We start from the raw sequence: 134,877 nt of genomic DNA, 5'->3' as shown, positions 1-134,877 counted from the left end.
CACAGTATGTGTTGATGACCAGGGTGGTGTCATTGATTGGTGTTTGGTCACATTTGGTCTCCTGGTTAGAGCAGGTAACTGCATGCTGTCATCTCTGGTGGCTTGTATAAAGTAGGGCCGCTTCTCCTGTCGTGATTCACTTTGGGTAATTCTGGAAAAGCCTACAGCTCAGTCACTAGATCCCAGAAAGGTGGTGTAGGCCTGTGACAAGATTAAAAAAAAATAAATTCTGAGACTTGTTGCCTGATTCATGGCTGATTTGGGTTTGTGTGCTTGTTTGTTGGTTTTTTTTTTCTTTTTTTTTTTTTGGTTTTGGTTTTGGGGTCACACCCAGGGGTGCCCAGGACTGTCTCCTAGGTCTGCACTCAGAAATTACTCTTGAGGGGCTGGAGCGATAGCATAGCGGGTAGGGCGTTTGCCTTGCATGCGGCCGACCCGGGTTCTAATCCCAGCATCCCATATGGTCCCCTGAGCACCGCCAGGGGTAATTCCTGAGTGAAGAGCCAGGAGTAACCCCTGTGCATCGCCGGGTGTGACCCAAAAACCAAAAAAAAAAAAAAAAAAAAAGAAATTACTCTTGGCAGCTCGGGGAGCCCTATGGGATGCTGGGGGTCGAACCTAGGTCGGCCCCATGCAAAGCAAGCGCCCTCCCCGCTCCAATGTAGCTCTGGTCCCTAATGCTGGTTGCTGGTTTTCCTAATTACCCTTAGACATGTAGTCCAAAAATACTGACTCGGATGCCCCAGAATGCCATTTCTCAACATTCTCATCCTACAAGTTTTTTATTCCGCTTGTAGTTAGCAATTTGTGAGTCGGGTGGTGGGTCATGGTCTCTCTGAGTGAGTGCCACTTGTAGGGCCAGAGGGCTGCGTGGCCCCCGCTGCAGTGTGGGCTGTCTGTCTGCATTCAGATAGAGCCCCCAGATGCAGCCGTATGTTACTTCAGGGACAGCAGGTAAAGCACTTGCCTTGCACGCGCCTGACCTCGTTTGATCCACAGGATCCCATAGGGTTTCCTGAACACTGCTAGCTGTGGCCCCAAAACAGTCTTTAAGGATTGGGTGCTGGGGCTGGAGCCATGGCACCGCGGGTAGTGCGTTTGCCTTGTACACTGCTGACCCAGATTTAATTCCCAGCGTCCTGTAGGGTCCCCCGAGCACTGCCAGGAGTAATTCCTGAGTGCAGAGCCAGGAGTAACCCCTGTGCAATGCAGGGTGTGACCCAAAAAGCAAAAAAAGAATTGGGTGCTATCACTTTTTTTTTATTATTTGGTGATGCACAGGGGATACTCCTGGCTCTGCACTCAGGAATTACCCCTGGCGGTTCTCAGGGGCCCATATGGGATGCTGGGAATCAAACCTGGGTCAGCCGTGTGCAAGGCAAACGCCCTCCCTGCAGTGCTACTGCTCCAGCCCCTGTGTGCTATCACTTTTTGTGGTGGTGGGGTTTTTTGGGGGGAGGGGAGCACACTCTGCAGTGCTCCAGGCTTACTCCTGGCTCTGTCTGGGGAACCATCTGGGGTACCTGGGATCGGGCCCAGGTCAGCGGCATGCAAGCCAAGCGCCCTACCCACTGCACTGTTGCTCCGGCCGCCCCGGCCTGGGTGTTAACGGGGGTTGCTCCCGGTGTGCTGGCGCGTGCGGTGCCGGGGCTCCCGTCCTCGGGCCTCCTGCCCATGGACACGTTCTCCAGAGCCGCCCGCCCGCCCGCCCGCCTCTGCGGATGAGTTCTCTGCATCTCGTTTTGTAGGAACTGTGCGCAAACCGCACCTCTGTTGTCGAGGACGCCCTGTGTTAGGGCCTCCTTGGCGTTCGGGGTGATGGGCTTGGTTCTGTACACACCTGATTTCTTACTGTTGTGCCTCCCGTTCCCGGGCTCCCCTCCCCCAAGGGTAAGCCGTGTTCTGCTCAGAATAGATTTTCTAAACTGGTATTGGCACCCACCCTACTCCCTTGTAGCAACTTTCCTCACGGTGCGGCGGGGTCCGTACTTTCTTAGCCGGGCTGCCTCTCGGAGCCGCTCCGAGACATCGCCCCATTGTCTGCTTCCCTCCTCCTCTCAAGAGCTGTCGCTGCTGTCTGCTCTCCGCTCCCTCCCGCCAGTGCCCGCGTCTCTGACAACCCTGTTGGCTTCACAACCCTGTTTTTTTTTTTCCTGTCTTTGACTTTCTTTTTTTCCTTTGAGACTTGTATTCTTTTCTCTTCCCTGTATCTCCCATTTTTTTGTTTGTTTGTTTTTTGGGTCACACCCGGCGATGCACAGGGGTTACTCCTGGCTCTGCACTCAGGAATTACTCCTGGCGGTGCTCAGGGGACCATATGGGATGCTGGGATTCGAACCTGAGTCGGCCGCGTGCAAGGCAAACGCCCTCCCCGCTGTGCTATCACTCCAGCCCCTCTCCCATTTTTTTAATGCTGTCAGTTTTAAAGACTCGGAGTGTGACCTCTGTAAGCCCCGCTAGCCGGAAGGAGCGTCTAACTTCTCTTCTCTTCTGCTGTTCTCGTTGCAGGAGTCTGGTTGGAAGCAAATGTTTTTTTAATGGACTTGCATCTCCTCACCTTGATCAGGACTAAAGGACGGAGGCCACTCCACCCCTCCCCCCTTCCAGCCCCCAAAACTCCCTCCAGACACCCAGGGATACCCTCTGCCCTGCAGACGGAAGATGCCCGCCGGCCCTCCAGCCCCGCGTCTCCTGTTTGCTAGGGGAGGAACGCAGAGACTGTCACGCGCTCGGGAGGGATGGCGGACAGCGGCGTGGCCAGGCCCCCGGTTTCCATAGAGAATGGTGCTTTGTCCAAGGAAACCGAGTTTCTGATTGTCGGGAGCAGTTCAGTGTGCCTGGCGGGAGGGCTTCCTTCCCGCGGGAAACGCAGCCTCCGTGTGGGATTCTAGGAGCGTGCTGGGTGTGCCAAAATATGCCCAGGGTCCTGCCCTCAGCACTACGCTTGATGGGGCCAAGAGGGTCCGAACCCTTTTCTGACTCACCACTACTTTGTTGCGACTCCCTTTTCCTTCCCAGCCCTTGGGAAGGAGGGACCATGAGGGTAGAAGTTGCTTTCGGAGAAGCCGCTCTTGTTCTGGCTTCTCCCTCTTCCATAGTGACGGTTTGTTCCCCTGACCCGACCCCCCCCCCCCCCCCCCGCCCTCCCGCTGCCCGGCCTCCTCGCCGGGGCGGCCCGCCCGTGGCCTCCCGCAGAGCAGCCCTCCCAGGTGTCGCCTCTCCTGGTGCTGGCCCGGGCCGCCCTCCTGCCAGCAGGCTGCTTCCTTGTTGTAGAGGAAGGCCCCGCCCCGGCGCAGCGCGGGGAGCGGCGGGGCGGGCGCGGCCAGGCCCACGGGCGGGTCTGTTTTCAGGTCTGATGTAAGCGTGGGCTTGCATCCCCTCGGTCCACTTCCAGCTCGCGTGGGAGGACCTGGCGTGCGGCGGGCAAGTCAAGTCACAGGCTTGGTGTCTTTCCACCTTTCCCCTCCCAGCAGCTCCTCGTTCTGTCTCGGGGAGCTTCGCCCAGCCGGGGAGCACGGGGAGCACGGCGTCTGGCCGGGGCCGCTCGCCTCTGCCCTAAGGACCCCCACTGGAGGGTCGGTTTTGGTTCAGTTTTTTTTTTTTTTCTTTTTTTCCTTAACACGGGCGGATGGAATTGCTTTTCCATGACATCCTTTTGTGTGGGCGTGGCCGCAGGGTGCCGGGGTGCCCAGTTTGCGGGTCACCTGGCACGAAGAGACGAGTGTGGGAGATGAGACCTGGCTCTCGAGGCAGGGGCATGGAGTCGAGGGCTGAGGCTGAGCTGGCCGGAGCCCTTGCCGGGCGCAGGGTCTGAAAGCTGCGTCCCCTCGGGACAAAGGCTACAAGTTCATAGCTTTTCCCCTGCCCCGCCCCCGCCCCGGGATCTGGCCCACCTCCTTCGGAACACGGCACCCTGCCCCACCGGCCAAGTGTTAAGTGATGACTAGCTCCGGGTGTCTTTTTTAAAATGTAGAAAAACCAAGTAAGGTGACTGTTTAAGGGGAAAAAAAAAATATAGAGAATACCAGAAAAAGCTGTTGACCCAGAGAAATTTTTTTTCTCCCCCATTTTGTTTCGTTTTTACTCGATGACACAAATTTTAGTTTTATTTCCTGATAGCAAAAAGGCAAAGAGAAAAAAAACCCAACCCTCAAAAAGGCCACGGCCCCGTCCCCTGCTGTCGGTGATTCGTTTGTCTTTCTGATAGGTTGAAAAATTGTGTAATAAACTTGATGACGCTGTCAATCTTTTATACTGCATTGTATTTTTTTCCTTTTGTAACAGAATATTTTTAAATAATAAATGGGGTGTGAGCTGTTTTACGGATTCTGCATTGCATAGATTTGTCGAGGTGTCTGGGACACGGGCGTGGGTCAACGTAGAGGCTGTGGGCGGAGCGAAACTCAATTCTTAGTGGGAATCCCGTGCGGGGCTGGAGCTAAAATGAGCATCTCCAGGCCTCTCGGGCGAGCCTCTGAAGCTGGGTGCCCTGTGGTCTAGCTTTTTCCCTTCTCTGTCTCCACAGCCTGCTTCGAGACTCCCGAGCCGTTCTTTACCGTTCCGAATCCCTAAGATTCATTCTCAGAGCATCCTGTTTCGGATAGAGAGTGGTGATGTCAGCGGTTCAGGCGGACTCGGACAGGGTCAGGTGGTGCCTGTCAGTGTCCGCTTCAGTGTCCACTTCCCAGTCTGACCATGGCCAGCAGCGTCACCTCAGTCTCCGTGGTAACATGAGAACAGTTGTGTTCTGCCGTCTCACCGGGTTTGTGTGGGAAATGGGACTGCTGGCCGTGAGGATTACCGACTAGCAATCTAACGAATTGAGGAGACGTCCCTTGGGCGTGACACAGAAGTGTAGGGGAGACGGTTGGAGTGCGTGTCTAGGTGAGACGGGTACAGGGCTTTGTTCGCTCTGGTGCGGGACTCACTGGGGCCTCCAACCTGAATTTGTACCTGCCCCTCGGAGTTCTTGAGGCTTGCTAAGATGCTGCCATTGTCTGTGCCAGCCAAGAGAGTCTAGAAGTCTGTGTTCCAGGCTCCGGATGACTTCAGGTAAACTGATGGAAATAGAGTCGGTCTCATCCTCACCTTCAACTATCAGAAGGCCCCGTGGTGTGGAGGCCCAGGTGGGGAGGCCCAGGGGGTAACCTCTGGGTTCCCTCTAGCTTCAAATCCCAAACCCCCCTCAAGACAGGTTGCCCTTTAGAAGTCTGTTCACACGACTCTACTCCTGCCTCAGATCACTGTCTAGGTCACATACACTCGGGGGCATCGGACAAGTACTTCCCTCCGATTGGCTGCCACAGAATCCGAAACCCGGATCCATTGTGTGAGGTTTGAGTTTTGGGGTCTATACCCAGTGCCCAGAGCTTACTCCTGGCTCTGTGCTCAAGGAGCAATCCTGGACGTGTGTGTGTGTGGGGGGGGGTGGTCTAGGGGTCCCATATATGGCAGGGATGGCACCCAGGTCGACTGTGCAAGGTCAGTGCCCTGTCGCTCTCTCCAGCCCAGAGTTCAGCCCCCTCGGTCAGTTCTCGCCATGCTGTGGCGGCGTCTCCCAGCCCAGTGCTCAGTTCTCTCGTCCCAAAAGCGCTGGTTCCCTTCGACTCTGGGCCTCGAAGGCGCTGCCCACTGCACTCCAGCAAACATCTGAGCGCGCAGGCCAGAGAGAGTAGCCTCGCTGATGCCCACTGTCCGCCGGCCTGTTCCTGTTACCAGCCCCGCTCAAGGGTTACTCCTGGTCCTGTGCCCACAACTCGGGGAAGCAGTGTGGTCTGTGGATGGAGCCCAGACAGCCAAGCACAAGGCGAGTGGCCTGCCTGCTGCACGACCTCTCTGGGCCCTGGTGCTGCTCTGTGTTCTCTTCTGATGTGGTTTGCGTCCATGCAAGTGGCTGCGACAGGTCCCTGGGCTGGACATTCCGGGGCCCACCAACCCCGGGACGCACGGTGTACTAAGCTTCCAGGCAACAGTGAGGAAGTGGGAGGACTTGCTGTTGTAATCAGAGCCTCGTTTTCAGCCCTTCATTCTCGTCTTCGACTAGTAGCTGCTGCATGGGATTTACTTCAGACTGAGATTTAGGCCATTTTTCTTTTCCTTGTTTTGGGGGCCACACCCAGCAGTGCTCAGGGCTTAATCCTGGCTGTTGTGCTCAGGGATCACACCTGGCGTTGCTGAGGAACTATATGGGTGGCAGGTATCGACCCCGCGTCAGCCACTTACAAGGCAAGCACCTTAAACCCACTATGCTAAGCCTTCGGCCCAAGATACTTTTCTAGTTTCAGTAACGATCCAAGTGCTTTGTTACCTCTAAGACTGCAACGTGAGGGGCTGGAGCGATAGTACAGCAGGTAGGGCATTTGCCTTGCACACGGCCGACCCGGATTCAATTCCCAGCATCCCATATGGTCCCTTGAGCACTGCCAAGAGTAATTCCTGAGTGCAGAGCCAGGAGTAACCCTGGTGCATCACCAGGTATGACCCAAAAAAGAAAAAAAAAAAGATTGCAATAATGTGAGGCAGTTTGATTAAATTGATCTCTAAGGACCCTTTAGAATCTGGCCCTTTATTAGCTACCTGGCCCCCCAATCTTATCTTTTTTTTTGTTTGTTTGGGGCCATGCCCCACAGTGCTCAGAGCTGGTTCCTGGTTCTACACTCAAACATTCCCATCTGGGCTCAGAGGACCGTATGTGGAGCCTAGGATTGAACCAAGGCTGCAACGCAAGGCAAATGTTTTACCCTCTGCACTCCAGCCTTTTTTTTTTTTTTTTTGTGCTGGAGATCAACCCAGGGCTCACACATGAAAGGTATATCCCGGGTTTTAAGGCCCCTCGGAGTTCTAACAATTCTTAGAAGCCTTCTCTAAACTTCCTCTCCCTGGGGCCACTGGCTCTGTGCAGTCATTTCTGTGTTGCTTACAGGGCGGCCTTAGTTACTGACCCTCTGAGTGATGGGGCCACGGAGAAGAGGCCTCTCCGATTCAGTGCTGACGATTCCTCAGAACAAGTCTGGGAAAGCAGAAAATCAGGGTATTGTGGGGCTTGTGATCAAAATATCAGAGAGGTTCCTATGGAATTTTTTGTCAACTCTCATGTTGGATATTTATTTATTTTATTTTATATTTTTTTTGCTTTTTAGGTCACACCCAGCGATGCTCAGGGTTTACTCCTGGCTTTGCACTCAGGAACCACTCCTGGCGGTGCTTGGGGGACCATATAGGATGCCGGGGATTGAACCCGGGTCGGCCGCATGCAAGGCAAACGCCCTCCCCGCTGTGCTATCACTCGGCCCCTCATGTTGGATATTTATAGTCAGAATTTGGATCTACCCAGGGATGCTAAGAAGCAGGGGTTCAGTTATGTCATTGAAACCCAATCACTAACAACTTTGTAACTGTGTATCTCACTGATTCAAAATAAAAAATTTACAAAACACAGGAGGGTTCAGAAAGGAGCAGGAAACAAGAAAAAGCACAGGTGCTAGGCCCCGGCCAGCTCTTCACAGGAAGAGAAGAAACCTTGGCAAAGCTGATCACAACGTAATCAGAATTTTTTTTTTTTAGCATGGAACAAAGGAAAAACATGAAAAGTAAAAAAAGGAAGAAAAAAAACCCCATGGAGTGCTTAAAGGCCAATGACTTTCTGTCTTGAGTAAGCGGATATTCTCGGGTTGTCTGACAGGCGGAGGCGCCACCTGGCTCCCGGCTTCCTAAAGGGGAATCGTCAAGGTGGTTTCTTGGAACTAAAAAAAAAAAAAAAAAAATGTCCACTACCGAATAAGATGGGAAACTTTTAACGACGGTTATTTGGAGAAGAGAATTTAGGGCAACATTTGTCCAGCTTTAATATAAGTATGTTCCTTTTATGTTAGCATGGAATTTTACAATAATTGTCTCCCCCCCAAAAAAAAAAAAAGACTAAACTGGGGGGTTCAGAATATGCTCCTTCCAGCTGCTGACGCAGCATCCTGGACAGGGGCCGACAGTGGCCTAGCAGAAAGGGCGACAGGGTGCCAGCCCTGGGGCGGAGGCGAAGGGTCCAAGCCGCCTGCGGCGTGAGCGTGTCGCAGTGACGGAGCCAGGCTGGAGCTGGGCACGAGGTCAGGGAGCTCCTTCCTGCGGCCACGCTGCCGGCCATGCATGGCCCCGGACAAGCCGGCAGGCCAGGCCCGGGCGGAACCCTGGGCGGTGGGCGGGTGAGGTGCCGGAAGGAAAAGGCTGTAACCCCGTGTGAGAAAATACACGTTTATTATAAAATGTTTCATGACGAGGGTAGAAAAATAACACTGAGCTGCTCGGAAAGTTCTGGAGCCCAGTCTCTGAGGAGGGCCTCTGCGTCACTCTGGGAGCACTGTCCGCAGAGCAGCGTGGCACGGCACGTGCGGGGCGGCGGGCCGGGTCCTGCTGGAGGTCCCAAGCAGCTCTCCTGGCCACGATGACCACAGAGGGCGGCCTGGGGTCGGCAGGGTCTGGTCTCCGGGCAGGCTCAGCCTCGCTCTCCCAATACTTAGGCTGGTCGTGGAGGAGCAGATGGGCCCGGCAGCCTGAGGGGGTGGCTGCCCACAGGTCCGTGTGGAGGAGACTGCGCCCTCTCCCGGGCCAATGGGACCCGCCATTCCTCAGCGGGGCAGCATGTGGACCTCAGCCTGGGCTCAGACTGGCTGAGACTTTTGTACTTCAAATCCTGTCCATGCTGGGGCAGAGAGAAAGAAAATATTATTATTATTATTATTATTATTATTTTGCTTTTTGGGTCACACCCGGCGGTGCTCAGGGGACCATATGGGATGTTGGGAATCGAACCCAGGCCGGCCGCATGCAAGGCAAACGCCCTCCCCGCTGTACTATCGCTCCTGCCCCGAGAAAGAAAATGCTCAAAGACCAGAGAACTGCTGAACTCCCCAGGCCAGGCCTCTTGGCCCCAAGAACAAGAACGTCTTCCCAGGGGCTGGAGTGATAGCACAGCGGGTAGGGTGTTTGCCTTGCATGTGGCCGACCCAGGTTCAAATCCCAGCATCCCATATGGTCCCCTGAGCACCACCAGGGGTAATTCCTGAGTGCATGAGCCAGGAGTGACCCCTGTGCATTGCTGGGTGTGACCCAAAAAGAAAAAAAAAAAAAAGAAGAAGAACGTCTTCCCGGGGGGGACGGTCTCGCCCAAGGGGGCCAGTCCCAGGGAGAGTGTTTCCTCCTCCCGCGTTCTCCCGCCCTGCCAGGCTCTGGGAGGAGAGTGGCTCCCTCCCTGGGATGGGGGGGGGCACCAGCCCCGCCCGGGGTCACCTCCCCTGCCCGGCGGGCGGCACCTGGAGAACGCGGCCAGGGTGAGGGCCTCCAGCAGCAGCTCGGCGCCACAGAAGCAGAGCAGGATGCAGTTGAGGACGGCCTCCAGGCGGAGCGCGTAGGTCTGCAGCAGCAGGTAGTAGGCGGCCATGGTGGCGCAGGGGAAGGTCAGGGCCACGCTGATCCCAAGCGGCATCTTGCGCTGGCAGAGGTTGCCCTTGGAGCCTGTGGGGCACGGCCCGGGGCGGCGTCAGAGGGAAGGCGGGTGGGTGGGCAGGCGGGCGCGGCAGAGAGGGGCCCCCGGGGAGGCTCGGGGCCCTTCGTGGGCTCCACAGGGAAGAGTGAGCGGCCTTGGGAGGAGGGGCCGGGCCGGAGCCGCTGAGTCAGTCTGGTTCCCACACCTGGGTCAAAAGGCCCCTCACTGGGGGAACGTGAAGTGGAGGGCTCCCGAGCAGTGCTCAGGGGCACCACCCTGGCTGACACCGGGCCAGGGGGGCAGAGCTGCCCAGACCCTGCAGTGCTGGGGCCTCCAGGCCACTGCCGGATGTGCCCCGCGGTGCCAGGCCAACCACGCGCCCTGACTGCTGCTCCGTCTCCCAGCTCCTGCTGGGGGACACACACAAATCACGTAAAGAGGATCACTGAAAGCTTTTCACCTAATATATAAAAAGGAATTTTTTTTTTCCTTTTTGGGTCACACCTGGCAAAGCACAGGGGTTCCTCCTGGCTCTGCAACTCAGGAATCACTCCTGGCTGTGCTCAGGGGACGCTGTGGGATGCTGGGAATCGAACCCGGGTTGGCCGCGTGCAAGGCAAACGCTCCACCCGCTGTGCCATTGCTCCAGCCCCAGAAAAGAATTTTATAAAAAGAGAAAGTGAAGGCCCTCCGTCATCCAGTCCCTGGAGGTGGCCATTATTACTTACATGATGTAAGTTGATTGATTTTTTTTTTTCCCCTAACAGTGCCAGGGTCTTGCATGCAAGGTAAATACCTTCCCAGCCCAATTCAATTATTTTATATATATATATACTTACATACCACTATTATTGTAAAAATAGAATCATTCTATGTATTTTTTCCAACGTTTTCCCCTCACTTAATACATGAAACATTTCCACATACATACTTTTTAGTGGCTATTTGATGAATTCATTGTGCCAATTATAATGAAATCCTGTAATGATTAGGTTGTAGCATTTTGGCATTCTGAGTGGCAACAGTATCCTCATATAGAGCATCTTATGTCTGGAGGGTTTTTTCCTTTTCAGCCAATTTTAGGAGTGAAGTTGTCCAAATGAACAACACTATCATTGGGCCCGGGCGATGGGTCGGGAGCACCGGCTGGGCCTGCCGCAGACCCTTCCAATCGCCGGCACCCCCGAGTCCCCTAAGCAGAGTCAAAGGTGGCCCCAGGACATAAACAAGGATGCAGATTTTACCTAGCGTGAAACTATGACCAAAAAGAGTGGAGTTTGTTTGTTTGTTTTTTTGCTTTGTGGGTCACACCCAGCGATGCTCAGGGGTCACTCCTGGCTCTGCACTCAGGAATTACCCCTGGCCTTGCTCAGGGGACCATATGGGATTCTGGGAATCGAACCCGGGTCGGCCGCGTGTAAGGCAAACGCCCTCCCCGCTGTGCTATCGCTCCAGCCCCAAAAAGAGTGGAGTAATATATATTTCTAGAGAACGTAGAGATGGCCTGGAGCGGAAGGACAGCAGGTAGGGCATTTGCCCTGCGCACAGCTGACTCCTTTGATCCCTGGCACCCCATAGGGTCCCCCGAGCCCACCAGGAGTGACCCCTGAGTGCAGAACCAGGAGGAAGCCTTGGGCATTGCCAGGTGCGGCCCCCAAACCAAAAAAGAACCAAGAAGAGTGTAAAGATAGAAAAGCCACAGAGGGGCTGGAGCAATAGCACAGCGGGTAGGGCTTTTGCCTTTCACGCGGCTGACCCAGGTTCTATTCCCAGCATCCCATATGGTCCCCTGAGCACGGCCAGGGGTAATTCCTGAGTGCAGAGCCAGGAGTAACCCCTGTGCATCGCCAGGTGTGACCCAAAAAGCAAAAAAAAAAAAAAAAAAAAGAAAAGCCACAGAGTGTGGGACGCAGAGAACTGCATCTCATATACGCTCTTCTAAATAGGTACTCTGAAGCCGCTTCACCTGATGGCTGACGACAGAACCTCGTTTCAATGCGTGTTCTGGGAGTCTGGCCATCCTGTCACCTGTGTGGGTCCATCTGTAATTGTTCCTGTGAGTTGTCTCTTGGTGCTCCTTACCAATTTTAAAGTTAGATAGTGTCTTCTTTAGTGAATTAATGTGAGCCTTGATACCCTTTTCATGCTGCAGGTATATTTCTCCTTAGGCCTGTGGCTTAACAATTTCATGATGAAACAGCCTCAGAAGGGATTTTACGCTGTATTTCTGGGGATAAAAAAAATGTGCTTTGGGCTGGAGCAATAGCACAGCGGGTAGGGCGTTTGCCTTGCATGCGGCCGACCCGGGTTCGATTCCCAGCAACCCATATGGTCCCCTGAGCACGGCCAGGGGTGGTTCCTGAGTGCAGAGCCAGGAGTAACCCCTGTGCATCGCCAGGTGTGACCCAAAAAGAAAAAACAAAAACAAAAAAATGTGCCTTTTTGCATAGCAGTGGAAGGATCTCGTGCTAACCTGTGTGGGCCCGGACGGTCCTGGGTAAGTCACAACGGAATCTATTCTCCCCACAGCGCCAGGGAGGAACCATTCTTGCAGCAGTGAGGCAGCCGGGAAGGTACCTAGTACCTCATGCCACATCCACCCCCAGTCCCAGAGAACGACCGAAGGGCAAACCTGGCCCCCAACATGAAGCAGGTGGTGAGGGGGGGAGGGGGAAGTAACGGGGTATAATTAGATCCGATCTCCAGCAACGTGACAGGTACCAGCTTATCGCATCGGGATGCGGAGTCTCCGGGCAACACTCACCAAAAAACAGGCGGATGAGTTCAATTCCAAGGTACAGGAGGAGCATCGCCACGTCCAGGACCAGATTGGCTGTGGGGTACGGCAGCAGCAGACCTACCAGCACAGAGGCCAGAGCTGACAGACACAGCGGCACCCACGCGAACTCACACACACTTGGGAACAAAGGCGCCGTCAGTGGAATCTGCTGTCCCTGGGGCGTGGGTAGGGGCTGTCTAGCCTGCAGCCGGGTGACCGTCTGTTACTGTGAGGCCGCCACTCCCCGAAGGGACGAGATGTGGGTGAGGGCACAGAGTAGCAGAGTTCAGGGGAGAGGGGAGAGGAGCATCAGAATGGAGCGGCCCACTGGGGCCAGAGCGATAGGGCAGCGGGGACGGCATTTGCCTTGCATGTGGCCGACCCACGTTCAATCCCTGGCACCCCATGTGGTCCCCCAAGCACCGCCAGGAGTAATTCCTGAGTGCAAAGCCAGGAGTCAGCCCTGAGCATCACTGGTAGCCCTGTAGCACTGTCGTCCCGTTGTTCATCAATTTGCTCGAGCGGGCACCAGTAACGTCTCCATTGTGGGACTTGTTAAAGTTACTGTTTTTGGCATATCAAATACGCCACGGGTAGCTTGCCAGGCTCTGCCATGAGCATCACTAGTTTTTTTAAAAAAGAAAAAGAATGGAGAAACCCACATTTCCTTGGAGCAAGAAACGCTCTCTAGAAGCCATCGGACCCGGGTCACTGCAAATAAGGAGGCTCTGGGCGGAGGAAGCTTGGGTGCAAAGGCGGGAAGGCGTGCCCCAGGCCTTACCTTTGTACAGAAAGATGAAGAGTTCCAGCAGGAAATAGGCCACAATATACCATCGGTTCAGAGAGAAGAGGATTTCCAGCGGGGTGGAGGACAGCCGCTTCCCTGCAGGGCGGGCGGAGAAGAGGGATGAGCCATGGGGCTGCGACACTCCAGCTCCAGCTCCAGCCTTTGCGTTGCTGCTGGGGCTTACGCGGAGGGAAGGGGGTCGCAGCTGCAGCGACCTGCCCATCTGAGCGCTACTGAGGGTGCGAGCATGTACTGGAGTGAGGCCCCTGCAGCGACCCCACACACACACACCATTTCCCAAGAGGCAAAAGGCAACTCTTGGCTCCAGGGGTGAAAGTCGGGGCCAACGGGGGCTGGAGCGATAGCACAGCGGGGAGGGCGTTTGCCTTGCACGCTGCCGATCCGGGTTCGATTCCCAGCATCCCCTATGGTTCCCTGAGTACCACCAGGGGTAATTCCTGAGTGCATGAGCCAGGAGTGACCCCTGTGCATCGCCGGATGTGACCCAAAAAAAGGGGGGGAAAGTCGGGGCCACATGAAGGTCCCCTGAGCATCACCAGGAGTGATTCCCGAGCGCAGAGCCAGGAGGAAGCCCTGAGCATCCCCGGGTGTGACCCAAAAAGGAAAAAAAAAAAAGTCGGGGCCAAGCTCCTTTTCCAAGAGCTCGTACCCCGACACTCCCTGGGGCGCAGGCCAGCCCTGGTTCCTTCGAGGCCACACAACGAACCGGCATCGGAACCGCCCGGGGCCCAGGCGCGGACAGTGGACTCCGCACACTCCCCAGGCGCCTTGGGGGGCGGCTGCTGAGGACCCCCGCGCCCGGGGGACGGCAGGGCGCGGGGCCGGGGTGGGCGACCCGGCGGGCGGCGCGGGGATGCGGACCCGCGGCTCCCACGCCCCCCTAAGGCTCACCTCGCGGCGCCATCTTCCGTCCCCATGGAAACTGCGTCCGCGGCCACGGCCGCTCCTGGAGCAACGAGGCACGGCCGGAAGCGCGGGGTAGAGCGGCGTCGGCCTGCGGGTCCCCGGCTCCCCCCGCGCGGCACTCTATGGTCGGCTGGAGGCCCTCCCTGCGCGCTCTGCGCCTGCGCGGGCCCGAGCGCGGCCGCCAAGGGCTCTTGCTGGCGTTTCTGTAATTCCTGGGCGGCGGGGGGAGGGGCGGGCCGCTGGACTGGGGGGCCCGGCTCGGGGGCTCGGCTTCGTGCAGTGCCTCCACCCCCGGGGCGCAGGGCTTTGACTGAAGGGCGCAGTGCACGGCAGCGTGAGCTCAGGGCTGGCGCACAGGCGCGCGTCCCGTGATTTTCTTTCCCTTGAGCCATCCAAAGATGCAGGGGGCGGGGGGGTGGAGTGCGGCGATGCTCAGCGGATGCGGAGGGGGCGGGGGTCGCGTCTGCACCAGGCTTTCGTGCTGGCGGTTAATCAGGCCGCTGGGAGGAACGCCAGAAGGAATCCCACCCGGAGACGCCTCTCTGGGAGCACTGTGAGACGAGCACACGAAGGTGGCCCGTGATCCAGACCGTGCAGGGGTGGGTGGGAGTGGGGGAGAGTTTTCCCTGCTAGGTGCCGTCTAGAGATGCGTCTTTGTGTTGTGACGCCTGACTTGGGCAAGGACAGAGCAGCTCCCTGAGCTCGCAGACCGGATACAGCAGGTGGGGAGCGCCTTGCTGTCCCTGGCCCCGGGTTTGACCCCGCCAGGAGTGATCCCTGAGCACAGAGCCAGGAGTAAATCCTGAGCACCCCCCCCCCCAGTGTGATCCAAAAACAAACAAACGAGTTGGGTGGGAAACCAAAGCAAAAGCCCCAGCAAGGGGCTGCAGCGTTAGCTCAGCGGGTAGGGCGTTTGCCTTGCACGCAGCTGACCCGGGTTCGATTCCCAGCATCCCATATGGGTCCCTGAGCACCGCCAGGGGTAATTCCTGAGTGCACAAGCCAGGAGTGACCCCTGAGCATCGCCGGGTGTGACCCAAAAAGGAAAAAAGAAAGAAAACCCAACAAATCCAGAATGGTACTGAGCCAGCCTGAGCTCAACGACTCCTCCTCTTCCTCTTACTGTGCTGCCTCCTTTTCCTCTTCTTCCCCGAGATGCCTCCCGTGCTCAGAGGGCATGCTCTTCCCCTCCCCCCCAGCCCTCCCATCCCCACACGATGAAGGACAGAGCTGGCTCTTAGGAACACTTGTGGGGCTGGAGCAATAGCACAGCGGGGAGGGCGTTTGCCTTGCACGCGGCCGACCCGGGTTCGATCCCCGGCATCCCATATGGTCCCCCGAGCACCACCAGGGGTAAGTCCTGAGTGCAGAGCCAGGAGTAACCCCTGTGCATCGCCAGGTGTGACCCAAAAAGCAAGCAAAAAGAAAAAAAGGAACACTTGCAAGGTTGGCCTCTGGGCTCACATTTAAAACCCGGATTTCAGAATTTCCACCACTTCTAAGAGGCTCATTGCGCGTGGACTGCAGACACCGTGCAGTTGACACCAAACCCCGCTTTCCTTCCGGGGCACGGGGATCACAGGCCAAGCATCCTGAAGCCAGGCTGCCAGAACAGCCTCACACACTGCGTCTCTTAACAAGCTTTCCCAGTCGGCAGCATTTCACACATGAGGCCAGCACTTACTTGCATGAATGTGTCGCCCTGTCCTTGTGATGCCACGGAGATGATCCTTGGAAGCTTTGTCCCTGGTCCTCTCTAGGTCTCACAGGAGTGCTCCCTGAGCACAGAGCCAGGAGTAAGTCCGGAGTACCACTAGGTGCACCTTCTCCCTTTACTGAATTTGCTTTTTTTTTTTTCTCTTCTGGTTTTTGGACCACACCTGCCAGTGCTCAGGGCTTACTTCTGGCTCTGCGTTCAGGAATCACTCCTGGCAGGACCCTAGGGGATGCCAGGGATTGAAACCTGGGTCGATCCGGCCGTGTGCAAAGCAAGCGCCCTCCCTGCTGACCTCTCTCGGGCTCCTGAGTTTGCTTTGTACCCTTTCACTTGACAAACCATTCAGGGATCTGTGACCAAGTTATCAAATCCTGACACGCTCTTGAGGACTCCTGATAGGTGTTACCCCTTTTATATATTACTCTAGTTATTCTTGTTTTGAGAGAAATGAGCGATAGCACAGCGGTTGGGCTTTCGCCTTTCAAGGGGCCAACCCGAGTTCGATTCCCCCGCCCCTCTCGGAGAGCCCGGCAAGCTATCGAGAGGATGAGCCTGCGCGGCAGAGCCTGGCAAGCTACCCGTGCGTATTGGATATGCCCAAAACAGTAACAATAAGTCTCTCAATGAGAGACGTTACTGGTGCCCGCTCGAACAAATCGATGAGCAATGGGATGACAGTGATTAGTGATTCTTGTTTTATTGATGGGGTGCCACACCCTGCTGTGTTCAGGGCTCACTCTTGGCTCTGCACTCAAGGATCATCACTCTGGCGGGATCTTAGGGGACCATTTGGGCTCCAGGGCTCAAACCGGGTCGGCAGGATGCGACGCAAGCGCCCTGCCTGATGTGCTGTCTCTCCTGCCTCTCATTCTAAGTCCTTTTGCTCATATTTTTTTCCCTCTGGTTTTTACAGGTCTTCTGAGAGAGACTGATTAGCAATTTTACTTTTCTGGGGAATCGCACTTAGGGCTCCCCGGGGTGAGAGAGATAGTACAGTGGGTGCATGTTGGCTCCGCACACAGCTGACCCAAATTCAATCCCTGGCACCTCACACGATGCCCCGAGCCTGCCAGGAATAATCCCTGAGCACTGAGCCAGGAGTAAGTCTTAAGCACCAGAGGGTGTGACCGCCCCCCCCCCAGAAAATGAATTAATTAACAGTTTAAAACATTTTTCTCGGGGCTGGAGCAATAGCACAGCAGGGTAGGGCGTTTGCCTTGCACACGGCCGACCCGGGTTCGAATCCCAGCATCCCATATGGTCCCCTGAGCACCGCCAGGAGTAATTCCTGAGTGTAGAACCAGGAGTAACCCCTGTGCATCACCAGGTGTGACCCAAAAAGCAAAAAAAAAAAAAAAAATTTTTTTTTCTCTGTTTTCCCCCATAATCTATGTATTTTTGGTTTTTCCTTTCATCTTTCTTCTAGCATTTCAACTGAGTTGGGTTTAGTTTGCTCATTTAATAGTTAAGATGAGAATTTAAAAGTTTAGATCTCCTGGGGCTGGAGCGATAGCATTGTGGGTAGGGCATTTGCCTTGCACGCGGCCGACCTGGGTTTGATTCCCAGCATCCCATATGGTCCCCTGAGCACCACCAGGGGTAATTCCTGAGTGCAGAGCCAGGAGTGACCCCTGACCATCGCTGGGTGTGACCCAAAAAGCCAAAAAAAACCCCAAAACCTTTAGATCTTTGTTTCTCCTGTAAGCTGCCTCTGGTGCATCTCATTATGTTGCATTTTCATTATTATTCAGTGCCAAGTGCTTCCTAGCTTATTCTCTGCCTACTCTCAGATCGCTGGATGATTTACAGGGTGTAGTTATTTCTATTATTAATTTAATTCATTTTGCAGTGCTGGATCTCACATATGGGAGGCAGATGCTCTGTCTCTGACCCGCACCCCTGGCTCTACACGTTTTATTTCATTTATGTGCAGTTTGTGATTTCCGAGTGCAGCTGCCCACTGATTCCTCAGCCGTGACTGGCGTCATCAGTGTCAGTCTAAGCTTTGTCACTAGAGGGCAGTAGAGAGACACAGCAGGAAGAAAGGAGCGTTTTTCTGGTTCCAGCTTGCTGACCGGGTTTGTTTTTGTTTTGGGGGGCCACACCCAGCATGGCGGGGTTTATTCCTGCTCTGATCAGTGATCACTTCTGGCGGTGCTCAGGGGGCCTTATGTGGTGGTGCCTGGAATCAAACAATGGTAGCCTGGCGCATGGCAAGCACCCTACCCTGTATGATCTCTCTAGCCTGTTTTGTTTGTTTGTTTGTTTGGTGGTGGTCACACCCAGCTGCGATGCTCAGGGTTTCCTCCTGGCTCTGCACTCAAGATCACTCCTGACAGGGTGCAGGGTTCTGTGGGAACCGGGCCAGGCACGTGCAAGGCTAGTGCCCAACTGGCTGTACTATCCCACCCTTTATTATATTATTATTGTTGTTCTTGTAATTATTATTATTATTATTATTATTATTATTATTATTATTGCTTTTTGGGTCACACACGGCGATGCTCAGGGGTTACTCTTGGCTTTGCACTCAGGAATCACTCCTGGCAGTGCTCAGGGGACCATATGGGATGCTGGGAATCGAATCCGGGTCAGCTGCATGCAAGGCAAATGCCCTACCTGCTGTGCTATTGCTCCAGCCCCTATTATTATTATTATTTTATTGAGAGGAATGGAGTGATAGCACAACGGGTGGAGCATTTGCTTTGCATGTGACCGACCCAGGTTCGATTCTCCTGTCCCTCTCGGAGAGCCCGACAGTAACCGAGAGTATTCCACCCGCACGGCAGAGCCTGGCAAGCTCCCTGTGGCATATTCGATATGCCAAAAACAGTAATGACAAGTCTCACAATGGAGACATTACTGGTGCCTGCTCGGGCAAATTGATGAACAACAGGACGACAGTGCTACAGTGCTTTTTGGGTCACATCCGGTGATACACAGGGGTTACTCCTGGCTCTGCACTCAGGAATTACCCCTGGCGGTGCTCAGAGAACCTTATGGGATGCAGTGCATTATCTTATTGAATTATCTTATTGAATCACTGTGAGATACACTGTGAGATACTGTGAGATACAAAGCTTTCATGTTTGAGTTTCATGTTTGAATTTCAGTCATCCAATGATCAAACACCCATCCCTCCACCAGTGCACATTCCCCACCACCAATTATACCCCCCCTTTCCAACCCTCCCCCTGTCTCCATGGCAGACAATTTCCCCCATACTCTCTATACTTGAGGGCATTATGGTTTGCAAATACAGATACTGAGAGGTTATCACGTTTGGTCCTTTATCTGCTTTCAGCACACATCTCCCATCCCGAAGGATCTCTCCAGCCATCATTGTCTTAGTGATCCCTTCTCTATTCCAGCTGCCTTCTCCCCAGCTCATAAGGCAGGCTTCCAACTATGGGGCAACATTTCCAGCCCTTGTGTCTACTGTCCTTGTATTCCATCCTTTTTTATTTTTCTTTTTGGGTCACACCCGGCGATGCACAGGGGTTACTCCTGGCTTATGCACTCAGGAATTACTCCTGGCGGTGCTCGGGGACAATATGGGATGCTGGGAATCAACCCAGGTCAGGCGTGTACAAGGCAAACACCCCCCCCCCCCCCGCCGCTGTGCTATCGCCCCAGCCCTGTATCCCACCCTTTTGATGCTCAGGGTTTATTCCTGGCTCTGCAGGGCTCAGAGGACCATCTGGATGGCTGGTGGTTAAACTCAGGTCAGCTGCGTGCAAAGCAAGGGCCTTCCCAGCTGTACTCTCTGCCCTGCCTTTATTTATTATTGAGTTTTGCTGTGTCGTGAGGGCCACACTCAGTGTGTGTGGGGGAGGGAATCATGTGGCACTCGGGATTGATCCCACGGCCCCACACATGCAAATCATGTGCTCAGCCACTGAGCCACTGAGTCACCCGCCCTCCTTTGCATTGTGATGCTCTTGCCATTCCGGGAGGGACAGTGAGGCTCCCCTAAATGCAGGCCAGAGCCAGATTTCCCCGGCTGTGATGCTCAATGGCCGTTTCATCCTCTTTCGCTGCAGATTCATAGACACCTGACTGTTGCCCGCGGCACAGAGGAAGTGTAGGAAGCAAAGCGTCTGACCATAAACAGTCAACGCTAGGGCTCTGCTCAGCGCCCGTGGAGGCTCCAGAGATTGAACTTCTGGTCCTGTGCTTGCAAGGGCTTTCGGCCTCCTGGGGCGTGCATTAGCATGTGCGTGCACGCGTGTTGTGTTTGTATGGATATTGTTAGAATGCGTGTATGTGTGAGCATGTGCGTGCATGTGTACATTAGTGTGTGTGTGTGTGCATGCTTGTGTGTGTGTGTGTGTTTGTGGTGTGCCAGTGACGATGAAGGCAGGTGCTGTACTCTTGAGTTACATCCCATTTCCCTTGGTACTTTTCCTTTCTCAAAATGTTCTGAGTGGGGGCTGGAGCGATAGCACAGCGGGTAGGGCATTTGCCTCGCATGCGGCCCACCCGGGTTCGATTCCCAGCATCGCATATGGTCCCCTGAACACCACGAGGAGTAATTCCTGAGTGCAGAGCCAGGAGTGACCTCTGAGCATCGCTAGGTGTGACCCAAAAAAAAAAAATTGACGTGGTGGGGGACATTGCAGCTCGTGGGGGACCAGGAGGTGCCAGAAGTTGAACCTGAGCCCCTGCACCAAAGCACACACTCCGCCTTTCGGACTCTCCCCAGCCCCCCAAAGGACACTTCTGATTGATCCTTTACAGAAAGCTGGTCCAGGAAGACTGTCATCCCCACTCCCGCCACAATCCCTGAAAGAGAGGCTGTTCCCTGGGCCACAGAATGAGTCACAGCTAAATGCATCTCTGGTCTTCGCAGTTGTTTTCTTTAAAGTCACCATGGCAGTTTGGCTCTCAAGTCTGGGAGGGGGGGTTGCTGTATGTGGGTTTGATCCCTCAGCACCACATATGACCCCCTGTGCCCCACCAGAAATGATCCCTGAGCACAGAACCAGGAAGAAGTCCTGAGCAAGAAGCCAGAGGCTCCAGCACCACAAAATAATAGCCATAAAATGTTTGCCTTGCGGGGCTGGGAGTGATAGCACAGCGGGGAGGGCATTTGCCTTGCACGCGGCCGACCGGGGTTCGAATCCCAGCATTCCATATGGTCCCCTGAACACCGCCAGGAGTGATTCCTGAGTGTAGAACCAGGAGTAACCCCTGTGCATCGCCGGGTGTGACCCAAAAAGAAAAAAAAAAAGTTTGCTTTGTATCCTACTGGCCCTGGTTCAATCCCCAGCACCACCAGGGGATATTCCTGAGCAGAGCCAGGAAGAGTCCCTGAGCACTGCTGGGTGAGGTCCCAAAATGCAAAACGAAAAAGACGCATGTTATGCAGTTGGCTTATTTGTTTTTGGTCTGGGGGCCACCCATGGTGATGCTCAGGGGTGACTCCTGGCTCTACACTCAGGGATCACTCCTGGCGGTGCTCAGGAGTGCTGGGGATTGAACCTGAGTAGGCCACGTGCAAGGCAAGCGCCCCACCTGCTGTACTGTCTCTCCGGCACCCACTCAGAACATTTTTTTTTTTTTTGCTTTTTGGGTCACACCTGGCAATGCCCAGGGGTTACTCCTGGCTCTGCATCCAGCCCAAATTTTTTTTCTTTTTTGTGTGGGGGAGCCACACCCGCAGGTGCTCAGGACCTCCTCCTGGCTCTGTGCTCAGGGAACATAGGGGGGATGCTGGGGATTGAACCCCAGTTAGCCATATGCATGGCAAGTGCCGTCTCCGGCCCCCATCTTTTTTCTCTTTTTACAGACGAGGTGGTAATAAACATACATGGTGGCTATCTTGGTTCGGGGGCCACCTCTGGTCATGCTCCATTGTCACAGCGATGCTCAGGGAACCAGGCGACGCTATGGGTTCAACCTGGGGTCCCCACATGCCAGCTATCCCTCTGCCCCACCCCCTGGCCCCTGCGAGTTTTCTGGAGCACAGCTGCATTGCCTCATTAGCTAGCCCCCTGGGGATGTTGCGGTCATGTCCCGGGGGTCCGGCCCCCCCCCCCATCTGCCTGAATGGGCCTCCACAGAAGCAAGCTGCCCTCGAGACTGCGCCGTGGATCCAGAGATAAAGTTGCTGGGGCTGGAGCAATAGCACAGCGGGGAGGGCGTTTGCCTTGCAAGCAGTTGACCCAGGATCGAATCGCAGCATCCCATAGTGTCCCCCGAGCACTGCCAGGAGTGATTGCTGAGTGCAGAGCCAGGAGTATTACCCCTGTGCACCGCCGGGTGTGACCCAAAAAACAAAAAAGAAAAAAAAATAGAGATGAAGTTGCTGAAGCAGCGGAGACGAAAGGGCGGCTTGTCCTCCTGAGAGACTCTGTGCCCCTGGCCCTGGGCTCCGTGACGCTCGCTCTGAGCAGGGAGGTCAGAGACAGGACACAGGCACGGGGAGTGGGGCCGCGCAGCGGGGACCTCTGTCGGGCGGGCAGGCCCAGGCTAGTGGGCCGGAGGGTGAGTCAGGTGTATGGTCACTCGCTGGGTCAGCCCAGGCCATGGCAGCTGCCCAGCCGTCCCGCAGCTGACCACACTGCACGGCGAGCCCGGCAGGAAACCTAACCCCACCCCAGCCCGAGACACCACGGCTACGTAACGTCTGCCGCTGCCGGTCAGGGCCGACCCCGCCACGCCAGAGCAGGTGGGTGCTATGGGCACACAACCTGGAAACACTCCTTTGGCCCAAATAGGCGAAGGATTTTTTTTTGGGGGGAGGGGCCCACACCAGGTGATGCTCAGGGCTGACTCCTGGTGCTGTGCTCGGGGCCTACTCCCGGCGCTGTGCTCAGGGGCTCACTCCTGGCGCTGTGCTCAGGGTCTGCTCCTGGCTTTGTGCTCAGAGAAAACTTCCGGCTCTGTGCTCAGAGCTCACTCCTGGCTCTGTGCTCAGGGCTCACTCCTGGCTCTGTGCTCGGGGCTCACTCCTGGCTCTGTGCTCAGGGCTCACTCCTGGCTCTGTGCTGCTCGGGGCTGACTCCTGGCTCTGTGTTCAGGGCTCACTTCTGGCTCTGTGCCCGGGGCTCACCCTGGCATGCTCAGGGGACCAAGTAGGGTGCCAGTCAGCCCTGGCCAGCCCCCTGCAAGGCAAACACTTTCCTTACTGTACTGTCTCTCCGAGCCCCAAAGGAACATTTGTATTCTTCTGGGGCAATTCAGGCATCTGATGAGGGAGAGACACACTCTGAGTGAAACAGTCTGGAATCCCGGGGCCGGGGCAGGGGATGGACCACACACTTCTGCACAGCTCCCCGGGCCCCCGTGGGACTCCATCAGTAGTGTATCTGTTAGGGTGCAGACCGCCCGCTGGGTACGGTGAGAGGATGCCGAGACGGTGTCCAGAGGCAGGACTGGGCATGCAGGGAACCAAGGAGAGATGAGACGCACACGGACTCCACCACTGGTGGGGGAAGAATGTCAATTTATTTCCTGTTTGTAAAAAGTAAAAAAGTGGGGGGGGGGGGCTGGTGTGATAGCACAGCTGGGAGGGCGTTTGCCTTGCACGCGGCCGACCCGGGTTCAATTCCCAGCATCCCATATGGTCCCCTGAGCACTGCCAGGAGTAATTCCGGAGTGCAGAGCCAGGAGTGACCCTGGGCATCGCCAGGTGTGACCCCCCCCAAAAAAAGTAAAAAAGTGGGGGCTGGCGAGACGGCACAGCGGGGAGGGCATTCGCCTTCCATGCGCTCGGCCTGGGTTCGATTCCCAGCATCCCGTAGGTTCCCCCGAGCACCGCCAGGAGTAATTCCTGAGTGCAGAGCCAGGAGGAGGAACCCCTGAGCATCGCCGGGTGTGACCCAAAAAGAAAAAAAGACAAGTACAAAAGTGTCTTGGGTAGAAAGTCAAACTGCCTCAGCCTGGGAGTGAGGGCAGAGGGATGCTCTGAGAACCTCAGTCTGTGTGGTGCGAGGGGCGCCCTGCTGGCACCTGGGCCAGGGTGCGAGCCTCTGGGAAGAGCATGGAGAGCAGGGTGTGTGGGGGGGGGTTGCTGGCGCAGAACCGAGTCGGGGGTGGGGAGCAGCTTCTGCACGGGGTGTCCTTGACTGCTGCGCCCGGGGGTCCTGTCGGAGGCGGGGCCAGCTGTATGGGGGGGGGGCGGGTCACGTGCCTTGGCCCCAGCAGAGCGCCGCGCTGCCTGGGACTCGGTCAGGAAGGAAGGGCGTCCTCTGTCTGCGGCGCGGGGTGGGCGGTCACCTTCGGCCCTGCAGGAAGGCCTTGCGCAGCCACGGCGAGTCCTGGTAGAAGCGCGGGTCGCCCAGCCGCACGGCCGCGCGCTTGTAGAAGTAGCAGTACAGCACGGCCGCTGCGGGCGGGCAGGGCGGGGCTCAGACCAGGGCCCGGCTCCCCCGGCCCCGGGAAACAAAGCCGGGGACAGACCCTCCGAGGGGGCGCGGGGGGGGGGGACGGACCCTCCGAGGGGGGCGGCAGGCTGGTCCTTACCGAGCCTCTGGAAGACAAACAGCGTCTGCAGTCCGTCTGTCCAGACGAAGCGCTGCGAGTCCTTCCAGCGCAAGTTCTGGAGGAAACGGGGAGAGGAACAGGTGAATGGCCAGCGTGGACCCAAAGATCCCCAGCTAGCTGGCCCTCGGGGGGGATTCACGTGGTTTGAAATCATGGTCAGGTGGCCGGAGCGATAGCACAGCGGGGAGGGCGTTTGCCTTGCACGCGGCCGACCCGGGTTCGATCCCCGGCATCCCATATGGTCCCCTGAGCACCGCCAGGGGTAATTCCTGAGTGCAGAGCCAGGAGTAACCCCGGAGCATCGCTGGTGGGACCCAAAGAGAAAAATATAAATAAATAAATGAGTAAATAAAATCATGTTCAGGGCTGGAGCGACAGCACAGCGGGGAGGGTGTTTGCCTTGCACGCGGCCAACATGGGTTGGATCCCCAGCATCCCATATGGTCCCCTAAATACCACCAGGAATAATTCCTGAAAGCAGAGCCAGGAGTAACCTCTGAGCATCACTGAGTGTGACCCAAAAAGCCAAACTCCCCCCACCGCAAAAAAAAATAGAAAAAAACAAATCAGGTTCTGTGCACTCTCTTTCCTCCACCTCCACCCGACTGCATGTTTCTTGTGGTTTTTTTGTTGTTGTTGTTGTTTGTTTGTTTTTGGTTTTTGGGTCATACCCGGCGATGCCCAGGGGTTACTCCTGGCTCATGCACTCAGGAATTACTTCTGGCGGTGCTTAAGGGACCATATGGGATGCTGGGAATTGAACCCGGGTCGGCCACGTGCAAGGCAAACGCCCTCCCCGCTGTGCTATCGCTCCTGCCCCCCCCCCCCGACTGCGTGTTTCTCAGAGGAGCCTAAACTGCCTTTCTTCTTTTTATTTTGGCTGCAAGAGAAACAGCCTTTATTTTATTTATCTATTCTTTTGGTTTTCGGGTCATACCCAGCAATGCACAGGGGTGACAACTGGCTCTGCACTCAGGAATTACTCCTGGCAGTGCTTGGGGGACCCTATGGGATGCTGGGAATGGAACCCGGGTCGGCCGTATGCAAGGCAAATGCCCTGCCCGCTGTGCTATAGCTCCAGCCCTAACAGCCTTTAGTTTAAACCCCGAGGAAGAGGAAGCTGGAATGATGATATTTATTTCCTTGCACTCCCCGGTCTTGGCCAAAGGGATACATATAATCTCGGGAGGTCAACTGGTCAGGGTCCTGCCGAGAAAAGTCCTGGGCTCAGCTCCTGTCAGGTCAAGGCCACCTTAATCAGCTTAGTGGCCTCTGTGCACAAAGCTGGGACCTCCCGGGCTCAGGGAAGCAACTCTGCGTGCAGCACCTGCGTCGAGAGCGCGCCCTCCCCCTGACAGGTCGGCCTCTTCCGTGGAGCTCCAGGCCGGCTGGCACCGGGGGTCTGGGAAGGAAGTGGCGGGGCACCCTGGAGTTTGACTGTGCCCCATCAAGATGGGCACACAGGCAGGAGGGCAGGAGCCTGCCTGGCATGCAGAAGACCCCGGTTCCAGGGGCTGGAGTGATAGCACAGCGGGTAGGGCGTTTGCCTTGCACGCGGCCAACCCGGGTTCGAATCCCAGCATCCCATACGGTCCCCTGAGCACCGCCAGGGGTGATTCCTGAGTGCAGAGCCAGGAATAACCCCTGTGCATCGCCGGGTGTGACCCAAAAAAAAAAAAAAAAAAATCCCGGTTCCATCGCCTGCAGCACACCGGGTGCCCTGAGCGCCACCAGGAGTGATCCTTGCACACACCCACCTGGGTCTGATCCCCGGCAGCCCATATGGCCCCTGGAGCCCCACCCGAGTGAGCCCTGAGTGCAGAGAGTAAGCCCTGAGCACTGCCGGGTGGGGTCCCAAAACCAAAACAAAATCAAAAAACCAAAATGACAAACAATGGGTCTATGAGAAACACACAAGATACTCAGAAGCGTTTGCGAAGCAGAGAAAACACAAACAGAAAAAAAAAAAAAAAACACCCATTGCCAAAAAAGGCCACAAGAGGGGATCCCCTGAGAGGGCAGCAGGGAGAAGGGCGAGGGCATCGGTGCTGGGTGGGGCCATTTCCCAGGCGACACTGATGCCCACGAACTCCCCGTCCCAACACTAACTGAAACAGAGATTCACTTCCTGGCCCCGCCCCCGGCAGGCCTGTCTGGGGGCAAAGGTGAGCACTCGGAGGGGGTCAGAGCGTGGCACTGCAGGGCGGGCTGTCTCTCCAGTGCACCGGAGACGCTCGCTGGCCGAACGCCAGGCTCTTGGCTGGGGCCGTCTCGGTTTGCCCGGGACCAGATCCAGGGGCTCACACCTGCCAGGCAAGCGCTCTGCCGCTCAGCGCCGGCCCCGGCCGCGTCCAGCTGCAGGCCGGACTCCACCGTCCTCACCTCCGTGCTGGACAAGACTCTGGGCCGAGTGCACAAAAAAAAAGGGCGCTGGGGTGTAGACAACCGCGCGGCTCCGAGCCCGCTCGGGACTCGGAGACTCCCCGTTCTGCTCTTACCATGACCCAGACGTGGAGGGAGATGCTGAAGGCGAGGTAGACCGCGGTCAGGATGATGGTCCCCTTGAACTTGTGGAACAGGAGGCTGACCAGGCCGGCCTGGAAGACGAAGGTGTTGAAAAACATGAGGCAGATGATGATGATGTTGAAGAGGATGGCCACGTCCTGGATGCTGTGGGCAGACAAAGCACAGTCACGTGGGGCCCGTGTGAGGAGGGCCAAGGGTCGGCCTGGTCCTCGGGGGACCGGGCGGTCTGGTGCTGGCTTCCTGGAGCGCCAGGCCCCCGAAGCCGCCACGCTAACACATTTTTTTTTTTTTTGGCTTTTTGGGTCACACCCGGCGATGCACAGGGGTTACTCCTGGCTCTGCACTCAGGAATTACTCCTGGCTGTGCTCAAGGGACCATATGGGATGCTGGGAATAGAACCTGGGTCGGCCGCATGCAAGGCAAACGCCCTCCCCGCTGTGCTATCGCTCCAGCCCCCTCCACGCTAACACGGGCTTTCTCGCTTTCGCGGCCGCATGAGCGAGATAGGCAAAATGTATCACTGTGGCACTGTCATCCCATTGCTCGTCGATTTGCTCAAGCGGGCATCAGTAACGTCTCCGTTGTGAGAGTTGTTGTGACTGTTTTTGGCATATCGAATACACCACGGGGAGCTTGCCAGGCTCTCCGAGAGGGGCGGAGGAATCGGACCCAGGTCGGCTGGATATGCAAAATGAGCAATGGGAAATACATTATCAAGTGTCTGCCCCTGGCAGGGAGGCTTGAATGGGGATGGGAAAATTCGAGCAAAACAGAATGTCCAAAAGTAGAGATACAGAGTACTGGGGAAACTGTCTGCCACAGAGCCAGGGTGAGGACTGGGATGGGATGGGGGGCGGGGCAGACTGGGGACACTGGAGGTGGAAAGTGTGCACTGGTGGAGGGATGGGTGTTCGATCATTGGAGGGCTGAATCTCAAACATGAAAGCTTTGTAACTGTATCTCACGGTGATTCAATCACTGTATCATTGTATCACTGTCATCATTGTTCCTGGATTTACTCCAGCGGGCACCAGTAACGTTTCTATTACACTCAGCCCTGAGATTTTTAGCAGCCTCTCCTTACTCATCTTTCCCAAGAACTGGAGGCTCTTGCAGGGTCAGGGGAGTGAGACCTACCGTTACTGTTTTTTTTTTTTTTTTTTAATTTTTTTTTTTTTTTTTTGCTTTTTTGGGTCACACCTGGTGATGCACACGGGTTACTCCTGGCTCTGCACTCAGGAATTACCCCTGGCGGTGCTCAGGGGACCATATGGGATGCTGGGATTTGAACCCGGGTCGACCGTGTGCAAGGCAAACGCCCTACCCGCTGTGCTATCTCTCCAGCCCCCCGTTACTGTTTTTGGCATATCGAATACACCACGGGGAGCTTGCCAGGCTCTGCCGTGCGGGCGGGATACTCTCGGTAGCTTGCCAGGCTCTCCGAGAGGGATGCATACGTCTGCTACTGTATTTGGGACAGGAATACGCCATGGGGAGCTTGCCGAGCGGGTACTAGACTCTCGGCAGCTTGTCAGGTTCTCCAAGAGGGAGAACAAGGCTATGAGATGTCGCGCGGCCGTGCACTTCTGGGAGCTTGGTTTTATAGTCTCTGGGTGTTGGCCGTTGGTGGGATTACATGGCCCTGGTGATTCAGTAAAAAACAAAAACCAAACATGGGCCTCCAGCCCCAAACGGCACAGCGCTGAAATGACCCACGGGCCCCCTGCTTGAGGCGCTCCTTGCTGTCACTCAGCTGGACACTGCCACCAGGTGTGAGAAGCCCGTTTCCTGCCGCGCCCCAGATGATGCCGTCCCGCTGGGCCGTCTACCCCGGTCTCAAGGACGCTCCAAGCGCGGCAGCCAAGCCCTGTCCCGACCTAAGCACGGCCAGTGCCTGAGTGCCCCCCGGGCTCCTTTCATATGTTCCCTCTCGGGCAAGGGTTTTCCTCACCCCCACCACCTCGAGTAGCTGGCCGTCCCCATGACCGCCCGGCCTGCGGGAAGCTGAAATGGTCACAGTCATGACCCTGCGTTTGCACCAGCGCTAGCGCATCCGGTGTGCGTGCATGGTTACCGCCACGTTGGGTCTGCCCCTCCCTGCCCCTCCCCTGAGTCCCCACCCCAGCACTTCTGTCTCGACCGTCCTCATGGTCTCTCCCGGCTAGGACAGACGCCTCTGGGAGTAGGGCCTCGTCACGGCTCCGGTCGGCATGTTGCTGGCCTCTTGCTGCAGGAATGTGGACGGTGTTAACTTCACCTTGAGGTTTGGCCGCGCCCCCAGAAGCCCATCGATCCCAGGAGGAGACACGCCAATGCTCCCCTGTTCTGGGGTTCATGTGTATTTTTTTTTCTTTGTTTGTTTGGGGAGGGCTGGAGCGATAGCACAGCGGGTTGGGCGTTTGCCTTGCATGCTGGCTGACCCAGATTCGATTCCTCCGCCCCTCTCGGAGAGTCTGGCAAGCTACCGAGAGTATCCCGCCCACATGGCAGAGCCTGGCAAGCTCCCCGTGGCGTATTCGATATGCTAAAAACAGTAACAACAAGTCTCACAATGAGAGACGTTACTGGTGTCCGCTCGAGGAAATTGATGAGCAAAGGGATGACGGTGACAGTGACAGTGACCATTTGTTTGGGGGCCATATCTGGCAACGCTCAGAGCTTTCTCCCAGTACCGCACTCAGGAATTACTCCTGGTGGTGCCTAGGGACCCTGCCGGGGAATCGAACCCGGAGTCGGTTTTTCTGTTTTGTTTTTCTTTTTTGTTTTTGCTTTTTGGGTCACACCCGGCGATGCACTGGGATTGCTCCTGGCTCATGCACTCAGGAATTATTCCTGGTGGTGCTCGGGGGACCCTATGGGATGCTGGGAATCAAACCTGGGTCGGCTGCATGCAAGGCAAATGCCCTACCTGACGTGCTATTGCTCCAGGCTCCCCGGGGGCAGTTTTGTGCCAGGCAAATGCTCTTCCCACTGTCCTATCATTCCAGCTCTCATTCGTGCGTATCCCTGACTGTCCTTCTCACCAGTCACTTTATTGTCAACGTGAGTATTTTTACTGGCCACGGAAGACCATCCGGCCCGGGCTGCAGCCAGCTCGCCGCGAGGAGACGGGCTGCGTTTCCTACGTGGAATGCTCCCCTGCCCCCGGGCAGCAGCGCAAGACAGACGGACAGACGGACAGACAGACAGGCAGGCCTGTTGGGGGGCCACGGGGCCCCTGGAAGCTGTCTCCTCCCTCCGGCTTCCCCGCGCACAGCCCTGCCGTGCCGAGTCGCCCTGCGCGTGGGACTCACACGAAGAGCACGAGCTGGATGACGGGGGCCGTGCGGAGCAGCTCCGAGAAGGCGTTGACGAACAGGTCGTAGGACAGCAGCAGGAACTGCAGGGACAGCACCAGGCTGTAGTTGCTGGTCTGTAGCATCTTCCTCCTGCCCCGCGGGGACACATGCCCCGGGCCCTTCCCCGGCACCAAGGGAGAGGGGGCCCGTGGCGCGCCCGTAGATCGCACCCTTGCAGCGGTCTTCCCGCTCTAAGGCCTGCTGAGATACGGAAACGGCTGAGGTTAGAAACTCATCTGTCCACAGCACAGCGGGCAGGGCGTCTGCCTTGCACGAGGCTGACCCGGGTTCGATTCCCAGTATCCCATAGGGTCCTCTGAGCACCGCCAGGGGTGATTCCTGAGTGCAGAGCCAGGAGTAACCCCTGTGCATTGCCCATAAAGCAAAAAAAAAAAAAAAAAAGGAAGAAAGAAAAAGAAACTCATCTGTCTGAGGTCAAGGGACATGCATGATAACCTTTTGGTATCTGTATTGCAAACCATAATGCCCAAAAGAAAGCGAGAGCGACAGAGTGAAAGAGAAAGAGCGAGAGCAACAGAGAGAGAGAGAGAGAGAGAGCGCGTGACAGAGCAGAGTGGGAGACTAACACCCAAGAGTAGTAGAGATAAGGACCAGGAGGTCTGCCCCACAGCTTGGAAACTGGCCTCACATGCTGGGGGGAAAGGGCAGCTGAGACAGAGAAGGGAACACCTAGTAGAGGATGTCGGGAGGACCCATTTGGGTTGGAAGATGCGAACTGAAAGTAGACTACAGACTGAACATGAAGGCCACTCAGTACCTCTATTGCAAACTACAACACCGAAAAGGAGAGAGAACAAAGGGGAACGCCCTGCCACAGAGGCAGGGTGGGGTGGTGGCGGTTGGAGGGGGGGTGGGACGGATACAGGGATCATTGGTGGAGGAGAATGGGCACTGGTGGAGGGATGTAAACGAAATGCAAACATGAAAGTTCATAAGTTTGTAACTGTACCTCACGGTGATTCACTAATAAAAATTTAAAAAAAGAGAGAGTGAGAGAGAGAGAGAGAGAGAGAGAGAGAGAGAGAGAGAGAGAGAGAAGAGAGAGAGAGAGAGAGAGAGAGAGAGAGAGAGAGAGAGAGAGAGAGAGAGAGAGAGAGAAAGTGCTATAAGTGCCTGCCATGCGTGAGAGAAACTGGGGACATTGGTTGTGGAAATGTGCACTGGTGAAGGAACAGGGGTTGGAACATTGTATAACTGAAACCCAACCATGAACGACTTTGTAACTGTGTATCTCACTGATTCGATAAAAAAATTAAAAATTAAGCCCAGCACCAGAGAGCTCACTGGTGAATTCTCGTACCTCTTCAAAGATGATTAGGAAAAAGAGGGGCCGGAGCGATAGCACAGCGGGGAGGGCGTTTGCCTTGCACGCGGCCGACCCGGGTTTGAATCCCAGCATCCCATATGGTCCCCTGAGCACCACCAGGGGTAATTCCTGAGTGCAGAGCCAGGAATGACCCCTGTGCATCGCCGGGTGTGACCCAAAAAGCAAAAAAAAAAAGAAACAAAATCCATGAGTCCCGGGCCTGCAGAGCTCGCGCAGAGGGCGGGGTGCTTGCCCCGCACCCGGCTGGCGCAGGTTCGATTCCCCAAACGCTGCCAGGAGCGACCCCAGTGCGCAGGGCAGAAGCAGGGGCCAAACAAAAAACAAACAAGCAAAAAAAACGAACAAAAGACGCAGATTCATTCCTCCAGGGCCCAGAGAGACAACTGTGCGGGCTGAAGGCATGCAAGCTGGGGGCCTGGGTTTGGCCCCGGCCTCGCAGGGTCGCCTGCGTACTGCTGGGAGCGACCCTCTGAGCACAGAGTTGGGAGTAGTCCCTGAGCACTTCCGGGTACGGCCCAGAAAGGAAAGGGGGTGGGGAGTTCACTTTCATACACTATCCGCTGGGGCCAGAGTTAATAGTATAGTGGAGAGGGCTTTTATCTTCCATGCAGTGGACCTGGGTTCGATTCCTGGCATCCCATCGGGTCCCTCGAGCCTGCGAGGAGTGACCCCTGAGCACTGCCAGATGTGGCCCCCAAAACTAACAAAACCACCCCCCCAAAAAAGCAAACCAACCACGATGTGATCTGGAAAGGAGTTCGCCACCACCTCCAGCTCGGGACTGAACCCACCAGCCCACCCAGAAGAGGGGACCGCGTCAGGAGCAAAGGCCCTTAGGCACAGGGGGAGGCCCCCCAGAACTCTTTCCCCCCAAAGCACGTGCACTCTGGGGCTGCCCACACCCCCTGGAGGCTTCATTTCCTGCTTCTCTCTTTTTCTCCAATTTCTTGCTATTTTGGGGGGGAGGGCACACCCGGTGGTACTCAGGTTTTACTCCTGGTTCTGCACTCAGGACTCGCTCCTTGGCAGACTTGGCGGAACCATATGGGGTGCCGGGAATCGAACCCTGCTTGGCTTGTGCAAGGCAAGTGCCCTATCCGCTATACTATCGCTTCCAGCCCTCTTTTTTTTTTCCGGCTTTTTGGGTCACACCCAGTGATGCTCAGGGGTTACTCCTGACTCATGCACTCAGGAATTACTCCTGGTGGTGCTCGGGGAACCATATGGGATGCCGGGGATCGAACCCAGGTCGGCCGCATGCAAGGCAAACGCCCTCCCCGCTGTGCTATCGCTCCAGCCTCTCCTGTTTCCTAAGCACTGTGGATTGGCTTCTCTGTCTTTGGAGGTTTCTTTCTTTTTTTTTTTTTTTTTTGCTTTTTGGGTCACACCCAGCGATGCACAGGGGTTACTCCTGGTTCTGCACTCAGGAATTACCCCTGGTGGTACTCAGGGGACCATATGGAATGCTGGGAATCGAACCCAGGTCGGCCACGTGCAAGGCAAGCGCCCTACCCGCTGTGCTACCACTCCAGCCCCTGTCTTCGGAGGTTTCTTTCTGTGGTGATGGACAGTGCAGCCAGGGTGGGTGGAGGTGGGGACCGACTCCTGCTCCAGCCTCCCTCCCCGCCAGCTTTTCAGGCAAGGCGCGGACGGGCCTGACTGAAGGGAGCAGCTGCGTCTCCCCAGTATGAGATGCCCACGCACCCCACTGGCAACACTCACTTGATTTTTATTTGGGGTAGAGGGCAAACGCGGCAGTGCTCAGGGTGCAGTCCTGGCTCTGCACTCGGGGGCTCGGGGGCCCCTGTGAGGTACTGGCGCTCTAACCAAGGCAAACATCCTCCCGCCAGCACTACTGCTCGGACCCAGCACTCAGTTGAAATCTCACTCCCTTGGGAGTGGAGCGATAGCACAGCGGGGAGGGCATTTGCCTTGCACGAGGCCGACCCGGGTTCGAGTCCCAGCATCCCAGATGGTCCCCTGAGCACCGCCAGGAGTCATTTCTGAGTGCAGAGCCAGGAGTAACCCCTGTGCATTGCCAGGTGTGACCCAAGAAGCAAATAATAATAATAATAATAATAATAATAATAATAATAATGAAATCTCACTCCCTTCCAGCACTCATACGGTCCCTCAGCGCAGCCAGGGACACAGAGCCAGCATCGAGCTGTGAGTCCCCCTGAGCCCCCAAATCACAACAACAAAAAAAACCCTAAATCTTTTAACAACCCCGTGAGGCAGACATTTACTCTGACCATTCTTAGAGATGGGGCAAAGCCCACAGAGAGTTTATTTGTCCAGAGGTAGGTAGGGTGCTTGCCTTGCTCAGGGCCGACCTAGATTCAATTCCCCAGCACTCCACGCGGTCCCCTGAGCTCTGCCAGGAAAGATCCCTGAGCCCAGAGCCGGAAGTAAGCCCTGAGCACAGCTGGGTGAGTTCCAAAAACAAACCAAAAAAAGAAAAAAGAAAAAATCCCAAACTCCTAACCATCATTTCCGAGATAACACGGCTGTAAATGAAAGCACTGGGATTCAACCCAGCCGCCCTGGGCTCAGAGTCTGCTCTAGTTACTGCCGCAGCTGCAAAAGGCTGAGAGACCCCAGCCCCGGCCTTAAAGGGCTGGCCCTGCATCTGGCCCACCCTCGTTCAATCCCTGAGCACCCTCAGGGATCACACGGGAGCACAGTCAGGACTAGGCCCTGCGGGAAAACCACCAAGAGTGCCCCCCCTCTGCCCCCCGCCACCCCAAAGGCAAAAGGCCATTCTCGAAAACCGCCTTATGAGGGCTGGAGAAACAGTTCAACAGGGTGAGCAGCTTTGCATGCCAGGGGTCAGGGTTCAGCCCCTCACACAGGGTTCCCAGGGCACTGCCACAAGCACCCCGGAAGCACTGAGCCAGGAATAGCCCATGAGCACTGAAGGGTACAGCCCTGAGACGCGCCCATGAGAGAGTTCAGTGGGGAGGGCATTTGCTTTGCACACGGCTGACCTGGGTTGGATCCCTGGCATCCCATCCGGTCCCTCCAAAGAGTAATTCCTGAGTTCAGAGACAGGGGTAAGCCCTGAGCACCGATGGGAGTGACACCCCCCCCCATAAAAACCCCATAAATTACTCTCCTCCCCCACCCACACAACAGCCTTTATATAACTGTAAGTGTGGGGAGGGGAGGGGGGAATATGTGGGTCCAGGAAGACGGGGGACTGCTGTAGGCGAAAAAGTCAACAGGTTCCCCTGCCTGCAGGACTGTGATTCACATTAGGATAATAACACGGCCCCTGCCGGGACAGAGAGCTGAGGTATTTGTTTTTGTTTTTTAGGGGGGCCACACCCAGCCGTGCTCGGGGTTTATTCCTAGCTCTGGGCTCCGGAATCACTCCTAGCCGGGCTCAGGGAACAAAGGGCCACGCTGGGGACCAAACCCTGGTCCAGCTGTGCAAGGCAAGCGCCCTACCCACTGTTCTACCTCTCCAGCAGCCCTGGGGCTTAGTTTTTATAAATCCCAAGGCTCTGGGATGGAGCTGGGAGGGCGTTTGCCTTGCACGCGGAAAACCGGGGTTCGAGTCCCAGCATCCCATAGGGTCCCCCGAGCAACCAAGCACCGGCAGGAGTAATTCCTGAGTGCAAAGCCAGGAGTAACCTTTGTGCATGACCTGGTGTGACGCAAAAGGAAATAAAAAAACAAACAAGGCTCAGTGTTTACTCCGGTGTGGGGGGTCCTCAGGAGGGCTCTCCAGCTGTTGAGATAGCAGACTGGAAAGAATCCCGCGGAGCGCTGGGCGCCAGGCCCCCCTCCCCGTCCCCCGCCTCCCATCCCCCCGCCCCCCCGCCCCCGCGTGTGCCAGGGAAGCACAGACGCGGCAGCCGGCGCCCGGCCCGGCCGGGTAATGCCCCGCCAGCGGCCCGCGCCCGCGCCCGCGCCCAGCCCCGGCCAGACGGGCGGCCTTGGCCCCAGCAGCACGCGCGCACACACACACCCCCATCACGAGGAACGGGTCGCTGGGCCCGCGCCACCGCCCACCCTCCCACGCACGACGAGGAACGGGTCATGCATACGCACACACATACACACAAAGCATCACGAGGAACGGGTCGTGCGCGCGCGCACACACACACACACACAATCACGAGGAACGGTTCGTGCACACACACAAACACACACACACATCCCATCACGAGGAACGACGGGTGGCAGGGCCCGCGCCACCGCCACCCTCCCACGCACGCGCGCGCGCACACACCCCACGACGGGGAACGGGTCGTGCACACACACACACACACACACACACACACGATCACGAGGAGCGGGGCGTGCACACCCACACCCACACTCCCCCCACCCACCCACACACATATACACATACACCCATTCCGAGGAACCGGTCGCTGAGCCCGCGCCACTGCCCACCCTCCCGCTCACCTGGGCGCCCCGACGTCGGTTGCCATGGCGACGCCGTCCGGGCTCCCGGAAGCGCGTGTACAATCCCGGAAGTCCGCGGCGGCCGCGGTTGGAACTGGGCAGAGGTGGGGGGACCTGGAGCGGTAGCACAGTGGGCAGGGCGTCAGCCTTGCACGAGGCCTGCCTACCCGGGGTCGGATCTCCAGCATCCCATAGGGTTCCCCGAGCACTGCCTGGAGTAGTTCCTGAGTGCAGAGCCAGGAGTAACCCCTGAGCATCAATGGGTGTAACCCCCTCTAAAAAAAAAAAAAACCCACAAAAATAAAGAAAAAAAAAAAAAAACGGAACTGGGCTCTCCGTGCGGGGAGCGAGCGCGCGTCCGCGGCGCTGGACTACAATTCCCAGGGGGCTGCGCGCGCGGCCGGAAGCGGCACGAGCCTATAAGAGGACGAGCCGGGCCCGCTCGCTCGGAGTCGAGCGGCGGTGCCCAGTGGGTGCAGACGGGCCCTCGGAGTGCCCTGACCCCCTTCTTCTCCCAGGAGCCTCGGAAGCGGTGTCGCCGGGCCGAGGAGGCGGCTTCGGAGAGTGCAGCCCCGCCGCGTCCCATTGTGCCTTGGGGGTGAGAAAGAGCTCAGTCTGGGACCTGGGTCCGAGTGCTGTCTTCGCTCCCACCTCGCTTCCTGCTGCCGCGACCCTCCGGGCCCTGCGCTTTCGACCTCAGTTTTGTCTTCTAGGAAACGGGAACACTGCCCTCCCCCGCGCCCTGCCTCCCACTGCTCGGGTGGCCGAGGCGCGAAAGCTGCTGGGAGTTTGCAGTCAGCAGGTGGAGCCCCTCGTCTTCACACTCCCCCCAAGGCTAACCTGCATCTCTAGTCCCGGCAATGGTCAAGATCGGGGTCCCCCCGGGTTCTGGAGCGGTTCTTCGAACCCCTGACCCAGAGGAACTCTGTTCGAACGGCGGGTCTCTAACCACTGGGCTTGGCTGGTGGCTCACCTACCCGACTGGAATTTGGGGCTCCCCAGGCTTAACTCTGCCTGCGCGCCCGGGGAGGGAGGCGTCTTGAGAGTGACGGGGAGTGGACCGGGCTAGTGTCCCTTCACCTTGGACAAGATATCTTCATTCATGGCGCTTTGAAAGGACTTGGGCTCTTTCCTGCTTGGCGGTGCCAGGGACCGACCCTGGGTCGGCTGCACGAAGGGTAACCAGCCCCCTTACCCGCCCCCCGCCAACTGTCTCTCTGGTCTTGGCACAAGTTCTTAACGTTTTTTTTTTTTTTGCTTTTTGGGTCACACCTGGCGATGCACAGGGGTTACTCCTGGCTCTGCACTCAGGAATTACCCCTGGCCGTGCTCAGGGGACCATATGGGATGCTGGGATTTGAACCCGGGTCGGCCGCGTGCAAGGCAAACGCCCTACCCAAAAATTAGGGACCACAGCCATAATGCAGCCGGATCCCATGTGGTACCCTGAGCCCCTCCAGGAGTGATCCCAGAGCAGCTCTGGGTGTGAGTCCCCCCAAAGCAAATAAGACTAATGTACTTCCTTTTGGGTCACGCGCCAGAGGTGCTCAGTGGCTATTGCTAGCTCTGTTCTCAGCACTTGGCCCTGGTGGTGCTCACGGGACCACGGGGTGCCAGGGAGGGAACCTAGCCTTCCCACGTGCAAAGCATGCACTCGGCCTGTTGTGCTTCCCCGGCCCCTGGCATTTGTAAGTGATAGGGAAAGAATGAAGGGGCCAGCTGGAGCGATAGTACGGCGGGGAGGGCCTTTGCCTTGCACGCGGGCTACCTGGGTTCAATCTCAGGCATCCCACACGGTCCCCTGAGACCCGCCGAGAGTAATTCCTGAGTGCAGAATCAGGAGCAGGCTCTGAGCCTTGCCTGGTGTGACCCAAAAAGTCGCAAAGAAAAAAAGAAATGAAAGGACTCTATTTTGTGCTGTGTAAATCTATTAATCTGGAATTCCAGTCTCTGGAAAAGTATTTTGGGAACATCAGTGCCACCCTTTCTGAAGGCATCATTTTTGATGGTTCTGGCACTACCACCCCTTAAATTGACGGCATCACTGTGCCGGAGATGTCACCATTAGCAAAACTTAAAATGCTTAATGTTCTGGTCCTTTCTAGAAGTACCCACTGACTTCGGCCTTAGGAAAGCGGCGGGACAAACTGAGGGTGTGTAGGATGACATTACTTTGTCCTTTTAGTTTTTTACAAGGGTGGAACCGGTGCCCCAACCATGGGGGCACCTTCAGAGATCACCGCCCAACCTACATTCTTAGAAGAACTGGGAGGAAGTGCCAGAAAGATCGCGTGGTGCTGACGGCGCTGGCTCGGGGCCCCCATGGGGTCCCGGAGCCCACAGCCAGGAGTCGACCCTGAGATTTGGCTCCCGGTTTCTGGCCAAGGAAGGGCCCCATCGGGGGGGATGGTCTGCTCCGTCAGGGCAGTGACCCGTGGGGCAGTCCGAGTCTGCCCCAGCGCAGAAACCCAGGACCTGCCGGGGGCCAGGTGTGTGTGTGTGTGTGTGTGTGTGTGTGTGTGTGTGTGTGTGTGTGTGGCGGGGGGGTACGCCTGTGACATCATGCCTTTGCTTTGGGGGCCGCCCCTGACTGTGCTCGGTGACTACTGTCCATTTGGCACAGGGCAGTAACTAGGGTCATTCCTGGAGGTACTTGTATGGGGCGACTGTGAGGTGCTGGAGGGGGGTCGCACTCAGTACCTCGTACATCTGCCGCTGAGCCACGAGAGCACGTGGTTTCTTTGGCATTGTTGACTTGTACTTGTATGGGACATGTGAAAGTGACTACGGTCTGGTGGTGGCAGTGGACTTCCTCCTGCTCTGTGGGCTGCGGGCGTGACTGACCATCTTGCGACCAGACGTAACACCGTCCCCTGTCCTTTCAGGAACTGAGGACACAGCTTGGGCCCGGGAGTGCCTCTTGGCTCTGTTGTTGGGTTTTTTTTTTTTTTTTAGGGAAGTTGGTGGCGTGCTTTCTCCTTCCTTGTTCCTGGGAGCTTGGTGTTTCTGTTTTGTTTTGTTCTTTTCTTTTTGGGGGCCACAGCCGGCGATGCTCAGGGGTGACTCCTGGAGATGTTTGGGGGGCTGTATGGGATCAAACCTGGGTCAGCGTGTGCCAGGCAAACACCCTACCCGCTGTACTCTTGCTCCAGCCCTGTTAGGTTCTCTTTTAGGGACCACCTGGTGATCTGACATGACACTCAGGGACACCCTCTGCCCTGAGTTCACTCTGGCCGTGCTCCGGGGGGGGATCGGGCAGGGCCAGGCATTGAACCCTCGCCTCCTGGACTCTCCATATGCACCCGAATCCTTTCAGTCATTTTTTTTTCTGGCCACTTTCTGTGGCTTTTGGACCACACCCAGTGGCGCTCAGGAGCGACCTGGCTGGGGAGGAGGTGCCCACGGTGGGTGGGGGTTAGGTTTGGCCTGTGTGCCCTACAGCCCTCTGCGCCCCCGCCCCCCACCGCCCACGGGAGCTTGCTCTTCCCGGCCTAGAGTGCTTCCTTTCTGCGGGGCTGGAGCAATAGCACAGCGGGGAGGGCGTGTTTGCCTTGTACTCGGCTGACCCGGGTTCGATCCCCAAGCATCCCATAGGGTCCCCTGAGCACCACCAGGGGTAATTCCTGAGTGCAGAGCCAGGAGTCACCCCTGAGCATCGCCAGGTGTGACCCAAAAAGCAAAAAAAAAAAAAAATTAAAATAAAGTGCTTCCTTTCTGAGATTCTTGGGTCACCAGGCCGAGCTCTGAGCCTCATTCTGGTTAGCTGGAGATGCGGCACGGATAGGGCCGGCGTGGCATGAAATTAGGGCACCGAGAGGCCTGGGCAGCTGGGTGGGGCTGGAGGGTGAGGGCTGAGCACTAGGAGTTTGGAGAGTTACGACTAACTACCTTGCGGGTACTATAAGATACCACTTTGCCACGGTGTCTCTTTGGGTTTTCAGTTTGGGGGCCACACCTGGCGGGGCTCGGGGGACTAAGTGGGACGTCGGGGATTGAACCCCGAGTGGCTGTGTGCAAGGCAAACGCCTTACCCGCTGTACTGTCACTCCAGCCCCACTTCTGTGTTTTTCCTCAGTTGCCCTGACAACTTGTGGTCCACAAAGAAGCCTGGGCCTTAAAGCCAAGTGAGCCAGACTTGAACGGAGCCTCAGTTTTCCCCATCTGTAAAGTGGGGGCGGTTACTCTTCTCAGGGCTGCCCAGAGAGACTGGGGCGTAAGGCTTAGGGCACCCTGTGAGTGACATCCTGTCAGACTTGAAGCCTGAGTCCTATGCAGGCTGCGTGCCCCGCTCCGGGGCTCCCCGTTCCTGCGTGTTGGACACGGAACCACCACTGCAGCCACCCCCCCCCCCCCGTTCTGACGGTGCAGAATCCGGGCCTCTATCCTCTGCCCATTGCCAGGCAGCGGTGGGCGCCTCTCTGACAGCTGGGTGAGACTGGAGGACGCCCCCGGTGGAGGCTACTGTGTCCCCCTCCACCGAGAGGCCTCACCCACGGGGGCCGGGGCAGCTGCTCGTCCATGCCCCGTCCCCGTGGGTCTCACGGCTTACCCCGTGCACGCAGAAATCTCAAAATAAATTCCTGGTTTCTAGACCGTGACTTCTCGCTTCCTCTTCCTCCCCTGGGCTTTTCCCCAGTGGAAGAGAAAAGCAGAAGTGGCGGAGGACCCGGGAGGGCCCAAGGCTCCCCTAGCCTAGGCCAGGTGTGGCGTGAGTGTGGGCACCCCCCCCCCTGCCAGCAGGAAGAACATTCCTGAACAAGTGGAACCATGGCGGCCAGCCGTGGGTGCCCCTGGGGACAGACCGTGCCAGAGCCAGGGGCTTGGGCACTCGAGGGCCTCAACTAGGCGTTCCTTCCGGTTCTGGGAGCGGCGAGGAGGCCCCTCTCAGGGGCTGGACTGGCCACCCTGTGTCCTGGGGGGGTGGGGAGTGGGGGGGGGGTCACAGCCCTGAGCGCCGATCCCCCGGGGGCCCAGACTGAGGCCGGGAGCAGGGACATGTGCTGACACGTGTGACGCGATGTGCCGTGTGCCGCTTCTAGGCCCGGAGCAGAATGGCCGCAGGCTGGTTCTACCTGGCGTGCCTGGCGCTGGGCGCCCTGGGCTCCCTGTGCGTGTTCTTCACCGCCTACTGGATGCAGTACTGGCGCGGCGGCTTCGCCTGGGACGGCTCCGTGCTCACGTTCAACTGGCACCCCGTGCTCATGGTCACCGGCATGGTGGTGCTCTACGGAGCCGGTGAGTGGACAGCGGCCACGGGCCAGGCGGGGCAGCAGTCTCCCTGGGGAGGAGGGTGTTGGGGGCAACGGGTTGCGGGGGGGAGGAGGAGTGGGGAGGGAGGACGCCTGAAGGCGGCTGACGTGCTCCTGAGAGCACGGGTGTGTGCAGGGACCCGGGGACCCAGACCCAAATAGAATCGGTGGCTTCCACCCCTGGCCCGCCCAGAGTTTATCGCATAACGCGTTGCTTTAGGATTGGTTATCACCGGGGCCGGATTAGCGTGCCCGTTTTGATATCCCCGGACACTCCATTGTGTAATGAATGTCTCGGGCGGGAGCCGGGGAGGAAGGACAGCAGGTAAGACGCTTGCTGGCCTTGCACGCGGACGATCCGGGGGTTCAGTCCCTGACACCCTGTGCGGTTCCCTGAGCACCTCTGGGTGTGGCCCCCAAACCCAACACGGATTCTCAGGTGAGGGGGCCGGAGAGCTGGTACCGGAGCGGAGTAGGGGGGTGCTTGCCTTTTTATGGAGTCTGGGGAGGGTCCGAGCAACTGAGCCCAGGGCTGGCTCCTGGCTCTGCACTCAGGGATCACTAATGGCAGAGCCCAGGGGACCACCCGGGGTGCTGGGACTCAAAGCAGGGTAGCCGCGTGCGAGGTCAGCACCCAGCCCTCCGCGCTGTCTCTCCAGCGCCACACGGAGCCACTTCAGCCGGCCCTGGTTCGATCCCCGGCCCTGAGCGTGGCCTGCCGGGCCCTGCCAGGGGTTACTGCTGAGCTCAGAGCCGGGACTAGGCCCCGAGCACTGGCAGGTGTGGCCCCGCGCTCCCCCGCTGCCAGGCAAGGATAGGTCATGAGTGGGGGAAGTGTGGACGCGCCCCTGCAGGGAAGGGGCGCACACAGCCTTCCCCGAGGGGCCAGGTGACAGGTCCTTGAGGCCTCGCAGGCCAGGTGCTCTGGACTGCTACCCCTCAGCTCAAACCAAAAATTGACAGTGGGTCAGATGGGGATTATAGGTTCTCACACACACACACACACACACACACACACACACACACACACACACACACACACACACCCTGTGCTAGGGGGTTGGATGGGGACTATAGTTACACACACACACACACCCTGTGCGACAGTGGGTCAGATGGGGATTATAGGTTCTCACACACACACACACACACACACACACACACACACCCTGTGCTAGGGGGTTGGATGGGGACTATAGTTACACACACACACACACCCTGTGCTAGGGGGTTGGATGGGGACTATAGTTACATACACACACTCACACACACACACACACACACACACACACTTTGGGAACACCGCCAGAGTGATGAAAACCAAAACTTGACAGTGGGCTGGATGGGGACTATAGTTTCTCACACACATACACACACACACACACATGCGCGCATACACACACACCCTGTGCTAGGGAGGCGGAGGCTTTGGGGACACCGCCAGAGTGAGGGCTCTGCTTACCCCCGAAAGCAGAGCTGGGGCCCCCAAGTAGGTTTCGGTTCCTGGGGAAACTGGCCGTGATGATGCCACCGACAGTGAGTTTGTCCTGGGTGCAAGGAGAACCCGCCCCTGCTGACTGTGTGACCCTGGTCACACTGCAGTCAGGTGCGCCGAGGACAAACCGCCCAGCAAAAGGGTAGGGCAGGACCTGGGCTGGCTCACGGCCCCAGGACATGGCTTTTCCCCTGGCCCTTGTGCCACATGGTCGCCAGAGGGACACGGGGACCCTCCCCTGTTCCTGGTCTGGCGCACCCGCCACCTGGGGTGCTTAACTGGCTCAACTAGAACTTAGGGACCCTACGTATGTGGTTGGGCACAGAGGCTAGGGTGCGGAGGTTCCTAGTCTCGAACCCCACCCCACCCCACCCAAGGAGGTGACCCCGTGTTGGCGCCAGTGAAGCCAAGTGCAGTTGTGGCTTCGCTGCGTTGGGCGGGGACGCCTGCCCTTCCCTTTCATCACGGGCCTTTCTCGCCACACTTCCCGCCTGGCTGCCGTCCCAGAGGTAATTTCAGGGCTGGAGAGATAGTGCAGTGGGCAGGGTGCCCGCCTTGCACGTGACTTACCTGGGTTCAACGCCCGGCATCCCCGATGGTCCCTTGAGGATAGCCAGGAGTGATCCCTGAGTGCAGAGCCAGAAGTAAGCCCTGAGCAGCCCTGGGTGTGCCCCCCCCCGCCGCCCCCAAGATAATAATAATCTGAGGGGTTCACGGGATGTTCTCAGCGTCCTGTCTTCCCTTGGGAGGCTGGCTTGGGCGAGGTGGGGGCGGGAGTGCCCCACGGCGTGCGTGAGCCCCCTTGTCCCCGCAGCGTCGCTGGTGTACCGCCTGCCCCGGTCGTGGGTGGGGCCCAAGCTGCCCTGGAAGCTCCTGCACGCGGCCCTGCACCTGGTGGCCTTCATCCTGACCGTGCTGGGGCTCGTCGCTGTCTTCTATTTCCACAACACGGGGAAGATCGCCAACCTCTACTCCCTGCACAGCTGGCTGGGCATCACCGCCGTCTTCCTCTTCGCCTGCCAGGTGGGCATGCTCCTCCCTCCTCTGCCCCCGCTCTGCCCAGTGCGCCCCCCTGCCACTCAGCTGTCCCCCGGAGCATCGTGGGACACGTCAGAGGGTGCATGACACCGCGCCAGGCCATCTCCCCACTGCCCTCGCGGCCACTTTCCTGCGCCTGCCCGTGCCGGGAGGGAGGGAGAGCAGGGGAAGGAGGCGGCCTTGGCAGGAGTGGGGGTGACACACGGCTGCAGTCCCGAGTGTCGCCTCATGTACTGGGAGCAAGGATCAGGGTCGAGGTGCGGCAGGGCCCCAGGCTGCGGGGAAGGTGTCGGGAAACGGCGCATGGCCAGAAGGGCAGCCACCCTGTGCGCCACCTCAGGCCTCACCCAGGCGTCCCCGTCCCGTGTCCACAGTGGTGCCTGGGCTTCTCCATCTTCCTGCTGCCCTGCGCCTCGCAGTGGCTGCGCGCCCTCCTCAAACCCATCCACGTCTTCTTCGGAGCCTCCATCCTCTCGCTGGCCATGGCGTCGGTCATTTCCGGCATTAACGAGAAGCTGATCTTCACCTTGTAAGTGGGCTGGGCCCCCCCCCACCCCGTCACGTCTCAAGTGTCGGGGTGGGAAGAGGGGCAAGGGCGGCCTTGGGGCGGGGGCGTGTCTCCGCTGTGTCTCACGGCTGAGGTGGCTCTGTCGCTCTGCTGATGTTGGCCCGACACCTAGTACCTCCCCTGTGTCGAGGCAGCTTGGGTGTTGGCCTTGTGCCAGTGAGGGCCCCCAGGGATGCGCGCCAGTGTGTCACCAGGTCAGGACGGGCGCAGAGCATGGCCGTGCCACGTACCGGTGCTGCGACTGCGAGGGGCAGCGCCTGACACCTCCGGGCCCCCCGCAGCCCCCTCCGAGGCCAGCGGCACTTCCCAGTGTTGGGGATTCGGGGAGTGTTGGCTCTGGTGGTCTTTTTTTTTTTTTTTTCTTTTTGGGTCACACCCAGCAATGCACAGGGGTTACTCCTGGCTCTGCACTCAGGAATTACCCCTGGCGGTGCTCAGGGGACCATATGGGATGCTGGGAATCTAACCTGGGTCGGCCTCGTGCAAGGCAAACGCCCTACCCGCTGTGCTATCGCTCCAGTCCCAGGCTCTGGTGGTCTTGGGGGGCGGGGGCGGGCTCTTTCACGTCTCTTCCCGGAATCGCGTCTCTCGCGGAGCAGAAACAGGTAGAAGCGCTCCCGGGGTCTGTGCCCTTCAGGAAAAACGCCACACACTCGTACAAAGATCTGCCCGGCGAGGCCGTGTTCGCCAACTGCACAGGGATGCTGGTGGTGGCCTTCGGGATGGCGGTGCTCTATGTCCTCCTTGCTTCGTCGTGGAAGCGCCCACAGCCAGGGATCATGACCGACAGTCAGGTAGGGGTCCCGGCCTCCCACCCCCGCACCAGGCACCGAGTTTCCCGGGCAGCTTGCTTGGCTGATGGGAGCCAGGGTGCCAGGCCAGCACATTCGGGCCCCTTGGGCCAGTGCAGCTGCCCAGGGGCCTCCAGGGCCGTCCATGGGGAGGGGAGGGGAGGTCGTAAGGTTACTTCCCTCCCCAAATGCCAGCGGTTCTGAGAGGCAAAGTGTGGCCCATCTCCCCTCGGGGAGGGCCTGAGCAGAATGAGGGGGCGTTGCAGCTTCTCCTTGGCTAGCTTGGGGGTTCGGCTGCCGGGCTGGGGCTCCCCAAGTGGTGTTTGGGGACAGGGGAACTCTTGGAGCGGGTCTCGACGTTTCCCTGGCCAGGCAGGCACCCGAGGGAGATGAGGTGTGGGGGCCTCCCAGACCCAGGGAGGCTTGGGGGCTTCCCTGAATGTGGCGTTTGGTCCCCGTGGGCTCAGGAGGCCCCTGCAGGCCTGGGGTCCATCTGGTGTGACGCCTGTGCATCGGGGACATTGGTCCTCATATCACTAATGCCCGTGCATCTTTCTTTTCAGCCCCTGCTGCATGACAGGAAGTGACTCGGGAAGGGGCGCCCCGGAAAAGCTGGTGTCCGCTCAGCTACTCTGCTCTCCCTGGGGCTCCTCTCTGGTTGTCTGGCCACGGCGAGACTAGCCCTGGCCGCTGGGCTGGGCCTGCGCCTGCACCCCACCCGCTCGCTGTCTGCCTGCTCTGCCTGACGCCTTTGGCTTCTGCCCCCTCACCCCGTCTCGGCCCAGACTTTGCAGGCTCTCGGATCCTCCCAAGGAGGCCCCCTTCACCCTGGCTCAGCTTGCCCCCGTAGGGCTGTGTGGGGAAGCAGGCTGACCCCCTAATCACCCAGATGTGGGAGCCCTGACGGCTCGGCTCCAGTGGGCTGGGGGCGGGGGGGAACCTCCGTGCAGCCAAGGGAGAGGACGTGGCCTCAGATTTCTGCCCCCTGAGGGGCGCTTTGCACTTAGGGCCCCGAATGCCACAGCAGGCTGTCCTCTGGGATCAAGGAGAGCTGACGGAAGTGCGGTGGGGTGGCACCTCCGCCCTCTGCCCTCTGTCACTTGTCTGTCCTCGTCTAGCTACTGCTCCAGCTAGGGCCTGGAGCCGGCCTGTCCCTGTGATTTTTGTGCCGGCAGGCAGCCCCATGAGCCCTGCTGACCCGCCCTCCCAAGGACAGCCAGCCTGGCCCCCGAGGTGCCCATCAGATGGGCCGTGGGGGACTGGGAACTTGGCCGCTTCAGGGCTGTCCCCGGGCCCAGGCCAACTTGATTTCTGGATGGGGCCCTGGGTCAGCCGCTTTCACTCTTCAGCTCGCCAGGAATGTGCCCCGGTCGTGCCCAGCCCTGGGAGCCGTCACCACCCTCTGACGGGCTCCCAGCCGAGTCAGTGTTCCCCCTGGCCCCAGAGGGCTGCCCTCCACATCCAGTCTCTCCCTGCCATGGCAGAGCGGGGGACGCCGGGCGGGGAGGAAGCCGGCTCCATCCTTCCTCATGCCGAGTGCGTCTGGCTTGGCCTGCCCTCTCGGGACACAGGTTCAGGCGACAGGGTCAGGACTCCTGACAGGCCACGAGGTGACTGTCTGCCCCAGCTCCCTGCTGCCAGGTGTTGGCAGGAGACTGCAGCAAGAAGCTTCGACTGGATGAACGCCTCAGCCGTGGAATGGGCACCCCTGCCCCTGTGCCACGGGGCGTGCACTGTTGATGATGTGTGGTTTTGCACTAAAGTATTTTTAAGAAGCATATCCTGCTCTTCTGACATGTCATTGTGTTTAAACGAGTCCGGGCCGACCCGTGCAAGTCTCAGGGGACTCTGGCCCCCTCAGAGCTGGGGTCAGGGCACCTAGGAAGGAGCCAGAGGCTTGTCCCTGGTATGGGACTGGGTCATGTGCAGATAGGGTGATGAGGAGCACAGTCCTCGGCGGGAATGGTTTGGGATCCTTGGGTTCTGTCACAAGGAAGGAAGGAAAAGTTTCCTTGGTTGTGACAAGACTTAAACAGGATAAGTGACAACCCGGAAGTGGCAGAATGGTGAGCCTCGGGGCAGGTGGCTGGTGCCAGCCTGGCTTCCTGCTGCTGGCGGTGGGCCTCCAGCACACTGGGATCCCAGGGGCAGCTGGGGGACCGGACAGGACCCTAGATACAGGCCCAAGGTTCAGGCGGAGCCCACAGCCAGGTATGAGCAGAGTGGGGGAGGGACCCCCTCCCTGTGTGACCAGCACAGATGCCCTGTGGCTTGGGAGCAGACACAGCGATGGGGACAGTCACGCCCCGTGTGGAACCCTCACAGCCCTCTCTGACAGCTGGGGGTTCGGTAGCTGGAGGGAGATGAGTCGGGATTTAGTCCTGGCACCCTCGGGCACCCCTCCTGCCCCCTCAGGTTCCACTGCTGACTCACGGGGCCAGCTGGGGCAGTTTCCGTTCTAATACTGATGGTTTCCTTCTGGGCTCCCAGCAGCCCGTGCGCGTCCTGAGGAAGCCCTGAACTGTTGGTTTCATGCTGAGCGAAAGCACGTGTGTGTCTCAGAAGGGTAAGAATGGGGTTCCCCATGGAGCCAATCCGGCCTCGCAGCTGCGATTTGGGGGCTCAGTGGCAAAGGAAGTGTTCTCAGTGGGAACAGCGCCAGGAAGAACAACTCTGGCTCTGAAGTGGTTTATTGGGTTGCTTCCCAGGGCAGGCCAGGGCTCTCCACAGGGAGTCTCAAAGGCAAACTACAGGCCTGAGCGGCTACAGAGGCCTTATCACTGGAGGCCAGAGCCCAGACCCGGAACCCCGCCCTCAGCGGGCGCCAGGGCTCTGGGCCCACCCAGGCCCGGGAGGGCTCTGGAGCCCGCAGAGGGATTCCTGCTAAACTGCCCGGGAGGCCAGGGCCGAGTGGGGAGAGTGGGGAGAGCCGGAATCACTTGGTGCTCAGGGTCTCCAGGATGGCCCCAAGAATTGCCGCAGCCGCCACCGCCCCAGGATCTGGCTGGTTCAGCTTCCCCGAGGCGATGTAACTGGCTCTCCCAGCCCCGGCTTCCATGTTCTTGGTGGCCTCGGCGGCCTCTTTGGCGCGCTGTTGGGTGGGAGTGGGGTAGGGCTCGGGATGAGCCCGAGGGCCTTCCTGCCATGGAACCTGGGTCCTGCCTCAGCTTTGCCGAGGCTAGAGAGGCCCCTCAAAACCTTAGGGCCGGCTGGGTCCCTCCCAACACCCTCTTCCACCCCAGCCTGGCCCTGGGCAATCCCAGCTCCGGGCTCAGAAGAGGAAGTTGGGGGTCGGAAGGGCGCCGAGTTGCTTTGGGTCACGGGGAGCGGGCTGTCGGGGGTGGGTGCAGGCAGGGGCTGGGCCAGCCTCACTCACCTGGACGGCTTTGGTCAGGACTTGGAGTAGATCTGCCCCGGGCTTCTTCCAGGCTTGGAGTTCCTGTCCCGCTGCCCACAGAGAATCCAGCTGAACAAGGGGTGGGAGAGGGGGCTGAGGGCAGGTCCTGCCAGGGGCACGGCCTGCAGGGCTGCAGCCCCCAGAATAGGGATGGGCTGGTCAAATACACACCATTGTCCTGTCCCCCGGGGCGGCGTTGCCGTACCTGGCAGAGAAAGCCCATGTAAGTTCATGGGCGGGGGAGAAGGTTTTGGGGTTGGGACAGGGCCCAGCTGGGAGCTGAGGGGGTAACCACTTCCCCTAGCCTCCCGCCCCCCGGTCCAAGGCACCCGCTTGCTCACTTCTGCATGGCCTCCAGGCCAGCGTCCATGGCGCGGGACCAGCTGGGGAGGTCAGTACCGGCCTTCAGCGGCTGGGCGGCGGCCATCAGGAACAGACCGTAGAGCTGCGGGCAGGAAAGGGCGCGTGAGCGGGGCAGCCAGCCCAGGCTCCCTCCTTCGACAGCCCTCTACCTCCAGGGGCTGCTGCACTCACCGCCCCGGAGGAGCCCCCCATCTTTTCCAGTAGCAGGACGGACAGTTTGGAGAGTAGCTGGGCAGGACGGGCAGGGGGTGGGCCCTCCTTCAGCCACCCCTGGATCGCTGCAGGCAGAAACGGTGAGGAATTCAGGGAGGCTCCCTCCCGACGTCCGCCCGGCCCGGCACCCAGTCTCACTCGGGGGCAGGACGGGGGGCAGCAAAGGCTCCTTCCTGACCCAGGGCGCAGTGGCTGTGGGCAGTCACTCCGTGGCTGGGCCTGGCCACTCTCCCGTGCACTTCCTGCCCTGCTGCGCCCCTTTTCTCCGCGACTCTCAGCACTGCCCTGTGCGCTTCCCTAGCAGGGCCGGGGCTGTCATCTGCTCTGCTCACGACACTACCCAGACCAGGGAAAATAACGCCTGGCCCGTGGTGGCGGGCGGGAGATGGAATGTTCTAGACTGAACGGTGGTGGACGATGAATGAAGTGCTTTTCCTGAGTCTGGGTCAGTGGAGGAAAAGTGGGCGGAGGCTAACTCGTCCCTGGCATGTTAGAACCACTGTATGTTCTCTGGGCTGGCTCCCTGCAGACATCAGGCAGGGGGCACTCGGCTCTGGGGACCTTGCTGGGCAGAGCCAAGTAGGTGGTCCACGCCAGCACCCGGCCTGTCTCTGCGACCGTCCCAGTTGGTGAAAGGCCCGATCTGCCGCCCCTCTACCGAGCACGGGGGTCCCGTACCCACCTCTGGCGGCGCGGCTGTGCGTGGTGCCGCAGTCACCGTCGCCCGAGGCGCGGTCCAGCTCGTTGAGCTGCTCCTCCAGGCCCAGGAGGGTGCTGCACACCCGCTCCAGCGCGCACACCACCACCTTCGGGGCGGGGCCTGCGGGATAGGGGGAGTGGGGTGACGGCAGCAAGTGGCCCCTGAGGTGCTTCGCAACCCAGCCAACCCACCCAGAGGGGTGCTGGGGCCCCGGCACCCCCCCCACAGAATCCCCCACCCGGGGCTCAGGCCAGAGCCCAGGCCGGCCTCTCCTTGGCAGCAGGGCTCGGTACCTGCGGTGTCAGCTGGGCCGGGGCCCTCCGGAGGCTCAGCGGGGGCTGGCCGGCTCTGCTTCCGCCCGGTCACCGAGACCTTGGGCACGTTCGGCCAGGCGGCGGCAGTGGTTTCAGCGTCTAGGGACAGCAGGGGGACTCAGACCCGGGCCGCAGCATGGAGACAGGCGGGGCCTGATTTCTCCAGCGGGAGTCCAGCTAGCTCCCTCCACCACTGCGAGCCAGCACTGAGTGCTGACTGCACGCCAGGAACGCCGGACAGGCCCCGGGGAGGGGCCCGAACATCAGCACTGCCCGGCAAGTGGGGTGCGGGAGGCTGGAGACTCGGAAAGGGCGTGCCATTCCGACAGCCCTCAGGTCCCTGCGGTCACAGTCAGCACCCCCCACCGTGAGGGCTTCGGGCCGCACCGATGAGTTTCAGGAGGGGCTCGTCGACCAGCAGGAGGGTGAGAGAGACGCCGGGCATCTCCAGGGCCGACATAAAGGTGCCCACCAGGGCTCGGGCGATCTTCACCCTGCGCGCCTCTGCAATATCCAGGAAGGGAAGGGAGGGGGAGGTGGCGCTTCCCCTCGGACATCAGAGACCACCACGGAGTAAGAGGAAAACAGGAACTTGGGAAGCAGGGCCCTGCGGCCAGGGAGATGGCAGACCCCCGCCAACGACCACCCTTCTCAGAGGGCTCCCGCGCCCTCTCAGGCTCACTAAGGGGGTGCTCGGCAGCTGCCAGGCCCGGGCTAGTGTGCCGTTCCCTCTCAGTAGCCTGGAGGCAGGGCCCCTGGCCAGGGACAAGGAAGCAGGTTTGGGGCTCACGGCCAGCTCCCTAGGAGGCCCTCGGCTGCCTTTCTTGCAACTCTGGCTTTTGTTTTTGGGCCACAGCTGAGGGGACTCAGGGGATCATGCGAGCTGAGGAATGGAACCACGGCGTCCCCCAGGCCAAGCCTGGACTCCACCCTTCAAGCCCTTGCTCGGACCCTCAGCTACTTCCTTTCGGTTCCAGGAGCCACAACTGCAGTGCTGGATGGGCGGGGCGGCAGGGGTCACACCCAGAGGTGCCGGGGCTGGGCCTCGGCCCTCCCCCCGCTGTCTAGCTTTGCGGTGCCAGGGGTGACAGGGCGGGGGAGATGCTCTGGGTCAGGGGGTCCTCCCCTGGGGGGCTCACCCAGAGATCGGACAGCGGCGTCGGCTATGATGCCCAGTTCCAGGAAGGACAGGCCACCCAGGTTGTTGACTATGAGCACCACCGTGGAGCCTGTGGGCAGACGTGGCCCCTCGGTGAGACCCGGAGAGTGTGCGGGCCGGGAGAGGGGGCATGCGGGCACCTCACCAGGCTGCACGGGCACGTGGGAGATATTGGAGGGGTCCAGCATGTGGTCCAGCATGATGGTCACAATCTCCTCGGCGGTTGCCATCTGTCAGAGAGCCAACGGTGAGTTGCATGAGGGGCCTGGGGGTGCTGGGAGCCCCACCAGAGCCCGGAAGGTAGGCGCCCCTACCTTGATCCGGCGCACACCGGCTTCCCCGTGGATCCCTGTGGGGAGACACGCTTGCTCACAGCTGGCCTGCTCAGTCCCTGTGTTTTCCTCAAGGACTCACCAGTGCGCAGGGGGAGGCGAGGTATGTCCGTGGGCAGTGTATGTGTGTGTGTGTGTGTGTGTGTGTGTGTGTGTGTGTGCGTGTGTATGTGTGTGTGGTGTAGATGGGCCGACATGACGGCAAGCAAAGGGGGGGATGGAAAGCTGCCATTGGTGGCCTCTGAGTGGCCCCTGAAAACAGACTATATCTGAGCAGGGGCAGGACAGCAAGAAATGGTGTGAGCAAAGGCAAGGGGGTGGGCAGGGCCCGCGTCCACGTGGCCACAGCTCCTGGTGGAACAGCAACAAGGTGGGTATCGGGCAGCCCTGGCCAGAAGGGCCTCAAATGTCCACTTGCAAACAGTGAGGCCAGGCCAGGGAGACGCTGCATGTGTAGAAGTCTCGGGTTTGACCCCCAGTGCATCATGGTCTCCTGAGAACCACATAGAGCTGCCCCCAAGTACTGCTGGGTAGCACTGTCGTCTGTTGTTCATCAATTTGCTTGAGCGGGCACCAGTAACGTCTCCATTGTGAGACTTGTTGTTACTGTTTTTGGCATACTGAATATGCCACAGGGAGCTTGCCAGGCTCTGCCGTGAGGGTGGGATACTCTCAGTAGCTTGCCAGGCTCTCAGAGAGGGATGGAGGAATCGAACCTGGGTCGGCCGCATGCAAGGCAAACGCCCTACCCACTGTGCTATTGCTCCAGTCCACGGCTGGGTATGACCCCAAAAATAAAACAACAAATATCAAACTAAGGCCAGCCCCCCTCAGCCCTCTGGAAGCAGGCACAGCTGGACTGGGGTCCCCATGCTTACCCAGGCCCAGCTCTATCTCACTGGCTGAGAGCTCAAAGGTGGCTTTGGAGCCGGGGACACTGCAGGAGGACAAGCTCACTCCCAGGGTGCCTGTGAGGGACAAGCAGGCAAGGCCTGAACAAAGGCTGCCAGATCCTTCTCAGGGACGGGCCTCCCAGGACATCTCCTTGAGCCCTCCGGGGAGGTGCCAGGAACTTGCCTCCCTCTCCCTCCGCCCTCCCCAACCCCAGGCCCCACTCACCCAGGCCCTTGACAACTGCATTCGCCTGCTTTGTGATCTCCTCCAGCCCCGCACCGGCCTCGGCCAGGGCGCCCGTTACCTGCACCCACACAGACACGGGTCCCCAGGTGGGGCAGAAGACAGGCTGGGGCTAGTTTTCTAGTCGGGAAGGCGAGGAGGGTCTGGCCCTCCAGAGGGCAACTGAGTGTCCCCCACCCTTGGCGCCCCCTCATCACAAGCCCCCTCGGGGAGTCAGAAGGGCTTGACAGAGCGCGGCTCAGAGAAGGAGGGGTTCTGTCCCGAGTCACACAGACGTGGGCAGTGTGTAGCTCTGCACACTCCCTGCCGCGGGATCTGGCAGGGGGACAGAGGCATCAAGTGCACCCAGAGCGCGATGGGCCTCTGCGTGCAGGGACTGGGGAGCAGCGGCCTGCGCCCCGCCCTGACTGGGAAGGGGATGCAGGCATAGGTCCCACTCGTGGCCCCTGGAGGGTGGCACCCCTCAAGCTGGGCCGCTCTAAAACAGCAAGGACAGAGGTGAGTCCTGGCCATGGAGAGCAGGGGCAGGGGGAAGGAGGGCAGGCGGGGGGTGGGGGTGGGGGTGGCACCTGCATCCACTCTAGGGACCGCAGCAGGCAAACAACTGGTCAGACACCAGACACACATTTTTGTTTTGCTTTGGGACCACGGGCGGTGGTGCTTACTCCTGGTACCCAGGGATCTCTCTTACTAGGCTCGGGGACCAGATGGGGTGAGTGCCGGGGATCAAATCAAGGGCAACCACTGCAAGGCAAGGGCCTTCACCTCAGGGCTGTCTCTCTGGCCCAGACGCACATTTTAGGAGACTCCTCAGGGCTGGGGACGGAGATCAAGCAATGGAGCACGGGCTGATCGCCAGGCGTGCGGCAGGCTGAGCACAGCTTCGGGATGCAGCACTGCCGGTGCGGCCCAAACAAAGAGCTCAGGGGCCACGTGGGAAACAGATGGGGCAGGCCGGCCAGCGGAGTGCTAGAACAAGGCTGGACTCTGCAGTGGGGCTGCGGCAGGAGCCGCTGGAGGGGCCCGGCCTCCAGCCACTAGGTATGGGAGGAGCAGGAAGGCTGGGCCAAGGTCTAGGTGCTGGATTTGCCAGGAGGGGAGCACGGAAAAGGGTGGGTGGCGAAGGGGCGGGAGCTGCCTCGGAGAGGAGGCTGGGAGGGGCGGGACGGTGGGTGTTGGGGTGTCGGGGGGGGGGCGAGAACCTCACCTTGTGGACAAGCAGGGTGCCACAGAGCCCCCGCCTGCCTGTCTTCTTCAGGACGCTGAAGGCGCAGTCGTCGCCCACGATCACCATCTCCACGGCGATGCCCTCAGCCCGGGCATGCTCCCGCGCCAGGCCGAAGTTCAGCCGGTCCCCGGTGTAGTTCTTCACGATGAGGAGGACCCCCGCTGCAAGAAGGGCCAGGGCGGAGACGTCCACGTCTGCCGCCCCACCACAGCCCCCCTTCTCCTGCTGCACTCACCTGTGCCCGCCTGGGCTACCGCCCTGATGGCCGCCAGGATGCTGCCCACGGCCGGGGAGGCGAACACAGCGCCTGCGATGACTCCCGTCAGCATCCCCTTCCCTATGAAGCCTGGAACGGGAAGGGTGGCAGGAGGCGGCTGGGCGGGGGACCTGCAACTCCAGTCCCCAGATTCCCCCCAAGCCCCCGGGGTTCCTGTCGGTGTGCACCCTGGGGTGTCAGCCCTTCATTCCCTTCTGGGAGAGGAGAAGCTTCCAAGCTGCAGCTGTCCCTCTGGCCCTGCCCTCACCCGCACGCTCAGGGCCATCTTCCTCACGCTCATGCGTGTGTCCGCGGGTCACTGTCTCCCCGCAGGAGAGCAGAGGCATCATCTGTCTGGCTCCAGGGCCCAGAACAGTGACAGGCACATAGTGGGTGTCACTGGTGTCTGGCAAGTCACGGGGCGGGAAGGCCCTGCCCCTTGGGACAGCTGCCCTCAGGCCCTGGTGGGAAACCGTGCAGGACTGTCCCTGCAGCGTGTCAAACTGCAGCGAGGGGCACCAGGACAGCACAGCGAGTAAGGCCAACCCGGGCTAGGTCCCCCAAGCACGGCCAGAGGTCACTCCTGAGCACCCTGGGGTGTGGCTTCAAATTTTTTTTTTTAATTAATTATTTTCCCTCAATTTTCCCCTTGCACTTTATATAGAGATTGTGGTTTACAAAGTTGTTCATGATGGTTTGTTACTGACATTCGATATTCTAATGCTAATCCCACCATTACCCCTTCCCTTTGCGATTGTCTCCAATTTTCCCAGCCAAGCTTTAAGTGCTCCCATAGCAGACCCTCAAAAATTTATTTAATTTTGCTTGTTATCAATAATTTGCTAATGGGATGATCAAAAGATGTTTCTTTAGAAGAAAAACTGTTGAGTGTGGCTCAATATTAAAAAGACAAAAAGAGGGGCCGGAGCGATAGCACAGCAGGTAGGGCGTTTGCCTTGTACGCGGTCGACCCGGGTTCGATCCCCGGCATCCCATATGGTCCCCCAAGCACTGCCAGGAGTAATTCCTGAGTGCAAAGCCAGGAGTAACCCCTGAGCATCGCTGGGTGTGACCCAAAAAAGCAAAAAAAAAAAAAAAGACAAAAAGAAAAAGAAAACTATTGCCTGATTGATAGTACAGCAGGTAGGACACTTGGCTTGCACCCCATATGGTGTTCGAAGCCCACCAGGAGTAATCCCTGCATGCAGAGCTAGGAGTAAGCCCTGAGCACTGCTGGGTGTGGCCCTCCAAAAAAGGAAAATGCAGGCTGGAGAGAGTAAAGGGGCATGTGGCTGACTCAGTTCAATCCCTGGCACCACCTGTGATCTCCTGAGCTCTACTAGGTGTGATCTCTGAGCACAGAGCCACGAGTAAGCCCTGAGTACTGCTGGATGTGGCCGAAAACACCCCAAAGAAGAAGGAAAATAAAATGCAGAGTGGGGATTCTGAAAGTAAGTAATGCATTAGGCTTAAGAGTCAAGAAGGTATCCTGGAGGAGGAGATGGTCAGCTGGTCCTAGACGGCCAGGAGGCCTCACAGAACCACAGCTCTCTGTGAGGGACCATCGGTCCGACTTCACACCTCCACAGGACAGAGAGACTGAGAGGCAAAGAGAGGCCTGGTCACAGTGCGGGGGAGTCAGAGAGTGGGGACACGGTTCCTGACTCTGGGGCAGGGTCTGTCCTGAGCCTCCTACCAGCATTGCGGGGCTGCTGGGGGTCCCTATCCACTGACAGCCCCCTCCCCGGCCCGGGGTACTCACCAATGTGGGCAGGCTCATGGCCGGAGCCCCCTCCCGTCAACACTGCCACTCGGCCCTTGAGGCTGTCCAGGTCGGCACGCAGGGCTACGCGATGGCCCTGCAGGACCTGCAGGCCGGGGTTGCAGGCCACCATGCCCGCAAAGGCGTCGTCGGCACAGCCCGCGACCGAGTTCACCAGCTTCTTGGAGGACTGTGGGAGAGATGAGCGAGAAGGTTTGGAGTGGGGTCGGCAGGGATACCCCCATTCTGCCGGCCACACTGCTCTGGGCTAGAGCACATACTCTGTAGGCAGAAGAGGCCCCAAGTTCTATCCCTGGCACTGCATGCCCCCCCGCCCCCCGAAAGCACATCACTGAGTATGGCCCAAAACCAAACCAAAACAACTCCCTCTCCCCCAACGGGGGCACTGGAACCCTAAATATAAAAAGCCTGCAGGGCCAGGGGCATAGCTTGGAGGTGTGGAATGTGCGTCTGGCAGCTGTGAGGCTCCCGAGTCCCACCCCAGCACAACACGCCTCCCCCACAGCACCCAAGAGCCAGGCAGTGCTGCCCATGAGGCAGCGCCCAAGCTGAGCAGGACGGCCCTGGGAGCAGCGCCCGCCACCCAGCGCTGCTGGGGACGCCTCTCCTAGAAAGAATAAGACTGGGGCCCAAGGCCACTTTTCTGCCAGAGGAGAAGCCCCAGATCAAGGCTTTGAGGCTAGGGAAGGGTCAGACAGGCTCAGACCATCTGCTGCCCTGCCCGAGAGGGGCCACCGAGGCAGGACTGGCAATTGCCAAACCTCTTGGGATGGTCCAGCACCTGGCTCTGCATGTGCGGGAGGTGGCCGGAAGCCACTGCGGAGAAGGGTCATTAGGAATTAGGAAGGGAGGGGGCTGGAGTGATAGCACAGCGGGGAGGGCGTTTGCCTTGCATGCGGCCGACCTAGGTTCGATTCCCAGTATCCCATAAGGTTTGCTGAGCAACGCCAGGAGTAATTCCTGAGTGCAGAGATAGGAGTAACCCCTGAGCATCGCTGGGTGTGACCCAAAAAGAAAAAAAAAAAAAAGGAATTAGGAAGGGAAATTGGGGAGGGAGGGAAATGGGGAGCAGCTGGTTGTGACTATCTGAGGGATTGCCACCCAAACCAGCTAGGACAACCAGGACCTGAAGGAAAGCAGAGGGCGGGGCCACTTGAGTGCCCCCCGCCCCCAACACCCTCCACACACCCCAGGAGCTGCTGAGAGGGTCACGGGCAGGCTGGCCTGGGGCCAGGCAGAAGGGAGCAGCGTGGGGCCTCGATCCCTGCCACCTCACATGGTCTGCAGTCATGGCTATCTGGCCCCCATTTCTGCCTCACATCAGCAGCGGTGACTCACTCACTGTAGACCCCTCGGTCCTGAGCCTCCAGTCTTTCTCTGCCCGAGGGGGTCTAAACAAAGCTGAGTATGTGCCTGTCATATGAAGAAAGCGTGGGATGGAAGGGAGCTCTCCCAGCAGACGCAGCTCCGGCCTTTAACAGCCAGAGAAAATGGAGCTGGACCCGGCGGGCTGGGCACCCACTGCCACCTGGTGGCCCTCAGTAGAACGGGCCCTGGCAAGGTACCCTTCGAGGCAACTTCTCCCTGTACATACTACTCTCTCTCTTTGTGCAAAACTTTTCCTTTTCCAGGGGCCAGCGGGATAGTACGACAGGTAGGGCATCTGTATTGTACTTGGCCGACCAGGGTTTGATCCCAGCATCTCATATGGTCCCCTGAGCTCCTTCAGGGGTAACTCCTGAGTGCAAAGCCAGAAGCCCTGAGCACTGCCAGGTGTGACCCCAAAACAAAACAAAACTTAGCCTTCCTGGTGCCTGGCAGGGGCCAAGGCCTAGCCACTGCTTATGATGGGAGAGCGACTGAGATCAGCTGGGAAAACCCTCCATTTACCGCACAATGACCAAGGGCCAGGTAGGTTCTGAGAGCTTCTGGGCAATTCTCAAGCAACTGTCCTCTTGGCCCTAGAGCCGTTAATAAAAGCCATTATTCTACTTCATTATTTTGTGTGTGGCTGGTCTGTGTGTGCACGAGCACATGAGCATGTGTGCATCAGGGATTGAACCCAGGTCTTCATATGTGCAAGGCATGTTTTTTTTTTTTCCCCTGCTTTTTGGGTCACACCCAGTAATGGCTGGAGCGATAGCACAGTGATAGGGTGTTTGCCTTACATGTGGCCGACCCGGGTTCGATTCCTCCACCCCTCTCGGAGAGCCTGGCAAGCTACTGAGAGTATCTCGCCCACATGGCAGAGCCTGGCAAGTTCCCCATGGCGTATTCGATATGCCAAAAACAGTATCAACAAGTGGAGACGTTACTGGTGCCCACTTGAGCAAATCGATGAACAACGGGATGACAGTGACCCAGTGATCCCCTGGGGAGTTACTCCTGGCAGTGCTTGGGGGACCATATGGGATGCTGGGGATTGAACCCTGGTCGGCTGTGTTCCAGGCAAATTCCCTACCCACTGTACTATCGTTCTGCCCCGAGACGTGTTATTACACTGAGCTACCCTGAGCCTTTAGCCTTGGAAAGATTAGAAAATGTTGGGCCAGAGCAATAGTACAGTGGGTAGGGCATTTGTCTTGCATGCGGACGACCCAGATTCAATCCCTGCCACCTCACATGGTCCCCTGCGCATTGCCAGGAATGAGCCCTGAGTGCAGAGCCAGGAAGAAGGCCTGAGCACTGCTGGATGTGGCCAAAAAAAAAAAAAAAAAGGCAGCAAAATAAAAGAAGAGAGAAAGAGGGGCTGGAGCCATAGCACAGGGGGAAGGGCGTTTGCCTTGCACGCGGCCGACCCGGGTTTGATTCCCAGCATCCCATATGGTCCCCTGAGCACCGCCAGGGGTGGTTCCTGAGTGCAGAGCCAGGAGTAACCCCTGTGCATTGCCAGGTGTGACCCCCCCAAAAAAAAAAGAAGAGAGAAAGAAAGAAAAAAAAAGAAAGAAAGGTGTCCCTCATCATCACTGAAGGCCTGTCCTGCTAGCAATATGTAACCTTTCCCGACTCAGAGCCAGAGAAGAGCTCGGACTCCCAGAGGCGGTGCGAAGACCAGGAGGACAGAAGACAGATCAGCACTATGTGAGAAGCCCCTAGGACTCTGGCCTGATCGATATCTTCCAGCCACTTGGAGCAGGCGTTCGTCTGCTTGGTCTGCAGAAGAGGCCGAGGAGGCTTGGAGGGATGAAACTGTCCCTTAAAAATGTCAGACTCGGGCTGAAACTTGGAGCCAGGTGTGGCCAAGATCCTCAGCGAGTACTTGCCGGCCTCGGGCCGCCTGCAGGGGGGAGCCCAGCTCTGGGACCAAACCACACAGCCCCGAGGCTGGAACGGTTCAGGTTCACGGTTCAGGATCAGCTGATGAATCATTTAGAATACATAAAGGGCGAGCAGGGAGAGGTGTGTGGGGAGGGGGTGGGGGGCCCTGGGGCGACTCTCCTGCAGGAACCCCATGGCTGATGAGTTAAACAGGGATCTGGGGCTGGAGCGATAGCACAGCGGGGAGGGCGTATGCCTTGCACGCGGTCGACCCAGGTTCGATTCCCAGCATCCCATATGGTCCCTTGAGCACACCAGGAGTGATTCCTGAGTGCAGAGCCAGGGGTAACCCCTGTGCATTGCCGGGTGTGACCCAAAAAGCAAAAAAAAGAAAAAAAAGAAAAACAACAGGGATCTGACCCTCCGAGAGTGACCCCCTCCCTCTCTCTCTCTGCACCCCAGCAGGCGATGGCTCCACCAGGGTGGGGGGGGACCTTGCTTCCTCAGTTGCCTCACCCTGGTCCTCGCGGGACTCACCATGGCGCGTGCAGAGTTCACACCTTCGCAGCCAGCCTACTCGTGAGCCACCGTCGGGCCCCGCAGGAACGTGGGGTGACACCAAGGAAGCGGCCGAGGGGCTCCCAGGCGACTGGTGCTTTTTCAAGCTCCGAGGGCCCTAGGTAGCGCCGCCCGCCTGGGACTCTGATCCAAGTCCAAACTCCAGGCGGTGGGCTGCAGGCGGAGAGACGCGGGCTAGGCACCGCCGTTCACGTGCGCCTTCCGCTGCCAGGACGCAGACCGACCCACAGATCGATCCATCCATCCCGGCTGAGCACGACTCCCTCCAGTTCCATCGGGAGCCCGGGTGCCCGCGGGGTCGCCCGATAAGCCACCTTCTCCCTCACCCGGGACAGGGCATGAAGTCATATGTTTATACAACGAGCCCACGTTGCTACAGGCTGACGCGGGAGTGGGGGGGGGGGGCGGCAGCTGAGGTGCGATTCCCTTGAACTTCTGGGAAGGGACCCAACATTCCAGGGACGGACCCAAGGTCACTCAGGAGAGGAGTCAGGACTCAAAGCCAGGGGGGCGAGTCAGGCCTGCGGGAGCCACCGCGGGAGCGACAACAGTGCTCTGGCAAGAGCAGCCGGGGGGCTCGGGGTCGCCCTAAGTCTGACAGGCATCGTCGTCTGCTTTTGCCCCCCCACCCCGCTCTGGGGGTCGCCTTCTCTGGGGCTTCCTCAGGGGCTTCCTCAGGGGCAGTCTGACTGACACGGGGTGCAGCGGGCGCCTCCTGGGGTCCTTCAGGGGCTCACAGGGCAAATCCTGCATTTGTGTTTGAGATTCATGAATAACGGGGGCGGGGGGGTTTCCCTCAATAAAAGCGGGGGGGGGTGACAGATCCTTCGTGGGGGGGGTCCCGGTGTGGCACCGGGAGGGAGCCACGCGCCTCTCCCCTTGCAGGCGTGACAAACTGCGGCCTCAGCCAGTGCTTCCGGTGAGGCGAGGAGCGAGCCCGCCCCCCCCTCCCCGACTCCCCCCGTGGGGGCCGCCCCCCCACGTCACGGCTTCTGGAGCCACTGAGAGGAGGGGGCGAGAGCAGCGAGTGTGCGGCAGGGCGAGGGGCGCGGGCCGGGCGTCGGCTCGGCCCCGGGGGGCCTCGGCGCACCTCCCCCACCCGCTCTCGCCCGCCACAGCCACCTGCCTAGTGGCCGTCGCTTCGCCAGGCCCGCCGCCAGCCCGCCGCCATCCGGGTCCTCCAGGCTCGGGCAGTCGGCGGCGGGGCGGGGCCTCCGGGGTGGGGCGGGGCCTCCGGGGGCGGGGCCTTCTCTGGTTGGCTGCCTCCGGAGCCGGGAGTCCTCCGAGCGGCCCGGGGAGGCCGTCCCGTGATGCCCCGCGCCGCGGCCGCTCTGGCCTGCAACGTGTCTCTGGGGCGGAGGCAGCGGCGGCCGAGTTCGCTGCGCGCGGGTGGGGGCTGCCTGTCTCTTCGCTGGTGTCCATCTCTCTCGCCTGGCGCTCGCGTCCCCACGGGCCGCCCCAGCCCTCGCCATGTCGTACAACTACGTGGTAACGGCCCAGAAGCCCACCGCCGTGAATGGCTGCGTGACCGGTGAGGCTCCCCCCCCCCGCGGGCAGGAGACCCCCGGCGAGGGCGGGAGCTGGGCAGGAGGCGGGGGAGGGGGTGTGGGGTGGGATGGGGAAACCGAGCCTAGGGAGGCCCGCCACGGCGCGACAGGGCGGGAGCCCGGGAGTGGAGGGCTCTGGAGAGGCCGAGGGGCCTCCCCGAGGCCCTGCCTTCGGAGACGCTCTCTCAGCCCACGCCTTTTTTTTTTGGCCGGGGGGGTCTCGGGGGTGGGGAAGCTGCATTCGGCGTGCGCGGCGGGGGGCGATCCTCGCCTTCTGTCCGGGCAGGAGGTCACCTGGCCTCGAGGACGGGAACGGGCTCGGGGGCGATCGCTCGTGCGCGGCTGCTCGGGCCCCCGCGGTGGCGCGGTGGGGGGGTCTCTCCTGCGGCGGGGTGAGGGGTCAGGGCCACTCAGAGGAGCGCCCGGGGGGGCCCGGTGGCTGAAGGGACGGCAGGAATGTCCCCGCGGGCAGGCGCCCGCCTCGCCGCCGCCGGGGGCTGTTGTTTGTCTGCGCGGTGGAGCGCGCGCTGCTGGACAGCAGGGCCCCAGGGTGCTCCCCCCGCCCCCCCTCATCCTCCACCCCCACCGCTGTCCCCGGCTTCAGGCTGCACTTGGCCAGTGTCGACCCCGGGCAAGGATCATTGCAGACGCTGCTGCGGGCCGGGACCCTGGAAAGAATGACTCGAACCCCCCCTCCCCTCTTCCCTAAGGACGATCACCCCCACCCCACCCCACCCCCGCCCGCCACCCCCCACCTAGGGTTTATGGATGTCCTAGGCGCGGTTTCCAAACCCAAGAGCTGTGGGAGAAAAATGAAAGCGTCTTGTGGTCTGGGCGGGGGGCGTGGGGGGGGGCGTGCTAGCATTGAATGCTGGGAACGAAAGAGGTGGAGATGCGAGGCTGTTTACGTCCAAAGCCCCGAGAATGTTCTTCACGTGACCATGGTGTGTCGGGTGCCGCTAAGGGCGCCCCAGCACCCTCGCGTTGGAGGGGAGGTCAGCATCAGGCTGTGAGACAAATAACCGGGTATCCCCCCCCCCTCAACCCCCCTCAACCCCCCTCAACCGCTGGGGCTTGGAGGATGCGGTCCAGATAGGATTTCTCGTTCTCTGTCTGACTTGCAAAGACCACCTCCCCCCCACCCCCCTGTTGAATGATTGTTGAATCTGAGGGACTAGATTTGGCTGGAAAGGAGTTGAGTGGAGGGAACTTAGAGCGTTACAGGAAGGGTGTGAGAGCCCTGCAGGTATTTAGGTGGAAACGATGATTGTTCCATACTGCTTTGGCTTCCAAAATTGGTAGATGGCTCCAAGGTAGCGGAGTGCCCTGAGTGCGTGCTCTGCAGGAGGCCTGGGTTCTGTTTCTGAGCATCCAGCCTGGTACAACCCAACCCCCCACCCCCCAAATGGATTTCATTTTATTTTATTTTATTTTATTTTATTTTATTTTATTTTATTTTATTTTATTTTATCTGCTCTTTTGGGTCACACCTGGCGATGCTCAGGGGTTACTCCTGACTCCGCACTCAGGAATTACTCCTGGTTGGTGCTTGAACCATGATGGGATGCCGGGGATCGAGCCCAGGTCGGCCAAGTGCGAGGCAAACAAACGCCCTCCCCACTGTACTATGGCTCCAGCCCCCAAATGGATCTGTTCTTTCAGGACATTTTACTTCAGCTGAAGACTTGAACCTGTTGATTGCCAAAAACACGAGATTAGAAATATATGTGGTCACCGCCGAGGGGCTTCGGCCAGTCAAAGAGGTGGGCATGTACGGGAAGATCGCCGTTATGGAGCTTTTCAGGCCCAAGGTGAGTTGGAGGGAGAACTGTGTTGAACAGAGTTTTTATGTTCATCATCTCTTGGGGTGTAGTGAGCCTGACAAGAGAAGCTTTCTTTATTTTCCGATGGCTTCTGTGTTGGGACCACACCTGGCAATGCTCCATGATGCCCAGTGACTTTTCAGTGTTGGCAGTTCAGGACTCCCATATGCCCCACATGTACCTGGGTACTCTCATCCTTTGAGACTCTCTCATCCTCTGAGACACTCTCACCCTTTGAGCTCGCTCTCTGGCCTGAGTCTTTTTCTCTGATTGAATGACAAGACTTGCCATTAGATGTTCGAACAAGCTTCCTAGGTGTATCAGGAGAAATTTGCTAGAAAAGAAAAATTCTCAAGTTGATTTTGTTTTTGATTTGGTTTTTGGGCCAGCACACCCCGTGGTGCTTGGAGCGTGAACCTGACCCTGTGCTCAGGGATCACTCCTGGCAGGCCTTGGTGGGCCATCTGGGGTGCTGGGGATTTAGCAAAAGAAGTGCCCTGCCCTCTGTATTAACACTTTGGCCCACAAGTTGATTTCCTTGGAGGGGAAGGTGGGAAATGTGGGTAGCCATACTGTGGTCATTCAAATAAGAGTGCCTTTTTTTTTTCCATTTTAACTTTAGATGTTGCTTATCCTTTCTAAGCCTTGATTGTCTGTTGTCCTTCCAAACAATCTCCCCCCCTCTTGCAAAGCAGGTAACAAGTATCCAAATTATATTGTTATGGGGTTATTGTGAGCAGTAAAAGATTTTGTAACTCAGTATTTGGTATTTAGCAAGCAGTCTTGGAGACAGTTATATTATTATCACTGTTGAAAAAAAATGCAGGTTTTTTGTTTGTTTGTTTGTTTGTTTTGGGGTCACACAGATTGGTGCTCAGAGCTTATTCCTGACCCAGTGCTCAGGGATCACTCCTGGCAGTACTGGCAGGGCCATATGGGTTGCCAGAGATTGAACCCAGGTTGACTGCATGCAAGAGAAGCGCCTTACCTATTCTACTCTGGCTCTTGTTGTAGTTGTAATTTTTAGGGTTTTTTTGGGGGTCACACCCGGGGGGGCGGTGACCCAGGGGGTCTTGTTCTGTGCTCTGGGATCACTCTTGGCTGTGCCTGGAGAACCATATGTGGTGCTGAGAATTTGAATTGGGGCTAGCCACGTGTAAGGCTAGCTTTCCTCCTGTGCTCCCAGTAATGTTCTGGGAACGTTGCATGTCAGGGATTGAGCTGGGGCCTCCTTCACGCAAAGCACATGCTTTCGCCCACCGAGCCCTCTCTCTGGCCAGGTTCAGAGTTTTAATTGTAAGCCTTTAGTTTTTATTTGTTTCTGTTTTGGGGCCAGACCTGGCTGTGCCTGCGCTGACTCGTGGCTCTGTGCTAAGGGATCACTCTCAGTGGCTTGGGAGACCATATGGGGTGCCGGGAATCGAACCCATGTCAGCCGCATGCCAAGCAAGCACCTTTCCTGCGGTACTATCCCTCTGGCCCTTTCATTATAGTCTTTTTTTTTTTATTACAATTACAAAGTTGCAATAAAATTCTTTGGAGACAGATAATCTGCATTATGGAAGACTTTGCACATCACAGTTTTGGGCCCCATTCTCCAAATACTTGAAGAATTTAGAGGGATGATTGAAATGAGCTTGACATGGAAATGAGGACGCTGTAGGTCGAGCAGAGAGATGGGGCCTTATTGAAAGGACTAGCTGTTTGCCAGCTTCTGGCCTTTGCTGTTTATCCTTAGGGCAGAGATCTTCAAACTTATCTAACCTATCACCCCCTTTCTAGGCAAAAACAAAAGTCACTCAGTACCCCTTCCCTCCTCCTTACTTAAGTCACCAAACAGAAAGCCCTTTTCTGTCGTATAGAGTCCTACTGCCCCTGTGGATCATGGGGGCAGCAGAGGGGGTGGGGGGGGGTCTTATTGCCCACTTTGGAAGACACTGCCATAGGGTAGGTATATGTCTGTACTTACCTTGATTTTTCTCTTGGGGGTGGGGGATGGAATTTAACATACTTAGCTGTGACAAGCTGGGCAGGTACTCCTGACTCCGGAGACACCTCTCTAATAGTCAGTGTTGGATTCCAGGGGGAGAGCAAGGACCTTCTGTTCATCCTGACGGCCAAGTACAATGCCTGCATCCTGGAGTATAAACAGAGTGGCGAGAGCATCGATATCATAACACGGGCCCACGGCAACGTCCAGGTGAGGGGTTTTGCTTCAGTGGCAAGAGTTGCCTGGTAGGACTTTGAGGAAATCCAAAGTTTTGGGTGCAGCTCTGTAAATGAGCAGGAGAGAACAACTTAGTCTAGAGCAGGGTAATCTCTGAGGTTCGGCGGTTGGTGAGAGGGCCTCCGTTGCCGTTTGGACGCCTGGGCATGCCAGATAGATGCCACAGGTTTCACTGCCACTCCTGCGAGCATCTTGGGGAAGTGATGTCTGGTTTCCGGGGTTTTCCAGGGTGTCAAGGTTCTTCCCTAGCTGCATTTCCCCTTCGCAGGACCGTATTGGCCGCCCCTCAGAGACGGGCATTATCGGCATCATCGACCCGGAGTGCCGGATGATCGGCCTGCGACTCTACGACGGCCTCTTCAAGGTCATTCCACTAGACCGGGACAATAAGGAGCTCAAGGCCTTCAACATCCGCCTGGAGGAGTTACACGTCATCGATGTCAAGTTTCTCTATGGTTGCCAGGCACCTACCATCTGCTTCGTCTACCAGGTACTGCAGAGGGAGGAGAGGTTTGGTGTGCAGGCTCCTGGGGATGTCTGCATTGATGGTTACGGTAGCGTAGAGTTGTCAGTAATGGATTTGTCTTGGACTGTTTTGAACGGTAAAAGGAATATAGGTCAGATTTTAGTTGTTTCTTGATGCAGTTGGTGCTTACCACGAAGGCAGGAAGCTCTCTGGGGCTTGTAGCAGGGTTTAATCCTGAGATTATACCTTGGTTGTGGGCCTTAGAAAATTTTATAGGATGACCCAGTTTTTCCTTTGACTCTCTCACTGGTGTGCTAAGGGATTATTTTAACTGTGGCGAAATGGTCTGGAAATTGCCTTTGGAAGCAGAGAGAAAATGTCTTGGTGGTACCTTATTTATGTCTTCTAAGAAGAGACTGGCATTCTGTCCAGCACTCACTTTCTTGTGACCTGCTGGCTCTTGACTTCTATTTTAGTCTCTGCCTAAAACTTCAGCAGACCTGATCCTGGGCAGCTGTTCTCAGCCATTTGTGTTATGTGGGGTGGGGGCGGGGTGGGGGAGCCGTGACAGAGTATCAGACTAACATGTCTGTGTCTGTGTCTTCGTAAAATACTGGTTTCTTTTTTAAAGATACAACATTTATTATTGTTGTTTAGGTGACATGCTTGTGATAGTGTTAGTGTTTATGGTCTTGATGTGTAGTGACCACACCTCACAGCCCCAAAAACAGGGTCAGTCTTTTTTTTTTTTTTTTTTTTGAAGTAAACAGATTTTATTTAGAGGCTTTTGAGGATAGGAGGAAGGGATGAGAGAGAGAGAGAGAAGTAAGAGTAACGCGTTCAGGAGAGAACGCGGGCTTCTCCAAGGGTGGAGGAAGCCCTTACACATAACCGAGCTTTAGACACAAAAGTATGAAAGTACACATCTCAAGAGGGGCGATGCGGGCGACACATGTCATGTGCTCGGCCACGTGGGTGCAAACAGCACATGGGCGCAGGCAGCGTATGCGCCTAAACAGGGTCAGTCTTTTAGACCTCTGGACATGGTTCCCTGTCTTGCATGAGCAAGACCATGGATTTTATGCCCAGTGCTGTTTTGTTTTATATTTTGGGCCATACCTGGCGGTGGTGCTCAGCGCTTACTTCTGGCTCTGCGCACGGGGGTCACTCCTGGTGGGCTCAGGGGACCCTGTGAGATGCTGGAGATTGAGCTCGGGTTGGCCACGTACAAGGCAAAGGCCCTGCCCGCTATGCTATGGCTCCGCCCCTCCTAGGACTGGTTGACAAAGGACTAAATAAAATGAAGTCATTTCACTCCCTGGTTGAATAAATGACGGAAGGAAAGCTATTTCAGTTCCATGGACAATGTGTGGGCATGTAAACACTGGGGTTGCTGCGTAAAGACCCGGAAAAAGAGATGTATTTTTATTTCTTTGTGTTGTCAGAAGTATCACAGTTTTAAACTGACTGGGATAATGATCGAAAGGGTTGAATTATTTAGATGACTTTGTTTATGCTTGTTTCTAATGCATTGACTTTCAGAGCTGAAAATAAAAACTTAGACTTGTTTTCCCATCTTTGTTTGATAAAATATATTGATGTTGGGGCACAGAGTTGTGTCTTTTATTTTTTATTGTTTTTTGAGCCATACCCAGTAGTGTTTAGGAGTTGCTCCTGGCCCAGGCTTGGGGTTCGTGCCTGGCTGTGTTCAGGGACTGTATGTAGTGTTGGGCATTGCATTGGGGTTAGCCACAGGCAGGCAATCACCCTAACCCTGGTACTACCTCTCCAGCCCCTCCGCTGATTTTGTTCTGTTTCTAGGCTCAGAGCTGTGGGTTGTGAATGACCTTTATTTCTCTGTCCTTTAGAGCCCCGAATCAAAACCCCAATTTGAACTATGCATGAGATTGAGCTTTACTCCTCTTCATTGTTTTTTTTTTTTCTTTTTGGGTCACACCCAGCAATGCACAGGGGTCACTTCTGGCTCATGCACTCAGGAATCACCCCTGGCGGTGCTCAGGGGACCATATGGTATGCTGGGATTTGAACCCGGGTCGGCCGTGTGCAAGGCAAATGCCCTACCCGCTGTGCGATCACGCCAGCCCGGCCTCTTCATTAATGGGAAAATCTTTTCACCGCCTGAAAATGATTTATCTCCTGCTTTGTGCCCCAAATGTGGCTTGAACACCTGTCCTGTGGAAGTCCGCTGAGTCGTAGCTGATGCACACAAGGCTGTGTTAGTGTAGATGGTTCTTGCCCTGAAGCACATGGTTGAATTCTGTCCGCAGCTGTTGAGGCTCTGAGCCGGCCTTCACCGAGGCTCCCCTTGACTAGCTGAGAGCAGCCTTCTCCGAACCCCTGCCTTTGGGATTCGGAGGCGCCCTGGCAGTGCTGGAGCCGAATCATGGTTCAGAAGGAGGGGAAGATAGTGTTGGCAGTGCTAGCACTGACGGTTTTGCTCACTTTTAAGAGAGCAGCGTGTTCTTTTCTCCCTGTGGTCCCATCAGAATGCTTTTAAGATTTGTAGCAACCAGGGTCAGAGTCGGTACGTTACAGCGAGCAGGGTAGGGCATTTTGCCTGGCGTGTGGCTGACCAAACTTCCATCCCCGACATCCCATATGTCCCTGAGCACCCTGAGTGCAGAGCCAGGAGTTAACATTGCTGGGTGTGGCCCCAAAACAAAAACAACAACAAAAAAGAATTTTAGCAACCAATTATTTTATTCTCTTAGGGGGTGTGTTTAGGTTTCTAATGTGCTGTTTCTTAGCTGTTTTGTAGGATTTTTGTGGGGTTTTTATTTGTAAGTTTTTTTTTTTTAATTTTATTGAATCACCATGTGGAGGGTTACATAGTTCTCAGGATTATGTCAGTTATACAATACTCAAACACCCTTCCCTTCACCAGTGCCCATCTTCCATCACCAACCCCCCCAGTATACCTGCCGCCCCCTCCCACCTCCCCAGTCCCCACCCTTGTAAGTGATAAGTTTCACTTCGTTTACGCCTTATCTCGATTACATTCCATGTTTCAACACACAACTCACTACCGTTGTTGGGGTTTCCCCCAAAAAAGAAAAAGACAGTCCTATTGCCAAGGAGGCATTTGATAGTTCTCCACTGCTAAGAATATAGAGATATTAAGTCCCGCTGTTTGTTACCTAACTTTTCTTTTTCCCCCTTGCCCCGCGCCACCGAGTTCACGCCTGTTTAGTAATCGCCACGCTGCCTGACAAGGGAAAAAAACCGAAAAGGATGGTTATTTCCCGTCATCAGCAGGCGTGGGGCTCTGGCTTAGTTGATAGACTAGTAGAGTGACTGCAAGCAGTTTCTGGAACCGAAGGTCTTGCGCTGGTATGGGCTCCGGCTGGAGATTCCACCAGCGTCCCACTGTTCCATGTACATAATTTTTCCCCTTATATCCCATTCCCACTCCACCAGGTCTGTTTGCTTAATGGACATCACACTATAGTTGACGCCACACCGCGTTTCTTCCCGAGAAAGAAGAAAATTTCTTCTCAGCCGGCGTGGGGAAATAGCTTAGTTCAGTCTAGAGAGATGGCTACCACTTTGATTGCCTTCAATATTTCAGCAACAGACTTACTATTCCTGTTAGGATCTCCCACAAGAGTCCGACCCATTAAAAAGGAACCATTACATATTGCTGATACTAAGATGACATTAGGTCGCGTGGCCGCTGCCGCGGCCGAGCGGTTTTGGGTTTCTGTATAAAGTCCAGGGAAAGTACAACCAGAAATAACATCACTACAAACTTTTACCCTTTTATGGTGCTCATAAGATGGAGAAACCTAGAGAGAGGCTCGGCGTCTCCATTTTGCGCTCAGAAAGCCGCGGACCCTGCGCTGTGCTCGGGAGGAAGGAGTTGAGAGAGAGAGAGGTTAAAAGAATTGGGGGATGCCCAGTTCCCACTGTTTCAGCCCGCCGTGGGGTCTCCGCTCCCGTGCCGGAATTAGTTCAGTGGGCTGCTTGGAGTTCAAGGGCGCTTCCTTGGGCTCTTCCATCATGCTCGCTCCGCAGCAGGGTCCAAAGGGGATTTTTTGTAAGTTTTTTGAGGCCAAGGAAAATGGGGTGTGTTTGTGTGCATGTCATACTTATATACATGCATGCACTTTGCATATACATATATATATTGTGCACTTTTTTTTTTTTTTTTTTTTTTTTTTTTGCTTTTTGGGTCATACCTGGCGATGCACAGGGCTTACTCCTGGCTCTGCACTCAAGAACCACCCCTGGCGGTGCTCAGGGGACCATACGGGATGCTGGGATTTGAACCCGGGTCGGCGGCGTGCAAGGCAAATGCCCTACCCGCTATGCTATCACTCCAGCCCCCTATATTGTGCACTTTTATATGTCTATGTATCTCCGTGTCTATGTGCATTATATGTCATAGTGATAGGAGGTTCTTTCTCCTGACTGTTGAGTCTTCATTGGCCGAGTGAGTTGCTGGAGCAGTGGGCCTGAATGCGGCAGGCCACAGTGGGCTGCCTGGTTCAGATGCCCATGGACGAGGATGGGGCTGCATGCCAGGAGTGTCACAAGAGTCTTGCTGACTTGTTCTTTCCAGGACCCCTCCCTAGCCCAAGGGTCACCCTTCCCAGAAATTGACAAACCGTTGTACTTGTCCCCACACAGGACCCTCAGGGGCGGCATGTCAAAACCTATGAGGTGTCTCTCCGAGAGAAGGAGTTCAATAAGGGCCCTTGGAAGCAGGAGAACGTCGAGGCAGAGGCGTCCATGGTGATCGCAGGTTGGTTGGTAGTTTTAGGAGTTTGCGTCTGTCTGTATTTGGGGGGGGTGTGGGGGGAGAGAGAGAGAGAGAGAGAGAGAGAGAGAGTGTGTGTGTGTGTGTGTGTGTGTGTGTGTGTGTGTGTGTGTGTGTGTGTGTGTGTGTGTGTGTGTGTGTGTGTGTGTGTGTGTGTGTATGTGTGTGGTTTACCTGGCTCTGTGCCCAGGGATCACTCCGGATCACTCCTGGGTAGCTCGGGAAAACCATATATGGTGTCAGGGATCGAACCCAGTGTCCTCGGGCTGGCAAATGCCCTCCCCACTGTACTGTGTGGCCCTAGCCCTGTCCACTTCGTTGTGACCCGGTTTCTTCTTCCTGTGTCCCTTCTGCTCAGCGTGCAGGTGCTGTAATAGTCACATTGGCCTTGCTCGGCACCTTCTTGCTGTCCTCGCTCTCCAGCTGCGCTTTCCATTGCCTTTGTTTCTATTTCCTTTTCTTTTTTTTGGGGGGTGGGGGTTGGGGAACGGTGGCACCACATTTGGTTGAGCTCAGAGGTTCAATGACTGCTAGGGACCAAACCTGGGTCAGCCACATGCAAGACAGACATCCTGCCAGCTGTGCTATCTCCCCAGCCCCCCTTCTTTTTTCTATTTCTGTTTCTTGGATTGTTCTTTATTTATGCCGTATTCAAGAAAAACAATGTGCCTATATTTAGTTTTCTTGTTAGTTTTTGTGTTTGGGCCACTCCCACCAGTGCTCAAAGTTTACTCTTGGTGGCCTTGGGGAACCACACAGGGTCAGCTGCGTGCAAGCCTAATGCCCTACCCATTGTACTATAGTTCTTTCTTTTTTTTTTTTAATGAAATTTTATATAAACACCGTGATTTACAAAGTTGTTCACATTACAGTTGTTTCAAATATTCAGTGTTTGGAGGGCCAGAGTGATAATACAATGGGTAGGGCTTTTGCTTTGCACGCGGCTGACCCAGGTTTGATCCCCAGCATCCCATATGGTCCCCTGAGTACCACCAGGAGTAATTCCTGAGTGCAGAGCCAGGAGTAACCCCTGAGCGGGCCAGGTGTGGCCAAAACCAGTCCCATCATCAGTGCGCCCTTTGCTCCATTAGTGTCCCAGTCTCCCCTCCCCGCCAGCTTGCTTCCTTAGCAGGCACAAAATAATTTACTTTACATTGCTTTTTTTCAGTGGGGTGGTAGTGGGGGCGCTTTGGGGGTTATACCTGGAGATGCTCAGGGGTTACTCCTGGGTCTGCACTCAGGAATTAGTGCTCGAGGGACTGCTCATACAGGACGCCAGAGATCAAACCCAGCTTGGCTCCTGCAAGGCAAATGTACCTGCGGTACTACTGCTCCAGCCCCTGAACTACCACTCTTGTCCCATAGTTTGCTTGTATTTGGGGTGGGAGAGATACAACTGAGATTGATATGCAGAGTGGAATATGGAAATCCTCACTTATTTAATGAGATCATTCCTTTTAACATTAAAAACTTCGAGATTAGGGTCTAGTAGGGTCCTGGAGTAGTAGTACATCCCCCTGAAAAAAATGCAGGGGCTGGAGAGATAGTACAGTGAATAGGGTGCAGACTTGGATTTGATCCTTGGCACTCCTGTGGTACCCTAAGATTGTCAGGAGTGATTACTAGTGCAGAGCCGGGAGCAAGCCGAGTGTTCTCCCTCCCCTCCTCCCCACAAAAGAAAAAACCTATTAAGAGAAAAATATCGTAAGATGCTCAGTTTTTTGTGTTTTTTTGCTTTTTGGGTCACACCCAGCGAATCACAGGGGTTATTCCTGGCTCTGCACTCAGGAATTACTCCTGGCGATGCTGAGGGGACCCTGTGGGATGCTGGGAATCGAACCCGGGTTGGCCTCATGAAGGCAAATGCCCTCTCCGCTGTGCTATCGCTCTGGCCCCTAGATGCTCAGGTATCAGCATCTTCCTTGCCTGAGGCCGCACATTTGATTCTTGGCTCTGCTTCATATGCTTAAATGCCGTCCCAGCAGCACTGTTGTCTGGGATCCCTGACACCGTAATAGTGTGTGGTGGTTGGGACACCACGACTGATTGTATCACCGCAATCCAGGGTGTCACCCTTGGTTATCCCTATAGTACCAACAAAGGAAAGAGAAAGTGAACATTTTTGTGAAATTTTGGTGAAAATTTGGTTTTGGGGGACAAACCCAACGGTGCCCAAAGGATCACTCCTGGCGGGCTTGGGGGACTGCATGGGGTGCCAGGGATTGTACTGGGGTCGGCCACGTGTAAGGCAGCATCTTACTTGCTGTACTATCTCTCTGGCCCGCAGGGGTGGGGGAAAGTTGTTTTTAAAATTGTTTTAAATGCATCTTAAAAATGTATTTAAAGCATTTTAAAATTTGAAGGAATCATAGTGTTTATCTGATTATTTTACTGATGAGGAGACAAGGGACTTGCCCGTGCCTGCTGTCCTGATCCACCACGCCTGGCCAAAGCCCAGGTTTTCTCTGCCCCACACTCTAGACTATTCCCCCCACTCTGTCTCACCTCATGGAGACACGGTGCCTTTAAGTGGTGGTTGTGATAGGAATTAAACCAAGGTTGAAGGTGGGGAAAGTAAAGCTTTTAGGTGGAAAGGATCAGAAATTTCAGAGAAAAATGGAAAGAACTGAGGCAACTCCCCATCCCTAGAAACTCAGAAACTCTTTCAAAAGAAGCTCTAGGGCCAGAGAGAGTACAGTGGGTTGGGTGCTTCCCAACACTCAGTGTGGTTCTCTGAGCTCCCGTCAGGAGTGACCCTTGAGCACAGAACCAGGAGTAAGCCCTGAGTATTTTTGGGGGTGGCCCCCACACAGTCCTCCCACCAAAAAAAAGAAAAAAGAAAAAAAACTTGACTTGGATTAGAAATGACTAGCCTTGAATTTCTCAGATAGTGCTCTCAGGAAATGACTATTCTATTCCTTGAACTTTATATATATATCTCTCTCTATATATATATATCTCTATATATCTCTCTCTATATAAAGTTCAAGGAATAATATATATATGTGTGTATATATATGTCTATATACATATATATATATATATATATATATACACATTTTTTTTTTTAGTTGGATTTTTGGGGGCCTAGGGAGGGAGTTCAGGGCCTAAGGCCTATGTTTTGCATGCAGCCTGCTTTAGTCCTTGGCACCACATGGTTCCCTGTGCATTGCCTGGCGCCACCCTGGATGCCACTGAAGGTTGCTGGCTGTGGCCCTAAGCACAGCCTGGGGGCCCTAGCAGGGTCGCTGGCTCAGGCGGCCTGTGTAATCCACAGCATGGGGAGCCCAAGCAGTGCCAGTCCCTTCCTTTGGGTTGGTGAAGAATTGATGGAAATAGGCCCCAGGGGCCGCCAAGCACTGCTAGGCAGGTGTTGCCCCAAATTAGAAGAAAAAAATCTCTACTTTTGAATCATGCTGTGATGCTTAAGGGTTGTTCCTGATTCTGCACTAAAGAGTTATTCTTGTTGGTGCTCAGGAGACCCTGTGGGTTGCTGGGGATCGAATCTGGGTCAGCCGTGTGCAAGGCAAGCGTCCTACCCGCTATACTCTTCTCTCCAGCCTCCAGAAAAATACATTTTTTAAAAAGGTTTGCCTTAGATATAATTGGATCAGTGCCCTGGCACTTCAGGCTCTGGTGGCTCTCAAATGCTAATACGTGTTTTCTCCTGCAGTCCCAGAGCCCTTTGGAGGGGCCATCATCATTGGGCAGGAATCGATCACCTATCACAATGGTGACAAATACCTGGCAATCGCCCCTCCGATCATCAAGGTGAGCAGGAATCCCTCTTTTTAAAAAAATTCCTATCTCCCCCCTCTCCCCCACCCTGTTCTTACCCAGGTCTTCATTTCTCTCCCTCTGTCAAAGGAGACTCACAGCTGTATGCCTCACTGCTTGCTCTCTGTATAAGATACTGTGTTCGTCATTGGAAATAGAAAGGTTGACCTGGTTTTGCTCACAAAGAGCGAGCTTGGCGAGATAGAGCTCCAAGGGTGGGGCACGTGCAGAGCCCAAGGTTTGATTTGTTCCCTGCACTGCTGGGAATAGTCCCTCCAACCCCTTACCCCAGCCCCTCCCCCTAAAATAGTAACGGGGGAGCTGGAGAGCTAGTGAGTCGGGGGCCTGCCCTGCATGTGGCAGACTCAGATTCAATCCTGGCCCCCCCCATGATACCCTAAGACTGCCAGGAGTAATTAAGAGTACAGAGCTGGGAGTAAGCCCTGCATACCTTCGGGTGAGCCCCCTCATCGCCTCCCCCCCATTCTTTCCAAAAGAATAACACCTGCTTTTAGAGAAATGATCATCAAATTAGGTTTATCTTGTGTATGACTGTGCTGGATTTTTTTTTTTTTCCATTTTGGAGGCTCCCACCACCATGTATGGGGGATACTTCTGGATTGGTACTGTTCCCTCTCCCCCCCTCTACCCTCTTCCCCAAGAAAGGCAGGGTATTGTAGTTTGAGGGTTTGGGCCACACCTGATGTGGCAGGGGGACTTCACCTGCTTTGTGTTTGGAGGTCACTCATGGCAGTGCGGTGCCAGGGTCGAATGGGATTGGCTGCGTGCAAGAAAAACACTTAAACTCTGGACTATCCCTGACACCCCCTTCCTCCCCATTGGTGTTTTTTTTTCTTTTTTTCCTTTTTTCTCCATTAGTGTTTAAGGGATCACACTCCCTACAGTGCTTGGGGACCATGTAGTCTGGAAATTGAACCCAGGCTTCGCATGTGTAAGACAGGTGCTCTACCACTGAGCCATACCCCAATACTTACTGGATCAATTTTAAGAAAGAAGTACTTTTTTGTCTGTTTTGGACCAGACAAAAAAGTTAAGCCCCGAGCCTGGTTGTGCTCGGGGCTTAACTCCTGGCCGACTTGCGGTAGGGGGGGCACCATATAGGGTTCCAGGGATTAAACTGGGTTGGCGGGGGTGGGGAGGTCACACCCAGTTTGCTCAGGACTTACTCCTGGCTCTGTGCTTGGGGATCGCTCCTGGTGGGTTTGGGGGAACTATACGGGGTGCCAGGGAGTGAACCTGGGTCTGCTGCATGGAAGACAAACTCCTTATTGGCTGTACTAGCTCAGTAACCGCCCTATTTGCTTTTTGTTTTTTTGTTGGGGGGCTATACCCAGTGGTGCTCAGGGGTTACCCTGGCTCTACACTGAGAAATTACTCCTGGCGGGCTCGGGTGACATGTGGCATGCTGGGGATTGAACCTAGGTTGGCCATGTGCAAGGCAAGTGCCTTACCCACTCTGACCCCCTATTTTGTTTTTGAAGGTCAAAAAATCATTAACGCGGGGGCTGGAGAGATAGCACAGCGGGTAGGGCATTTGCCTTGCACGCAGCCAACCCAGGTTCGATTCCTAGCATCCCATATAGTCCCTCGAGCACCGCCAGGAGTAATTCCTGAGCGCATGAGCCAGGAATAACCCCTGTGCATGGCTGGGTGTGACCCAAAAAGCAAAAAAAAAAAAAAAAAATCATTAACGGGGCTGGAGCGATAATACAGTGGGTAGGGTGTTTGCCTTGCACGTCGCCAACCCGGGTTCGATTTCCAGCATCCCATATGGTTCCCTGAGCACCACCAGGAGTAATCCCTGTGCATTGTCGACTGACCCAAAAAGCCAAAAAAAAAAAAATCATTAACATTCATAGTCCAGTCATATTTAGAGTTCCTTGTTGATATATTTGTTTTCTGATAGAATAATATGCGAATAAACTTTCAAACTTTTAGTGCAGCCTTAGCTGAATTGGTTCCTTGCTTGTGAAGTGACTGCCTTGGAGCAGGTGTGCCATGTAGTAACCGTGCCTTCCCTGTTGGTAGCAAAGCACAATTGTGTGTCACAATCGTGTGGACCCCAACGGCTCCCGCTACCTGCTGGGAGACATGGAAGGACGGCTCTTCATGCTGCTGCTGGAGAAGGAGGAGCAGATGGATGGCACCGTCACCCTAAAGGATCTGCGGGTGGAACTCCTCGGAGAGGTAGGTGTGGTCCTGCTCCCCAGCATTGGGTGGGGGGGTGGCGCTACTGACGCCTTCGTGATGGGGAATCACAGTAGCTGGCGGGTTTCGCCCTTGCTGTGGAAGCTGATGGTTGAATGAACTAGACGTGGATGAGTCTCACCATCAGGCGCATCAGGTGTACAAAACAGAAGGGATACAATTGAGAATTCAAGATTCATCTCAATATGAGACTAATACCCAACGACAGTGGGAACAAGGGCCAGGAGGAATAATGGCCTGTAGTTGGGAGCTTGCTGCAAGTGGTGGTGGGGGGAGGGTAGCTAGGCTAGAGAAGGGATCAGTATGCTAAGATAGTTGGAAGTGATTGCTCTGGATAAGAATTGCATGCTGAAAGGAGGGAAAGGGACAAACATGATCATCTGTGTAGCAAATCATAATGCCCAAAAGGAAGGAGAGAGTGAGTGAGAGAGACAGAAAAGAAGAGTGCTTGCCGTAGAGGTAGGGTTGTGGGGAGGGGGCCAGAAAGAGACTGGGGACATCGGTGGTGGGAAATACGCACTGGTGAAGGGGTGGGTGTTGGAACACTGTATGATTGAAACTCAGTCATGAATAACTTGGTGTAACTGTGTATCTCAAGGCGATTCAATTTTAAAAAATGTACATATAAACATTTTTTTAAGAAAAGATGCATCTAATGCAAATCATTTGATTCAGGGAGGTGATTCACCCTCCCACCCCCCCCACTTCTAAGAATTATGCAGACTTGGGTAAATAGTACAATGGGTAGGGTGCTTTACTTGCACATAGCCGATACAGGTTCAGTTCCTGGCACTGCATATAATCCCCTGAACCCAACCACGAGTGATCCCTGAGTCAAGCCAAGAGTCCGCCCTGAGCACACCTAGCTGTGGTCCCCCTCAAAATAAAATGCAGTAAATTTGGGACTGGAGCAATAGCAGGGCAGGTAGGGCGTTTGCCTTGCATGCAGTCGACCCAGGTTCGATTCTCAGCATCCCATATGGTCCCCCGAGCACCGCCAGGGGTAATTCCTGAGTGCATGAGCCAGGAGTAACCCCTGTGCATTGCTAGGTGTGACCCATAAAGAAAGAAAAAAAAAATGCAGTAAATTTGATAGTTTTTCGTTATTTTGAGTAAATTGGGATGATTGGGATTAGCAGCATATTGTTTAGAGCAGGATGTGATAAATGGAGTCACTCGTTTCAGGTGTGATGTGGGATTTGAAGTGGACAGTTGGCTTAGGAATCACGTAGCAGACGTCTCCAAGGTGGGTGGGGGGAGTCTGGGTTCCCGGCGGAGTCTGTTCTGATTTCTTCCATGCCATTGACTGTCTTGTAGACCTCGATTGCTGAGTGCTTGACATACCTTGATAATGGTGTTGTGTTTGTCGGGTCTCGCCTCGGGGACTCCCAGCTTGTGAAGGTAAGAGAACGTTTTCTTCTTTCTGCCTGTATTTTCACTCCCTTCCCTACTTCTTCAGTTTCTGCTAAGTTTGGTGTCTCAGAATATAAGACCATCATAGCTTTCTATTGCCCAGCTTTCTATTGGTTCATTTGTGTTCTGCAGTGACTAGCTCTGTCTTAAAGGTTCATCCACCTAATGTGCTAGGTAAGCTTGCTGGTGCTGTGGGTACAGTGAAGAGCAAAACCCAGCTCCTGCCTTCCAGCTTAGGGCATAACTAATGTGTGAATGCAGAATTCATAGAATATGACCATTTGGGACCTTCTCTGCAGAATAATGCATGTAGGAAAAAAAGGGTTAATTCCCCAACTGTTCTGAAATCCATTTGTGGGACTCCAGATTAGAAATCTCTGACTGGATAGTGGGTCACCTATAGAATAATCGTGTGCCGTCAAAAGCGTCATTCTGGGGCTGGAGCAATAGCACAGCGGGTAGGGCGTTTGCCTTGCATGCGGCTGACCCAGGTTCGATTCCCAGCATCCCATATGATCCCCCAAGCACCGCCAGGAGTAATTCCTGAGTGCATGAGCCAGGAGTGACCCCTGTGCATTGCCGGGTGTGACCCAAAAACCAAAAAAATAAAAATAAATAAAAAAGCGTCGTTCTGGAAGCGGCCAGTGGGAGCCAAGAGGGATGTTTAGTACAGCTAAGGTCTCCTGGGTAATAGCTGTCTCTTTAAGGGGGTGCTGTTAAGAGAATGTTCCAGGACTAACATTGTTCTTTTTCTCAGCTCAATGTTGACAGCAATGAACAAGGTTCCTACGTAGTGGCCATGGAAACGTTTACCAACTTAGGACCCATTGTGGACATGTGCGTGGTGGATCTGGAGAGGCAGGGGCAGGGACAGGTAAGAAGTTCATCCTGGATGCGCATAGTTGGGTGCCCACTGCGTTTCGTCATCTAGAATGGGGAGTGTGCACTGGAGATAACACTTAGGAGCCTCACTCCCTAATCCCAAGGAGGCAGGGCTAACTACCATTTATTGGGTACCTATCATGGCCCGCCAGGCGCTTTAAAAAGTTATCTGCAGTTACCCAGTCGCTGTCAGAAGTGCGGGTCTTTGGACTGAGAAAGGTTGTCCAAGATCACATAAGCAAGTCAATGTCAGATCCATCTGGCGCCAGCTCCTTCGCCCTTTAGAATAAACTCGGGTCCAGGGGTGGAGCAAGCTCACTTGAAGCAAGGGTGCTAAGGAGTTTTTTTTTTTTTTGCTTCATGGACTAGTGGGGCCTGTGTGCTCAGTAAATTTGAGAGATTTGAATATGAATATATACCGAGTCTGCATCCTCAAAGTTCGCTCCTAAGTCCTTGGATTTAGTATAGCTTGCTTTCTCTTTGGGCGGGGGTGTGGCCTCAGTGTCTGGAGGAGGTTCCATAGAAACCTTTTCTCTGCTTGCAGCTGGTCACTTGCTCTGGGGCTTTCAAGGAAGGTTCCTTGCGGATCATCCGGAACGGAATTGGAATTCACGAGCATGCCAGCATTGACTTACCAGGCATCAAAGGTAGCCTTTGGGTGGACGCACCTCAGACCTCGGTGGTATTTGAGTGGACCTGACCTTTGGACTTGTGACAGCGCCTGAGTAGGAGCTAGAGGAAAGTGGATCAAACGAAGAGTTCAGAGAAGTAATTTTAAGTGGTTGGGGCCAGAGCCATAGTTACAGGGTTAAGGCTCCTGTCCAGCGCACGGCTGATCCGATTTGATCCTTGATACCACAGATGCTTTCGTGAGTTCTTCCAGGAGTGATCCCTGAGCATGGCCAGAAATAATAATCCCTGAGCATTGCTGGTTTGTGGTCAGACCTCTCTTTCCCCACCGGAAAAAGTCACAATGGCAAGTCAAATGATAAAGACTTCAATATTTAAAAGTACAGTTAGGTTAAAACAGAAAATATCGAGGGCTGGATAATAGTGCAGCAGGTAGGGCATTTGCCTTGCATGTGGCTCACCTGGATTTGATCCTTGGCATCCCGTAGGGACCCCCGAGCCTGCCAGAAGTGATCCCTGAGCATGTGAAGTATCATCCTGCCACAAAAAGTAAAACAGCATGCAAAGGCTAGACTTCATAATATTCTTAAAAGATTAAAGGGATAGGGGCTGGAGTGATCGCACAGCAGATAGGGCGTTTGCCTTGCATGCAGCCGACCCAGGTTCAAATCCCAGCATCCCATATGGTTGGTCCCTTGAGCACCGCCAAGGGTAATTCCTGAGTGCGTGAGCCAGGAATGACCCCTGTGCATCGTCAGGTGTGACCCAAAAAGCAAAGAAAAAAAAAAAGATTAAAGGGATAGATAGAAAATGAAAAAGACATGGTAGTCTTTTAAGTTAACATAAAACTGCCTCTGGCATATCTTTATATTTGATAAGTATCAATAGAGGCATCAGTCGGGCCAGAGCAATAGAGTGTAGTGGGTAGGGCATTTACCACGCACATCTGGGTTTACATCCCTGAGCACAAAGCCGGGAGTAAACTCTGAGCCCTACTAGGTGTGGCCCCCAAGACTTTTTTTTTTTTTTTTTTGCTTTTTGGGTCACACCTGGCGATGCACAGGGGTTACTCCTGACTCTGCACTCAGGAATTACCCCTGGCAGTGCTCAGGGGACCATATGGGATGCTGGGATTCTAACCCGGGTTGGCCGCGTGCAAGGCAAACGCCCTACCCGCTGTGCTATCACTCCAGCCCCGGCCCCCAAGACTTTAAAAAAAAAAAAAAGAGGTATTAGTTGGTTGTTTTTCTTAATTTTGGTAAGTCAAAGTCCAAAATGGCAAAAGGAAGAAGCAAAAAGACAAAACCAAAAAAAGAGGTATCATTTGGTTGTTTTTCTTGATTTAGGTAAGTTAACGTCCAAATGGCAAAAGGAAGAGGCAAGAACACAAATACTTTGTTTTTTAATTTTAATTGTTTGCATTTTGGGCCTCACCCAGTAACTCAGGGGTTATTTCTGGCAATGCTCAGGGACCATGTGGGATGACAGGAATCAAACGCAGGTCGACTGAATATGAGGCAAACACTTTACCCACTCACTTTACCATAGCTCTAGTCCCACGTGAGATACTTTAGAAAGAGAGGGCCTAGAGAGATAATACAGTGGCTTGCGTTGCACCCGGCCACCCCAGGTTTGATCCCTGCCTACCCATATGGTCCTCCGAGCCTACCAGCCTACCACTCCGGAGTGCAGAGCCAGGAGTAACCCCTGAGCACTGCCAAATGTGGCCCCAGAACAAAAGTAAAAGAGCAGTGAGAGAGAACTAGGTTTGTTAAATTGTAAAAGCATACTGTTAAATTTTACAAATTAATGTATTACATGTGCTTTCAGTGCATGAAGAGGCAGGAAGCACACAGGCAGCCTCAAAAGTTCAGAAATAGATCGTTGGAAATGGGAATTGAGTTGTGTGATCTCAGAGAAAGGTGATTCTCTTTAATAGAGGGTGTTGGGATAACTGGCAGTCATTTGGGACAAGGTCTGTCTGTACTCACTCTACATATCAAAATAAAGAAATAGGAAGGGGCTGGAGTGATAGCACAGCGGGTAAGGCGTTTGCCTTGCACGCGGCTGACCCAGGTTTGATTCCCAGCATCCCATATGGTCCCCTGAGCACCGCCAGGAGTAATTCCTGAGTGTAGAGCCAGGAGTAACCCCTGTGCATCGCCAGATGTGACCCAAAAAGGAAAAAACAAACAAACAAACAAACAAAAAAAGAAATAGGAAGCTATACAGAAAGGAAAAGTTGTTGGATAATTAATTTTGAAATGGGAAAGTCTTCTAAATTTTAATTCAAAGTAGAAGCCAAAAAGATTCATGACAAAAACAAAGTGGAACTTTTAGGTTAGTAGGAAAAACGGGAAAATTGTATAAAAATGTTGTTTATCTTTTCTTTTGGCTTCTGGCTTTTGTGTCAGACCCAGTAGCACTCAGTAGACTGCCCTTTGAAGGTGGTGGGTCTCTCCTGGCAGCGCTGGGGACCAGGACCATGTAACCTGGGGGTCAGACTTGGGCCTCCGGATCGCATAGCATTTGCTCCATCCATGTTGGGGACAGGGTTTTGGTTACACCTTGCAGTGCTCGGGGGTCACTCCTCACAGCACTCAGGGGGACTGTGGTACTGGGCATGGGAGCAGGGCCGGCCGTGTGTAAGGCCAGCACCCTCCCCTCTGGCCCAGCTGCTCCATCCTTTTGAGCTCTCTGGCCTCTTTTGCTGTCCTGTTGCTGTTTTCTTTTTTCCTTTTTATTTAATTTCTGGGCCGGAGCGATAGCACAGCAGGTAGGGCATTTGCCTTGCACGCGGCCAACCTAGGTTCGAGTCCTCCATCCCTCTCGGAGAGCCCGGCAAGCTACTGAGAGTATCCCACCCACACAGCAGAGCCTGGCAAGCTCCCCATGGTGTATTTGATATGCCAAAAACAGTAACAAAAATCTCACAATGGAGACGTTACTGGTGCCCTCTCGAGCAAATTGATGAGCAACGGGACGACAGTGATGACAGTGATGATGAATATTTGGTCAAATAAAATAGTTTTTATTGAAATGTACTTGTTTTTGTTGGAATTTATTTAGAAAGATGTTAGGGGAGAGAGAGGGATGCACTGTTGAAGAAAGAACACAGGCTTCTCTGGAGAGGAAAAGCAAAGAAACATAGCAAGAAAAGTAACTTAGAAGCAAGGAAGATACTGTTCAAGGAGAATACAGCTTGAAGAACAAGCCTCCTTTTACATTTTTTTCTATTTGATTTAAATTTACTTATTTTTAGTTTTTGGCCCACACTTAGTGGTGCTCAGGGAATAATATTCTTGGCTCTGGCTCAGGGATTGCTCTTGATGGCCTCGGGGGGGCCATATGGGGTGCTGGGGACCCAGGTCGGCTGCAAATGCCCTACTCACTGTACCAGCACCCCAGCTCTCCTCTACTTTAAGGACAGAAATCTTAGCTGCATGCACAAAGGGAGTCCTCGCCTGGCTTGTGTGAGGCCTTGAGTGCAATTCCTTTTTTTTTTTTTCTTTTTTGGTCACACCTGACCATGCTCAGGGTTTACTCCTGGCTCTGTACTCAGGAATTACTCCTGGCGGTGCTCGTAGGACCATATGGGATGCCGGGGATCAAACCCAGGTCAGCGTGTGCGAGGCAAGCGCCCTCCCCAGTGTATTATGACTCCGACCCCGATCAGGTCTTAGCACAGCGTGGATCCTGTGCCCCAGGAACAGCCCAAGCACAGAGCAGAACAAGACAGAAGGCTGATCTTGAGTTGTAAAGAGTTCAGGGGACTCTCCTGATGTCACCTGCACCTGTGTCTCCCCCAGCTGGGCAGAGTCTTCAGTGTGGGAACCCAAGGGTGCAGCGCTGCTTGCTGGGAGTCCCCCTCGCCACTCCAGCAGTCCTTACGGGAATGGCTGCCTATATACCAGAAGTTCTGGAAGGATCGCCAAACTTCCTGTTCTCAAATTGGCAAGGGCACGAATAGATAGGTCATGGGCTTTACTTCTAATTAAAAAAATTAAAGTCAAGTCACTCTAAAGAGTGGTACCATTTATTGATTTTTTTGTTTTGTTTTGTTTTTTTGTTTCTTCTTTTTGGGTCACACCCAATGATGCTCAAGGGTTACTCCCGACTCTGCACTCAGGAATTATTCCTAGGGGTGGTTGGGGGACCATATGGGATGCCGGGGATCAAACCCAGGTCGGCCATGTGCAAAGCAAACGCCCTACCCGCTGTGTTATCGCTCCGGCCCCCAGTACCATTTATTTTTTTAAACCTTGCTTTTTATGGTAACGTTCGTTGGGATTTTATTTAATTTGGGGGCCACACTTGGCAGTGCTCCAAGTTGAGTCCTGGCTCTGCTCAGTGGTCGCTCCTGGCAGGGCTCAGGGGACCACCTGCAGTGCTAGGCATGCCAACCCAGGTTGGCAGTGCGCATGGCAAGCGCCTTGCCCTCTGTACTGTCTCTTCAGCCCCGTGATGCCGTTCTTCCCACGAAGATCAAAATCTTAAGTTTGAGAACGTATCACGCTAGGGAGGCAGTGAGGGGAGAAGCAGGCCCTCCAGCATCTTCCTAAATGCTATTTGGCTTCCACCCAGCATCTACCCAGCAATTCTGAGCATCTGTCCACAGACCTGCCTGTGTATAAAATGACAGAAGTACAAGGTTATTTTTTATTGTGGCATTGTCTGTTAGAGCCGAATACCGTAAAAGTGTCCATCAATAGGAACATCACGTAACTGATCTGTCTGCACATTAAGTGTAGACGGGAGTCTGCCGGGGCTCGGCAGGGCGGTTACCGGAGCAGGGGTTGTGGCTGGGAGTGCTGGCGGGGCAGGGAGGCAGCCATTCAGACAGCAAAGCAGTTTCACCTCTCAGTGTTGACCGCCCTCAAGTTTGTTTTGTTCTGTTTTGTTTTGTTTTGCTTTTTGGGTCACACCCGGCGATGCTCAGGGGTTACTCCTGGCTTTGCACTCAGGAATTACTCCTGGTGGTGCTCAGGGGACCCTATGGGATGCTGGGAATCGAACCCGGGTCGGCCGTGTGCAAGGCAAATGACCTACCCGCTGTGCTATTGCTCCAGCCCCAAGTTTGTTTTGTTTTGGGGGTCGCGCCTGGCAGTGGTCAGGGCTGTTCCCTGCTCGGCTCTCAGTAGCTTGCTCTGGCGTTGTTCAGGCACCAGGTCAGACCTCAGATTGTGTCTGAGCCTCTTGCGTCTCGAAGCACGCATTCGTGCTATTGTCCTGCCCCAGCCTGCCCCAAGTTTAAACTCTGAAGAATTCTACAGTTTTTTCCTTTGTGTGTGTGGCGGGCCAGGGATAGTTCAGTGGGTTGGGCACTTGCCTTGCATCCAGCTGACCGGGCTTGATCCCCAGCCCCATGTGTGGTCCCCTGAGGGCTGCCAGGGGTCAGTCAGTCCTGAGCATAGAGCTAGGAACGGCCCAGAGCTCAAACGCCTCCTGCCCCTCAAACAGACCAGGAGGAACTGTTGAAACCAGGGCTCTGTCCCTGAAAATGTGTGGCAAAGGAGAGCATACGATTGTGTCAAGTTCTGTAGCGTAATCTTTCATTTGGTATGTGCATCTAACGCAGATTACATGCAAATACAAGCTTGGCCTAGAGTCCTCAAAACAGAATATTAGAAGGATGAACAGGAAACTGTTAGTGATTCCTACTTGGGAGTTGGGTTGTAGGGGCCGGGCTGAAAAGGGGCATTCCAGCTCAGGACTCACTTCAAAGTTCTCGTCCCTCTGTGGGTCAGCCTGCCTCGCCCGGTGACGGGAGAGCTGACCTAGAGTGTCGTCTTAATCCTTGTCTCTTGTTCCAGGCCTGTGGCCACTTCGGTCCGATCCTACCCGGGAAACTGACGACACTTTGGTGCTGTCTTTCGTGGGCCAGACAAGGTAAGATGCATTGGACGGGGGCTGGAGTGATAGCACAGCGGGTAGGGTGTTTGCCTTGCATGCAGCCGACCTGGGTTCGATCCCCAGCATCTTATATGGTCCTCCGAGCACCTCCAGGGAGTAATTCCTGAGTGCATGAGCCAGGAGTAACTCCTGAGCATCGCCGGGTGTGACCCAGAAAATTAAAAAAAAAAAAAAAAAAAGATGAGTTGGGGGTTAGCTGTGGGTGCACTGTGTTGGTTGGAAAGCGGGGTCTAGCCGGCTGACGGAGCCTTTCGCCCCGCTCTAGAGTGCTCATGCTGAACGGAGAGGAGGTGGAGGAGACTGAACTCATGGGCTTTGTGGATGACCAGCAGACTTTCTTCTGCGGCAACGTGGCTCACCAGCAGCTTATCCAGGTAAGGAGTTGAGAAAGGGCCGCTCTGGGCGCACAGTGAGTCTGGCTGGGGCAGTGGAGTGCTGATGGATTTTTTTTTTTTTTTAACAGTCACTTTGTAGCGCGGGGAATGGTGCATAGCTATTCTAGAGAAAAAGTTCAACTTGGCTGATTATACGCTGCTCAAAAGAAAAACACTTTGTTGCTTTGTGTTTTCTCTCTAAACATAAGAGTGTAGAGAGTATAAATCTGTACTCTAAATATAGTGTTTTCTTTATTACCCTAGGGTATTTGTCATTGTGTTTGTGTGTGTGTGTGTGTGTGTGTGTATATACACACACCCATAATTTGGAATACTGTTTTAGCAAGTACTTAGACACTGTCTTTGCTTGTAACTGTAGTACATAGTTATTTGTTAAAAAGGTTTGGGAAGTGTAGGGCTGGAGATAGAGCACAGCAGGTAGGTTGCTTGTCTTGTATATGACTGATCTAGCTTTAACTCCTGGAACCCGTATGGTTCCCTCACCACCGCCAGGAGTGATCCCCGAGTGGAGAGCCAGGATTAAGCCCTGAGCACTGTGGGGTGTGGAATCTTCCCCCCCCCCCTCAATTTTTTGGGAAGGTATCAGAAAACATAAGGAGGAAAAATGGGACTAATGGTACCATCCACCCCCAAGAACTTAGATATTTGAGGAAGTCAGGTGGGGTTTAACCACTCCATTCTGTGTATGTGTCTGTCTCTGTGTCTGTGTCAGTCTGTCTTGGGACGACAGCCATCACGGCAGTACTCAGGGCCTACTTCTGCTCTGTGCTCAGGAGTCGCTCCTGGCATTGCTCAGGGGCCCCTGCCATGTCAGGGGTTCATCCTGTGCCTCCCGTGCTCCGAGTGTGTGCCCAGTCCATTAGACTCTCCGGCCCCTTCTGATCTCTTTGGACTGAGAAGAACTGCTCGTCATCGGGTTGTCCTTCCTTAGTACGGTGGCACTTGCTACTGTCAGTGTTAGTGCTGCCTCAACCTTAGTCAGAATGGAACTGGCCCTGTGGTCTGACGTTAGGTATAGAAAGTGTAGAATAGCTTCAGGCCAGTCCTCAGGGCTTCATTAGAAGTGACAGCTGCTGGGATGAATCACTGGTATCTCTGGCAGGACCGGAGTTACTGTTCAGGCACCCCTCGGCAGCCCGACCACCGCTCGCTTCCTTGGCGGTGCCCGCAGGAGCCAGGTGTTGTTTTCTCCTCCCTAGATCACTTCGGCGTCTGTGAGGTTGGTTTCTCAAGAGCCCAAAGCCCTGGTGAGTGAGTGGAAAGAGCCTCAGGGCAAGAACATCAGCGTGGCGTCCTGCAACAGCTGCCAGGTGGTGGTGGCCGTGGGCAGGGCGCTCTACTACCTGCAGATCCACCCTCAGGAGCTCCGGCAGGTCAGGTGTGTGCGCGTCCCCTGCTCCTGTCCCGCCCCCGTCCTCTGGGGCGGCTCGGCCGGTTCACCCCCTTCCTCCCGCTGTGCCTCTCTTTGTTCAGCCACATGGAGATGGAGCACGAAGTGGCCTGCTTGGACATCACCCCCTTGGGAGAGAGCAATGGGATGTCGCCTCTCTGTGCCATTGGCCTATGGACAGACATCTCGGCCCGGATTCTGAAGCTGCCCTCCTTTGAGCTCTTGCACAAGGAGATGCTCGGTGGAGGTCGGTGCCTCGCGGGGCCCCGGGCCGGGATCGGAGGGCGACTTCCGGAAGGCAGACCTAACGGCGCCCTTTCCCCGCAGAGATCATCCCTCGGTCCATCTTGATGACCACCTTCGAGAGTAGCCACTACCTCCTTTGTGCCTTGGGAGACGGGGCCCTTTTCTACTTCGGGCTCAGTGTGGAGACAGGTGAGGGCGGTGCCGGGAGCAGGGCCTGGCAGGGGCCCGGCAGCCCTCGAGTGCTCGTGGCCTCGGGGCACCGTCGTGGCACTCTCCCCATCCGGCTGTGTGTCATCTCTCCTTTCCTCCCTCTCCTCCGGCGCTTCTCTCTCCGTAGGCCTGTTGAGCGACCGTAAGAAGGTGACTCTGGGCACCCAGCCCACCGTCCTGAGAACTTTCCGTTCTCTTTCTACCACCAACGTCTTTGCTTGCTCTGACCGCCCCACTGTCATCTACAGCAGCAACCACAAGTTGGTCTTCTCCAACGTCAACCTCAAGGAAGTGAACTACATGTGTCCCCTCAATTCGGATGGCTACCCCGACAGGTGGGCCTCTTGCTCTGGGGCGGGGGCGCACTTGCGGGCACCGTGATGTTGCCTGCGGCCTCCGCCCCCGCCACCTTTTCTCTTCCCCAGCTTTAAATGCCTGACACGGAGCTTCTCTGCCTTCCCATTGGAAATGCACCTGGAAGCTTTTTCATAAGCGGTTTGTTTGTGTTCTCCCACTCCCCAGGGTCTCACTGAGTAGATTTAGGACCTTAGAATCGCTATTTCAGGAAAACCTCTTTAAGTGGTGGTGTAAGGGGTAGGGAAGTGTCAGAACCCTTTAGCTGCTTGAGGCACATGATAGAAAGAATCACTGGTCTGGTGGGCTGGAAAGGTAATAGAGGGACTCAGTCATTGGCCTTGCGTGTAGCCAACCCTAGCTTTTTTTTTTTTTTTTTTTCCTTTTCGGGTTACACCCTGCGATGCTCAGGGGTTACTCCTGGCTCTGCACTCAGGAATTACTCCTGGCAGTGTTGGGGGACCATATGGGATGCTGGGAATCGAACTCGGGTCTGCTGCGTGCAAGGCAAACGCCCTACCTGCTGTGCTATTGCTCCGGCCCCGCCAACCCTAGCTTGATCCATAGTAAATGGCCCCCTGAAGTCATGCCACCAGACGTGACCCCTCAGCACAGAGCCAGGCGTAGCCCCTGAGCGCCTCTGGCTATGGCCCAATATCCCCACCCTGTACACCCCCACCCCCGTACAGTCCCCCCTCAAAAAAAAAAGAAAAGCCAAAACCAAACATCACTGTTCCAGATTCCAACACACGTAAACGTTAAATGGAAAACTGTCATCCTTGGGAAGTGCCACCCTCGGCACTCTCAGACCAATGAAATAAATCCAGGCCTCAGAGTGTTTTGTCTCCTCAGCCGGCGCCAGGTTGAGAAGACGGCCCTGGCGCTCCCTCCCTCTGGGGAGTTGCCTCGGCCCCTCCTCCGTCTAAACTCGGCCCCTTCCCTGCAGCCTGGCCCTGGCCAACAACAGCACGCTCACCATCGGCACCATCGACGAGATCCAGAAGCTGCACATCCGCACGGTTCCCCTCTACGAGTCTCCCAGGTGCGGGCGGGCGGGGAGCTGGGCCGGGCGGCCTGGGGCTGGGCCCTGCGCCGTGTCTGAGCTCCTCCACCTGCCGTGTCCTCTAGGAAAATCTGCTACCAGGAAGTGTCGCAGTGCTTCGGGGTCCTTTCCAGCCGCATTGAGGTCCAGGACACCAGTGGGGGCACGACTGCCCTGAGGCCCAGTGCCAGCACCCAGGTGAGGGGGGGGGGCGTGCAGAGGGCACGAGTGTAGGGGCACTTCTCTGTCACGGCAGGTACTTACCGGTCGGCAGGCCCGGCCTGGTGTGGCCAGCCCAGCTCTCTCAGCTGCCCTGGCAAGGCGGTCAGAGACAGGTGGACAGAGCTGGCCACTGTCCAGCTTCATCGCTTATAAAAGGGCAGCGAGCTGAACAGTAAGGTTGAGAGGTTGAGAAGAATCTTCTCGTCGTTAGGGTTCTTTGTGTCTGGGGGAGGACGGCCTGTCGCTGGGGCTTGCTAATGGCGTGGGACTTGGAGTCAGGCCTGCTTTCAAGGTTTATCGCAGCTGTTCTGTTTTCACCCGCCAAATGAGGTTATCGGAGCTGTACACAGTGGACGTGGTGGAGGGAAGAGCCGAGCCTCTGTGCGTGGCTCGTCGGCTCTAGCGCCTTTCGGGCTCTCAGACGCCTCGAACAGGGCTTCTTGGAGTTGGGCTTGCCCGTTTTTGTTTTTGGGTCACACTTGGCAGTGTTTGGGGGGTGACGCAAGAGGAGCAGCTCTTAGATCTCGGGGATCTAACCTGGGTTGGCCGTGTGCAAGGCAAACGCCCTCCCCGCTGTACTGTGACTCCAGCCCCCGGCTGCAGCCTCTTGGGGCTGTCTCCGCGCCCTGCGTTGCCTTCTCGGTGCTCCTTGCCCTTGCTTGACAGCTGCACCCTAGGCTGTCTTGGCCTCCTTTCACCCCTGTTGGATGACCTGGTTCCTGGGTGTTGGCTCCCCGGGGGATGGGAACCTTGGGAGCATGCCGGCCTCCCCCTGGGCTTTGGACCTGACCCTGATATATCTCTGCCCTGCCTGCCTCAGGCCCTGTCCAGCAGCGTCAGCTCCAGCAAGCTCTTCTCCAGTAGCACGGCCCCCCACGAGACCTCCTTCGGAGAAGAGGTGGAGGTCCACAACCTGCTCATCATCGACCAGCACACCTTCGAAGGTACACAAGCCCTCTCGGCCCTCTCCAGGCCCCCAGACAAGGCGCTTCAGACCCTGAGACCGTCCCAAGTTAGGAGGATGCGAGGGAGGAGGGCGGAGTGATAGGACAGCGGGGAGGGCGTTTGCCTTGCACCCGGCTGACCCGGGCTCAATCTCCGGCATCCCATATGATCCCCCAGGCACCGCCAGGAGTAATTCCTGAGCGCAGAGCCAGGAGTAAGCCCTGAGCATCTCTGGGTGTGACCAAGAAAAAAAAACGAACCCCAAGTTAGGAGGCCAGTGTGACCAGCCGGCCGGGAGAGGTGCAAGGGGTGCGCACCTGACTTGGCTGTGATTGGGGCTCATGGTGCCTCCTCGGGTCATCCTAGGCTGGTGAGGGCACCGGTGGTGCCTTGCTTCGAGCCAGCCGCTCACCTCTCTGCTGTTCTCCTCCTAGTGCTTCATGCCCACCAGTTTCTGCAGAACGAGTACGCCCTCAGCCTGGTCTCCTGCAAGCTGGGCAAAGACCCCAACACCTACTTCATCGTGGGCACAGCCATGGTGTACCCCGAGGAGGCAGAGCCCAAGCAGGGCCGGATCGTGGTCTTTCAGTACTCGGATGGTAAGCTGTGTGGGGCGGGAGACGCGGCTTGGGGGGGGGGGGCTGAGCTGACTGCCGTGAGAGAGCCGTTTCCCCTTATGCCGTCGGTGGGCTGAGTGCCAGGGAGCGTGAGCAGAGTCATAAGTGAAATGTCAGTGTTTCATTTCTTTGACTTTGGCAGAGGGAAACGGGGGCGGGGGACCTCTTGCAGGATTACATGCAATCCTAGATTTGTCTCCGGCGGCTCAGCAATTCACGTCCTCTCTCTCCAATTCCAGCATTTTGTGTTTGTTTTTCTGCGTATCATCATCCCCCCTGAAGACTGGCTGTCGGGCCAGGAAGGGGAGCGTCTGCCCTGAGAGGGGTGGCAGGGTGGCCGCGGGTCCTGACACCTTCTGGTCATTGCACATGGCCGGGGTCACACAGACCCGCCCGGGACAGTATGTGCATGTTCCCAGACAGGCTCTTCAGCGGCAGGAACGGGGGCGCAGGGCAGATGGGGACACGTGTGGGCTCCCGAGGGAGACTCAGGAGTTCTCTCTCCCTCCCCCCCCCCCAGGAAAGCTGCAGACTGTGGCCGAGAAGGAGGTGAAGGGGGCCGTGTACTCGATGGTGGAGTTTAATGGGAAGCTGTTAGCCAGCATCAATAGCACGGTGAGGCCCTGCCCTGGATCAGACCTCAGGCCACCGGCCATCCCGGGCAGAAAACACGTCTTGGGGCTTCTGGGGGCTGTGTGTGTCGTTGTGTTTCTTACCGTCCCCCGCACCCTGTTACTGTTTTGTCGGTGGTGTCGCACACCCATCTGGCCACACTGCTTGCAGGGAGCCGGCATCCGATTGTGCGCTTGCACACTTCGCCTTGGTGCTCGCTGAGATGCTGACGCTTGCACTCCTACTTGCCAGGGCCACACCCCCTGTGCTAGTGGTGCTCGCTGGGGTCCCTGCAGTGCTCGCCAGCCTTGTTCATCACTTGGGTTGCAGTGCTTGCTGAGGCGACCACCGTTTCCAGCATTGCTCACCCCTGGAAATAGCCCATGATGCCAAGGGTCACTGACAGTGCAGCTCGTACCGATGCATGCGGGACCTGGGGAAGTCGAACTCACGACCGAATGCTTTTGAGGCAGCGCCTCACAGGAGTCGGAGATCCTCACTCACTCCGTGCAGGGGGGATCGAGCTGGAACCCCTGCACGCAGAGTGCTGGGCTGTAAGACTTCATTCCCGTGGCACAAGTGAGCTGCGCCATATTACCAAAAGCACATTCCTGAGAGGCTAGTCTCACGCGGTATTCCGTGTTTCTCTGCCAGGAGACCACTTGCTCCCTCATTTTAAAAAAATGGTGACTGGAAAGATGCTGTAGTGGGTAGGGTGCACATGGCCGACCTGGGTTCGATCCCCAGCAGCCCATAAGATGGTCCCCCAGAGCACTGCCTGGTGTGGCTCAAAAATAAAACTGGGTGTGGCGTACTCCCTAGTGGTACTCAGGGGCTGGGGGAGGCATGCCCAGTGACACTTGTCCACCTTCGCTTGCTGGGTCAGTGACGGGGCCTGGTGCTAACATGCTGCTTGGGCCTGGCCCTGCTGGGCCCTCCAGGGTGATGGGACTGGCGGGGGCTGGGGGGGTTTGTGGCCACACCAGTTGGTGCTAGGCCTTATTCCCGGCTCTGTGCTCAGGAATCACTGTTGGCAGGGCTCAGGGAACCAACCATACAAGGTTCAAGGATTGAACTTGGGTCACGGGTCAGCCTGTGTACACGGCAGGTGCCTTACCTGCTCTGGTCTCATAACACCCCTGTCCCCAGAGGGTATTCTTTTTTTAAAATTAGTCTTCATGCTCAAATGACTTTAGCAAGAACTGTGTCCTGATTAACTTCTTAGAGTTTCACATGGCCTGGTGTAATTTGTGAAAGGTTCCAAGAGGGGAAGTAAACATTAAAAGAGCTTTCGGTTTTTGTTTTTGTTTTGGATTAGACGAGCAGTGCTCAGGACTTACTCCTGGCTCTGCACTCAGGGGTCCTTCATGGGGGCTCTAGCACCATATGGGATGTCTGGGATGGAACCCAGGTCAGCTGTGTGCAGGGGCAAGTGCCCTCTTCACTGCACTATCGCTCTGGTCCCTTAAAAAAGCTTTTAATTTGAGGGCTCTGCATTCATTTATTCATTTTCATTCATTGGCCCTGGGGACATAGTACGGGGCAAATGCTTGCCCTGTGCAGCATATGCACAGCCCAGTTCGGTCCCCGGAGCACTGCCGGGCGTGACACAGAGTTGGGAGTTGCCCCTGAGTACTGCCAGATGTGACCCCCAAAGCAATAAAAATAAGGTTATGTTTTTGAGCTGAAAGTCTGGATGAGGTCACCTGAATCCTATCAGTTGACCTTGGCTAGTGTCTGCAGTATTGGGTCATGGTGGTCTTGAACCTATTGGGATGTACCCAGGAGTCCTATGTTTGTGTCGTGTCTGAGCTTGTGTGTGTGTGTGTGTGTGTGTGTGTGTGTGTGTGTGTGTGTGTGTGTGTGTGTGTGTTGTAAGCACTCCCTGTGGTGCTCAGGGTAGCTTTGGGAGGTGAAGCCCAGAGACGGGGTGCTCGAGGCTCTGTTGACCCAGCCAGTGGAGGGCGCTAGACCTGGCCATTACTGCGGATGACTCTTGGAGTCTGAGCTTGTGGCGTTGGGGTTCCTGACACGCCCTGGGGTGGGGGGTGGTCGTGGCTGAGTTCCTCCTGTCCGACAGTGTCTGTCTGTCTGTCTGTGCAGAGGCTGTGGGTGGAACCCCTGCACTCTGAAGGGTGTGCCAGCACATCTTCCCCCAAGTGTCCCCCCACCCCCCACATTGCCCTTGAGGAAATGGGGGTCCCGGGGGTGGGAAGTCATCCCGAGAGCGGTTGAGAGATGGCCCGCCCCGTGCAGGTGCGGCTGTACGAGTGGACCACGGAGAAGGAGCTGCGCACCGAGTGCAACCACTACAACAACATCATGGCCCTCTACCTGAAGACCAAGGGCGACTTCATCCTGGTGGGCGACCTGATGCGCTCCGTGCTGCTGCTCGCCTACAAGCCCATGGAGGGCAACTTCGAAGAGGTGGGTGGGCCAGCGTCTCGCTGGAGCTGCGGGCCCCTGCGGGCGTGCCTTGTGAGGGAGTGTCCTCCCAGGGCGGACTGGCGGGCTGTTACCGCAGCGGTGAACTGTGTGGAGAGACCGGGAAACTGAACTCGTCACTGCAGCTAAATGACCTGCGGCGGCCAGACTCCGGCAGAGCCTTGCACGGCGTTCCTTGAGCACGGGCCCCGCCTGCTGCGCTGCAGGCGCTTGGTTTCTGGCTGCAAGACGGCCAGGGGCCACGACTGGCTGCCCTGCGCACTGCTGACCTGCCTTTCTCGTTGCCCCTTGTCTGTTTGAAGATCGCACGAGACTTTAACCCCAACTGGATGAGCGCTGTGGAAATCTTGGATGATGACAATTTCCTGGGGGCCGAGAATGCGTTTAACTTGTTTGTGTGTCAGAAGGACAGGTGAGTGGCCTGGGAGGGCGGCGGCGAGGCTGGGGTCCCCGGGGGGCCGAGGTGGGTGAGCACCCTGGGTTTCCTCTTCCACCCAAGTGCCTTCTCTTCACGGAGGCGGGCATTTTCTCGTGAGACTCACGGGCCACAAAGTCAGCCACTTTGAGCGGCTCCATGGGCAGAACGGGTAGCAGCTTGGACTTCCAGAGGCCGCAGGCTTTCAGGGGCTCAGAGAGAGGCATGCCGTGGGGACGGGGGCGGGCGGTGACTTCTCATTGCCTTTCAGCGCTGCCACCACCGACGAGGAACGGCAGCACCTGCAGGAAGTCGGGCTTTTCCACCTGGGCGAGTTCGTCAATGTCTTCTGCCACGGCTCCCTGGTCATGCAGAATCTGGGCGAGACGTCCACCCCCACCCAAGGCTCGGTGCTCTTTGGCACAGTCAATGGCATGATCGGTAAGACCACGTCCTGGCGGGCCCGCCCGGTGGTGTCTGTTCCGAGGGGCTGCAGAGGGGCCGAATGCCACCGTCTGCAGCGCCCTGCTCTCTGCGGCTGCAGGGCTGGTGACCTCACTGTCGGAGAGCTGGTACAACCTCCTGCTGGACATGCAGAATCGACTCAATAAGGTCATCAAAAGCGTGGGCAAGATCGAGCACTCCTTATATCCTTGCCAGAGATGTCCCTAGCCGGGAAGCGTGTCCTGCTGCTGAAAGCCGCCCTCCCTTTGGAAGGGGCTTGTCTGGACTTGGGGAACAAGCTTGATTTTTTTTTTTTTTTTTTTTTAATTTATGTGTTTTGCCACACCCAGCACTGCTTGGGGCTTGCTTCTGGCTCTGCACTCAGGTGTGCCTCTTGGGGACTCGAGCACCATCTCAGGTGCCAGAGATCTAACCTGGGTTGACTGTGTGCAAGGCCGGCGCCCTCCCCGCTGTACAGTCCTCCGACCTGGGAAGAGGCTTTTCTTTTTAAAAAAAAAAATTTTTTTTTTATTAGAAAATCGCTGTGATGTACAGTTACAAACTTATAAACTTTTGTGTTTGCATTTCACTCATACAGTGATCCCATCCCTCCACCAATGCCCATTCACCTCCACCAACCCCACCCTGCCTCTGGGGCAGGCCTTCCCTTTTGTTCTCTCTCCTTTTGGGTATTGTAGTTTGCAATAGAGGAACTGAGTGGCCTTCATGTTCAGGCTATAGTCTACTTTCAGTTCGCATCTTCCAACCCGAATGGGTCATCCCAGCATCGTCTACTTGGTGTTCCCTTCTCTGTCTGAGCTGCCTTTCCCCCCCAGCATGCGAGGCCAGTTCCCAAGCTGTGGGGCAGACCCCCTGGTCGGGAAGAGGCTGTTCTGATGGAATGGTTCCGGTTTGGTGCAGGAAAGTGCAGTGCCGCCCTGGTCACGTATTTACTATCAGCTCCAGCTGCTCCCTCTCGGAGCCACCCATGTCTGTTCCTGTGTCTGCTTCTGGGTCTCGGTCTCCTGATGGCGCCCGGCAGCCCATGCACGGGTCCACCCTTGGGTGCCTCCAGAGAGTTGGCTGGAGGCAGCCGTTTTCGAAGCCCCTCACCAGTGGGTCACCAGCAGCAGCTCCAGGGCAAGAAGGGAGTTCTGGGTGGCACCAGATCCAAATTCTGCTGGACTCCTGTTGATTAAGGGCGAGTTCGGGGAGTTCGGGGCCCTCCCAGGGAGATGGGTCATCACTTTTTATGAGGCCACATGTCCGGAGGAGACAGGCGGGGGCGGGGGCGGGGGCGGGGGGATTTGCTAACTGCCAAGTCCTTGGGGGGTGGACACCTTGTCTCAGTTAAGCTGTAAAGATGGAAGACGGACTCAGAGGAGCGGTCCCAGGAAACATCCTGCACTTCCTGCTCGACCCCAGTTGTCAGACGGGCAGCGTGGGGGGTAACCGCGTTCAGTGTCACTCTGCTGACGCAGTCTTCTGTTCCGGAGGGGCTGCAGCCCTCACCGCTGGGGTTGATTCCAGTGGTGCCGAGCCCTGGGTGCGAAGCCCGCGCTCCCTTGCCGTGGGGCTCTCTCTGGCCCCGTGACTGCCTAGTCTGTGTAGGAGCTAAGAACTGGCTCATTAAACTCCACAACGGTCCAGAAAGCAATGATTTGGGGATTTGGGCAGGGACTAGTTTCCTGTTCTCACCTTGCTGCCTGCTTCAGCTTACAGTCTTGGCAGAGGCAGGGGTGGCCGAGGGGAGGGGTAATTGTGAATAATGGCGCGTCCCTTAACTCACCTGCCACCTGGAGATCCTTCCACACCGAGCGCAAGACGGAGCCGGCCACCGGCTTCATCGATGGAGACTTGATTGAGAGTTTCTTGGATATCAGCCGTCCCAAGATGCAGGAGGTGGTGGCGAACCTACAGGTGAGCTCTACTCAGCTCTGACCCCGGCCTCAGGCAGGCCCATGGTAGGATGTACCGGGGCAGTGTCAGAACTCTGGGGTCTCCCTTCTTTATTATTATTATTATTATTATTATTATTATTATTATTATTATTATTATTATTATTTTGCTTTTTGGCAATGCACAGGGGTTACTCCTGGCTCATGCACTCAGGAATTACTCCTGGCGGTGCTCAGGGGACCCTGTGGGATGCTGGGAATTGAACCCGGGTTGGCCGCTTGCAAGGCAAACGCCCTACCCGCTGTGCTATCGCTCCAGCCCTGTGTTTCCCTTCTTGTACCTCACCTGACCCAGCTGAGGGGTCAGCCCTGTCCGAGGAACCGTTTTCCTCTAGTGCAAGAGCCCGAGTGGCGCGTCTGGCTTCCCGGCAGACCCGGGGGGCAGGGGGGCAGCGCTAGGATGGCGCTGAGAAGAGGCCATCTCGGCTTGGGTGTGGCGGGGGCTAGGGACGGGACGCCTCTGGGGCCCGTCTCGGGCCCGTGCTGATCCGTGTGCACACCCCAAGGCGCTGTGGGCGTTGGGTGAATGTGGGTCCCTCCCTCCTTGGTGTGCCCGCCCGGCCTCACGACACTGCTGTGCCTTGCAGTACGACGACGGCAGCGGGATGAAGCGCGAGGCCACTGCCGATGACCTGATCAAGGTGGTGGAGGAGCTCACGCGGATCCATTAGCCAAGGGCCAAGCGCCCCCGGCCCCCGGCCCCGCCTGAAGGCTTTGCCCGCCCGCTGTCCTCCCCCTCTGCCCTCGCGTCTTCGCCTTGGGAACCCTGTCCCTCCGCCACGGCCCCAGAAGCCACGGGGCACCTTTGTGAGAATGGGGGTTTCTTAGAACTAAAGCCAGTTCACCGGAGACCTGGCAGTGGGCTGACGGTGACATCCTTCCCCCTGGGGTTTGGTACCAGTCACGGGACTCCAGCTGTCCCCTCGGACCCCCGGCCTTATTGGTGTTGCCCGCCGCCCCCTTCCCGGGGAGGGCTGTGCTGCTCGGGCCGAAAGGAAGCTCTGGGTGTGAGTGTGTCCCGCTCTCGCACGGCCCGCCACTCTGTTTAGGCCGGGCTTGTGGGGAGACGGGGGGTCCGGGGGACGGGGGCGGGAGGGGTCGCTGTCTTTGAGGTGCGAGCTTCCTTATACTTTCTTCGATGGCCTCTGAGCGCTTTGGGGTCCGAGTGTAAAACCTGGGGATGGTAGATGAGCCCCAAGCCACAGCCTCTCTGTCTCTGGGGGAACTGCCTCCTTCCGAGGGAAGGAGGCGGAGGGCGTGAATTGGTTGTTAGTTTCTGAGTTTTACCAAATAAAGTAGACTCTAAGACGATCTCTTGCTTCCCGCTCTGTTTCCTGCGACTTCAGGCACTCGGCCAGGCTCCGTGGACTGTCCCTCCCTTGAGGCAGCTGTGCCCGTCACTGCATACTGCAGGCCTCTGCTTGCCTCCACACCGTTCGGGGGATCCCAAGGTTGAGGGGATTCGGGGTTTCTGAGATTTCAGCATCCCGACTCTCGTCGTGGTTGGATGCCACAGTGCCTCCACGGCGACCCGTGGGGGCCGGGCGCTGCAGGGCTGCTTCCCGGCAGTCACACACACACAGGCAGTGGCTGCCCAGTGGGTCCCCACACCTTGCTGCTCCCACACCTCCCGGCTACATGCACTTTGGACTCTTGCTTTTAATTTGGATTTTATTAAAATTTGTTATTAAGGCACCTGTGATCTACAAAATTATTCAGAGAAGAATTCTAGGCATGGGATGATCCAACACCAATAACACCCCTGGTGCCTTTCAGTCCACCAATGTAGCCAGGTTCTTCAGAGAAGCCTCTTCATTTCTGACAATTCAAACAATATTTTTTCCTTTTTGGGTCACACCCGGCGATGCACAGGGGTTACTCCTGGCTCTGCACTCAGGAATTACCCCTGTCGGTGCTCAGGGGACCCTATGGGATGCTGGGAATCGAACCTGGGTCGGCCACGTGCAAGGCAAACGCCCTTCCCGCTGTGCTACCACTCTAGCCCCTCCAACAATCTTTAGACAGATGCTGGGCTTTAGGGAGATACGAAGCATTTGGATCATTCTTAAGGAAATCTTTGGTTTGAAAGCGGAGGAAGGGGACACACGGGGTTTCCCCCCTCTGTCTGGGGGACAGAGTCCACTCTGGAGCTCGGTGTGCACCAGTGGCCAGTGGGAGTAGAGGCCGCTGTGGCGCAGCAGGGATCGTGGCCTCGGGGCCCCGTCTGGGCGCGGACTGGGCGCTCCCAGACCAGCCTGTGACACAGTGTTAGGGAAATTGTGGTTTCTGACTCCAGCTGTGGTTTTGAAAGCTCCGGGCTGACACAGCGAAGAGTAGGCGAGCATCTCTGCTGGGAGGGTCTCCTTGAGTGAGTCCTCGTCCCTGACCCACGTCTTGTGTTTCATGACTGACCAAAGTGCTTTCCTCCTGACTTCCTTGTTTTTGTTTTTGTTTTTTGCTTTTTGGGTCACACCCGATGATGCACAGGGGTCACTCCTGACTCTGCACTCAGGAATTACCCCTGGCGGTGCTCAGGGGATCATATGGGATGCTGCTACTCAAACCCGGGTCGGCCGCGTGCAGGGCAAACGCCCTACCCGCTATGCTATCACTCCAGCCCCATGACTTTTGTTTTTGAGGGCACTAAGGGATTTTTGAGAGAGGGGAGGATGAGTTTTTAAGAGAAAAGCAAAGACCACATCTCTCAAAATCCTCAACTTAAACTGGAATCTCCATGCTGGGGTCTGAATTCAAGGCCCATTTCAAATGGGAAAGGCCCGTGACCGGGCGGGGGGCTGCTTAACCCCAATGTGGGCTGAGTGTATTCACACTTGCACTCAGCAAGGGGGTGTTGACTCTCAGACACAGTCAGAAATTAAGACGGGGAGTGTTCTGATTCCTTCAGCAGTCTCAGACTCACCCCTACTTTCCATCCACTTTGGAAGCCTTTTCGTTGTTATTCCCTGTGATCTTGAATCACTTGGGACAAAATTCTGGCAATCTTTTGAAAACTGACATTCTCCCGCCCTCCACATCTCTTAAAAAAACCATTAATCTTAGGGGCTGGAGAGCGAGAACCATGGGTCGCACACCTGCCTTGCATGCGACTGACCTGCATTCAATCCCTGGCACCCCCATGTGGTCCCCTGAGATTGCTACTAGTGATCCCTGAACAGAGAGCTTGGAGTAAGCCCTGAGCTCAGCTGGGTGTAGCCTCCCAAACAGAAAACTCACTAATCGCCTCTGCACGGGTGGAAGGTCGTCTTTGGAACTTAGCTGCAGCCCTCTGGGATGGCTCCACCTGGGACCCACGCTCGAGGCCTCTGCGAGGGTCTTGGGGAGAAAAGGGAGAAGGACCGAGACCTCAGCACCGTCTGGAAGGATCGCAGACCAGAGGCTGCCTTTCTGCCACCGACATCTTGGGTCCTCTGTCCTTGGGAGAGGGTTCCTTTTGTTACAGAGAAGCCACAGAAACGGGAGGAAAACACTGAGGAACTGGAGTTAAGGGTTGTGCCCAAACCAGCCCTTAAAGAGGAGACGTCTCGCACAGGCTGCCCTCGGAGAGGCCTCCGAGTCAGACTCAGAAGACCAAATAAGAGCGTGGAAACCAAAGAAGGAAAGAAGCAAACGGTTGCTCAGAGCTAGGTGATGGTCATTAGGTCAAGGGAAATCACGGTAGGAATTTGCAGTCCCTTAAAAGAACCCGGAGCAAGGCTGGAGCAATAGCACAGCGAGGAGGGCATTTGCCTTGCACGCGGCTGACCCGGGTTCGATCCCCAGCATCCCATATGGTCCCCCGAACACTGCCAGGAGTAATTCCTGAGTGCAGACCCAGGAGTTTCCCCTGTGCGTTGCCGGGTGTGACCCAAAAAGCAAAAAACAAGACAAAACAAAAAACTCGGAGCTTCTAAGCATAGAAGGGGATTTGCAACTTTAAAAAAAAAATAAAACGGGTGGTTTGAGGGTTGGAATCTAAGTCCTCACATATGCCAGGCAGTGTCCTACACTAGCCATAACACCAGCCTTACAGGGGAATTTTCTTTAAGCACCAACTGAACCAAAGCTACAGGAGTGAGGCAGGGTAGGAAGTTCAGAATGGAGTCGCCCAGGTGTGCAGAAGTTGGGGAGAAGATATGCATAGTATAGGTGTGTAAAGGAAATTAGGGCTGGCGAGCTCAATGGGTTGAGTGCACACTTTGCCTGCAGGATCCCCTCCTCCCCCCCAAAAAATAAGACATTCCCCTGCCCTGCCAGGAAGATCCCCCAGGACCTGGGAACAACCCCTGAGCACTGCTACGTGTGACTCCCAAAACAAGCTTGTCAGAGAAGTATGTTAAAAATTGGTGGACGGGCTGGAGCCATAGCACAGCGGGGAGGGCATTTGCCTTGCACGCAGCCAACCCAGGTTTGATTCCCAGCATCCCATATGGGCCCCCGAGCAGCGCCAGGAGTAATTCCTGAGTGTGTGAGCCAGGAGTAACCCCTGAGCATCACCAGGTGTGACCCAAAAAGCAGGAAGAAAAAAAAAAATTCGTGGACAGCTTCTTGGGCAGGAAAGGATCACCCATTTGACCTTTAGTAGCGTCTATGTAGACTGGTAGGCAATAATTTTGTGTTTTTGTCTTTGTTTACTCAAGTAATAGAAGCACTTTATATATTTTTTAAAATTTATTCTTTTATTGAATCACCATGTGGAAAGTTGCAAAGCTTTTAGGTTTAAGGCCCAGTTATACAATGCTTGAACACCCATCCCTTCACCAGGAAGCACTTTATTTTTGGAAAATATTCAGAGCTGCGGCTGGAGCGATAGCACAGTGGGTAGGGTTGCACGCAGCCGACCCGGGTTCGATTCCCATATGGCCCCCCAAGCATGCACTCCTGAGTGCATGAGCCAGGAGTAACCCCTGTGTAATGCAAAAGAATTTAGAGCTCACCCCCTTCCCCCCACTTTTCTCTTGGCCACATCCTACAGTGCTTAGGGGTCATTCCTTGCACATTGCTGGGGGCGTGTGTGTGCTGACGGTGCGTGGGGCGCCTGCATGCAAAGCATGTGCTCCAGCCCTCTGAGCCTTCTCCTTGGCCCCTCAGGCTTCTGAGGAGGTGGACATTGAGGCTCTTTGTGTCCTCAGTGAGGAGAGCAGGAGGGGTGTGTGGGGGAAGAAGGTGCAGCGGGATGTTTGAGGTGAAACATGTTCTAGAGCGTTGGACACAAGGCCAGTTCTGGGACTCCTGGACTCTGAGCCAGGGCTTTGGGCTCAGAATGCCCATAATACGGGAAGTCGCTTTCATCTTACCCTTTGGGATGAGTTTTGCTAAGATTTTGTTTAAACCAGAAGATAGAAGCTAACAAGGTCGGAGAATGAGGCCCAACCATGACCATCTGCAAAAACAGCCCCCCATGCTCAGGGTAAGACAGTCAGCTTATGCTCAGTCACCAAAGCAATAAGGAAAGATACAGGGGCCGGAGAGGTAGTACAGTGAGTAGGGCGCTTTCTTGCAGACCGCTGATCTGGGTTCAATCCCCAGCAACACACAGAAGGGATTCCCTGGGCCCTGCCAGGAGTGATCCCTGAGTACGGAGCCAGAAATAAGCCCTGAGCACAGCTGGGGATGTGCCACCCCCAACCTCCAAAAACGGGGTGGGCTGGAGAGACAGTATAGCAGATAGGGTGCAAGGCACTTGCCTTGTATGTAGCCAACCCAGTTTAATTTCCAGCATCCCCTGTGGTCCCCCCAGACCCACATGGCATGATCCCTGAGTGCAGAGCCAGGGGTAACCCCTGAGCACCACTGGGTGTGGCCCAAAACAAACAGAACAAGAGCCAATCCATCCGAGGTCTTCTGTAAACCCGGGGTTAGGAGTTACAGATCGATCACAGGGTTGCACAAAGTCTAAGGAACCCTCGCTAGGCTGTGTGCATAAAAGTACAGTTGCCTTGCACGTGGCCGACCTGGGTTCGATTCCCAGCATCCCATAGGGTCCCCTGAGCACCGCCAGGAGTAATTCCTGAGTGCATGAGCCAGGAGTCACCCCTGTGCATCGCCAGGTGTGACCCAAAAAGAAAAAAAAAAAGTAGTGTCCAGAAACCAGGAGGGCAGAGCACAGGCCACGTTGGCACAGCCAGGTGCTTACTTGTGGCGGCCAGGGGACCTTGGTGACAGACTGAAGTAGCCAGGGGGAGGGCACCTACCTTAACAGCTCTGGTTCCCAGCCCACCACCCCAGGGAATGCTGAGTTCCTGAGCCGGGACATGTGTAGGAAGCTGTGCTCAGTGGGAGGTCGGATCTGGTCACTCTTTAACTGTCCCACTGTCCCATGACCTCGCTTCCCCCCACCCCCCACCTGCCCACCACCGCTTCCACGCGCCTGTTCTACCTACTTCACCTCCAGCTCCAGGCTGACCCCCTGCGGCTGCGACAAGACCCAGGGTCCCGGGTCCGGATCCCCACGTCCTCCTCCTCCCACCCTGGCATCGTGTGCTCCCGGCAGTCGAGCAGTGCCCGGGCGGCGGGTGCCCGATGCCAGCCCGCCTCCTTTCCTCCCCGGCCTCAGCCTGACGCCCGCAGCCTCCCTTTTGGAGGAAGCCCACGAGCAAACCCCGGCCGGGCCGGCGGGTGCGGGGCCCAGGGCGAGAAGCCCCGCCCCCAGGGGTCCCTGATCTTTGCCCCGTCCCAGGGCCCCGCGCCTCCCCCTGAGGCCACCGGCGGGAGCGCGGCGCAGCCTTTTGTGCGTCTCGCTCCGAGGTGCCAGAGACCCCCGGCCGTGCGCTCTAGGCCCCCCAGCCCCTCCTCTTGGCGTCTCCAGCTCCCCTGCTTGGCTCGACTTGCCAGCTCCAGGCTCGCTGGTTCGCTCCCTGCAGCGCCAGGAGGAGGGGCGAGGGCCGGCAGCCCCCTCCCCCGCGCGCGGCGCCGGAGCCCAGCCGAGCCGGGGGGACCCGCCGCCGCCGCCGCCGCCGCCGACGCCGCCGCCGCCGCCGTCGCCGTCGCCGGTCATGTGGGCCGGACTGTTCCTCGGGGCCGCCTGCGTCGCGCTCCTGCTGCCCGGGAGCCCGGCCCGCGGCTACCCCGCGAGGAAGCCGTCCGGGCACTTGGCGGCCGAGAGGTAAGCGCGCCGCGCCCCTCCCCTGCGCGGCTGCAGGGGCGCCCCGGGGCGCTGTCCGCGGGGTCGGGACAAAGGGCTGCGTGCGCGACGGGCGGCCCCCGTCCGATGCCCCTGCCTGGGGGGGGGGGCACTAACCCCGGCTGGGCCCTGGGGGGCGTGGGGGGGGACTTGTTCGAGTCGGCCCTGGGGCGCGGACCCCGGGCCAGGGGAGCTGGGGACGTGCCACCTGGTGCGGGACGTGCCTCCCGCTCTCCCCGGGCAATCCCCGGCCGCCCCGAGAGCCCCCCAGCTGGGGGCCGGCTGTGGGGGGGAGGTGTCTGCACGCGGGGGCCGCCGGGGTCCCCGGGGCTGTTTCGGTTTCCGCCCCGGGCTCCTCGCGCGGACGCCGCCTCCAGGGAGCCCGCCTCCCGGCCGGCCGGGCGCGCGTGTGTGCGCGATGCTCCGAGCGAGGGAACACGGTGTGAGCGGGCGGCCTGGCCGGCGGCCACGGGCCGGGGGGCGCGCGGGGGGCGCACACGTGCGTTCCGCAGCCCCCGCCCGCCCGTTCCTGCGGCGTCTCGGAGCCTTCCTGCCACCTGTCTCCCCCGTCCCGTCCCGGGAGCCGCGGCCGGCAGCCTCCCCGCGCCGCGCCTCCGCCCGCCCGCACCCTGCCAGGGGCGAAGGGGGAGACACCGGCCGCCAGCCCGCCCCGCCCCCGCCCCCGCCCGCCCCCAGGTCTGTGTGGACTGTGGAGCGGGAAAGCGCCTCCCCCCTCTGCCGGCGCGCCCCCCCCCCGTGTGCCCTGAGCTCCTGCGTCCAGGAATGCTTGGGACACTGGTCACCAACGGTCCCTCAAGACGGGGGTGAGCCCCCAACACTGGCTGCAGTGCCCCCACCCGCGTTCCTGGGTGCTCTCGGAGCTGCCTCATCTCCAGGGTATTCCCATCCACTCCTGACCCCCAGTGGTGGGAATGGGGGGGGATGCGCCATGGGAGAGGTGACCTTAATCCGTCACCCTGAGCAGGCTGGACTCCCCCGCCCCCACTCTGGCTTGCAAATCCCACCACTATCTGTGCTGCTCCCACTGTCCCCAGTCGCCCCCCACCTTTGCTCCCCTCCACTGATTCTGGGGAGCGGACCCTGAAGGCAGCCTCCTGGGGGGGTCCCCGAGTCTCCAGTGACTTGTCATGCTGTGTGGCTGTCACTCCTTGTTTGCTCAGTGCCCTTTGAAGGTGCTCACTGAGGCTTGATGATGGCTGAGCTGCCTTTTTTTTTTTTGGGGGGGTGGCATTGAGGGTATGACTCAGGGGCTGTTCCCAGTTCAGTGCTTGGGGTCCCTCCTGGGGTTGTCCACGTGCAACGCCCTGCCTTGGCCCTTGGCCTGTGCTGTCTCACCCAGCGCCCGGCCCCTTTGGTCCCCTGGATGCCGCCGGCCCCGGCCACTCTGCCCTCTCCACCTGAGTCTCCCTCCGCGGCCCTTCCCAGACACCTGCCACCTGCTCTGCTCTGGTCTGTCCAGGTGCTGGGGGAAGGGAACCCTCGGAGAGAGGCAGGCGACAGTCACGAATCATGAAATCAAGTCGTTCAGGGCCCGAGAGCTAGTCCAGGGGTTAAGGCACTTTGCTTTGCACGCCAGGTGGCCCCCAAATCCCCCAAAATAAAGTAATTCAGTGCCGGGACCGGAGTGAGAATACAGCGGGTGGGGCGTTTGCCTTGCATGCGGCTGACCTGGGTTCGATCCCCGGCATCCCACATGGTCCCTCGAGCGCAGCCAGGAGTGATTCCTGAGTGCAGAGCCAGGAGTAACCCCTGAGCATCGCTGGGTGTGACCTCAACCCTCTCCCCCCACCACAAGAAAAAGGGTAATTCAGTGCCCAGGAAGTAGATTGTGTCATGGAGAAGGGCCCAGGGGCTTGGCACTCCTGTCTTGCGAACAAGTCATGAGTTCAAATCACGCTCACTGGGTTGGTTCTAGCAGCTTTGCTACCTGAATTGCCTGACCGAGACCACTAATGATTTCCCACGGCCTGGTTGCCAGGGGCAACTAGGGAACTGTGCTGAGCGCGGGCAGGTGTGGGGCACCAGGCAGCACCCCTCGAAGCCCCCCCGCCGAGCACGCGTGCAGGCACCACCCCTGGCGGCACCTCGGTGAGCCCCGACACCTGCGGGCCGCCCGAGAGCCGGGAAGGGGCAGGTGTGAGACCCCCCCTTCACTGCAGCATGTCAGTAAGAGCAGCCAGGGAGGTGGGGGAGGAGGAACACATGAGCTCTCTGAGGAGGTGCCGGGCGTGAGGGGGGAGCTGGGGGAGCGGCTGAGGAAGCCCGTCTCCCCCAACTCTAGCCTGAGTTTGCTCCTGCCGTGGCCTTTCCTCGGCTCTGACTCCCCCCTCGGCCCCTGCTCCCACCATGCCTCATGCTGCCTCCAGATCAACCCTCCCTCTCTCCCTTACTCCTCCCTCCCCCCCTCCCTCCCTCCCTCCCTCCCTCCCTCCCTCCCTCTCCCTTCCTTCCTTCCTTCCTTCCTCCCTTCCCTCCCTTCCTCTTTTCCTTCTTCTTTCTTTCTTCTTTTTTTTTTCTTTTTGGGTCACACCTGGCGATGCACAGGGGTTACTCCTGGCTCTGCACTCAGGAATTACTCCTGGCGGTGCTCAGGGGACCCTATGGGATGCTGGGAATCGAACCCGGGTCGGCCGCGTGCAAGGCAAACGCCCTACCCGCTGTGCTATTGCTCCAGCCCCACCTCCTTTCCTTCTACCCATCTTCTCTCCTCCTTTTATTCCTTCTTTCATTTTCCCCTACGTTCCTCCTTTACTTCCTAACCTACCTCCCTTCCTCCCTTCCTTCCTTCCTTCCTTCCTTCCTTCCTTCCTTCCTTCCTTCCTTCCTTCCTTCCTTCCTTCCTTCCTTCCTTTCTCCCTCCCTTCCTTCCTTCCTTCCTTCCTTCCTTCCTTCCTTCCTTCCTTCCTTCCTTCCTTCCTTCCTTCCTTCTTTCCTTCCTTCCTTCCTCCCTCCTTCCCTCCCTCCCTCTCTCCTTCCCTCCCTCCCTCTCTCCTTCCTTTCGTCCTCCCTCCCTCCCTCCCTCCCTTCCTTCTTTCCTTCCTTCCTTCCTTCCTTCCTTCCTTCCTTCCTTCCTTCCTTCCTTCCTTCCTTCCTTCCTTCCTTCCCTCCCTCCCTCCTTCTTTCCTTCCTTCCCTCCATCTTTCCCTTCCTCCCTCTCTTCCTTCTCCCAAGCAGTGCTCATGAGGGCTACTGGGTCACCTGGTGGCAGGGCCCCACCCTCTCCAATCTCCCAGGCCCTGCCTGTGCCTAGCCTCGCCTCCCTCCCTCCCTCCCTCCCTTGCGGCCCCTCTCCCGGGACAGGGCCCAGCGTGGGCTCTCCTCTCTTGCAGACGCCGCCTGGGCCCCCACGTCTGCCTCTCGGCCTTCGGGAGCGGCTGCTGCCCCGGCTGGGCACCGTCGCTGGGCAGCGGGCACTGCACCCTCCGTAAGTGCCAGCTCCTGTGCTGGGCTGAGGGCTGGGGCGGGGCAGCCCCGCCCCCCCTCACCCCTCCATCTGCTCCCAGCTCTCTGCTCCTTTGGCTGTGGGAATGGCATCTGCGTCGCCCCCAACCTCTGCTCCTGCCAGCATGGAGAGCAAGGGGCCACGTGTCCAGGTAACGGGGGTCGCCGTGACACTGGGCCCTGGGCCGGTGGGGGGGGGATCCTGGCGTCCTGTGCTGCCTTCTCACCCCCCACAATGGAGGGGTTTTCAGTCCTGTTTCATTGATTTCCGGTTGGATCCCACCTACTTGGGTTCAGGGCTTGTTCCTGGCTCCGTGCGTAGGGGTCACTCCTGGCAGGGCTCGGGGGACCATCGGGGATTGAACCTGGGCCAGCTGCATGCAAGGCGAGTGCCCTGCCACCCGGACTGTCGCTCTGGCCCCTGGTTTGCGTTCTAGTGACGCCGCAGCCGCAGGCCCACCCGGGACTATGCAGTTCGTGCACAGAGAGCTGGCTTCTCCCCCGCCCTCCGCTCAACTTTGGCGGGTCCAGAAGGGGGGCTGGCCCCCCGGGGGGCTCGCTACCTGCTCACAGGGGTCCCTCCGTTCCAGAAGCCAGCGGACCTTGCGGGGAGTATGGCTGTGACCTCAGCTGCAACCACGGCGGCTGTCGGGAGGTGGCGAGGGTGTGCCCCGTGGGCTTCGCCATGACGGAGACGGTAGTTGGCATCCGGTGTACAGGTGAGGTGCCCGGGCACCGGCAGGGCCCTCGGGTGCTGCCACCCTGGGCCTTACTCGAGGAGGGGACCCCGCACGGCAGGGACAGAGCTCTCTGCACCCCCCGCCACCCCACCCACGGAGACTTGGCTCTGGATTAGCCCCTGGGACCCCACAGCCAGACCCCAGGCCAGCTCTGCCTCGTGGTGGCACCCCCAACCCATGCCCCGCGGGAATGAAGGTTCACAGGCCGGGCCCTCACCCCCGAGCCTTCTCTCTTCCAGGCCATTCCTGTAGGGTGCAGGCCACCGGCCACAAACTGGGGCCCGAAGTATGTCATGGCTCCCAGATGCAGGGGGGGACACTGGGGGCGGGTTGGTGCGGGTCAGTCACACGCGTGTGCTCAGCAGCTCGTCCCAGGACTGCTCCCTGGAAGTGCTCAGCCACCCCGGAAGGGGGCTCGGTCGGCCTTCCTGCCACCTCCCCTCTGCCCTGGGGTTTGGCTTTGATTTGCGGGGGGGGGCACACCTGTGTGGAGGCTATTGCTGGCTCCGTGATGAGGGGGCCTTCCTGAGGGTGGCGGGGGTCAGAGCCACGCGTCCCCCACGCCAAGCGCGTGCCCCCCAAAGCGTCTCACCACTCAGCTCCAGGTGCCACGGAGGGGCGCTCTCTGTGTGTTCGCTTCAAGAAAGTAGACTGGGGGCTGGAGCGATAGCACAGCGGGTAGGGCGTTTGCCTTGCACGCAGCCAACCCGGGTTCAAATCCCAGCATCCCATATGGTCCCCTGAGCACCGCCTGGAGTAATTCCTGAGTGCAGAGCCAGGAGTAATTCCTGAGTGCATCGCCAGGTGTGACCCAAAAAGCAAAAAAAACAAAACAAAACAAAAAACAAACAAACAAAAAAAGAAAGTAGACTGGGGGTGGGGGCTGTTGAGTGATTTGCTTGCTGAAAAGGGGTCCCCCCCACCCCGGCCTCTCCTTTTGGGGGCTCCCTCTGGCCTCTCCCTGCACGCCAGCCACATGCAGGGCCGGCTCTGCAGGGGTTTCTCTCCCCCGCAGACATCGACGAATGCCTGAGCTCCTCCTGCCAGGGGCAGTGCGTGAACACGGAGGGCGGCTTCGCGTGCGAGTGCGGGCTGGGCATGCGGCTGTCCGCCGACCGCCACAGCTGCCAAGGTGAGCGGCTGCCAGGGCCGCAGCCCGCCAGCCTGTCCCCACCACTCGCCGCCTTGCACCGTTGCCCTTTGGGGGACACGGTCCACATCCATACCTTCCTGGGGGGTGGCGCGGGGAAACTGAGGCCAGCGTGAAGCCGTCCCGGCAGGAGTGCGGAGTCAGGCTGATCCCCGGGTGCGTAGACTCAAGGGCCCTGGGAGTTAGAAACCGGGTCCTTAGGGTGACAGAGCTAGGGCAGGACAGAGCCAGTCAACCAGGGGTGGAAGTGGCGGCGGGGCTGATCGAGAGATTCGGGGAGCACTGAACAAAGGCAGGGGGATTCAGAGTGGGAGCCGGTCATTTGTTCATTCATGGTTTCCACCCGCCTCCAGCTGGGCCAGGCTCTGGAGAATCCCACTGGCAGTATGAAAAATTCTGTCGTCCCATGTTCTGTGGGGTGGGGAGGGAAATAACCAAGAGGTGAGGGTGAGGGGTGTGTTGTGCGGGCACGCAGGGAACAGTGCCAGCTTCCCGCCGTTCCAGACAACGGCGGGAGGAGGCTTTGAGAAAGGAGGCGCCGTCGGGACTGGGTGTTGAGGTATGAGTAGGAGTTTTCCAGCCAGATGAGGTGGATGTGCGTTCTAGACAGACAGAAGAACATGAGCGAAGTGGAGGCCCCCCCCCCCCGAGAGCATGGTGCACGCATGAGACAGCAAGAATTTAAGCCAGAGGGGCTGGAGCCATAGCACAGCAGTTAGGGTGCTTGCACTCAGTCGACCCAGGTTTGATCCCTGGCATCCCACAGGGCCCCCTGAGCACAACCAGGAGTAATTCCTTTTTTTTTTTTTTTTGCTTTTTGGGTCACACCCGGCGATGCACAGAGGTTACTCCTGGCTCTGCACTCAGGAATCACCCCTGGCGGTGCTCAGGGGACCATATGGGATGCTGGGAATCGAACCCGGGTCGGCCACGTGCAAGGCAAACGCCCTACCCGCTGTGCTATTGCTCCAGCCCCTCAGGAGTAATTCCTGAGTGCAGAGCCAGGAATAACCCCTGAACATCACCAGGTGTGACCCAAAAAGGAAAAAAAAGAATTTAAGCCAGAGGAAGACGAAAGGCAGGGAAAGAGGTGGGAAAGGCAGCGAACGGCACTGCAGACACTTACGGGAGCCCGGCTGGGTGCTTAAAGCAGAGTGGCCCGAGCAAAGATGACTCAGCAACCTGGGGTCCAAGAAACAGCCAAGGTGCTGATTCCCCGAGGTGCTGAGTGGACATGGTGATCAGAGTGAGGCGAGGGCCCCAGGCGCCCTCGTACTCCTCGCAGACTCGGTCCCTTCCAGACACAGACGAATGCCTGGGGACCCCCTGTGAGCAGAGGTGTAAGAACAGCTTCGGGAGCTACCGCTGCTCCTGCCGGACCGGCTTCCATCTCCACGGCAACCGGCACTCCTGCCTAGGTAAGGGTGGGCGTGCTGCTGTGCTCCGCAGGGCAGGGCAGGGCGAGGCGGGGGAGAAGGGCTTGGGCCTCCCTTGCCCTGAAGCCCCGAGTGCTGGAGTCTGCTGAGAGCCTGCCTTGGCCGTGGCCAGGGTTGGCGTGGCCCCTCCAGGGAGCCCCCGGCCGGGGCTTTTCCTGGCGAGTGCCCCTTTCATCCTGTTGTTTCTCTCCCGTCCTTCTCCCAGATTCACCCCAAGGATTCCTCTCTGCTCACCCATTTTCTTGGCTGCTTTGCTCCCCTGGGTAAATAAAGCACGTTATGTCTTGGTTCCTCTGGTTTGGAAGGAGACCCCTGTCCTCTTAGTCATTAGCAGACATTTTCAGAGAGGGGTTGGCCTGTCCTGCCCTGAGCTTGTTGGCTCCTGGGGTGAAGGTGAGGTCCCGTGGGTCCACGAGAGACCTTGTTCTGGTGGAGTGAGGTCTGCCCCGAGCCCAGCTTCAGCCCCTTTGTGACTCTTGTGACTTTTCTGGAGGAGCCACTTTACCCCCTCCTCCTGCAGACGCATTGACAGGGTAAGGTTTGGAGGTTCCCAGCAGGGATCCTCCCACCTGCCCACAGAGCCCTTGCTGGAGAGTGTGGGGTGGGTGGCGGAGGCTCCTGGCCCTTTGGACGAAGGGACGGGCGGGACAGTGGGCAGCAGCAAAGCTCTCCTGCAGATGTCAACGAGTGTCGGAGGCCGCTAGAGAGACGAGTCTGCCATCATTCCTGCCATAACACCGTGGGCAGCTTCCTGTGCACATGCAGGCCAGGCTACAGGCTCCGTGCTGACCGCGTGTCCTGCGAAGGTGAGTCGCCAGCCCTAGCTCTCGCAGCCCCGACGCCTGGTCTTTGGCCATCTCCAGTGATAACCCCGCACCCCCACTCCCGGCTCTTCCCTAGGTCCCGCCCTGCAAGTACCGGACCCCTCCCACAGGCTCCAGGCCCCTTCCCCTCCCACACTAACCCCGCCCTCCCACTCTCCGCCCTGCCCTAGGCCACGCCCTGCAAGACCAGGTCCCGCCCACAGGCTCCAGGCCCCTCCCTCTCCAGTATTAACCCCGCCCTCCCATTCCCGGCCCTGCCCCAGGCCCCGCCCTGCAAGACAAGGCCCCACCCACAGGCTTCAGGCTCAACCCTGCCCTCCCACTCTGCTCTGCCCCAGGCCCGCCCTTCAAGACCAGGCCCCGCCCACAGGCTCCAGGCCCCTCCCCCTCCAGCACTAACCCCGCCCTCCCACTCTCTGTCCTGCCGTAGGCCACGCCCTGCAAGACCAGGTCCCGCCCACAGGCTCCAGGCCTCTCCCCCTCCAGCACTAACCCCGCCCTCCCACTACTGGCCCTGCCCCAAGCCCCGCCCTGCAAGACAAGACCCCTCCCACAGGCTTCAGGCTCAACCCTGCCCTCCCACTCTGCTCTGCCCCAGGCCCCACCCTTCACGACCAGGTCCCGCCCACAGGCTCCAGGCCCCTCCCTCTCCAGCACTCACCCCGCCCTCCCACTACTGGCCCTGCCCCAGGCTCCGCCCTGCAAGACAAGGCCCTGCCCACAGGCTTCAGGCTCAACCCTGCCCTCCCACTCTGCTCTGCCCCAGGCCCCACCCTTCAAGACCAGGTCCCGCCCAGAGACTCCAGGCCCCTCCCTCTCTAGCACTAACCCCGCCCTCCCACTCTGCCCTGCCCTAGGCCACGCCCTGCAAGACCAGGTCCCGCCCACAGACTCCAGGCCCCTCCCCCTCCAGCACTAACCCCGCCCTCCCGCTCTCTTCCCGGCCCCAGGCTGGGCCCTCCAAGTACAAGACCCCGTTCACTGGGGGATCCAGGCCCCCTCCCTCCCCAGAGTCAACCCCACCCATCTGGCACCAGGTCCCGCCCTCCTGCTGCTTTTTCAGCTCATTTATTTCCAACACATTTCTCCAGAGCTTTTTTATTTCACCTTTCCCCCAAAGTAGTAAAAGCGAAAAAGAACCTCCCCAAAGCAAATAATCGCGTAGCAGGAGACCTCGGCCTCTTGGTGACCGGGTTCCCAGGGGCCCCGACTGCCCTGTCGTGCTCCGCCCCTGAGCCTGTGAACATGTGGAACGTCCTGTGAAACACTGAAGGTGGCCAGCCTGTCCACGGCGAGTTTTCCTGCCGTAATCTCCTCGGGGCTGGGCAGCTGCGCGCTCCTGGCCCCGCCTGCCCCTCTGCCCACGTCTCACTGGGATCTTCAATTTTATGCTGCGTGTTTCAAACCCTTCCTCTCTTTCGGACTGTGGGGCAGCCGTGACCCTCTGCCTGCAAATGCCCTTTCCTGTTCTGAAGTATGTGAGCGTGTGAATGTGAGTGTATGGGTGTGTGTGAGTGTGTGTGTGTGTGTGAGTGTGTGAATGTATGTGGTAGTTTGTGTGTGTGTGTCCATGTGGAGGGGGGTGAGCATATGAATGTGTGTGAGAATGTGCTAGAGTGTGTGTGTGAGTGTGGCTGGTAGCGTGTGTGAAGGTGTGTATGTGGTCGTGTGTGTACGCGTGAGTGAGTGTGTATGAGTGACTGGTACTGTAGGAGTATGTATGCCAGTGTGTGTGAGTATGCGAGTGTGGTACTGCGTGTGTGAGTACGTGTGTGTGCATCTATGGGAGGATGCATGAGAGTGTGAGCGTGACTGTGTGAGTTTGTGCCATCGCTTGCTGTGGAGCCAGAGAGGGTCCCGGGCTGATTCCCCGTCCTGACCCTTCTCACCTCTTCCCAGGGGGCGGAGATCTCTCTCCCCTTTGGTCAGGACGGAGCCATGGGGGGGAGGAGGCCTGCCTGGCTCGGGAGCACTTGGCTGCAGGGAGAGGGCGTCAGCAGCTGTTTACTGGAGGGGTGCAGAAATCTGAGCCCTCGGGCTCAGCGGGGGCCCTGCCGCTGCCCTGCAGAGAACCCCTGCTTCCCTTTCAGCCTTCCCCCAGGCCGTGCTGGCACCCTCGGCCATCCTGCAGCCCTTGGAACGTCCACCCCCGATGCCGCTGCTCCCTGAGGCCGGCCGGCCCCCCCTCTCCCCTGGACACAGCCCGCCTTCAGGGGCCCCAGGGCCTCCGGCTGGAGTCGGCACCACCCGCCTGCCCTCGCCCACACCCGCCCCAGCTGCATCCTTGCCTCCTGCCCCTGGCCAGCTGCCGTCCACTCCCACGGCCTCCCCGCTGGGGACCCTCCCGCCCCCCTCGGTACTCTCGGAGAAGGCGGTCTCGGCCCCGTCCTTGCCCGGGGGGCCTGCGGCCACACCGCTGGCCCCGATGCCCTCTGCCTGCTGGCACCTGGGGGCCGAGTACGCGTCCGGGAGCCGCTGGACGCAGCCAGGGTGTTGGCAGTGCTGCTGCGAGGTGGGTGTCGGGGCCCCGGGTGGCCTGGCCTGGCGTCTGGGCCTGGGCCTGGCCGGAACTCCCGCTTCTGCTTCCAGGACGGGGAGGTGACCTGCGACAGGGTGATCTGTGACGCCGTGTGTTCCCACCCTGTTCCCCCCCGAGATGGGAGCTGCTGCCCGTCCTGTGCAGGTAGGCGCTGGTCAGCAGCAGGCCGGTGGCCTTGCCCCTTCCTCATCACCGCTGGCCCTTCTGGAGCTGAGAGTCTGCTCGCAGGAGCCTTGCACCCCACCCCACCCCACTCCTGGTTCTGCACTCAGAAATTTTTTAAAAATTATTTTTGGGTCACGCCAGCAATGCACAGGGGTTACTCCTGGCTTTGCACTCAGGAATTACTCAGGAATTGCTCCTGGCAGTTCTCAGGTGACCGTATGGGATGCTGGGAATCGGACCCCAGTCAGCTGGGTACCAGGCAAACTCCCTACCCGCTGTACTATCGCTCCAGCCGCTGCACTCAGAGATTTTTCCTGGCAGTGCTCAGGGGCCCATATGGGATGCCAGGGACCAAACCTGGGTTGGCCGCGTGCAAGGTGGGCGCCCTGTCTGCTGTGCTATCACTCTGGCCCCCTCTTTTTTGTTGTTATTTAAACAACACTGGCGGTGCTCAGGGCTTACTCCTGGCTCTGTGCTCAGGAATACTCCTGGTACTGCTCAGTGATCATTCCTGGAGGGACTTGGGGGACTGTATGTGGTTCTGGGGATTGAACTGGGATAGCCATGTGCAAGGCAAGTGCCTTACCTGTTGTACCGCCTGCCCCCCCCCGACTGTGATATAGACTGTTACAAGGCTATTCATAATTGGGGTTCATATATAAAATGTTCCAACATCCATCCCTCCACCAGTGCACATTTCCTACCACCAGTGTTCCCAGTTTCTCTCCTACCTCCACACCCCACCCGCAAGCTCCCTTCAGCCTGCCTCTATGGTAGGCACTTCTCTCTCTCTCTCTCTCTCTCTCTCTCTCTCTCTCTCTCTCTCAGCATTATGGTTTGCAATACAGGTACTAAGAGGTCATCGAATTTGTTCAGGGTGTTCAGTATTTTTATTGGGAAGGTACAGCTGACAGATGAATAGTTTCTTTTTCTTTGCTTTTTGGATCACACCCAGCGATGCTCAGGGGTGACTCCTGGCTCTGCACTCAGGAATTACTCCTGGCAGTGTTCGGGGGACCCTATGGGATTCTGGGAATCAAACCGGGGTCAGCTGCATGCAAGGCAAATGCCCCACCCGCTGTGCTATTACTCCAGCCCCTGAATATATTTTTTAACTGAGTGGCAGCTTTGGGGTGTGGACCTGACTGCCAGGGCTTCCAGAAGTACAGGCAAGTGGGGGGAGGTAGCCTATCCCAACCCCGAGAAAGCCTGGAGATTTCAGTCACAAAACCTGCATACCTGGGGCTGGAGCGATAGCACAGCGGGTAGGGCGTTTGCCTTGCACGCGGCCGACCCGGGTTCGAGTCCCAGCATCCCATATGGTCCCCTGAGCACCACCAGGGGTGATTCCTGAGTGCATGAGCCAGGAGTGACTCCTGTGCATCGCCGGGTGTGACCCAAAAAGCAAAAAAAAAAAAAAAAAAACCTGCACACCTGCATTTTCAGCAGATTATCTCACTGGGGTTTGCCCCGAGATGGTGGAATCTGACCGGGGCATAGCAGCAAGTTTGGACTGTGGGAGCAAGCGGCTCCTGGAGGTTCTGTTTGGGTGGGCACTGGGCCAAACCCACCCCACCTCCAATGTCCCCTTGATATTCAGCCTTGCACGGGTCTGAGAATATTTACACAGCTTTTTTGAGCTCTTTCATCACTCTGCATTTTGAATCTCTGAGGATCCTCTGAAAGCAGTTTCTCGCTCGGTAGCTGGAGTGGGGGTGCCGAGTGCCCACATTTCTATGTCATCTCTAATTCTCACGCTCAGGCACAGGAGTATGGTAACTGGTTCCTCTGCGGGAACAGTTAATAGCTATTAAGAACTTTAATAGCTCTGTAGCTTCCTGGCTGGCCCCAAGAGGCACAGGGACACAGCTAATCCTTGGGGTCTTGCAAATAAATTGGCAAAATGTGACTCCTGGGGGCCAGCAGCCCCAGGTGAACAAACTTTTCCTTGGGGCTAGAGTGAGAGTCCGGTGTGTAGGGTGTTTGCCTTACAAGGGACTGACTGGGTTCCATCCCTGACATCCCAAGTGGTCCCTCGAGTCTGCCAGGAGGAATTCCTGAGCTCAGAGCCGGGACTAAGCCCCGAGGACTGTTGGATGTGGCCCCAAACAAAGCAAACAAACAGAAACTTTCCTAGAAGGCCAGGAGTCGGTCGGCAGGCAGGCGGCTGTGTCCCTAGCATGTGCCCTGCCCGGGTTTGATCCGCAGCATCCCTTGGTCCACGGGGTGCGGCCTTAGCGCTGCAGGGGGAGTCAGGGAACCCCTGCACGCAGGCCCCAGGGCAACACCCCCTCCTGGGGGTTTTGCATCAAATCACTGACCTGTTGGGAGAAAATCGCAAATGGGGTTTCGGGCCTCCTGATCACACATGGGACCCCCGAAACAATGCCACCACGATGCCAAGGCCCTCAGGAGTGTTCCTGAGCAGCTGCTCAGAGGGCCCGTGGCAATGCTTAGCCTGGTTTCGCGGGCCGGATGGTCCAGTGCTCCTGCCCAGATGGTGCTACTTGGGCCCAGCAGGGCTGGGAACAACCAGGACTCCACCCAACAGTGCTCAGGGTGCCAGGCCTCTGCCAGTGGTTGGCCTTTGAAGCCTTGTGCTTGCCAGGCTTGTGCCCCGGATCTGGGAACTCTCTCTGCTCCTGCAGTGATTTTTCTTTCCTTTTGGGGGTGTGTGTGGGAGGGAGCCGGGGGTCACTTCTAGCTCATTGCTGCAGTGCCCGTCCTGAGGTGCTCCTGGGGCTGGAGGTGCCGGGGCCTGAACCGGAGGCCCCTCCCGCCCGCCCTGGGTGATGTCCCTAATGGCCAGCATGCTGCTTCCTGGACCCTGTCCTCCTACTGAGTAAGGGCGGGTTTTCCCCGTGTCCCCTGCAGACAGAGTCCCGGGAGGTGAGGTGACCTGCCCCAGGCCATGCGCACTGCTGCTGGGGCCAGCCTGGTTTGCACTCGACTCCCGGCGGGATCGGACCCTGGGATTTCGGCGCCCGGCGGTTTCTGAGACTGTTTGGGAGCCACTGGCGTGGCGGCTCCCCGGGGGTCCTGGGACCCCACATGGTGCATCCCTCTGTATTCCCCTGGGCGAGGCAGCCAGTGATGAAAGGAAGTTCCAGAGACGTGATGATGCCTGCCTGGAAGAGTCACACGAAGCTCCCCCTTTGGTGACGCCTCTGCTCCTGTCTGTCTGTCTGTCTGTCTCTCCCAGGCTGTCTGCACAACGGAATCCTCCGGGCCGAGGGGGAAGTGTTCTCCCCTCCCAGTGAGAACTGCATGCTGTGTGTCTGCCTGGTGAGCATCCCCAGGACTCCCTCCCGCGCCTCCTGGGGCTCATCTTCCCCTCTGGGGTCGGGAGCAGGGAAAGGGTAGGGAAAGGGGAGCGTCTGGGGGGGGGTGGGGGTGGTGGGCTGGGGCTGAGGAGAGGGAGCCTCTCAGTCTGTGGGGTTCGAGAAGGCGTCTGCAGAGCAGAGACAAGCTCTGGGGCAGCCAGGGTCTTCGCTGGAGTGGCGGGTCCTTCAAAGGAGTGGTGCAACCCCCCCTCCCCGAAACCCCGGCCCCCATGGGCCAGAGCGATAGCACAGTGGGGAGGGCGTTTGCCTTGCATGCAGCTGACCTGGGTTCGATTCCCAGCATCCCATAGGGTCCCCCGAGCACCCGCCAGGAGAGATTCCTGGGTGCAGAACCAGGAGTAACCCCTGAGCAATGTTGGGTGTGACCCCAAAAAAAGCCCAAAAAAAAGAAGCCCCAGCCCCCCCAAGGAGCTTTCTTTTCTCTGCAGGCAAATAATTTGCCCCCTTATAAAGGGTGAAGGGTATGGGGCTGGAGCAATAGCACAGCGGGTAGGGCGTTTGCCTTGCACGCGGCCGACCCGGGTTCGATTCCCAGCATCCCATATGGTCCCCTGAGCACCGCCAGGAGGAATTCCTGAGTGCATAAGCCAGGAGTAACCCCTGTGCATCGCTGGGTGTGACCCAAAAAGAAAAAATAAATAAATAAATAAATAAAATAAAGGGTGAAGGGTCAAACCCCATTTCAGTAGGACCTGGCTCCCTCCTCAACTTTTTTTTTTTGCTTTTTGGGGTCACACCCGGCGATGCTCAGGGGTTACTCCTGGCTCTGCACTCAGGAATTACTCCTGGCGGTGCTCAGGGGACCATATTAGATGCTGGGATTCGAACCCGGGTTGACCATGTGCAAGGCAAATGCCCTCCCCGCTGTGCTATCACTCCAGCCCCCCTCCTCAACTCTTTCATTTTTTCTTTGTGGGTGGGGGCAGGAGGCCACACCCGGCGATGCTCAGGGGTTCCTCCTGGCTCTGCACTCGGGAATTACTCCTGGCGGGGGGGCTCAGGGGACCATATGGGATGCTGGGAATTTTTTGCTTTATTTTGGGCTTTGGGGCCACACTTGGCAGAACTCAGGGGCTCTTCGAGGTTCTGTGCTCAGGAGCGAGCCCTGATGGTGCTTGGGGGGGGTGTGCTGGGGACCCCAACCCAGGTCAGCCGAATGCCAAGCAAGCGCCTGGGGTTCGGCTTCCCCTCATTTCTTTCTACGGACAGCCCTGTGGGTCCCCATTCCTGTCCCTTTCCTGCACATGAGGAGTCTGAGTTTGGGGGTGATGGAGTTGGGCTTTGAGCTGAGTGTGCCCGTCCGCCTACCCTTGCTGCCCATCTCTGACCGGTTTTCAGTCAGGTGGCAGCCCCGGTCTTGCCACCTTCAGCGGTGGCAGGGCTGGGGTGGGGAGGAGGGTGTGACTCCAACTGCCCGCTATTAACTCTGCTGTGTGCCCAGCACGCTATGGCCAACACACTGCGGTGGCCAGTCCCTTGTCCACAGCCCTGGAGCGGGTACCACCCCTGGCCCAGCTCATGGGCAGGAAAACTGAGGCTCAGCTTGTCCCAAGGTCTCAGCACTCCTTTGTGGGGGCCCCGATGCTTGGGTCTGGAAGCCCCGCAGCGCCGGGCTTTCTGGCTTGAACCTCATAGTTTTCAACGTCTGTTTTTTTTTCTTAATTAATTAATTAGTTAATTTATTTATTTTTGCCTTTTGGGTCACACCTGGCGATGCACAGGGGTTACTCCTGGCTCTGCACTCAGGAATTACTCCTGGCAGTGCTCAGGGGACCCTATGGGATGCTGGGAATCGAACCCGGGTCGGCCGCGTGCAAGGCAAACGCCCTCCCCGCTGTGCTATCGCTCGAGCCCCCTCGACGTCTGTTTTGAAAACGTCTCTTTCCTTTTCGCTGGGGGAAATAGTCTCCCAAGTGGTCCTCGCGGGACCCAGAGGCCCCTCCTGCTGCTTCTCTGCCAGCCAGGGTGCAGGGTCAAGGCCAGGGTCTGAGGATGTGGAGCTGCGTGGGCCCTGCAGTGCTGCGGGCCATCAGGGTCTCCCCCCCCAATACAAACCAGGAAGGGTCCCCTACAGACTGTCCCTGGGACACGGGAGGGAGGGGGCGTGAGAGGTCTCAGCGTCCCTTTAGGCCAGGAAAGCGCGGGTGGGGTCCCTAGAGAAACGGGCTGGCTCTCGGGCAGGGGGTGGGGGCCAGAGCCTGGACCTGCTCCCCTCCCCCGCCCCCGCCTCTGCCTTCCCAGGCTGGAAACGTGTCCTGCATCTCCCCGGAGTGTCCCCCCGGCCCCTGCCGGCCCTCGGCGCCGTCGGAGTGCTGTCCCTGTGCTCCAGGTCAGTGGGGGCCCGCGGGGTGGCGGGAGGCCTGCGCTTTTTGGGGTGTCTCTTGAGAATGTTCCGGAGCAGAGAGGGAGGAAGGAGATTGGCTCCCCTCCCGAGTGTCCCCGACACCACCCGACCCTCACCGGAAGGGGACTGTGAGCCACCACCCACCCACCCCCGGCCCCACCATGGCTGTATTTGGCAGGGATTTGCCCCTTGACTGAGGTGGGCTTCTCTTTCCTGGAACCTCCTCATTCCCATCCAGAACATTCCTGCCACGCTGTGAGACAGTTTGGGGCACGTACTTGTCTCACTGTGTCCTCACGGCACAGCTCTGGGGGAGCCCCAGCCATCACCCCATTTACAGATGAGCAAACTGAGGCTCAGAGAGGCCAAGAGACACAGTGCAGTGGGGGAAGGAGCAGCATTTAGGCTCGTCTGCTGGGTTCCAGCTGGTGTTCTTGGGACAGTTCGGAGGGGGGCGGGGGGTGTGGGGGAGGGGTTCTGAATTAAAAGTATTTAATAGGCATTATGGTCCTGAGGAGGGAGGAGCTTTCTTTAGTCCCATTGCACAGAAAGCAAAACTGAGGTTGAGAGATTAAGTGGGGGGGGGGGTGCACACTGGAGCAATAGAATAGCAGGGAAGGGGTTTGCCCTGCCCACGACCAACCTGGGTTTGATCCCCGGCCTCTCATTTGGTCCCCCGAGCACCGCCAGGAGTAATTCTTAAATGCAGAGCCAGGAATAACCCCTGAGCATCGCCGGGTGTGACCCCAAAAGCCAAAAACAATAAAAAGAGCTTAAGTGTCTGTTTGTGTCCCCAGGGCAGAGCCCAGGCAACCTGCAGTGACCTTCTGGAGGTGACCTGGCCCCGCGCCCGCACTCAGGGGCACCTCCGCCCCCTCCCTTCCTCCCTGCCCTCTCCCGCCAGGCCCCCACCCACGCCTCTCCGTCTCCCCCCCAGCGCGCTGCCATTTCCAGGGCCAGTGGTACGCGGATGGCGCGGTGTTCACCGGGGCAGGGGACGAGTGCACGTCCTGCGTGTGCCAGGTAGGGGTGGGGCCGCCCGGCCCTCCTCCCCTCCTCCCCCCGGGTTTCCCCAAAGCTCCCCCTCCACCCGTGCAGTGTGTGCAGGGCGCCAGGGGGTGGCAGATGGGGGCAGACAGTCCCGGTGGAGGGTGGGCCCCGGGAAGCGGGCTGGGGGCTTGTGGGGAGGGGCTAGTGGCGGGAGGGGGCCCAGGCTGCTCCTGGTGAGTGGGGCTGGGCTTAGGGAGCTGGGCTTCCCCCTAAGGAGATTGGTGCCTCAGTTTCCCACGCAGGCCTGGCCTGGGTGCCCCGGGGTCTGACATGGTCAGATGGTGACAGGGGATGCTCTCTGGCTGCAGCCCGATGGCCCCGACCTCCCGTCACCCCCTGGGCCCCCTCCCCTCCCTTCCCCACCATCTCCTGCCCTCAACCCCTCGGCCCTCAACCTCTTCCCCCCTCACCCCTTCCTCCCCCACCTCTCTTGCCCTCACCCCTGGGCCCTCACCCTCTTCCCTCCTTCCCCCTCCCCCCTCACCATCTCCTACCCTCACCCCTGGGTACTCACCCTCTTTCCCCCTCACCTCTTCCCCTCCCCACCCTCTCTTGCCCTCCCCGTCGGACCCTCTTCCTTCCCCCCTCACCATCTCCTGCCCTCCCTGCTGGGCCCTCCCTCTTCCCTCCTCACCCCCTGGGCCCTCACCCCCTGGGTCCTCACCCTCTCCCCCCCTCACCCCTTCCTCCCTCTCCTCTTCTGAGCCCTTGTCCCTGTGAGGAGGGTGTCGAGGCTGCCCCTGTCGCCACTCTCACTGGCCAGGCCCTTCCCCCCCCACCCCTGCTCTCTTCAGAAGGGGGAGGTGGAGTGTTCCTTCACACCCTGCCCGGAGCTGGACTGTCCCCGCGAGGACTGGAGGCTGGGCCCGGGTCAGTGCTGCTTCTCGTGCCGGGAACCCTCGCCCATGACAGGTGAGGCTGCCCGCGTAGGGCTCGAGACGGGGGTGTGTGTGTGTGTGTGAAGTGAGTGGTCTTGGGACACGCTGATGATACAGGGGTCATGGCGCTCACCCTGTTCACTGGCAGCCCACACGGTTCCCTGAGTCTGCTGTGATCCCCGAGCACAGAGCCAGGAGTCAGCCCTGAGCACCACCACAACCAATAAAATATAAACAAAAGTGAGTGGCCTGTGTGCGTGTCCGTGCCTCTGTGCTTGTGAGTGATCTGCGTGTGGTTGTTAGTGGTCTGTGTGTGGTTCTGCATGGTCTGTGTGGTTGTTTCTGTGTGTAGTTAGTTGTGTGTGGTCTGTGTGTGGTTGTGCATGGTCTGTGTGTGGTTGTATCTGTGTGTGGTTGTGAGTGGTCGGTGTGTGTGGTCTGTGTGTGTAGTTGTGCATGGTCTGTGTGTGGTTGTATCTGTGTGTGTAGTTGTGAGTGGTCTGTGTGTGGTTGTGCATGGTCTGTGTGTGGTTGTATCTGTGTGTGTGGTTGTGAGTGGTCGGTGTGTGTGGTCTGTGTGTGTAGTTGTGCATGGTCTGTGTGTGGTTGTATCTGTGTGTGTAGTTGTGAGTGGTCTGTGTGTGTGGTTGTGCATGGTCTGTGTGTGGTTGTGAGTGGTCTGTGTGGCTGTGAGTGGTCTGTGTGTGGTTGTGCATGGTCTGTGTGTGGTTGTATCTGTGTGTGTGGTTGTGAGTGGTCGGTGTGTGTGGTCTGTGTGTGTAGTTGTGCATGGTCTGTGTGTGGTTGTATCTGTGTGTGTAGTTGTGAGTGGTCTGTGTGTGTGGTTGTGCATGGTCTGTGTGTGGTTGTGAGTGGTCTGTGTGGCTGTGAGTGGTCTGTGTGTGTGGTTGTGAGTGGTCTGTGTGTGTAGTTGTGCATGGTCTATGTGTGTGGTTGTATCTGTGTGCGTGGTTGTGAGTGGTCTGTGTGTCTGTGTGTTTTCAGTGTGGCTGTGTGTCCCAGGGTGTGTGAGTGTGCCAGCGAGTGCTGTGGGCGTCTCAGCCTGAGGTCTGGCGTGCTCAGGGTCCTCTCTCCTCCCTGTCCCCAGGCTGCTCTCTCGACGACAACGGGGTGGAGTTTCCGGTGGGACAGATCTGGTCTCCGGGTGACCCCTGTGAGTTATGCATCTGCCAGGTGAATGACAACCTGCGCGCCTTCAGCTGCTTTCCGGCCGCCCCCGCCGCCCCCGGGGCCCCTGCCTGCTGCCCCCCGCCCGGCGCCCCCTCGATCCCTGCCTCGAGGGCCCGCCCCACTGTCACAGAAGGGGCATGTTTGGCTCTGGACAGTGGTCAGGGCCAAGGGACAGCGGGGCTTGGTGTGGGGGTGCAGACACGAGGGGGCACAGTGCGGGGGGCCAGGAGGTGGGGTCAGGAACTGGGGTGGCCCAGGGGGCGAGGGGCAGCTGGGCGCTGTCCTTCGGTCTGCCTGTGGAATCGCAAGGGTTCCTGACCAGACCCCGGTCTCGCGACCGTGCTGACCCCCTTGGTCAGGTGACCTCGGCCCTGGAGCACGCAGGCCTGTGTGCAGATGGGACGGAGGGAAACAGCCCCAGGTCTGAGGATACTGGGGGCCATTCTGGTGCTCGTGGGCTATGCAAGAGTTCGGGATTCGGGACTGGGGTGATAGCGGGGAGGCTGTTTGCCTTGCACGCGGCTGATCCAGATTTGATCCCCAGCATCTCCTGTGCTCCCCGGGGCACCAGCAGGAGTAATTCCTGGGCGCAGAGCCAGGAGTAACCCCAGAGCATCGCTGTGTGTGATCCAAAAGGCAAAAAAACAAAGAAGTTTGAGGCTCACTAGAGTTTAGTGCTTCATTTTATTTCATTTAAAAAATTTTTTGAGGTGGGCTCACACCTGGCAATGCTTAGGGGTTACTCCTGGCTTTGCACTCAGGAATTCTTCCTAGCAGTGCTCAGGGGACCATATGAAGGTGCTAGGGAGCAAACCCAGATCGGCTGCGTGCAAGGCAGATGCCCTCCTGCTGTACCATCGCTGCTCTGGCCCCTTTTTTCTTTTTGGCTTTTTGAGTCACATCCAGCGATGCTCAGGGGTTATTCCTGGCTCTGTACTCAGGAATTACTCCTGGAGCTGCATGGGGGACCATATGGAATTCGGGGATTGAACTCGGGTTGGCTGTGTGCAAGGCAAACACCCTCCCCGCTGTGCTCTCGTTCCAGTCCCCATTTCATTTCTTTATTAAAGTTGTTTTTTTTTTGCTTTTTTGGGTCACACCCGGCGATGCTCAGGGGTTACTCCTGGTGGTGCTCGGGGGACCATATGGGATGCTGGGAATTGAACCCAGGTCGGCTGCATGCAAGGCAAACGCCCTACCTGCTGTGCTCTCGCTCCAGCCCCAGCTTTAGTTCTTGAAAGGGTCCCCACACCAGCCCTGCCACGGCTGCTCTCCCGTTGGGCTCCAAACCTGCATTTTCACGGCCCGGGATGCACTAGTTAGCAGTGGTGGTCCCCCTGTCTAGGCATTCAGAGTGGGGGCGGGATGGTGTTGGGGGACAGAGTTCCAGGTGCCATTACTGCTCAGCCACGCGGGAGCACCCAAAGTCTTGGGCAGGAGCCTCGGGGAACACATTCCCTGGGCGGGGGGGGGGGGCAGGGGGGCTGCTCCAGGGGGTCACGGTGGGCTGGTTGCCCAGGGAAGCAGAGAGGAGAATCTGGAAGGGATGAAGATGCATTGTGGGGGGGCGGGGGGAGGCAGGCACCCCACGGCCGGTTATGCACCCCCCTCTTGGTTGTAAAGATTCCTGGGAAGGCCGACACCCCCTCTGCCCAGTGGCCGACGCCCTCAGGGCCAGCGTTGGCCAGTCCCGGGCCCTCATTGGAGGGGCTGCGGGGCGAAGCTCCTCCTCTCTGCAGGCAGATGGCTCCGTGAGCTGTAAGAGGACAGAGTGCCTGGACGCCTGCCCGCACCCCATCCGCATCCCCGGGCAGTGCTGCCCCGACTGCTCCGCAGGTAGTTCCCTGCCCAGGCACCCCCACGCCCCTCGTCTCCGGGTTCACCCTGCAGGGCTCCCACCATAGGCCCCGTCTCAGGAGACGCTCAGAGGAGGAAACTGAGGCTCAGAGATGGACGCAGCAGGCCCTGGTCTGGTGATGGGTGATAGGCAAAGAAATCAAGCAATTTGCTCACTGATTGTTGCAGAGCCACACCCAGGGGTGCTTGGGAGGGTCCCCCCCTTTAGCCGAGGGTGCTGTCACTCAAGCCGGACCCCCTGACCCAATGCCAGGTCTGCTCCCAGTGCTGTATGACTTCAGGGTCATGCAGGGCGTTTAGAAAGTACAGGAAGAGGGGCTGGAGCGATAGCACAGCGGGGAGGGCGTTTGCCTTGCACGTGGCCGACCCGGGTTTGATTCCCAGCATCCCATATGGTCCCCTGAGCACCGCCAGGAGTGATTCCTGAGTGCAGAGCCAGAAGTGACCCCTGTGCATCGCCAGGTGTGACCCAAAAAGCTAAAAAAGAAAGTACAGGAAGAGGAAGACAAGAGCCAAAGGTCTGGGCCCTGTCCAGATTGTTCTTTCTGCGGCTTCTTCCCTCTGCGGCTGAGGCATCTAGCTCACAGCTGCAGCTCTGCTGGTATAGATCCACCTTCTCTTTTCTTTTCACTTCTTTTCGGCTTTTTGGGTCACACCTGGAGATGCTCAGGGGTTACTCCCGTCTCTACACTCAGAAATGACCCCTGGTGGTGCTCGGGGGAATCCTATGGGATGCCGGGGATTGAATGTGGGCAGGCCACATGCAAGGCAGACGCCCTCCCCCACTATACTAGCGCTCCGGCCCCTCACCTTGTGTTTTCTTGGATCAGATCCCACCTTCTTGTCCCTCTCTCTCCTCCCCACCCCCCACAGCTCTGCCTGCAGGGCCTGGTGCGCAGTGAGTGCCACTGGGAGGAGGGTTTGCCGCCCAGCCCGGCTCTGCAGGCTTTGGGTGCTCCGCGGAGGAGAGCACAGGCTTGCTAGCAGAATGTCCTGCTGCGGAGGGGGGGCCACGAGTCCCTCCCGGCGGGGTGTTTCTGAGAGAAGAGACTCTGCTGAACCTAGTTGGGGGGGTGGGGGCGCCCCTCCTGCGTGCATGCAATCTCCCTTCCCCGCCCCCACCTTGGAGTGACTGGCTGGGTGGCGGGTGCTGGCTCGTCTGTAATCGCAAGGGTCCCGGGCGGGCGCTCACCGCGTGCTCCCCCCAGCAGGCTGCACCTACACGGGCAGGGTCTTCTACAACAACGAGACCTTCCCGTCGGCGCTGGACCCGTGCCTGAGCTGCATCTGTCTGGTATGGACTCCCCCGCTCAACCCCCCAACCCCCGCCCCAGGCCTGGTCTGCAGGACCCCTGCTCCCCGGATGGACCCATCTCCAGGAAGGTTGCTGTGGGCTCCCCCAACCAGGCCAAGGTGGACCTTTACCAGGGCTAGAGAATTTTGTTGGTTTTGGGCTACGCTAGACAGTGCTCCCAGTGGTGCTTGAGGGGGCCCCTGAGGTGTTGGGGTCCAACCCAGGACTGGACCACCTCCCGTAGAGAATTATTGTTGCTATTATTTATTTATTTATTTGTTTGTTTAGCTTGTTGAGTCACACCTGGTGATGCACAGGGTTTACTCCTGGCTCTGCACTCAGGAATCACCCCTGGTGGTGCTCAGGGGACCATATGGGATGCTGGGAATCGAACCTGGGTCGGCTGCTTGCAAGGCAAATGCCCTACCCGCTGTGATAACGCTCCAGCCCCTGTTGCTGCTATTATTATTATTATTCGTTGTTGTTGGGGCTAAAATGATAGCACAGCGGGAAGGGCACTAGCTCTGTGCAGAGCCAACCCAGATTTTTAAATTTTTTTAAGTTGAAGCAAGCTTGGGGGCTGGAGCAATAGCACAGCGGGGAGGGCGTTTGCCTTGCACGTGGCCGACCCGGGTTCGATTCCCAGCATCCCATATGGTCTCCCGAGCACTGCCAGGAGTAATTCCTGAGTGCAGAGCCAGGAGTAACCCCTGTGGGCATCGCTGGTGTGACGCCCCCCCTACAAAAAAAAATGTTCAAGCAAGCTTGATAATATTAAATTCTGAGAACTAGAATAAGGTGCACTTTCTAGATCACTGACGTGGGTTTAGTATACACAAAAGAGCAGGATATGTAAGTTCTCTCCTTCTGAGTTTCCAAAAGTATAAAATTTACAGAAATCTACAAGTAATACAGTCTTCTACTCTGCTTCTTAACATGATATAGAAGTTCAAACCGTGAGCGAGAAGAGAAAATACCAATTTGGGGCTGGAGTGATAGCACAGCGGGTAGGGCATTTGCCTTGCACGCGGCCAACCCGGGTTCAAATCCCAGCATCCCATATGGTCCCCCGAGCACCACCAGGAGTAATTCCTAAGTGCAGAGCCTGGAGGAACCCCTGTGCATCGCCGGGTGTGACCCAAAAAGCAAACAAAACAAAACAAAACAAAACAAAACAAAAAAGACCAAAAAAACAATTTGGAGCTTTCCTGAGTCAAGGGTTAGTGGCTCCTTAAGTGAACTCACACTTGTTGTTATTTTCACTTTTTTTTCCCTCCCTATTAACTTGTCCATGCATGTAATGTTTTCTGAAATTTGCCTTGAATCCACACTTGGTGCATTTTCACTTTTTTTTTTTCCTATTAACTTGTAATCAATGATCAACTAGATTGGGCCAACCCAGGTTTGATCCCCAGCCTCCCATATCATACAGTCCCCTGAGTACCACCAGGAGTAATTCCTTAGTGCTGAGCCAGGGTAACCCCTGAGCATCGCCAGGCGTGGCCCCCAAACAAAATATTTTTGGGCCACACCTTGCTGTGCGTAGGGCTTACTCCTGCCTCTGAGCTCCAGGGTTACTCCTGGCGGTGTTTGGGGGACTCTCTGTGGCTCTCGGGACCGAGCCTGGTTCAGCTACATGCAAGGCAAGTGCCTTACCTGTATCACTCTCTCTCCGGCCTCTGGAGAATTATTGTTAACTCCACGGCAAGAGTCCTTGATTCTGTCTGCATGTAGAAAACCTTAAAGTAGGAAACCATGGCCAGCCTTGCAGAGGGGACAGAACCCAGCCCAGGACTTGTTCCCGGGCACCGGAGTTCAGGGAAGCCACACCGGGGTCCCTTGGATTAGGCTCCGTCTCTCATGCTCAGTGAGAAAATGGGCCAGTGGACTAAGTACCCCCAGCTCGGGAGCCCAGAACCGGCTCTCCGATGCCCAAAGCCAGGTCCCGTTTGCCGCTGGGGCCTGAGCTCCCAGCAGCACAGGGCGCCCAGAAGTGGGAACCAAGGTCTGGTGCTATCGGGCTGGAAATGCCCCTCGTCCCTGACCACTTTGCGGGGTGCAGGTGCGAGGGCCAGACGAGGGCAGAGAGGAGGCCCTCGGGTGGGGTTTTCTGGCCTCTGAGAACCGCGAGCCTCAGGATGCTCTGGCTTGGGGGGGGGGCGGTTCCCCTCTCCTGGGGGGCTTGTGGATGTGTTCCCCATTGATCCGTGGGCTCCAGGAACAGAGTGGGCCCTGCAGGGCTGGTGTCTTCGTGGGCGGACACTCACTTTCCCACTCCAGGCCTCCCTCCCTGCCCTTGAGTGGGTGCCCCGGGGTGCTGTGAGGGTGGCCTGGCGTCCCCGAGGGGCCCGTCCCCATCAAAGGGCCTCGCTCAGGGCTGTCTGTGGCCCGCAGCTGGGCTCCGTGGCCTGCTCGCCCGTGGACTGTCCCATCGCCTGCACATACCCTTTCCACCCGGATGGCGCGTGCTGCCCCGTGTGCCAAGGTGAGTGGGACCCTCGGCCCCGCCCCGCCCCGCCCGACGCTCCTGTCCCGGCCTCGGCGCTCACGGCTCCTGCTCCCCCCACCCCCCCACCCCCGCAGACTGCAACTACGAGGGACGGAAGGTGGTCAACGGGCAGGTGTTCTCGTCGGACGAGGAGCCCTGCACGCAGTGCACGTGCCAGGTGGGCTGCGCCCGCGTCCCCGCGCGCTCGGGACACTCGGGCCCTGTGGCCGCGGGCCCCTGTGGCCTCACGGGTGTCCTTCTGCTTCCCCAGCTGGGAGAGGTGAGCTGTGAGAGGGTCCCGTGCCTGCGGGCCTGCTCCGACCCCGCCGCCGCCCCGGGGGACTGCTGCTCCTCCTGCCCAGGTAGGCGGGCCCCGGGGCTGGGGGGTCCCCGCGCTGGCCCCCCGAGACGGAGGGCTGGCAGAGGCCACACGCAGCCCCCCGGGCACCCTGCCCCTGGGTCTCCTTGAGCGCCTCTCCTTCCCTTGCCTTTTCTGGGGGGTAGAGGGGGGCCACACCCCGCGATGCTCAGGGGTTACTCCGACTCAGGAATTACTCCTGGCGGGGCTCAGGGGACCCTACCGGGTGCCGGGGCTTGAACCCGGGTCGGCCGCAAGGTGAGCACCTTCCCCGCTGCACTATGGCTCCAGCCCCTCCGCCTCCTTTTTCTCAAGCCTGGGTTTCAGAGTGGAATTGCCTGTTCCTCGCGGGTATGATGAGCATCTCTTCCGGGTCAAGGCACCCCTTCCGGGTCAGGGCACATTGTTCATCGCTGGTATAGATGAGCACCTCTTCCGGGTCAAGGTACCCCCCCCCTTCCGGGTCAGGGCACGTTGTTCATCGCTGGTATAGATGAGCACCTCTTTAGGGTCAAGCACTCCTCCAGGGTCAGGGCACATTGTTCATTGCGCGTATAGATGAGCACTTCTTCCGGGTCAAGGCACTCCTTCCGGGTCAAGGCACATTGTTCATCGCCATGGACAAACCCTTCTTTCGGGTCAGGGCACGTTGTTTATTTCCAGTATGGATGAGAGCTCGAGGATTAGGGCACGTTTATTCATCGGTCTCATGGATGAGCACTTCTTCCGGGTACAGTACGTTATTCCTCTCCCATACGGATGAGCACTTTTTCTGAGTCAAGACGCTTCTTCCGGTTCAGGGCACGTTGTTTATGTCCAGTTTGGATGAGCCCTCTGGGGCGAGGGCACGTTGTTCCTCTCCCGCGCGGCTGAGCACTTTTTCTGGGTCAGAGCACGTTGCTCTCCGCGCTGCCTCCGGGTGCTGTGTGCTTGAGTCCCTGCAGGTTGCGCCCCTGGGTCGCGGTGCTTGCCGGGAAGTGCTCTCCTTCCCGTCGTGTGTTTGTGCTCCTGTTGTCTGCGGTGCCTCCGAGCAGCCACGCTTTGTCGTGGCGTTGGGATCGTCTCAGTGCATGTGGGGCGGTGCCGGGATCCGAACTCGCAGCCCTGCGCGTGCCGGGTGGGGGCCTGGGCCAGTGCGCCGTCGCCCGGCTCCCCGGGTGCTTTTCTTCCTTTCCCTTTGCACCGTCCCTCTCGGAGACCAGGACTGCTGGTCACCCCAGGCCCTGCCCCTCCCCCTCCCCGGCCATTTTCCAGGCGAGGAAACCGAGGCCGAGCGAGGTGAACTACTGCGCTCAGGGTCGCACCGCCCCGCTTCCACCCAGAGTTGCTGTCTTCTCGGCACCTGAAGCTTGGTCTCGTGTTTATCCTTTTGCCCCCTGAGTGTCCCTCCGTGCCGGCCAGTGGGCAGGACCCAGGCAGCGGGACTTCGCAGGGTGCAAAGTGCTGCTCACGGTGGGGTCTGCTCCCCACGGCCACACTGATGGACCTTCGGCGGATCTCTTCCCCCCCCCCCCATCTGCCCTCTTGCTCCCTCCCTCCTCCTCCTCCGCTCAAAGCCAGGAGTAATCCCTGAGCATCGCTGGGTGTGGCCCAAACACAACAACTACAAACAAAAAACAACCCCCCGCCCCCCAATACGCAAAACGCCTTTCTTTCTTTTTTTTTTTTTTTTTTTGCTTTTTGGATCACACCCGGCAATACACAGGGGTCACTCCTGGCTCTGCACTCAGGAATTACCCCTGGCTGTGCTCAGGGGACCATATGGGATGCTGGGAATCGAACCCGGGTCGGCCGCGTGCAAGGCAAACGCCCTCGCCGCTGTGCTATCGCTCCAGCCCCCCGCAAAACCCCTTTCTGGTGAGACAATTCCCACCCATTCTAATTTCACCGAGTCTACAAACCTGTTGGTCGGGTGGTGATTACCTTTTCTTGGGGTTGGGGTTAGGGGTGTGTGTGTGTAGGGGTGTGTGTGTGTGTGTGTTCGGGAGCCCCGGGGTGATTCAGGGCTGAAGTCTCCCGGAGCTGCGTGGGCTCTGCAGTCCTCGCACGGCCTGGGCCTCCCGGGTTGCTCAGAGCCCTTCAGGGCCACAGCTGGGGGTGTCCAGGGGACTGCGTGGCCCCAGGCCTCAAGCTGGGGTCAGCTGCTTGCCAGGTCTTTAACTTGACCCATGGATTGTCTGCCCCGGTCCTGCGGTGATTCTCAACCTGGACCGTCCCAGCGTTTCTTTCTTTTTTTTTCTTTTTGGGTCACACCCGGCGAGTCTCAGGGGGTTACTCCTGGCTCTGCACTCAGGAATTACCCCTGGCGGTGCTCAGGGGACCATATGGGATGCTGGGAATCGAACCTGGGTCGGCCTTGTGCAAGGCAAACGCCCTCCCCGCTGTGCTATGGCTCCAGCCCCCCATCCCAGTGTTTCTGGATGGGGCCATGTGGGCCCTTAGGGGTGGGGCCATCCTTAGGGGTGGGGCCATAGCTCCTGTTCCCCCCCCCCCCCCCCCCCCCCGTCTTGTTCATCCCGCTCCTTTGCCCTTTGGGGGTCTGTCTGCTTCCGCTTATGTTTTCCCTTGGCCTTTCTTTGTCTCCGGCTGCCCGGGGCGTCCTGGTCTCACCCTAACCCGGTGGCTGGGCCGCTCTGACTCTCACCTACGCCGGAGGTTCCCTCCGGGCCCGGGCTTTGACTGGCCCCAGCACTGAGCAGTGGTCCAGCGCCCGCTTCCCAGGGTGTGGCCACTGCCTGTCTTGGCCTCCGCGGGGAGCAGGTCACCTCTGTCCCTTCCGGGAGGCCCCTCAGAAGACAGCCGGGGCCGGCCCACCGCAGCACGTGAGCCCTTGGGGACCCCCTTACCTACCCCTCATCTCTCCTCCCCCCCCAGATGCCTTGTTTCTTCTGGAAGAAAGGCCGGTGCTGACCCCTCCAGAAGATGTGGAGTTTGGCAAAGGCGCCCGGAACCCCCACGGAGACCCTGAGCCCCCCGAAAACTGCAGTTCTTGCTCAGGTCCTCCAGCTGGGCTGCCTCCAAGGCCGGGGCCCCAGCTCCTCCACCTCCTCTTCGGGGCGAACCTGTCTCACGGGCAGACCCCAGCCACGAGCCCCCCCGGGGAGCCAGGGGGCACCTGGTCAGGGGGGCACGGGGCCTCGCCGCCCCCTCAGCCGTCACCGGGAGCCGCCACTCTACCTCCAGCTGCTCCGGGGACGCCCGAGCCTCCGGCCCTTCCTGCCACGGAACCCCCGGCCGCAGCTTCCGCGGCGTGGACACTGCCCGGGCCACCCTCCCTGCCCACCTCCGTGCCCACGGATACGGCGGCCCTTTCCTCGGCGGCCTCCAGCCCCTCAGAGACCCTCAGCAGCCTCATCCGCCCCCCCGGAGGGTCCCCCACTGCTCCTGGACCCCCTGGAGACCCGGCCAGTCCGGCCGCAGGAACGCCACGGCCGGAGGAGCAGGACGAGCCCCCCGAGTAAACGGGGCACCCCCGACAGAGACAGTTCTGTGAGCAGAGGCCGCTGCCCCCGAGGCCACTCCCACGGGGTCCCCACATAGCCGGGTTCCCAGAAGTGTCTGGAATGTTCCACGAGACCTGAGTCACCGCTGGCGCCATCAGCACCTTCCCAGGACGCGGCGTCCAGCTGCTCTGCGGCTGGAAATGGGGGGTCGAAGGGGCCGGGGGGCCGAGGGGGCGCGGGGTGTGCCCCGGGCTCCTCATTAAAGGCTGTCTCGGCTCCGGCCGCCCCGCTCCTTCTCTGCTGAGACCCATGGTGGTGAATCCGTGTCCCACCCTGGACGCCCCAGCTCGGAGGGAAGCCGCGACAGGGAGCAGAAAGGTGGGGAAGGAGGTGGCCTTGCAGCCGCCCCGACCCTCACCCTCCGGTGTCTTGGGCATGCTCTGTTTGCACACTGGGGGAGCCGGGGGTGGGGCAGGGGGTACCACCAGGCTACTTCTGAGGGCAGGGGTGTGGCACAGCGCTAGAGCCCTTGCTTGCATGTGTGAGACATCTGGTACACACACAGAGACACACACGTGTACACACATGTACACACACACACATGCACAGTCAGATGTAGATGTACAGACACACACTGACACAGATGCACAGATATAGAGACAGTCACAGACACATTGAGACCCACAGAGATACAGACACACATAGAATGACACACAAACGCACATAGAATGACACAGACACATAGACACGCAAACAGACACAGTCATACACAGACACATACCAACATAGTCGTACACATAGAAACAGGCACATATACACAGACACACACATGTGCGCACACACACACACACACATGCACAGTCAGATGTAGATGCAGACACACACTGACAGACGCACAGACACAGAGACAATCACAGACACATTGAGACCCACAGAGATACAGACACACATAGAATAACACACATAGACACACAAACAGACAGTCATACACACAGACACATACCAACATAGTCGTACACATAGAAACAGGCACATAGACACAGACACACATGTGCACACACACACACACATGCAGTCATGTAGATGCACAGACACACACTGACAGACGCACAGACACAGAGAGTCACAGACACATTGAGACCCACAGAGATACAGACACACATAGAATGACACACAAACACACATAGAATGACACACAGACACATAGACACGCAAACAGACACAGTCATACACACAGACACATACCAACATAGTCGTACACATAGAAACAGGCACATAGACACAGACACACACACACACACACACATGGGTAAGAGGCCAGGCCTTTGGGCCTAGGTGAGTCCCTCAGGCGGCCCAGGACAGACGTGACCCCGGGCCAGGCCACCCCTTCAGCCGGGCGATCCCCGGAAGTCCGCCCCCCGGGGTGAGTGGGGAAGGGCGGTCGGCACAGCACAGCCCTGTGGCAGGGGGGCAGCTCAGCGCTGTGGCTGCTGGGAGCCAGGCGGGGTGGGGCGGTGAAGGCCGTCACAGACCCCCCGCCCTCAGCACAGCACCCCCGCACATGAGGAGTTCTGGCTGGTGCTGAGGTCATTCCTGGCTCTGTCCCTCATGATCCCCCCGGTGGTGCTCAGGTGACCCTCTGGGGTGCTGGAGATCAACTCTGGGCCTTTTGAATCATTTGCGGGTTTTGGCTCCTCACCTGGCAGTGCTCCGGGGTGGTGCCCAGCGGCGCCCAAGGGACCATATACAGGGATCAAGCTAGGGTCAGCTGCTCGCAACCCCGGTGCGGTCTCTGTCCCCCTTGCAGATGGGATACAACTCCCCGGGCACAGGCTTCTCCCAGCACCGCCCCCCAGCCCCACACCAGGTGTCTGCAGGGGTGCTGGACGGGGTGTCCAGCCTGGCCATCCGTGTGGCAGGGGGCCCCCACTCCATATCCGTTAGCAGGAATCACGAACTTGGGTTGTTTTTTCTTCTTTGGTTTTGTGGGCTCCGCCTGCAGTGCTCAGGGCTTACTCCAGGCTCTGTGCTCAGGGATCAGTTCTGGCTGTGCTGGGAGACACTTTGCACATGACCAATCAAGCCCAGGTTGGTCATGTGCAAAGTGAGCGCCCTCGCCTGTCTCTCAGGCCCCCCCCCCCCCCGAGCTGGAGCTGGAGCAGGGGAGACACACAGTGCTGGGGGCTTGGTGATCTGCGCCTGGGGGACGCAGTGTGGGGAAGAGTCAATGCTGGGAGCCCCGCAGGGCCAGCACCTCCGCTCGTCTGTGAAGTGGGGTCTCGGGAGCCCCCTGGAGTCGGGGTTTGTGCCAGGGCCGCCGTCACTGTCCAGCACAGGATGCCACCCGGAACCACCTGTAGAGGACAAAGCGGGGTGCCAGCACCGGGCGGCCCAACGTGCCAGGCCTGGGCTGTGCCTGCACAGTGACTCAGGGGTTAATACTGGCCTCGCCCCAGCACAGGCACCTCTCCACTCTCCGCCTCAAAGGTGTGGGGGCAGGGCAGGCGATCACACAGCCCGGAGGGCACTTGCCCTGCACAGGGCT

General features: G+C 57.5%; 7 protein-coding genes across 15 annotated transcripts in view; 4 read left to right on the top strand and 3 right to left on the bottom strand.

Moving 5' to 3' along the window:
* The window catches only part of CPSF7 (cleavage and polyadenylation specific factor 7), a 27,341-nt gene extending 23,015 nt beyond the window's left edge, over positions 1-4,326 (top strand). For both annotated transcript variants that reach the window (XM_055141536.1, XM_055141537.1), the window contains exon 10: positions 2,509-4,326. The gene's annotated coding sequence lies outside the window, so the exon portion shown is untranslated. The remainder of the gene's footprint in view (positions 1-2,508) is intronic.
* A 3,904-nt stretch (positions 4,327-8,230) lies between these two features.
* Positions 8,231-14,070, bottom strand: TMEM216 (transmembrane protein 216). Its single transcript, XM_055142535.1, has 5 exons — positions 13,954-14,070; positions 13,036-13,137; positions 12,240-12,332; positions 9,303-9,504; positions 8,231-8,692 (listed from the first exon to the last, which is right to left on the bottom strand). Exons 1-5 carry the CDS (start codon positions 13,964-13,966, stop codon positions 8,677-8,679), a joined length of 426 nt encoding a protein of 141 aa, XP_054998510.1. The 5' UTR covers positions 13,967-14,070; the 3' UTR covers positions 8,231-8,676.
* Positions 14,071-23,673: 9,603 nt separating this feature from the next.
* TMEM138 (transmembrane protein 138) lies at positions 23,674-36,085 on the bottom strand. Of its 3 annotated transcripts, none has more exons than XM_055141018.1 (5): positions 35,808-36,085; positions 29,996-30,241; positions 26,674-26,845; positions 24,155-24,230; positions 23,674-23,988 (listed from the first exon to the last, which is right to left on the bottom strand). In XM_055141018.1, exons 2-5 carry the CDS (start codon positions 30,121-30,123, stop codon positions 23,861-23,863), a joined length of 504 nt encoding a protein of 167 aa, XP_054996993.1. In that variant the 5' UTR covers positions 30,124-30,241; positions 35,808-36,085; the 3' UTR covers positions 23,674-23,860. The 3 variants fall into 3 exon arrangements, with proteins under 3 accessions (XP_054996993.1, XP_054996994.1, XP_054996995.1); XM_055141019.1 differs by having other exon boundaries at positions 29,996-30,238; XM_055141020.1 differs by having other exon boundaries at positions 23,675-24,017; positions 35,808-36,080.
* A 160-nt stretch (positions 36,086-36,245) lies between these two features.
* On the top strand, positions 36,246-46,743 carry LOC101551347 (lysosomal membrane ascorbate-dependent ferrireductase CYB561A3). 3 transcript variants are annotated; one of them, XM_004620794.2, is made up of 6 exons: positions 36,246-36,405; positions 40,847-41,042; positions 43,366-43,574; positions 43,964-44,118; positions 44,795-44,951; positions 45,512-46,743. In XM_004620794.2, the coding sequence occupies exons 2-6, from the start codon at positions 40,859-40,861 to the stop codon at positions 45,533-45,535; spliced, it is 729 nt and encodes a 242-aa protein (XP_004620851.1). In that variant the 5' UTR covers positions 36,246-36,405; positions 40,847-40,858; the 3' UTR covers positions 45,536-46,743. The 3 variants fall into 3 exon arrangements, with proteins under 3 accessions (XP_004620851.1, XP_054996992.1, XP_054996991.1); XM_055141017.1 differs by lacking the exon at positions 36,246-36,405 and adding an exon at positions 36,471-36,609; XM_055141016.1 differs by lacking the exon at positions 36,246-36,405 and adding an exon at positions 36,831-36,985.
* Positions 46,744-47,598: 855 nt separating this feature from the next.
* Positions 47,599-60,876, bottom strand: TKFC (triokinase and FMN cyclase). Of its 4 annotated transcripts, XM_055141014.1 has the most exons (19): positions 60,790-60,876; positions 59,718-59,820; positions 59,626-59,670; positions 55,810-55,999; positions 54,027-54,137; positions 53,771-53,952; positions 52,546-52,624; positions 52,305-52,394; positions 51,409-51,443; positions 51,240-51,324; positions 51,075-51,164; positions 50,323-50,439; positions 49,915-50,034; positions 49,604-49,741; positions 48,880-48,986; positions 48,687-48,790; positions 48,517-48,550; positions 48,325-48,414; positions 47,599-48,039 (listed from the first exon to the last, which is right to left on the bottom strand). In XM_055141014.1, the coding sequence occupies exons 3-19, from the start codon at positions 59,626-59,628 to the stop codon at positions 47,884-47,886; spliced, it is 1,731 nt and encodes a 576-aa protein (XP_054996989.1). In that variant the 5' UTR covers positions 59,629-59,670; positions 59,718-59,820; positions 60,790-60,876; the 3' UTR covers positions 47,599-47,883. The 4 variants fall into 4 exon arrangements, with proteins under 4 accessions (XP_054996989.1, XP_054996987.1, XP_054996990.1 ...); XM_055141012.1 differs by having other exon boundaries at positions 59,626-59,820; XM_055141015.1 differs by lacking the exon at positions 50,323-50,439 and having other exon boundaries at positions 59,626-59,820.
* Positions 60,877-61,002: 126 nt separating this feature from the next.
* DDB1 (damage specific DNA binding protein 1) lies at positions 61,003-97,960 on the top strand. The gene is made up of 26 exons (XM_055141011.1): positions 61,003-61,198; positions 62,877-63,025; positions 65,121-65,237; positions 65,533-65,754; positions 70,381-70,495; positions 74,184-74,281; positions 76,337-76,495; positions 77,834-77,917; positions 78,687-78,803; positions 79,356-79,458; positions 85,255-85,330; positions 85,620-85,728; positions 86,949-87,127; positions 87,223-87,386; positions 87,467-87,574; positions 87,723-87,930; positions 88,896-88,991; positions 89,078-89,189; positions 90,034-90,157; positions 90,593-90,757; positions 91,296-91,390; positions 93,644-93,814; positions 94,135-94,244; positions 94,519-94,688; positions 94,792-96,611; positions 97,237-97,960. Exons 1-25 carry the CDS (start codon positions 61,138-61,140, stop codon positions 94,917-94,919), a joined length of 3,240 nt encoding a protein of 1,079 aa, XP_054996986.1. The 5' UTR covers positions 61,003-61,137; the 3' UTR covers positions 94,920-96,611; positions 97,237-97,960.
* A 5,681-nt stretch (positions 97,961-103,641) lies between these two features.
* Positions 103,642-132,402, top strand: VWCE (von Willebrand factor C and EGF domains). The gene is made up of 20 exons (XM_055142992.1): positions 103,642-103,751; positions 107,120-107,214; positions 107,294-107,383; positions 107,822-107,950; positions 108,987-109,103; positions 110,423-110,539; positions 111,235-111,363; positions 113,472-113,893; positions 113,971-114,064; positions 117,288-117,370; positions 119,671-119,758; positions 120,711-120,796; positions 121,618-121,735; positions 122,810-122,895; positions 124,632-124,728; positions 125,961-126,043; positions 128,438-128,528; positions 128,627-128,709; positions 128,803-128,893; positions 131,764-132,402. Exons 1-20 carry the CDS (start codon positions 103,642-103,644, stop codon positions 132,348-132,350), a joined length of 2,796 nt encoding a protein of 931 aa, XP_054998967.1. The 3' UTR covers positions 132,351-132,402.
* Positions 132,403-134,877: the final 2,475 nt, after the last annotated feature.

This window comes from Sorex araneus, chromosome 6 (genome assembly GCF_027595985.1).
Source record: "Sorex araneus isolate mSorAra2 chromosome 6, mSorAra2.pri, whole genome shotgun sequence".
NCBI classification, from domain to species: domain Eukaryota; kingdom Metazoa; phylum Chordata; class Mammalia; order Eulipotyphla; family Soricidae; genus Sorex; species Sorex araneus.
Note: the sequence above shows the minus strand (reverse complement) of the source record. Positions and strands in the feature narration are given on the sequence as shown.

What these genes read in the sequence shown, in the direction of transcription:
- TMEM216 (XM_055142535.1), bottom strand. An exon ending in CTTCATCTTTCTGTACAAAG is followed by an intron (nt 12,333 to 13,035) that starts GTAAGGCCTGGG and finishes CTGTGCTGGTAG; the next exon opens with GTCTGCTGCTGCCGTACCCC. An exon ending in ACTCATCCGCCTGTTTTTTG is followed by an intron (nt 9,505 to 12,239) that starts GTGAGTGTTGCC and finishes CGTGCCCCACAG; the next exon opens with GCTCCAAGGGCAACCTCTGC.
- TMEM138 (XM_055141018.1), bottom strand. Translation starts at nt 30,123, where the DNA reads ATGCTACAGACCAGCAACTACAGCCTGGTGCTGTCCCTGCAGTTCCTG. An exon ending in ATCCAGCTCGTGCTCTTCGT is followed by an intron (nt 26,846 to 29,995) that starts GTGAGTCCCACG and finishes GTCTGCCCACAG; the next exon opens with CATCCAGGACGTGGCCATCC. An exon ending in CCCTCCACGTCTGGGTCATG is followed by an intron (nt 24,231 to 26,673) that starts GTAAGAGCAGAA and finishes CGTTTCCTCCAG; the next exon opens with AACTTGCGCTGGAAGGACTC.
- LOC101551347 (XM_004620794.2), top strand. Translation starts at nt 40,859, where the DNA reads ATGGCCGCAGGCTGGTTCTACCTGGCGTGCCTGGCGCTGGGCGCCCTG. An exon ending in TCTTCCTCTTCGCCTGCCAG is followed by an intron (nt 43,575 to 43,963) that starts GTGGGCATGCTC and finishes CCGTGTCCACAG; the next exon opens with TGGTGCCTGGGCTTCTCCAT. An exon ending in GGATCATGACCGACAGTCAG is followed by an intron (nt 44,952 to 45,511) that starts GTAGGGGTCCCG and finishes CTTTCTTTTCAG; the next exon opens with CCCCTGCTGCATGACAGGAA.
- TKFC (XM_055141012.1), bottom strand. An exon ending in CCATGAGCCTGCCCACATTG is followed by an intron (nt 54,138 to 55,809) that starts GTGAGTACCCCG and finishes TTCCCGTTCCAG; the next exon opens with GCTTCATAGGGAAGGGGATG. An exon ending in GCACCCTGCTTGTCCACAAG is followed by an intron (nt 52,625 to 53,770) that starts GTGAGGTTCTCG and finishes GTGTGGGTGCAG; the next exon opens with GTAACGGGCGCCCTGGCCGA.
- DDB1 (XM_055141011.1), top strand. Translation starts at nt 61,138, where the DNA reads ATGTCGTACAACTACGTGGTAACGGCCCAGAAGCCCACCGCCGTGAAT. An exon ending in TGGAGCTTTTCAGGCCCAAG is followed by an intron (nt 63,026 to 65,120) that starts GTGAGTTGGAGG and finishes GTTGGATTCCAG; the next exon opens with GGGGAGAGCAAGGACCTTCT. An exon ending in CCCCTCTACGAGTCTCCCAG is followed by an intron (nt 88,992 to 89,077) that starts GTGCGGGCGGGC and finishes CGTGTCCTCTAG; the next exon opens with GAAAATCTGCTACCAGGAAG.
- VWCE (XM_055142992.1), top strand. Translation starts at nt 103,642, where the DNA reads ATGTGGGCCGGACTGTTCCTCGGGGCCGCCTGCGTCGCGCTCCTGCTG. An exon ending in GTGAGTTATGCATCTGCCAG is followed by an intron (nt 122,896 to 124,631) that starts GTGAATGACAAC and finishes TCCTCTCTGCAG; the next exon opens with GCAGATGGCTCCGTGAGCTG. An exon ending in GCCTGAGCTGCATCTGTCTG is followed by an intron (nt 126,044 to 128,437) that starts GTATGGACTCCC and finishes TGTGGCCCGCAG; the next exon opens with CTGGGCTCCGTGGCCTGCTC.